Here is a 137,860-nt window from a genome sequence, read left to right on the forward strand (position 1 = left end):
GAAAATAAAAAACAGGACGCTTAGAAGGAAAGGCTGGCTGTGGAACTTCTCATCGTTGCTTTGCTCATCGCTTTCAATGTAACTAACGTCGATTTTCTAGTTAAACGAAACCTCATTATGGCTTTCAATCCCCGTTCACGAACTCTCTATCACCGCTCTTTCAATTTGTTTAAAATGCGTTATGTCCCGTTTTCGATCATATTTTTTAGATAAATATATGGATGGAAGATAAATTAAAAATATTACTTGTAATCTTCAAGTGTTTTCACGTGAGAAATGCTTCAAATGTGTTATTTCATTTTCCGTCATATACGTCATGAAACCTCTGTTGATGCGTTTCATAAAAGAGAAAACTATCTTTCGCTCATCCGTTTCACCGAAGCTTGAAAGGAATACCAATGGAGCGACGGGAGAAAGAGAGACAAGCGATTGAACATTACAGTGCCAACATTTCAAAGGGGCGTAATTGCTTTTGTAAACAATGACTTTAGCCGTCAATTTCTCGCGATTGAATGCTTACCTCTCCAAAATTACAATGCTAGTTCCTCTACCTGCTGGTGTCATTATTTTTCATGAGTGAGCTTTTATTCGCGAGAAATCGACGGATAAAGCCATTGTTTACAAATGCAAATACGCCCCTTTGAAATGTTGGCACTGATTTGTTTGTGCACGCCGACTGAGGTTCTAGAATGCTGCGAAGCTGTTCGACTTTAATACCCCGGACAGACTATGACTTATATCATGTAATATAGGCTGTCTTGCAATGAACACTCATACATCTAGTTTTTACTGGAAATCCAATGTATGAGTGCTCATTGCAAGACAGCCTATATTACATGATATAAGCCATAGTCTGTCCAGGGTATAACAGAAAAAGAAAGCCAGCAGTCTCTTCGTCGCATCGATTTGGTCGATTGAAGCTGATATTGTGATTGTGACGCCCTGCTCAGGTCACTCTACTGCTCGCTTGTGCGAGTCAAGTTTAGTTGTTTGGTGCCCTTTCCATGCTAGCTGGATCACTAGAATTGAATCCGTTCAACGCAAGTTTGTGAGATATGCTCTTCGTTTCCTCAACTGGCGTGACCCACCGAACTTGCCACCGTACGAGGAGCGTTGCCGTCTCCTGGGAATCGAACCATTAAGGTGTATTCAGATCTGAGCGATATTTCACGCGCGGAGAGAGATTTTGCGAAGGTACGAGAGGGAGAAAAGTACTAGTTGTCTCTCTCATTCCAACGCAAATTTTGCTCCGCTCCGCTAATGTACGCTTAGATCTGAATACACCTTTAGAGATGAGACGGACGGTCGCTCAAGCTATGTTCGCTGGAAAGCTGCTTACGGGTGACATTGACTGTCCAACACTGCTGGCTCAGCTAAATGTGTATGCCCCTGAGAGGCCTCTTCGTCAACGCGACTTTCTGTTTTTGAATCCACGGTGCCAAAATTATACACAACACGAGCCAATTCGAGCAATCAGCCGGCAATTCAACAACTTCTTTTAAATGTTCGACTTCAATGTATCAGCTGACGTGTTTCGTCATCGGGTACTTGGCCTTTTCCGTACCATTGACCGTAACTATTTAGTTTAAGTTTTATTCATTTAGACAATAATTGTCAGTTGAATTGTTCAATATACAAATACAAAATACAAATACAAATCTCGTTCCGACGGCTAGCGGTAGCGGTTTTCCTTAGTCAAGATCAAAGAGACGTTTCGGCACATTAACTACCTTAGAAAACTTCAAGTTAGCGGCGCCGGTGGTGTAGTGGTAAGCGTCATTACCTCTCACCCCAGCAGGCCTGGGTTCAATCCCAGTCGGTGTCGCCGGGATGTTCTGAGGCATAACATCTCTGATCACGCCTTCCTTCGGAAAGGAACGAAAGCCGTTGGTCCCCGGTTCATGAGTTGATGGGTTGATAGGTAGGGTCCAGGTGTGGGAGCTGCCTCCCTGGCGTCGGTAGCATTGGTGCTCAGCACGGAGAACAAGATCGACGGAAAACAAATCAAGGGGAAAAAAGAAAGCTTCAAGGACTATTCGAGTAAGATCCTTTCTTTTTATTTATATACTTCGTAATATTCTGATTCATATAAATTTCACCAATACAGTACTAAGAAATCAAATTTAAGAACTCGGTTTGCTTAGCAGCTGCCGCTTTTGCTTACTCAAAAAATCAAACATTTTTGGTCGTATCGTCAGCTTGAGGCGAATCCTGACCTAATACCCTACACAATTCTATAACTCCGTAGTACTTATGAGGGTGTCGCTAAGTCGGTGGCCTCTTGTTGAGTTAGTACTATATAAAAATCTCCTTCCCTGTCCCTAATTACGGTAAAGATTGTAAGTTTTGGCTTACCTGCCAGCCTATAGCTGGCCCGATTTACCCCGACGGGACGGCCTCGAGCAAGGGTACTTCCCCCAAAGACGTTCGTTTCTGCTGCTGTTCGGTGGGGCCCTTCGACGACGACGGTTGTTCACGTCAGCTCCAGGTCTGAGCCAAGCGTCTCCTTCTTCACTGTTTGGCTGCCTAGCAGTGGTCCTTAGCGATTAGCGGGTGGATGAGCGAGGCTCCTTTTTTGGAACCCCCCCGACGACGATGGTGACGAATCACACGGATAGAAATCTCCTTATACCTTTTGGCAAATTTCTATTACTGATTATTCATAAAATGTATAAGTCAACTAATAAGCAAACGCCTTGCAAAAATTTAATGAAGATGATGTGTCAAATGAAATGTATAAGCGGTCACACATACCTTTTATGCATTCTTATAGGACATATGTGGTTTGTCTTATGGAATGTTAAGGCTGATGTTTTGGCAAAAATGTATAAGTGAAACACATGAATATAATAATTGATTTTCGTTTCGTGTACTCGCCGTAGACAATCCCGGCAGACACCGCAGTATTTATGCCCAGGTGAACGCTCCTTCGGTTCGACCTGCTTCGTCCTTCCTTGTCTGTTAGCTGTGGTGGCGAGACTGGCTCTATAAGCCCTGTGGTGGCGAGACTGGCTCTATAAGCCACCACAGCGAGGACGGCAAGTGTGATCCGGATCCTTGATGATTAACCGGGGAAGCGAACAAATCCTTCGTGATTAGCTTCCCCTTAATGGCGATCCACACTTTGGTTTATGTACCTCAGTTACAGAACCACGGTTGGCTTCGATCCGCCTAACCACACTGATACACTCCCGGCAATGCTGGGTATTATTCCTCCAGCAATTGCGCGCCGCGAAAATGGCACAAAACTCATTTTTTCCGGGCGAATAATATCGACGGGGCAGAAAACGCGTTCGTAACTTCTCTCCTTGTACTCACAATCACGGACAATAACAAAACCGCCATCATTCTCCTGCAACTGCGTTCGACTGTTATGCTGATTTATGCTTTTGCCTTATTTTGCAGCGAGAGAAGAAATAAAACCTAACTTCATTACAAACGCGAAAGAATTTAAAACGATAATTTTTTCCCTACATTCTAGAACACCTAACATAACTACATTTGAATAAAATTAAAGACACAAACAAAGATTAAAATATGTATTAAAACAACATTGGTGAGTATGTTTAATGAGCGTGCGACCAAAATAAAAACAAATCATGACAGACAAGACACACGCTCATGGAAAACACGTTAAAAGGGTGGTAACCCTTGACGAGGGTTACAAGATGGGCGTGGCCGGAAATAGCGACAGTCATGCTTTTGGTATTCTTGTTAAGATTGGAATTAATGCTCTCCAGCATTCTTCCTGAAAGCAGTCTGACTGAGAATTTCAAAAGAGACGTGAGTGTCACTAGTATCCAATCTACGAAGTATACCGTAACAACGCTAACGCATAGGGCGAAAGGGGTTCAAAATCCAGATTTTTTGCGTTACGTAATGTGTGTACCGTGCCTTAGCGTCTGTTAAGTCTTCCAAGCTATTTTTAACAATCGCACACAAGATTGCTAAATTTAGAGTGATTATCATGTCTGTAAAACATTCGCTTAGAGTGCAATCAAATAAGTGGTGTCCCACATTAATGTACATATGTGTTGGATTTAGTAATTGAGCATCAAAATAAGAGGCTAACGGTAAGGATGTGATCCATTTGGTGAATTTTTACTTAAATTTGACTCATTTCTGACCGATCATGAATCAATTTTGACAAACACCAAAGGGCACACATTGTTTAAAACAAAATTGGTAAACCAGTATTATGAAACAGCACATTTACTAACTAGAAACTGGTTTCGAAATTGAGAAAAGAAAATCTCAAAACCATTCGAAGTCTCTGTTGTATTAAAAAAATTCATCCTTGATCTTGGATTTGTGTTACCTATTATGTATGATGAAAATTTATGTATGTCTGAATAACCTTGGTAATCCTCTTAGAAGTCCTGATAGGATTTCATATTTCCTATGTAAGTTTCCTAAGAATCACCTCTTTTATTTAATTTTTTAAGATTTCCATTTTCTTATAGTTATTTACATTACACTTAAATGCCATGGAATTCTGATTAGAGCAATTTGGAATTCTCCCAAAAATAACTATAAATATATTTGAATCCCCTTGAAATTATCATCGGAATTACCTTGAAAGTTTTCTAAGAATTATCTTGAAATCATCGCTAGAATTTGTATGTAAAAAAACCAATATTCACTTCGTTTCGAAGTCTCTATTCAGGAATCTTTTAGAGTCAGCCTCGGAATTATATTCACTTAGAATTCTTCTCGAAATTTTCATAAACCTCACTTGTAAATTCATTTGGTAAGCTCTTCAATATTCCTTTGAAATTATTCTCAAAAGTACGTATTAATTTTCATCAGAATTCCCACAGAACTCACCTTAAAATTCACTTCAAGTTCTCCTTAGCGAGTTGTAATTCACTTATAAAGAGTGTATTCTTGGAAAATGACGCTTACTTGAAATTTGAAAGGATGATGCTTTAGAGAGTGAAATATGTCATGGTTCAAATATGAGCTTTAAGTTTAGAACAAGAAAACAAAATGGTGTCTTAGAAATTTGGTGCAGTGGCAAAAAACTACATTTAGCTTACTTTTACTTATCTTTCCACTCATTGTTCAATTTATTCACGTGTGACAGAGAAAAACTATTTTTATTTGGGGTAAAATGATTGAGTTTTAGTTTGTTTAGAAAAGTATTTATTTGTTAAGACAAAATGAGCCAAATGTTTGAAGTGAAATTTCTGACTAATTCCACAACATTTTTAATTATAATAGTATGCAAAAAAAAATGGTTTGGTTTCAAGATTCAACAGCAACAATTATGAAATATTTTCCTTGCAAAACCGCTGATTTCAAATATGGGACTGTACCAAATTTTTTAGGCAGCATGTTGATCTCATGACCATTGCTCGAGAAACACCACCGCTCAGATCCTCATAAAAATCAAATATGTACGTTACGAACTAAACATTCTTCAATGAAAATTTCAAGTCATTTAGTATAATAGTTAGTTGAAAAGTTACAGCTGTTTATGTGTGTGCAATTCTAATGAATACACCCTTTATTCTATAGAACTCTTTTCATAATAACTTTGAAATCAGTCAGAAAGGGGAAGACCCAGAAAATGTGATCCTGGGCTTTCTGTACAATTCCGGCCATTTATATCATATGATATCAAAAAGAGTGTTATCGCAGTTTACTGCAACATTTCGTTACAAAAGACTACTAAATGGGCAACACGAGTTATGTCATGAAAAACTAGTGTATATTTGGTTATATTTAATTTATAAGTAAAACACCATTTAAAAAATAGGCAAGCTCATTTAAGCATGAAACAGTTGTTTACTTTTACATTTAAACAATTTGTCATAAGACCTTGAGCCTAAACCAAAAACAGAGAAATAATGTGAAATTGTACCCGCAGTCCGTTCAATCATAGAAGATGATTTAAATGTACCTATATGTACATACTTATATACATCATTCATTGCTTTAATTATACACATACACGTGCATTTAGCTCAGAATTATAATGTTCAATTATTTTGAATTTCAACAATATTCTGATTCATAAAGATCGCAGCTCCTTGTTAGTTGCACTTTAGTAATTATCAAGCATCTTCTAAAAACTTATATCATCAGCTCTGTTCATCATCATCCCTAACTTCTCCGGCAGATAAAAATCAATAACGCCTCCTCATGGCACTTACTTCATATGAATCAATAATCAGATCCGGCTCGAACTTGACGAAAATTTTCTGCAGCATCTGCAGGTCCATCTTCGATGTGGACGATACAATCTCATCGTTATCACTATCGTTGACGCCCATTCTGCTAACCTCTTTGCAAATCTCCACTGTTCACAACGATATTCTTCACTGCACTAGTTAATTCTGATGCTAATGAACAACATCCACCGGAATTATTTCCTCCAGCCGCAATGCAGCAAATGCCGATTCACAAGTCTTCCCTGGTGACGCTTAGTCGGCAAACTAAAGGCATTTGAGATTGAGACATTTGCTGACCACCGACACTGTGAATCAGATGTTTTCCATTCACATTGCAGAATTCAGCTACTTCGGGAAATTCCCCACCAACAAAGGATGCAAACCGCTCGCACACACACAAGCTCAAGCGAGGAAAAACGGGGAAAACTTTTATCGATTCAACCCACTGCCCTAGGCTAGGCGCCGCTTCACTTACTTCGCTTGCTTCGGAAGAAGGGAAATTTCCACCGTCGTCGGTACGTTCAAATCACGCCTCGTGGTATATTTTTCAACCGTCCCGTATGCGTGCCAATGCACTACTGAACATCTCCCAAGATCTCCCTGGACCTCCATCCGGCCGAGCGAGGAACTAAACGAAGAGCAATTTAATTAATGTTATCATCGTTTGAATCAATCTCATCCATTGTGATATCGGCGACAGTATGCGGTATCAGAAAGTGTACGAAGGATCGGTCACAGCAAACAGTGCTGCCATTTTGAGTTCTGTCTTTCTGTTCCAAATTCAAATAAATTTACATTCATTTTTATCCTAGGTGCTGCTGCTACTACAGTCACTTACCAACCTTATTTGTTAGGATATATAGCTTAGTGTGTTTACATTGGTTTTGGCTTTAGCAAGTTAGTATTTTAAACAGGTTTTCTGTATAAAAAATTTCATCTTAAAACTAAATATCAATGTTCACTCGGCAGTTGACAGAAGCAGCCCACTGTGTCACGCGAATGTCTGTTTGCTTGGCAGCAACCATTGTGTGGTCCTCCTCATTGTTCTTCATCAGCAGTTCTTTCGGTCGATGTGGTCGTCGACTTTGGAAAGCAACCGTTTCGTGATGAGTGTGTGAGTGCTGACCACGTTTTGCGCCCATTGCTGCAATGGAAGCCAAACGGGGGGTTGGCTATACTGCCATACAATGAAACCACTGAAAGCGCCTCCCGTTCTGATGGAGGAGGCTTATTGGATAGCGGAAGATAAAGTGTTTATTGTGTTGTACCTTTTCACTATAGTTTTAAGATGTATTGCATAGTGAACAGGAATCCTCGGCTCTGTTAAGTTAATTCAATTGAGCCTTATCAAATAAATTTATAAACAAAAAAAAATATTAAAACTAAAAACTAAAACTAAATCTTATCTAAATTTAAAGGGAATTAATCGTTGCAATTTAGGATTGCAACGATTTTTACCGGAAAGTATTAATTATTTTTTTGGACTATTGTTCTAAAATCTAAATTTGCGGAATCTTCACGGAAGTTCGATGACCATCGGAAACACTTCGGAAACATTTTATGGGAAGTTCCAAAACTTCATAAAAATAGCAAAAGCTTCTACGGAAAATTTCCAAACAACTTCAAAGATATTTAGAGATTTTAAGCAGTTTTTTATCTTCAGGAATGTTCGGAGAACTTCGAGCAAGATCAAGAAACATCAGAGCACTTCCAATAATTTCAGGAGAATTTCAAACACTATCATGAAGTCTTCAGGAAGGATGGGAAATTTAAAAAAATCAGAAATGTTCCTAAAATTTCAGGTAATGTCAGTCATTCGGCAAGCTCCTTTAATATCATAAAAAAATCCGGATCATTAAGGAAGATCCAAGAACTTCTTGACAATTTAAGAAATTTCTAGGAAGCATCGATAATTTCAGGGAAGGTCTTAGAACCCAATCAACAATTTTTGCTGCAACTAAGCCTGCTAAATTGTTTGAGAGATTTTATAAGATGTTCCGTGAAGGTTTCTAAAACTTTATTAAATAGGCGGCAACTTTTAAAAAGTTCTTAGAAAATCAGGGAACTCTAGAGAACAATAAGAAAGTTTATTGAGCTTAAGGGCATATCCAATAACTTCAGGGTTCGAAAACGACAGGAATGTCAAGATTTTCGGAGATTTTAAAAATTAGCAAAGTGCAGATTCATGAGCTTTGAAAAAATTCGAGAGCTCGTCAGGAAATCTTAAAAGTGCATTTATTATTTGTTTAACCTTAAGGAAATTAACGAGAACCTTCCAGAAGTATAAGAAAGTTCCAAGAGCTTCGAAGTATTTGCAAAAATCCCCAGAGAAGATCAATGATCATCAGGACAATGCAGAAGATTTTAATTGTTTATTCTGTTGTACCTTGTGACTATAGTTTTACGATGTTTTGTATAGTGAACAAGAATCCTCGGCTCTGTAAAGTAAATTTGATTGAGTCTTATCAAATAAATAAAAAACAGACATATAACAACAGTGAATTTTATCTTCTGAAACTATACAGAAGCCCATAGAACTCCAGGAACTTCGGAAAATTTGCAAAAAAAAATCCAGAGAAGTTCAATCATCATCAGGTGAATGCAGAGACATTTTAAGGTATGTTTCCTCAATTTCACGGCAGGCAAATATTGCCGGAACTTCAGGTAAGATCATTGCAGTTTCAGCAATTTCACAAAAATAGAAATAAATTTTGAGAAGCTTCCATAGGAAGTCCAGAGAACTTCAAAGACGCGTAGAAAACTTTAGGAATATTTCAGGAATTTCACAGAAGTTCAGAGAACTCCAAGGAAGTATAGTTCCAAAAGCTTCTGAAGAATCTCAAGGACTACAGACAAGTTCCGAGAACATTAGGGAAGATCAAAGAACCTCAGATAAATTCTGTTAAGTTCGGAGAAATTGCAGACATTTTTCAGGATAGGTCTGACTACTTCAGGATGTTCTGAGAATTCCCGAAAAAATTCGGGAACTTCAGGAAAGATGCATGAACATTAGGAACACTGAGTAAACTTATGATAGATTTACCGAAATTTAGAGAAGTTTAATGATTTTAAGCAAGATCCGTGAGTATCAAACTTTCGAAAATTACAGAAACCTCCGGCAAGACCAAAGAACATCAGGACAGTTCCATGATCTTAAGGAAAATTGTTGGAGTTTTTAAAGAAATAAATAAAGCTTCAGAGAAGTCCAAAGAACTTCAAGAACATCCAAAATCCAAATAAATTTTCTAAACTTTAGAGATCCTTATGTAAGTTACGTAATTGAAGACAGTTCCGAGATTTTCAAATTATGAACATCTGAAACATTGCGGAGCTTCTGGAGTTCTGAGAACTTAAGAAAATTTCGAGAACCTCAGTTAAACTGGGAGAACATCAGAAATCTCTCTTAATATTCTCCAGAAACTCTTTTCTTTGCCCACCAACCATATTATTTCTGAATTCCCATATGATTCGATGTGTCACGTGAGAGATTTAGTTAAAGAAAAACTTCATGAGGAAACCGTGACAGGGTAAGAATTGCGGCAGGTGGAAGTTTACCTCTCCATGCGTTCTGTTCACCCAGGTTGAAACAATGTTTATTAACCGATGAGTCCATCTACCGTTCTCCTTCGAGTCTCATTCCTGCTGTCATTAGGCCATCGGCTCCGCTATTACAATTTCCCGTGTTATTTTGGTTTCCTTCCGCTTCTAACACTCGCTGTTCGATGCCGATAGGAATCATTCAGTGGACGAGATGATTCTGTATGCGCTCATTACTCGCTTGTCATGAGCCTGATCGTTCTGTTCAACTTTGCTTGATTCCGCTTGGTTTCCAGTGCTGCAACCAAAGCTGGACCTCCGTACCTCAGAATAGACATTGATACACTAGCCAGAAGACGCCTCATGATTCTAGCTACTACGTTGATAGCCTTTACTGCCTTCTCGCAGGCGTAGTCGACGTAGCTGTTGAAGGTTAGCCGGTCGATTTCTGACCGCTGCACCGCTTAGCAATTATTGACCAATTGAACTTCCGTTTTTTGTGGGCTATATACAGCTTCGCTCCTTGCATCCAGCTTCCAATCGTATCGATCGCCTCGGTCGTCAACATTTCCGCCTCTTCCAGCGTCTCACCTGTTACCATTAAGATGACGTCGTCCGCAAAGCCAACGATCTCAACTCCTTTGAACAGCTTGAGCGTCAGCACGCCGTTGTACATCTCGTTGCACAGCGTTGGACCAAGGATGGAGCCTTGTGGAACTCCCGCCGTGATCCTAACTGATATCTGTCCTATGTCTGTCTCGTAGACCAGCATCCGGTTCTGGAAGCAACTCCTTAAAATCCAGCACAGGTAGTCAGGAACCCTCATTCTGTGTAGCGCTTCGGCGATAGCCTCCCAGCAGGCACTTCACGTCTATCGTTATCACATCCAAATACCGATATCCTCTCCACTTCCGTTTGGACACTTTCTCGGCTCTCTCGACCACTGTCCGAATTGCATCCACCGCTGATCTCCCTTTCCGGAATCAGAACTGCCTCTCCGACAATCCATGCTCACTCTCCGTGCATTTCATCAGTCTGTTGAGGATGAGCCTGTCCAAGTGTTTTCCGAGTGTATCCAGCAGGCATATAGGCCTACACTAGCTTCTGTATCTTCCATATGTCAGGGAAGTGAACCTCGTCCAGGTATTTCTGCAGCACCATCCTGAACATGACCGAGGACGCCTGGATTGCCGCTTTCAACGCCACGTTGGGAATTCCATCCAGACCGGGAGCTTTCTTTTTTTTTTTTTTCCTTTGATTTGTTTTCCGTCGATCTTGTTTTCCGTGCTGAGCACCAATGCTACCGACGCCAGAGAGGCAGCTCCCACACCTGGACCCTACCTATCGACCCATCAACTCATGAACCGGGGACCAACGGCTTTACTTCCCTTCCGAAGGAAGGCATGATCAGAGATGTTATGCCTCAGAACATCCCGGCGGCGCCGACTGGGATTGAACCCAGGCCTGCTGGGGTGAGAGGTAATGGGAGCTTTCTTCACATCCAATCCTTTTGCCACTGCTATGAGTTCCTCGTTCATGACTTCGACGTTATCTCACTCTCCCTCTCCGTACGGTGTAAGTGGCCAGGTCACTGGGTCGTGCTTCGGGAATAGTTCTTCCACGATGACTTTCAGCTTCTCTGGGCACATTTCAGTGGACATCGTTGGACCTCTGATCTTCGCCATCACGACTCGGTATGCGTCGCCCCAGGAGTTGGCATCAGCATCTCTACACAGCTCCTTAAAGCAGTTTGACTTGCTCTGGTTTATCTCTTGTTTAAGTGCGGCCCTGGCCGCTCGAAACACTCCTCTTCGTTCCTTTCTGTCTGCTTCAGTTCTTGCTCTCTGAACACGTCTTCTGGCTCTGAGACAACTAGCGCGAAGGGTGCTAAGTGCCTCGTTGCACCAATAAGCTGGACGCCGTCTGTTATTTGGCTCCAGTTTCCTCGGCATGGTCATGTCACATGCTTTCACTAACGTTTCTGTCAGCTCAGCCGCGTTCAGATCCGCGGGGCCCCTGTCCACACGAAGTGCTTCATCGAAAAGATCCTTGCCGAAAGCCTTCGTCTTCCACTTCCGATCGCAAATTCTTGTCCTCCATACTGCTGCAGTATTCCGTTGGCCGATGCCATATCGGATCGCCAGATCACAGACAAACAGACATAACACATTGAATATTTCTCACTGTAAAACATCGTCGCTAAAACATTACCGCCATCTGTTGAGTATACTGTGGTGGGCACTACGCTGAACAGATGGCAGTAGTGTGTAAACGTCAAACGCAAGGGAATTGACTATGCACGCCACAGGTGGCGGTACTACCAACTACGATACTTTTAAATTGTCCGTTAAATGCTTGTCGGATGAAAAACTTGCGAGTGTTATGTCTGTTTGTCTGTGGCCAGATGGTTGCTATGGTTATATCCTTCGCACACTCTCCAAAAATTGTTGACACCAGCGACGGACTGCAGAAAGTTACGCCAGTAATGAAATCCCGGCCATATCTGCGAAAAGTGCTGCTGGTGCCTTCGTTGGACAGCATAACTTCAAGCTTTTCCAGAGCTTCCAACGGACTATACCCTCTCCCCACTCCACTGCCCAAACATTGAAGTATTCTCCGATGACTATCCGTTTTCGTCCGATCAGCTCTTCGGTAAGTCCATCCAGCATCTCAAGGAACTGCTCCATCGCCGGTCTCGGGGGTGGGTAACAACTGCATATGAAGATTCCGTTAATTTTGGCGATCACGAAACCTTCGTATAAGCTCGCCACCACTTCTTGAATGGGGTATCTGCCCATAACTTGTATAGCAGCCATCCCAGCTCTATCCGTCACCCAGTTACCGTTATCGGGAGGAACTCGATACGGTTCCACAATGATTGCAACGTCGCACTTTGTTTCTGTTGTCGACTGCCACAACAGTTGCTGTGCAGTGTCGCAATGATTAGGGTTTATTTTGGGTTACCTCGATTACTGTTGGCCTGCCATCGCCTTTTTGTATGCTAGACATTTGAAGCCTCCCGTCGTATGATCGGTACCTCAGTTGCTTCGTGCAGCCTCTTGCAATGTGACCTTTCTTCCCGCATTACCTGCACAGATCAGATCTGTTGGGGCCATTTCAGGTCCTCGCCTGGTGAGCGGAATCCATGCCCTTGAAGCATCGCTCCAGTTGCTTGGTAACCCGAGGAGTGGCTTTCAGCGAGCACACTGACCACCCAACCTTGACCTTGCCTGTCTCCAATAGCTTGTTTGCTGCAACTGTCGAAAGCCGTATCACCACCGTTTGCATGCTGCCATACGCCTTCCTCATCCGGATTGACATCGGGACTCCTCCCAGATCACAGTGTAGCTTCAACGCACTTCTCAGCTCCTTGATCTCTGCACTCGACCACTGTCTCCTGGGATAGAGCTCTCACGGTCGCCCCTTCGCCAAGAGACTTTTCGACGAGCTCCTTAAAGGCAGAGCTTTTGGTTAGCTCAAAGGGCACCTCGCCTTTCTGGGTGCGCCTGGTTTTCACCACGATTTCTCCTAGTTCCTACAAGTCCGGATACGTCTGCATACGTCGTTTTGTCTTTTGCTTCGACGATCAGAGTATCGCCCTTACTTCGCTCCCGACGAAGGCTGGGTTTCTCTATCTTTTGTTCTTTTTCTTCTTCACTTCTTTTTCCTCCCGTTTTTTTTTTTTTGCACTTCTCCTTTGGCATAGCCTTTGGCTGCTTAAAGGGTACGCCATCCTTCTTCCTTGATGTCTTCCTTGCTGTTCTTGGGTTTTTTCAACTCCTCTTTCTCTCCTGGCGTTTCCCTTTTCCTCTTCTCCGAGCGTACACACTTAGATTTTTTTTGCCGAGATGGGCACCACCAACGGCGCCGGTGGTGTAGTGGTAAGCGTGATTACCTCTCACCCCAGCAGGCCTGGGTTCAATCCCAGTCGGCGCCGCCGGGATGTTCTTGAGGCATAACATCTCTGATCACGCCTTCCTTCGGATGGCAAGTAAAGCCGTTGGTCCCCGGTTCATGAGTTGATGGGTCGATAGGTAGGGTCCAGGTGTGGGAGCTGCCTTCCTGGCACGTCAGTAGCATTGGTGCTCAGCACGGAAAACAAGATCAACGGAAAAAAACAAACCAAAGGAAAAAAAAATGGGCACCACCGAGCAGCTTGGCATTTTATTTTGCTGGAAATTCAGCAAAAAATATGTTTGTTAGCTGAGATCTCGGCAAAATTCCCGTGTGTTAGCTGAATCTCGGCAAGTTTTTCACTGAGATCCAGCAAAATAAAATGCCGTGGTGGTGCCCATCTCGGAGAAAAAATCTAAGTGTGTAGACTTCGGGGTCCCTTCGACGTCTCCTATGTTACCGTCGTTGCTTTCTCCTTGGCCTCAATCAGTGCCCTTTCGGCAGTCTCGGCTCTCGTCCTTAATCCAGTATGCCGTAATTAGGATCTTACTGGCGTTGATCCTAATGTACCGGTTGGCACTCCTGTGGGTTGGCCAAGCATTTCCTCTATCGCCGTGCTATCAACAATCAATTCGAAACTAACGATTTAAAATTGGCTCACTACTTGACTAGCCTATTGGTCCCAAGCAAACGATTAACGTATCCCATTCTAGTCGAAATTCTAGTACTACATTATGTTTGTTTTGATTTTCTATGAAAATTTGACAGATAAAATGAGGGGTTCATGGATTTTCTTTTGTTTCGAGGGGTGCATTGATTAGCTTGGGACCGAAGATAGTACCAGAGCTGAGCCAAAAAGTTGAGCACGTATCTTCGGGACCTTCTGGTCTTAGAGTTACCTCTATGGTGCTATGATTAACGCGCCAGTTTTCGCGTCCCACCCCCTCATTTCGCTACTGTCGGAAGGAGACCATTACCAAGCCTACACCGCGGGGAGATGTGAGGTAGGATCTTGTGAGGACCAGAGCTAGGTAAAACCATAGAGGTAACTCTAAGACCACTGGGTCCCGAAGAAAATCATTATTATTTTTGGCTCACTCAGTACCAGAACAACGGTCCCAAGCAGTCCCAAGCTATTTCACTCACCCCTGCATGTTCTGCATGAATCCACACACCCCTGATGTTATCTGTCAAACTTTCATAGCGAATCAAAACAAACATAGTGTAGTAATAGAATAGGGTACGTTAATCGTTTGCTTGGGACCAATAGGCTACTAAAGTGGTGAGCCAATTTAAAATCGTTAGTTTCGTATTGATTGTTGGTAAAACCATATAGGTAACTCTAAGACTAGAAGGCCCCAAAATAACGTGCTCAACTTTTTGGCTCAGCTCTGGTACTCTCTTCGGTCCCAAGCTAATCGATTCACCCCTCGAAACAGAGGAAAAACCAATAACCCCTCATTTTATCTGTCAAACTTTCATAGCGAATCAAAACAAACATTGCGTAGTACTAGAATTTCGACTAGAATGGGGTACGTTAATCGTTTGCTTGGGACCAATAGGCTTGTCAAGTAGTAAGCCAATTTAAAATCGTTAGTTTCGTATTGATTGTTGGTCAAACGCTCCTTCCAGGTTGTCAACTTATCATGTGTAGCTCTGTCTGTCTGTCTGTCTATCGGTCGTCCGTCCGTCCGTCCGTCCGTCCGTCCGTCCGTCCGTCCGTCCGTCCGTCCGTCCGTCCGTCCGTCTGCGTGTCCGTGCATAACAAATATGCAACTATCCCAATACCCTTAAATAAACCAAATTAGTCAATATGTTCGTATTCTCTAGAGCTGACATCACTGCCATTAGTACTTAGTGCAGTGGAACTTGACCAATATCATTGAGCACAGGTCCGGCAATGTGAATCTGCTCTCTCTTTCATTGTTCCGTTGTTCTCGTGTTTGATGGAGTTGGGCGTCACACACCTCATTGCGTAACGAACAGAGGGAGAGTAGAGGAAACGGCAAATTAATCACATTGCCGGATCTTTCCCCGATAACATTGGGTCTTGACGCTACAGGGCCACACACTCGCTTCGCCCTTTGATCGCACCAATTTACTACTCTGCCACTATGGCGGAGACCGTTTGCTAACTACATACGTGATCAACTGCGCGAGGATTGATGATGATGATAAGTTCTATCACTAGCCGCGCACATCACAACAACTAGCATCATAAAATTAGTTTCTATCAAATATGATGTGATAAACAAATTAAACCTGACCGAGAGTGAGGGTGCTTTGAACACAAGCCGCGCTTCTATTGGATAGATGGCAAATATCAACAGGGCAGCAGGTCGAAGGGCAACGCCAAGCGACAGAGAAAATACTAGAACTGCGTTTTTTTTTTGGGAAATTGAAAACAACTCTGCCTACTCAATTCTGTTTTACGCAATATATTTACTCGGTTTCCTCTTCAATTGATGCCACACAATCGCAAATTACATATAAGACTGAAACAAATATCGCGTGATCGATGGATCTACAATGAGACCATTTTAGCCTAACATTCATCAGCAATTATAAAGAAAAAAATACAGCTTAAAACATATTCATCAAACATTGATGTAACCATTGATCAAAAAAAAAAAGTTTAGTAGGCCTGTTGTAGATCTATTTTCTGTTTGAATTTTGAGTGAAGGTACACACTCTATACATCAGAGTAACGGAGGCCTGCACATAAATCTGATTCAATTTATTTTACAGCTCGACAATGTCGTATATCTTCGTAAACGAGAGGCTATTTGTCAATTTGAATCAATGAATAAATGCATTTTAACCTAAAACAATGACTGTAGATAGTCGAGCCGTATACAAGATGTTTGGAACGTGACACGGTGGGGAATGTGCTGTACGGCTGTGAACACTCGTTTACGACAATTGGTTCAAGATTTATGTCTGTGATATGGAGTTGTACAGTCTCGGTGCATGCTGATGGAGACGCACGGTTGTTGATCAATAGAAAATATGTTGATACGCTAACAATTGTAACCTGTTGTAACTACAGATTACGTACTATTGTACGTAATTTTCATGAAGGCCAAGGCTTGAACAGTATGATTATGTTGTCAACAACATTGTTTAATCCATTAATGGTAAGACCATTAACCTTTCGAGCACCATACTGAAAATGAAGTCACTTCTTTCAAATCACTTTTTTTTTTAATGATAAGAGAAATGGCTCTAATGTTCGCCTATGGATCTAATATTGGGCCCATCGCTAAAAATCTGCTATTTATCAATTTTATCTAGATGAACGCGTCATTGGGACGGTGCCAATGGATATTTTTGGTCACTATTGAAAATTTAATCGATTGCTGAATTTATGCATGGACCCAAATTAGAGGCATTTAGGCCGACATTACATCCATTTGCCCATTAATGTATCCATTCCAGTTCTATTTATTAATTTTCTAGTGTTTTTATACCGTCAGAAATGTTACTTCAGCAACTATTTGTTTATCTATTGGTCTATTGGGTTTTTAACAAAATTTTCGTGAGGCCAGTACTCTTTCAGTAGTAAAATTTAAAATTCGAATATGGATCATTCGTATAGATATTTGTATAGGCTTTCATGGTAAAATATTAAAGTAGAAATCAATCAGTTTTAACTTGCTAAAACGGCTTGTCTACAGATTCGACAAAAAATTGAAAACCAAAAATTTAATTTACAATCATACCAACCACTATGTTAAATGATCACTCAAACCATAAGCTAAAAGAAGTCATATTCTTTCCGGCAAGATCATAAATCCGTTTAAAAAAACCGAAGATATTTAAAAAAAAAAAAGAAGTGAAAAATGTGATTTTGGTTTGGTGCTCGAGGGTTAACATACATTTGGATTGATATAAATGTAATTTCTAAAACGCTGGCTATAACATGCTATAACTTTGTCTATGCTATAAGTGTATCTTGTTGACATTTTTATTGACAATAATTCTAGACAAACCATTGAAATACGCGGAACAACCAAACGTAAACAATGGCTTTAAACGCAAATTTCTCGAGAATCATTGTACCTTTATTTTCGAGAAATTTGCGTTTAAAGCCATTGTTTACGTTTGGTTGTTCCGCCTATTTCAATTGTTGATCTAGAATTATTATAACATTCTATATCGAGGGCTGTGGAATCGGAGTAGGAGTCGTGTGAGACGCAATTTTTAAAATGAGGAGTCATAGCCGGAGTCGAAAAAAAGGTACCAATTCCGACACCGACTCCGACTTTAATGGAAATGTTAAATTAGATCGTCCCAATATTTGGTCCATGAGCCTATTGAAGAAACGACTTCTTTGCGATTTTATTCAACTGGATGCTTAATAATACTTGTACAATTTTTAACAATAACTTCTGTTCAGGCTTTGTTCACACAAATCTGGAGAATTTATTCAACCACAACATGTGTTGGTTAAGGTATGTCCAGAAGCTTTTATTCGACTTCCATGAGTTGTAACAGAGCGTATTCGATCAATTTTTTTATTATTCAGCGTTTATTGGACATCTTTGCTTCCTTAAACAGCGATGATGTATACGCTGATTATCATGTGAAGTAACGTTTAAATTAGACACTTTTATACATTTATTAAACGGTTATTCAACTGCAGGAAAATTAACCCAAAAATAAAGAACGATAGAGATAGACATACACTCACAAAATTCCACACGTCATCATCATGTGGCTCACACTTAATTTTGCGCTTATTGTTAAACACATCCATTTCATGTGTGAACTTTATGCTATGAATCATGCCTGAACACTATGAATTTGAATTATGCTATGTGCCTCATTTGCACATCATAGTTCAATATTCTACTTTATCGACTTCTACTTTACCGACTCTAAAAATGAATCGACAAATATATAAACAAAACTTCCAGAGGCCAGAGCTTTCACATATCTTTTTAATGGGTCTGATTTGGGATTCGATCATGGATTGTTGGGGTGTGCTGCTGCTGGAGTTTTCATTCGATCTCACTGTGCCACGGTTGTTCTCATATATGAGGCGGGTTGATAGGATAAAGTCACAAGTCTTGTTTTAGATGTTTACCTTTCTGAGCAAGCAATTCACATCGCATTGAAATGCAAAACACTTTAAATCCATCTGTTTTGAACAGTAGTGTGATTCAATGTGCAATACACTTGAATAGATAGTACAAGATTTTCAAGATTTCAAAGTTTGAAACACCAGAAATTAACGTGTATAACACATTGAACCAACACACTTAGAATTTTTTTACAGAATTCGGTAAACAAAAACACCGAAATTGATCTGTAAAATGTATATTACAGATTTTTCGGTAAAACTTAGGTATTTTTCATCAATTTGTCTCAGACTTACCGAAATACTGTAAATATAAACAAATACCGAACAATCTGTAATGTTTTTTACTGAATTATCTGTAACACATGGCAATTTACCATAAATCGGTAATTATTCACCGAACTTCTGTAAGCACCCTGTGCAGCCATCTTGTCAAATCTGAAAAGCAAAACAATTCAAAAGTGCTTGACGCGCTGGAAGTAAAAGTATCGAAAAAGCGTGAAAATGGACAATCTTTTGGACAAATTGCATGAATCATCATCATCAGTATTTTCCGTAAGTAATATAAAACACTTATTTTATTATGAAATTTTGTTCTAGCCCTCTATAATCTGCTTCCCAAGTAACACAAAACCATATAATTATGTTAACTTGACTGCTACACAACGAAAACCAGTCATACAAAGGTTACATAAACTGCTTTAAAACATATGTGTTGCTTGGGTTTTGCTATGCCCAAGTTCCCGGCTACGTTGCTGGCTTGTACCGCCATGTAAACAGCCATTGTTTATCGCAGGGGCTGCAATGAGGGTTGAACAGTTCAGCACAACGGGCACCAAGTTTTTGCACAGTATTCAATAGTTTGATTGGAATGGATTAGTATTCATTGAAATCTACTTAATTAAAGAGAAAAGTAAAATATATGCGCAAAAACTAAAAAATCTCAAAATCGAATTTTACATGGTCATGCCGAAAAAATACCTGGAAAAAGTAGCTTTAATAATAATCAAATAATTTAAAGCACGGGTTTTACAGATTATCCGCAAAAAAACACAGAAAGGTTTCGGTAAAACAAAAATTCATTCTTCCAAAAATTTACCGAAGAATTTGAAAAAAAATACCGATCAATTACAGATTTTTCGGTAATCCAAAAAATCACCGAACACATTACCGAACGTTCAGCTGTTGAGATTTCGGTAAAATTTTACAGATTTCTGTAAAAAAATCTAAGTGTGAAGGTGAAATACACTTAAAGTAAATGTGATTGTGCATTTAAAAAATCAAGTGTTTAAACACTTCGATCAAACATGAGGAATTTTTGAGTGTAGTTATCTTTTTCTTCAGAGATTGTTTTCATTATTTCATCAGACGAAGCACACAGCACTACACACAACAACAGATATTAGAATAACTTACACACTAAGATTATTTTACAGATTTCTGTAAAATTTTACCGAAATCTCAACAGCTGAACGTTCGGTAAACCATTTTACAGTTTTCCTGTAATTATTTACAGATATCTGTGAAAAATTCACAGATATTTGTGAAGAATTACAGGAAATCTGCGAAACTGTTTACCGAACGTTCAGCTGTTGAGATTTCGGTAAAATTTTACAGATTTCTGTAAAAAATTCTAAGTGTGTATTACATTCATTTACATATATGTTCGTTGGTTGCATGGGTTTCGAACCATGTACCTTCCGAGCACCAGCCGCTTGTCTTGTCATGTGAGCTATCCTAGAATACATCATATGGGCTTACTTGGAAAGCGGAAACGGTAACCACAACTCTACTGATTTCGTCTTGTTGTTAGACTGAACCAGTGTTGTCGAATAATGAATCTAATACTTCGTTTATAAATCATTTACAAAGCATGCAATTAAAACATGGACGCATAGTGGTATAAGAGCTTTTTTGCTGACCTTATTTACCTTTATACAACAATATTGTAAAGCAATGCAATGAAATCGAATAATGGAGCTAGAAAACATTTATAAGACGTCTAATAAAGCATTTTATTAAATCAATTGAAGACAGTCGAATTAAAGCGTCAATGTATGTGCATATTACACTTATTCAGTTTGTTATTAGATCGAATTTCTGGTTCTGAATCAGGAAGACAAACAACGTTTATAATGCTTTTAATAAGAAAATTATTCATCTCAGAGCAAACAGCGGAATAAAGGCGGATCATCGATTTCAATGAGCTTTTTTCAGCACATAATGCGACATCATGTTTTATTCAGCATTGTACACTGTTAAACAGCATTTATTCAATATATATGCTTATTTGTGACTTTGAATTGTTTGTTGAGCAGGGTGACCCAAAATTGCAATTTGTCATCAAACCCAGAGACGATGTTAAATAAGAACCGTCAAACGTGGTTCCAATCGAGCAAAGTAAATAAACACGAGCGCTTCACGAGGAAAACTGTGGGAAGTATTGAGATAGAGGCTGAAATTAAATTTTTGAGATTTATAAATTATAACTTAGTTTGCATGCACAAATTCAATGCTAATTTTTATGTGTTCCAAACATGAATTTAAGCAATGTGATAAACAAATGATATGTATGTGTCATGTGTTACCACACATACTATTAATTTGACTAATAAATTTCATGTGTACATGCATAAAAAAACACTGCTAATACCATAGAGGTAATAATGCTAATACTAACGGTGGTAGAGAACTCTATACCTCCGACCAACCATTTCGTTAATTTTCTTTAATTTTCTATACATCGATCTTCAAAGCCAGTCATAAGAAAAATCGATAGCGATCTTCACCATTTTATGAATAATTGTAAAGATGCTAAAAGTCTAATCGTGAATCGTTTATAAAGATCTTTCTCGAAATATTGCTACCAATCGTTACCAATGTTAAAAATATCGATTGTGTTGCCAGATCAAAATATCGATTTCGGTTGTAAAATCAAAATATCGATACACAACTGCTGATTTTATTTGTGATTTTTTATCTGCATAATTTCTAGTTTCGATCCCATGTCATCTGGGGTGTACTTGATTTCGTTGTTGGTTGCTAATCCTAGGGTCCACGGCTGCTGTTGATGAGCTTATTAACGACAGGTAAACACACTCTACACACTTAAAACAGATTTGCGAGGTCGGTAGAAGAAAATACTGAGCTGACACGGCAATTCATAATTTTACTGATATTTCGGCAACAAAAATATTTTTCCTGAGATTGACCAAAAACATTTCCGAAATTCGCAAAGTAATTCGCTGAGCACATCAGTAAATAGAAATAATACCGAAATCAGCAATCGCGTTTACTGAGATTTCAGTATTGGCCTCATCCATTGCCGAATTTCGGTAATACAGCTGTCACTTTTTTCCACCCGCCATTTTTCAGAAGATCAGAAGTTAATTGTTGTCTGTGTCTTTTGCATCGAAAACAACTTTAAAAAACCCAAAACGTGGACTAAAACGCTCGAGGAAGCAGGATCCAAACCAACGAAAGATCAGCCCACTCCATGGTATAATCCAATGGATTAATGTAAGATCAAGATTGTTCTGTTTTGTTTGAGTGAAAATAATTCTTGTTTGGTTTTAACTTTCAGTCCGACAAGAGTATGCTGACGTCAGCAATTCCCCAAATAATAGTTGTTGAGGAGGAGTTCGAGGTAGGGGAGTGCTACGTTATTTGGGATAACGTGGCCGTCGGAACAGGACCGGATGTGCAGGCGATCGTGCTGCTCTGTAAAGCGTTTACGGTTTACAGAGTAGCATGTTTGCTGTCTGATAAGCTATTTGTTGGCTTTTTTTTATCCATACTGCTATAAAATTAACCAAATGAGCACTACCGGCAACAACTTCATCAACTTCATGTGATGCATTTTTATGGACTTTAATTGATATACACACCAAATTTTGAAATCCTGTTCCAGCAAAATGAATTGCTGAATCGCATCCAGCAAAACTAACTTACTGAAAAATCAGTAAAATGAAATATTTTGTTGAACGTTCCAGTAAACTGTATGAAACGTCAAAATCAGGCCAAAATCTATCATTCGTACCTTGACGATTTATGATTATTTTTATGTTGAAAGTGTTCGACTCACAAAATATCATGGATATTATATAAAAAGAGCATTTGTCATGAAGTAAGTATACTAAACTACCTTAGCAACCTGAATTAAGTTGAAAAACTTTCGTTTTTCTCTGAAATTTACAGTTTCTTCATTCGAAAACCTACCCAGGAGTCTCCTAAATAAAGAAACAACAACAACAATAACTCACCCAGGATGGCCCATCATAGCTTCTTCAAGACATGATTTTTTAAAGAAGTGCAGTCACATTTAATAAATTACTATATACAACTACATGAAAGTATAATAAAATATTTATTCCAATAATGCCTCTTTAAAAAAACAACAATCGAGATTTGCTGCTCTTCCAGCAAAATGATTGATGTTCCGTTTTGCTGGATAATCAGTAAAGTGCTGTCAATTTGACATTGGCCTAAATTGCTGGTCGTCCAGCAATAATATTTTGCTGGATAGATTGCTGAATTTACAGCTCGGAAAAATCCAGCAAAATATTGCTGGTTTCCAGCGATAAAAAATGAGTGTGTACAAAATGATAATCCCATTGCAGTGTTTCTTATTTGCAACTATTTGCGTCATGCCAAGCAATCAGTTGTTTTTTTACTGAGATTTTCGGCAAAAATTGACAACCGTGATTTTTATGATTACCGAGATCCTCGGTAAATTTGCTGTTTGCCGAGATGGTTACCGAGCACTCAGTGGTGCCCATCTCGGCAATTGTTTTGCCGAGATCCGGCGAAAAAAACTTAGTGTGTTGTATTGAAATTTATGTAAATCTTTTCATACATGAATTCAATATTTATTTGTCATAACCATCAACCAGTCAGCCATGTAGGTGTAATAGAGATCAAAAAGGTATCAATTTTCCTCATTGGGTTCCAAATGCTGAGAATCCCACCACGCATGCTATCACGGGTTATTAAATATATAGACGTAAACTTGAAGAACTACAATGGTAATCATTTGCTGCGTCGCGGCCATCGGTCTTCTCGTTCATTTACCGACAGATTGCTTCTTCCGATGAAATGCCGAATATGTCGATAAATAATATAAACATTGCCATCTGTCACCTGGTGTGTCTCGAACTCTCTTTAACCAGCGATGCAAATCGATAACAAGGAAATTATAAATGTGCATCGATGGCAATCTTTGTTGTTCTTTGTCAAAGTTCAAAGCTACGATGATATCAGTATTTAAATATTTATTGATGAATATTTGTAACGAATACTAAAGTCCATGTCAAGAGCCACATGTGAAAAGGGCATACAAGCTTTTTGTAAACAAATCTTTGTAGGCCCTCTTCTCGCCAACCGAGGGTCGCCCACGCAAACTAACAACATCATCGGGAAGGGGAAACCTTCCCCTATCCGGCGATGTTGATGGTTTGCGTTGGTGTCATATGGGTGGCGAGAAAAGGGCATAAGAATGTTTGTTTACAAAAGCTTGTATGCCCTTTTCACATGTTGTTCTTGATGTGACATATCGAAATTAAAAGAAATTTAGTATGGCACCTTTACAGATTACTATCATATGACCGATAAAGAAATAATCTTAAATGTAAGTATCGATCAATAAAGATTTTTAAATTTGTTCATCGAAATCATAGAAAATTTAAAGTAAAGAATTTCCGACATAAATCTTTATTTCTGTATAAAGAACTTTGAAGAAGTTTCACGAACGGTTGGTCGGGATTGACTCTGATTGTTCGGCTTCAATGTATGGTAAAATTAACTTTTAATCTCACGTTTATTGAATATATCAATAATTGCGAAATTTGTTCGATTTATTATTTCTACATAGAGCAAAATGTGGAAATTTTCTCACCGTTAGAGGCAACATTTGAAGAGGAATCGGCGATTTTTCTAAAATCTCCATTCTGCGAAACTGCACTGGCGGGGCGACATCTGTCGGATTTGACGGTACTTAAATTAACAAATATTCCATCAACCTTCCCCTCGTTTTGGCTTTGTTTTCGCTGCGCACATGAAACGTCATATTCCGCGATTTTTGTGCCCGCGGTGACGTTTTGCGTCACTCGTTTTTCGTCTTTATCACGCGAAATTTTCCAGCAGCCACAATCAGGCAGTTCCAGCCAGCTGTCAACTATACTTCTATCAATCGTTCGCCACTGGCACTCAGCGGGAGAAAGAAAAACTTCGAGGGTGAATTTATTCCATATTCAATAGTTATCGCGAGCCCGTATCATAGCCATTTATTTTGTTCACAACCAGTGTTTTTTGTTCGTGTGTGAGTATTACGCCTACTCGATTTCGACGGAGGATTCTGAATCTACGTTCTAATCAACCGCGAAGATTGTATTTCTCCTGTGCTGATTTTCGGGGCAGCTGGCTGCTATCAGATTCGGATGGTGAAACTTATAAGTGTGTCGTTCTAGCTAGAGAATCCGCTTCGCTTGTGTGGAATCACTTGTTCTGATTGGGAGGTCAAAAAAGTGTGCAACGATTACTGATAATGGTTTCCCGGAGGAGCTAGTGTTGCTACTCGTCTCCGATCGAGAGTATGTGTTCGAGCGAAAGTGTATCGAAAGTAGTGGATTAGTTTTGTTGTGTTGTACATTATTAGATGGTGTTTCCGGTGCCGAATAGCATCAACCGGAGCCAAAGAGTAAAATACTTCCGATGACCTCAGACGGACCGCTAGTCAATTTGGATTTCGAAGAAACCAACGCGAAAGCTAACTTTCCAGCTGGAGCTACCACAACAACAACGACGGTAATAGCCGCCGTTCACCACCCAGAGAGGGAAGCGACGTCAAATAGATCGTTGGCGAACGGGGGCTCTTTTGTTGGATCGAGGAGAGTGGCTGGCGGAGGTGGAGGAGGAGATCCAGCCCTGACCCGATCTGCAAATGTAGACAAAAGCAAAACGAAACAGCATGAGATAAACGTCGATCTGTCATCGGACTTCGACAGGAATAGTGTGAACTCTTTGTCGACTTCAACAGCCGCCACCGAGGATTTGATAGGATCGGGAACGGGTGCAAGTTCTTTGTCACTCATTACGGAAGTGCACTTCGAAGGCATTACACTGGATTCCGGGATTGATCGGGAATCGCAGCCACTGCTTGGCGGCCGCGAGCATGAAATTACCTACAACCAATTCCCAGGTGAGTGAAATCCAATCTCATTATTGTTTACCTACTCTTGAGTCATTCATTCGTTAGCAAATGCACTGGCTGTGGTGCGTAATATGACTCATGGCTATAATTTGAGCGTTGCAATGTACTACGGGCATTCGACTGATGAAACCTAGTTCGCCAATCTCGACTCTATCGTTCTTTAGCAAGTGCGCTTATCGCTTAACGGTGGCAACAATTTGCTGAGAAACCGTCAGCTTAATCTCACTGCATAGCGGTCCGCAGATTTTTGCTTCCATCGGCTTGAGGAAGCGACCTTCAAATTTATACGACAGTTTGTCTTTTGGCTCTTTGCTTTGAACGGGGTTCTTTCAACCCATACAATGACTTCTGCTGTATACTAGTTAGTAATAGTCACAGCACGTCAAGCAGGTTGACATTTCAGTTTTTTCATGAATCCCTACAAGTGATTCGCTGCGGGTTCCCGAACAGTTGCGGTCGGGTATCGTGAGATTTCTACGAACCATTTGAGTTGACTGTATAGGGGATTAAGCGAATAAATGCCGTACCGAGCTGGGATATCTCCGATAGTATATATTAATTGCGTAACGCACCGATGAGCGGCGCCTGAGCATTGATCGATCACACGAATACGGGGGATTGGATTTGTTTTTAACGTCGTTGCGATTGGAATGACCGTGGCATTCAATTCAATACTTGCCTAAGTGCCTGCATGATTGAGTTTGCGTATTTGAATTGCTTTACAGACAGCTCATATGTAGAATATAGGTTGTACTGCTATACTTAGTTTTATTTAGATAACTTGATGGTAAAGTACACACTTAGATTTTTTGCCGAGATGGGCACCACCGAGCAGCTCGGCATTTTATTTTGCTGGATCTCAGTGAAAACTTGCCGAGATTCAGCAAAATTTATGTTTGTTAGCTGAGAGCTCGGCAAAATTCCCATTTGTTAGCTGAATCTCGGCAAGTTTTTGAATGAGATCCAGCAAAATAAAATGCCAAGCTGCGCGGTGGTGCTCATCTCGGCGGCAAAAAATCTAAGTGTGTAGAATTCCGTTGTTTGTTGAACTCGAGGCTCTCTGATAGTTGATGATCCTCTGTGAAGGAGATGCAACAGGTCGTTTACGGGAATCCAATCCCATTCTACCCAGGATCAAAGTTCTCCCCAAAGTCCACAAACCGGGGAATGAAATGCGAGAGATCGTGTTTGCAGTGTGTTCCCCTACCCACAAACTAGCGAAGTGGCTAGTCACAGTTCCAGAGTATGCCTAATCAGTTCCAGAGTAAAGCAGTTAGTTACACCCAGGAGTTCGCCCAGCAACTACAATCTTCAGGAGACATCAACGAGGACGAGATTATGGTATCTTTCGACGTCTCAGCTCTTTTTTGTATCGGTCAAGGAAGCGATAAAACATTTGGAGGACTTGCTATTAACACAACGAGAGGATGCAGCATGGAGAAACAAGGTTCGGACGTAGCTTAAGCTGACCCACCTTTGTATGGAAGAGAACTACTTCTCTTTCTGAGGTAACTTCTACAAGCAGACAAAATGAGCCCCAATGGGAAATCCCCTATCCCCTTCCTGTGTGAACTTTTCATGGCTAACTTGGAAACACTCAAGGAGAAAGGACTATTACCAAACCGTTGGTGGAGGTTTGTCGACGATGTCTTCAGCTTAGTTAAACGGGAAGCCGTCCCACAAATTTTAGATGAGATAAACACAGGGTGTCGACTACCTGGAAAAACCTGGAAAGTCAGGGAATGTCAGGGAATTCTAATTATGATCTGGAAAGTCAGGGAATGTCAGGGAATTTTAGTGTAGGTCAGGGAAAAAAATTATGTTGATCACATTGCAAAAAATCATGTGTGGAACTCATAAAAACAATCTTTGAAATTTTATCAGTGCATGAAGGGGGAAGATCCCGGGCATCAGATCTACTCGCTGCGTTTATGGACGCCCTTGCCGGTATCTCTTCGAACAAGTGTCCATGGATTGCCCAATGTGAATTGAAGCTAGAGATACAAAAAGGTTGCGAGAAGCTGATAGATCTGGGAAGCTGTGAGCTGTTTATTTTGCATAATGCATTCATTTATTTATTTATTTATTTATTTATTTTTTGTCGTCAATCAGATGTAGACCATTTTTTACAAGTTACAAGTCATGTGTTAAAATTACGAATAGAATTAAAGTACTGCTTTAATCTGGTTTTTGTCATTATAAAATCAATAGCTTCACTATGTTTATTGTAAGCAGTCATACTTTGATTTAGTGGACCAAATTTGGCATAATTTGTGCGATAGTGATTTGTAGTAAATATATTTCGAGTTCGCAGTTGCCGAGAAGGTTTGTAAAAATTAAGCTTTGATAACAGTTCTACTGAGTCAATTCGATGCGATACTATATCGTTCACAAACGAAACCATTGCAAATTCACGACGCGCTTTCAATGTTTGAATGTTTATGAGCATGCAGCGTGCTTCATAAGATGGAAGAGGAAATCTTGTCCAACCTAATCTACGACGAGCAAATAGTAAGAATTGCTTTTGCACTGATTCTAATAGTTCCTCATGCGTGAATGAAAAAGGTGACCAAACTATGCTACAATATTCAAGTATTGATCTTACATATGAAATGTACAGTGATTTTATTGTATACGGGTCATGAAAATTGTAACTGAATCGTTTGATAAAGCCAAGCATATTAGGTATTTGCTTTGTTGATAACTGTATTATAATGATCATTGAATGCTAGTTTTGAATCAATTATAACTCCTAAATCCCTAACTCGTTCACACTTTTCTACTGCCTGATTTCCTAATACAATTGTATTTTCTGGTTTGTTTCTTTTTCTACTAATAGCTGGTAGAGCGCTACTTCGTCGTAATCGCCCATTTCCGTTCTATCGATCAGAAAAGATCAATAATAGCAATGATTTCACCGTGCACAAATCAATAATAGATTTGTTCCGATGCGTTAGTTCATTAGCTACAACATAAATCCTGTTAGAGCGCATTGTATGAATATTTACGCTCATTGTTCTCAAAACAAAAGAAGCGTTCCTAGCGAATCCCCTTTTTCTACGTTTATCCGTAGGACGAAGAAAATCTAATGGCGTTTCAATGCGTTAGGACGGAATTGAAACTCATAGAACGAATTTAGAATCAAGAAGCAGTATTAGATTTTGAACAATATCTCAACAATTTGTGACTTTTTATCAAACCCAACGGTACGTATGGAAAGGTGAATAAATTTGCAAGTCATCTTTGACAGAAATATTACATTTTTTGTTTAAACTCGTTCAGAAAAGAGAGGTAAAGCGCGGGTTGTGCTTAGTAGGACGGAAATTAGATCGAAAACCCTATTGATTTACATTTTTGAACGTTTAGTTGCAGGAGGCTTTTGTTACACCAAACATAGAATAAGTTTGTTTCAATCTGGTACCTATGTCTGTATATCTTCTTTATTTCTTATTTCTAGAAAGAGCTTCATGTCATCCGCATAGATTAAAACTTTTATGTTTCTAAGAATAAAGGAGATGTCGTTTACAAATAAAATAAACAAAAGAAGGCCTAGATGCGAGCCTTGGAGGACTCCAGAAGTAACAGTGATAGGGTTTGATTTTTCACCTTTGAATCTAACTATTTGTTGGCGATTAGTTAAATATGACTCAAGCCATTTGAGAAGTCCAGGTTCAATTCCTATTTTTTGTAATTTGAAAAGAAGCATGGGTATATCAATACGATCAAATGCTTCGCTATAATCGGTATAGAGTGCTTCTACATGGTTTCCATTATCCATTGCAACCAAAGAATAGTTGACGAATTCAAGTAAATTTGTATTAGTTGATCGTCCTTTGAAGAAACCATGTTGCATGTTAGTGATTCTGTTTTTGACCTGATTGAATAGTTTTTCATTGACGATCGCTTCAAGGATAGTGTTCGCAGTATCAGTTGGGATGTTGTCCAATATTTGCGTGGTATCTACACTATCTTCAAAGATGTACCAGCAAGACGAGCGTTTATCACGATGTATTCTGGATCTACCATATTCCCGTTAAAGTTTTGCGGTCACCGATGGTTGGAAAATAGTGCTGCTGTTCAGAGGCAGGGCTGGTAGTGAGTCACTTTTTAGTGACTTGGTTACTTTTTTCAAGTCAGTTGCTAAAAAGTCTCTTTTTTTAAGGCCAAGTCACTAAAGTCACTTTTTCTTGTAATAAGTAATTATTTTCAACTTTTTTAGCGTAAATTTTTTTTCAAGATTGATTATTCTTTACGTTGTGATGTTTAATCGTCTTTCTCTATGTATGGATGTCTATTCATTTTTCTGGATAAAATTACCTCAGTTGTCCAAGTAAGTATGTCCAAAGTCTAAAAATATTCAATGTCTTGAAGTTTCGTATTCCATGTACAAATTTAAGCTTCGAGAACATCAAGACAGATCAGAGAATCAAAGGGTCGTTCAAATAATTTCAAGGAAATATTAGAAACCTTAAAAAAGTTTCGAGCTCAGTGAATTTCCGAAAACTTCAGCAAAGCTCCGAGAGAATTCCTGAAAATTTTATGAACATCCGGAAAACGTGATAATATTTTAAGGGTGTTATATCATGGAGATTTCAAGAACTTCAAAAATGTGAAAATTCAGCTTAGTTGGTTAGAAGACATAAACGAAGTTCCATTAATAAAAAAAGCGAGAACTTTTAGCAAGCAGTGATATATTCTAGAAATTCCAGAGAACTAAATTTAGATATTTCTAGATAGTTTAATGATATTCAGCGAAGTTCCGAGTACTTCGAGGATGATCAGATTGCTTCAGAATAATCCCATTAACTTAAGCAAATTTGCAGCAACTTACAAGGAGTTCCGTGGAATTATAGGGTATTCCAAGAATTCTATGATTGATCCTAAAACGTCAGAAGCATCAGGGAATTATGAATATGTATCAGAAAATTTGCTGGATTATTAAACAAATTTAGAGAACTTCAGGTAAGCATAGATAAGTTCAGGGAAAAGCGAGTGTTAATAATGGTTATAATACTTAAGGAACATTGTCGAAACTTCAAGACAAATTAATTAATTTCAGTAAAGTTGCGGGTTCTTAAAAAATACTGATAAATTCAGGGTAGTCTAGAGAACTTTAAAGAAATTCAGTAATCGTTTAGGCACCAAGAAAGTGACTATTGAAGAAGTTTTAAATTAATGTCGATAATTTAAGGGAAGTATTATGAACTTCAGAAAAATCTTGAGAACTTCAGTGAAAATCATAGAAATATATTAATTATTTCGTTCTAATTCCATGAAAATTTCGGGAGCACAAAAGTTCCATAAATTTAGAAAAATTTCGGAAACATTACAGAAAGACAATAGTCTTCAGAAACCAAAAAAAAAATATTTTTTTAAATTTATTTCTTACTGAAGATTAATCCACTGTGAATCTTAAAAGTTCAAAGTGTGAATAAAAATATCGAGAACAAATAAATGGTTGTATTTTAAAATTCATCATTTTCTTTAAATTTCCTTAGTAAGATTTTTTTTGTTTTTAAATTCTTTGAGACTTTCAGGTATTTTAGGGAAACAAAAAATTTCCTGAAGATTCTCGGTTTTCCAGATTTTTGAAATTAATGGATACCGCGACTAATACCGTGGGTTTGGTTATAAAGTTTCTATTGAATATGTCGCTTTAAAGGATCATATCGTACATAAGTGTTAGGTCTTAGGTCACTTTTTAGTCACTATTTTTACAACTTTAACTTACTATTTGGTCACTTATTTATTCAACATGGTCACTAAAATCACTATTTCTGACAGCAGTGATCGCTACCAGCCCTACAGAGGGCAAAATTACTCCGCAAATACGAAAATTTATTCAAGGCGTCCAGAAAGACAAAATCCAATCAACGTCAGCTTCCTACCAAGATGTTAAAAACGGTTTGAATGACTCGCTGCTGATGGCTAATAGTAAGTTCAGATTACAGATGTATAACATGTTATAGCACTATCTTGATGGTGGTTTCTGTGTTGCAATTATTTGACAACCGTTATAACATGGTATAACTCTGTAGTAGTCTGAACGTGGTATTAAGCTAGCTTTCTTCAAATCAGTTGGTGTCGAAGTTAAGCCATTTCAATGCGAATTTCAGACGGACAACCCTATGGTGTCTTTTTTGTGCAACGCGATGTCTCAAATGGTTAGAGGCATTATGGAAAGGTTCATTAATATTGATTATCTGAACAATATTGCACAGGTAAATGCACATTTGATCAATAAGATCGCAAAAAGAAACAACTGGACGTTTTTTGGCACAGGTTATTGGTCGGCGTATTTAGAACTATTGTTGGTTGTGAAAATGATTTGCTGCTTATCGCATGGCAACGCCAATGCAGATAGAGGTTTTTCGGTAAATGCAGAATATCTTTGTGAAAACATGAGGACTTTCCTATCAAGGCCCAAGCGCAATGACAGCAGAACGGCAGTGGTAGCGGAAAAGCCCGATCTGAGTAAGCCTATTTGTCGGATTGAAAACTAGTTAGAATCAAATCGACTGCGGTTAGGCATCTTGATGTCATTTGTGACAATTGTCAAACTTTCCGTTTCCGTTCCGCTTCCGCCCACATTGCGTTTGGGCCTTCAGTCGTAGCGCAACGTCAGATCTATGATGGTGTTACTCATGCAGGCGGGTTGGAAAACTTACAAATTTTGAATAAACTTATTCAGCGAGTTCGAAAAATCTCATTCGCTTTCCATGTAGACAAGGATCGTCGTATGAAAGAAGCTCTCGATTCCGAAAACTCAAGATGCTCAAAAAGAAGCCGAGAGTTTGCAGGAGAAAATTGTTCTGCTCAAATGATAAACATTTTTAAAAGTAATCTGAAAATGAAAATAAACACATATTCAACTCGCAATTTCTCGTTGTAATGTGAACTCACCGAGAGAATAAAATGTTAATGATAATTAAACTTAAATTATTTTGCCATGTCTGTGGTTTTCATATGGAGTTCCAGAGAGTACGAAACTGACTAATGCATGAGCAGTGCATCCTCAGGTTCAGTTGCCAAAGCAAGAATAATCACTGCTCTGCTATTTTACAATAATTTATATGTTAAGAGCAGTGGCGTCTCGTGAGAAAATTTATTAGTTGTGCACCTATTTTATTTATATTTTGTCTGTAGAAGTAGAAGCCAATTTTGATGCAGAATAAAAAAAATGGGATACAAATCTTTCGACAGAGGTACCTGTATAAAAAATAAACGAAATGATGATGGGAAACAGTTCTGCTACCAGTTTCGCTTACTCTTGCATAGAAACATTGATTTTCTTTTTAAGTTTCATGTTTATGACATTTGTCATCGTTACTCACCGTTTCCTAAGCAGTAGCGTAGAGTTTACGCCCATTGCGATTTCCTCGAAATGCTCCACTTCCCACGCAATTTCCTCGAGCATGACACAACCAACAATTTCCACTTGTCCATTTTCGGAAAAGTTCTGCGTTATGATTTTACCATTTCTTTTACATGTCGTTTTCAAGTTGTCCAACTTTGGCCGTGGGACGTCCATTCTCGCAATAAGTATTTTTTCCTCCATGGATCTTCTGGCAAACGGTCTTTTCAGGAGGTCATTAACAATATCCTGTTCCATGATTCCTATTTAATTTTGCACTATGTTAGAACAATATTCCATCAATGCGCTGAGGCTACTGAATGAAATGCAGTTAGGCAGTGAGAAAATTTAAAAATTCGATGTGTGCGTGTAGGTAGGTTTACAACGAATGACGGCTCTCCAAGATTCAATCAATTCAGAGAGAAACTCAAATGCGACGTTGCCTATACGTGCCAATTTATTAATCATTTTGTTCGACCATTTTCCACAGAGATGGCGCTGTTCCGCTGGTAGGAAGTGATAAAAATCCCCATATAGAAATTGAGAGAAGTGGAAATAATTAGCTTTCGGTGCATATTCAGGTCAAAAAAAGTGAACGACAACCTAAAGAAAATAGTCAGGGGCTTTGTCGTTCAATTTTTTCCAGGAAATTAATGCTAAACAAGCTACAATTAAATAAAAATGATTTTTCCCCATACAATTTTACCTGCTTTACTACCAGTCCCCAGAGAGCCAAAAAAAATTCAAATTTGAGAGAGAAATTCTCTCTCACGAGCTCAATCTCGCAACATGCCATGTATTTTGTTGACACTCGAGTTGTGATTTCCCTTTCACAGATTACAAAATAGAGTACCTGACACTACAAAACATGTCTGGTACCTCTATATATGCATTGGCTTTAACATTTGAAGTCCCTCCTTTTTTACATATTCTGCGCAAAAGATACTTTATGCCCCGCCCCATACATAAAATTCGGCGGGAAATTCTGTGAGGGGTGAGCTATTTTGTGTGCAGAATGTGTAAAAAAGGAGGGACTTCGAATAATAATCTAAATGCATATATAGAGGTACCAGACATGTTTTGCACTGCAGTGTCCTCTGTGAACAATTATAGGAAAACAGATTGTGTCTAGTTTCCGATAGAATTCACCGCAAACAACAACAGTGACATCTGATGGAACATGAATGCAGAAGCTTGATAAAATGATTAATTCTCTTCTCTTTAAACTGTGCAAAGACAGAAGTGCACAAAATAAACACTAACACATCGGCAATTAATTCAGTGTTCACTCGGCTGTCGACAAAAGCAGGCCACTCTCGATGTGTGCCACGCGATCGTCTGTTTTCTCGGCAGCAACCATTGTGTGGTCCTCCTCATTGTTCTTCATCAGCAGTTCTTTCAGTCGATGCGTCGTCGACTTTAGAAAGCAACCGTTTCGTGATGAGTGTGTGAATGCTGACCACGTGTTGCGTCCATTGCTGCATTGGAAGCACTCTGACCCTCGATGGCGTAACTGTCATACAATGAAACCACTGGAAGCGGCTCCAGTTCTGATGGAGGAGGCTTTTTGGATAGCGGAAGATAAAGTGTTTGTTGTGTTGTACCTTTTGACTATAGTTTTAAGATGTATTGTATAGTGACCAAGAATCCTTGGCTCTGTAAAGTTAATTCGTTTGAGCCTTATCAAATAAATTAATAAACAAAACATCGGCAATTATGCTTACGGGACTTCAATACATATACAACTGATCTGGTTGTAAATACGAGTGTTTCTGGTGCACAAGCAAAAGTGCTCAGACTGGTAGAACGAAGGCATATTTTCCTTGCTTGTTTTGTGTCGCTCATTCGTCACGCCATAGAAGCCCAAAATGAGTTGTCTGCACGTGGTAAAATCCCAGCGTACCCGTACGTGGAAACAAGCTCGCTATGCCTCGCTTCTGTTTTTACTTACTTTTCTTTCAGTGGCAGGTAAAACGGAGGTTGAGTAGCGATGTGGTAAGCAATTCAGCTACTATCCAGTGATGTGGTGGACAATTCAGTTACTATCCATATGAAACCAATAAATAGGGGGGGACAAAAATGGTTTTGATTGAGCATTAAATTTTTGCCTCTTAAATTTTATGAAATATAAATTTTACTTTTTGAAAATTCGAGACTGTGCAGTGCACGAAGTGCACATATGGACGAGACGCCACTGTTAAGAGAAAGGATCGTCTACGGGTTGATTTTTATTTGGCTGTGAAATTATGAACACATATTGAGAGCTTGGTGACATTGATTAAATATTCATATTATTACTTAGTAATGAATAGTGAGCCTAGTTGTGAGCAGTAGTTATTCATTATTATATTGTAATAGCCCTAGGCATATTCACATCCTTCGTAGATAGTCGCTCATATGTTTTGTAAAAATTGTATTAGTATCAAGTTCTGTTGTACGTGCCATGAGTATTCTTGATATCTTCGAAAGCTTACCCTGCTGCTCATTTTAAACTAACCTTAATTTACACTACGGTATAATAAAGCACATCACGTTGTAGCTTCTTAGTTTAAAATAACGAAGTTTTGATGACTGGAATATTTCTGAAAACCGACTGGAAAGTCAGGGAAAGTCAGGGAATTTTATTTTCAACTTTGAGTCGACACACTGAAACAGTATTCACAAGAATATAAAATTCACTTACGAGATAGACAATACGGAAAACTGGTCGCCATCCATTATATGATCCATCGGATACAGACTCTTCCACTTAGCGATACAGGAAAAGTTGAGGAATTGCAGTACATCTTCGAAACAGCGAGACTCAACTGATACAAGTAGGTCACAATCCAGGCAATTCTCGATAAAAAAAAAATCGAAAAAGGAGACTATTTACAACCCTCACCGCAGCATCTGCACCCTTGAAACGAGTGCCCGTTCCATTTTATCAAAATATTACTTGTAAGCTAAAACCAGAGTTAAAAAATTTCAGATTACATTTAGTTTTCACTGGTAGACATAACCAGTTAAAATCATCACAATCAAATCCACTAAAGACCCAGTTAATATTTTAGTTAATGTTTTAGCGAAGAGATCATATCATATGATTTGTTGTCTTCGGTTTTAGGTAAACCAGGTGTATATAAAATAAGTTGTAATCATTACAACAAAGTATATGTAGGACAAATCATGATAACTTTCACAACTTGATTTAAAGAACATATACCGGAGGTTAATATGGCCAAAAAGCAAGAGGAAAAAGACCTAATATAATATGATTTCAAATCAAAGGTTGCATAACACATCTTCACAGAGGACCACCAACTATCGACGGAGGACATCACAATTTAACGTACCGTATCTACACCATGGAAATTGGATGTTGCAGAGAGCCTCGAGATCAACAATCAACGGAATTCAACTTAACTCAACAGAATGATTAATGATGAATAAAATTGAACTAGAATGATATCATTGTTGAAATCCAGAGCGGTGATCTAAAACCTCTCCGAATTTTCGCGACCCTAACAAAAATCAAATAATAGAACTATTCCACAAATAGTTTGCATGATTCCCCGAACACGTCGTTAAGCAAAATAACCATAAAAATTTCATTGGGGACATTATTAGTACCATGAATATCACTTAGGGTGTGCGCACTCGTTTGTAGGACACTGGACACATCCGATGCTCTATGAAGCACTCCTAACTGTTAACCAGTGGCGTCGCGTAACCTCACTTTTTACCTGTTCAACAACTTTGAAAGCGTTATTTAGGGTCATTTATTTTATTTTATTTTATTTTATTTTTATTTAATACATCCATCTGACAATAAGTCTTAATGAACCAGAAGCCATAACAAATACTAAATGTATCTGGAGTTAATAATACGTCTCTGGAATTGAGCAGCAGGTTCCCCAAACTCGAACAACTCTTCAACTGTAGAAAACGTGCGAATCATACTCGTAACAGGTTCATGTTGTCCAAAAGAAGAGCGGTGTGAGTCTTGACGCAATAGGAACGTTGAGCGTAGAAATCTGCTTGGCGCACGAAAGTTCAAGCAAGAGAGTAAGTGGGTAGAGTCAATTTCACCACTTAATAACTTCGCGACGAATGTTGCCTGTTGAATTTGTCGCCGTCGTTGTAACGTGTCTATGCTTAGCAAGCGACATCTCTCAGCATACGGAGGTAAGTTTAGTGGATCTCTCCAAGGAAGTTGTCTTAATGCTCGACGAATGAATGTTTTTTGGATACGTTCTATTCTGATGTTCCAGGAAAGTTGGTAGGGAGTCCAAACAACAGATGCAGTCTCGATAATCGGACGAACGAGTGAACAGTACAGTGCTTTTAAACAGTACGGATCCGAAAAATCTCTTGAGATTCTTGATATAAAACCAAGCTGACGATTAACCTTAGTGATTACCATTGAACGGTGTAAGTCAAACGTAAGTTTAGGGTCCAGCATTACACCTAGGTCGCTTACTTGTTCTACTCTTTCTAGTACAAATCCATCAATTGAGTAATCGAATACGATTGGCGTTCTTGTGCGATTAAATGTCATGACCACACATTTTGATATACTGACGGAAAGCTTGTTTAAGCGGCACCAATCAACAAATTGGTCTAACATTGCTTGGAGCTGACGGCAATCCTCGACGTTCTTGACAACAATGTATAGTTTGAGATCATCGGCGTATATGAGCACACAACCACTCGGCAAGAGGAGCGTCACATCGTTGAAGAAGATTGTGAACAGCAATGGTCCTAAATTGCTGCCCTGGGGAACACCGGAGGTTGCAGCAAATGGTGATGAAGTGCACGAACCCAGCTTGACACGAAGTGTTCTGTTGGAAAGATATGATTTCAGCCAATCAACCAAACCATCCGAAATTCCCAGGCGAGACATTTTCCGAAGAAGAATACCATGATCGATGCAATCGAATGCCGCTTTCAGATCGGTATAAACGGTATCATCTTGAGCCCTATTTTCCAAGTGATTTATACATGTTGAGGTGAACTACAGCAAATTTGATGTAACTGAGCGTCCTGGCATAAATCCGTGTTGCGTTGCTGAGATGTAGCTCTTGACATGAAAGAAGATAGCATCGTTCACAATGATCTCGAATAATTTTGAAGCTGCAGATAGACTTGTTATGCCACGATAATTTGTCACGTCACGTTTGTCGCCCTTCCTATGGACAGGGAACATAAAGGAATGTCTCCATATTTCGGGGAAAACTCCTTGGTGCAACAAAGCGGTAAAGATGCGAGCTAGGGGATCAGCTAAAACAGCAACACAGCGGCAAAAAATGATTGCAGGTACACCATCAGGACCCGGTGAAACAGATTTCTTCAACTTCCTAACAGCTTTAACGACATACATATTGCTAACCACAAATGTACGCAAATCGATGAGACCCTCAGGAACATTGCAAGCCGCTCTTTCTACTTTAACTGCGTTGGCGGCTGAATCCGAAAAAACAGAACTGAAGTGGCGGGAAAATAGATCACACGATTCGAGCATAGAAGTAGACTCCAAATCGCCAAAAAATACGGATGAAGGAATATTCGACGATTTTCGCTTGGAGTTCACAAACTTCCAGAAGCTCTTGGGATTTCTACGTAAATTGGTCTGGACACGCAAGACATCCCAAGTAACAATCTAAATGCTTGGAAGATTTATTCTTATTTTATCATTGTTTTATCATAGCATCCCTTCCAGCCTGTGGATGTATTACGGTTTTGTGTGCTTGTCATAAAATCAGGCCGTCAAGTCGTCTATAAAACTGTTTTATGACTAATAAATTAAAACTCAGCCTTCATAGTTTTAACGGTAGCTGTAAGGTGGTTCTGCATCACTACTTATAACTGAAGAATAAAACCAAAACAAAACATACAATTATGTTTTATGGTACACTTTTTATGACCGATATAAAACTTGATGCAGTCTTAGACCTTCATTAAAGCTTCATTACAACTATCATCTTTATCAGAGGCCTAAGATTCACAGATAAGAAATATACTGCTACAACAAAAAATACTCTGAAATTTTTTGTCATTATAAAAAACAAATCTATTCAGATATATGAAATGAAAACCCCTTCAGTGCTTCTGAACACGATGAAGATGAGACGATCGACAATATGAAACTCCTGGAGGAACTACAGTTATACGATCCCTACATAAGGCACAGTGCGGTGAAGGAGCTCTTAAAAATATTGAACAAGCGGCTTTCCGATACACTTCCGAAAGATCCACGAACCCTTCTTAAAGCAACGCCGACAGTTTCACTAAATCCGTTTGGAGATGGCCAGTATTGACATCACAGCTTTAAACCTTGTATTGAAAAAGCTTTTAGTGGATCCAATAAGCATTTCTTACATCTTGATTACAAGCGAAAATAGGAGGATCGCTTGGAATGTTGACTTTTTGACAGGTGGTCATGGTTTTTGTTTTGTTTTGATTCGCTGTACCGAATAAAACCAGCAAGCTAGTTGCTGGTTAAGTTAAGTTAACGCTCTCAATTTGGACTACGAAATGCTAAGATGCAACCATTAGGTTTATGTTATTGCATAGAATTCCAATCTAGGAGAATATGTTATATTGAGGTATTTTTAAGGAGTAGCAAGTTATAACGAAAAAAAATGTCGCCGTATGAACAAATTTCACACAGTATGAATAATTACGCTTTAATTGATAGGCAATAAAACACTTTCATACATCTATGTATAATTAAATAATATGTGACTGGTTATTGCTCAACAGTAGTAACAGTTTTGTACTACATAGATAATCTTTGAATGACTCTTTAATGCATGGTGCTAATGCAGACAAATTAAAAATATCCCTATATTTTAGTATTTATATGGCGCACTAAATTTATGCTCCTATTTGGTATAATAATCACCATAAATATTGCACGGCATGCTGTGAAGCATATACAGATTGGTTTAAAATTATAATAAAGTCGTCTTATTTTCAATGTACAATAATATCAGCCATTATTACCAACTGACAAGGATCATGATTTCACATCAAACATCGAAAGAATAAAACCACAATAAAATATTTCTCAATATTAACTATCATCCAAAAACCCCAACTTAAAACCTTCAAAGTTGTCAAAATGTTTTGCGTATCATGTTTTATCAACTTCTTCAGGAGCGATTTATGCGGTTGTAATATAGTTTTATGGTAGTCATTAGAAGGCTGTTAAAACTTTCTGACCTGGAGGAGGTTTTATGTTTTCATTTTTAACAATCACGTCTAGAGTGTGATAAAACTGACATAAATCCTATGCTCCTAAAATAGTTCGCATATCAAGTTTTAATGACTGCATTAAAACTGGGCCAATTGGCCATGACATGGCTGTATTGCGGTTCTCAGGAGATTGTTAAAGCAATGTGGTCGTCAGTGAAGGTTTTATAATTTGGTTATATCAACTGCTGTAAAACTTAAATAAAACAAAATTTGTTGCTTGGGATATGACTTGTATAGGGTTGAATTAAGCTTACGATAGGCGTTGCAAGCGCGATGAAAGTTGCGTTTCGTTTCAGAAGTTCGATGTCGGCGAAGTTTACGCTGCCAGGAATTTTTATCGCGTTTCAAAAGCCGCAGGAGAGGAGAACTCCAAGCAGGAGATATAGGAGGTTTTCGTCTTGGAGTGTTATCGGTGAGCCAATTGCAAATTATGTTGCAAAATTGTGGTGCCATATCGTTGACGTCATTTGTTGCCAGAATACTGCTCCAATCACAGCTCATCAGGAACTCGTTGAGCATGACGAAGTCGATTTTTGAGTAGTCGAGCGTATGTTCACCAGCATCAAGAGATTCACACGGTCAACACAATCGGATTGAGTTGGTAAGGAGAATAAAATCGGTGGATTATGCAAATCAATAGCCAGCAATGGGGACACCGCTTCGTTAACTACAATGTTGCAATCGGAATCACAGAAAACCAAATCTAGGATGCGCCCCAGGTGATTGCGAATAGAGTTGTATTGCCGGATATTCAGGAAGCTCGTTCCATCCATCAGAGCAGCACTGGCAGCAGACGTCGTGGAAGGATCAAAGTTTAAGATTCCATCATCAAGACAATCCCATGCTATGTGTGGTTGATTGTAGTCACCACAAGCAAGCAAAAGGTCACCATCTGGAGTTGCATCACGTAATTCACGAAGAGTAGCTAAATGGGCATCGATAACACCTATACGTCCCGACTACGATCTGGAGGATCGTAGATGTTTACATTCAATTCAGTTTCAAAAGGCATGAGGTCTTCTAGTTTCACTGATTTGTATCCATTGGAAGCAATATTGTTTACGTTTTGAGAGTTGTTGAACATGTAGATTGAGGTTAGGGCGACGCCACTGCTGCTAACAAGGAAGCTCAGGGCAATTTAAGAGCATTTCTGGGTTCTTTATAAATGCACAGGGATCCTCAACCCTTTACCAACCATGACGATGTTGGATTCATTCTAGCGGCTCGATCTCGACGACGATGTAAATAATTTGCTATCTGTTTCATCAAGGGGAAACAATGAGCTATACAACAGTATAACAGATATTAATCTCCCCCTTTTCTAGAGTCGGATATAAGTGTGGCATTTTTAATAATTTTGCGCCAGAAATTATTTTATTTCGACGACATAATATCAAATAACTTATTCATGTCCATGTGTTTACTGTCACTTTCATGATTCGCATTCGGTCAATCTAAAAAAAAATCGCAAATAGAGCGGTAAATTCTTTTAGGCCACTACACTCTTCCCCGGAGTAGAAAAAGTGCTTCTGAACGTGTTTCGCAGTTGGGTGTGGTGAAATTCGTGAATTCGCAATTTATGTTCAGTGAAAATTCCGTGTCACAAAATTGCTCACCGAGTTTCCTTTTTTTGCCGTTCGACGACGGGTTTGCGAGAGAAAAATAAGCATCGGGAATTTGCTCCCGGATGTATTGATTTGGTGAGTACGTTCCAGTTGAAGATTGTTCTTATACATATCTCGATTACATTTTCGAGGGGACGTTCGGAGAGCTTTGAGATTTAGGCGTTGTTGCATTTGCGGGCAGATGAGTTGGTCGCCGGTAAGGGCCAGTAAATGCTGCCAGCAGATGAATCAAGACGTATTCGAAACAAAATTGATAAGAAATGTCCATTCAAATCGATTTAATACAGTTGAACAAATTTCAAAACTATATACGTGCCAGATTTGGAAATAATATTTTTTGAATCTGGAAGTGTGTTTATGATATCATTATCCATTTGATAAAGGTAGAGTGAACATGCGGGTTTATTGTAAGTAAAAGTGACCTCGGAGTGGTCGTGAATTACCAGGCATTCTGAAATGGGTCACTGGAGCTGCAATAGAGCTAACACCTTCTAACTCCGGGACTAAACCTGCTTTAATTTAAGGGTAATAAAAAGCAGTTTTCTTCCATAATAACACTGCCGGAAAGTGGGGTTTAGATTGTACACACACACACACACACACACACACAGAAATTATTTTATTTCGACGACATCCTATCAAATAACTTATTCATGTCCATGTCATCATAGTGTACACAGCACCACATTGACCATAGGATGACTCCGAAGCAGGATCCAGAAGCCCTGTGATTATTTTTCTCAGATTAGTATACGCAATCCAGCAGAGACCAAGTTATCAAACATATCTCCAAATGACAAAATGACAAGCGATCAACGAGTCGAACGATAACGCTTTGTCAGAAAAGGAAAGCAACAATGATATAATCTTCCACTTATTTCATGGCAAACAGCCTCTGCAACTGCTCGCTCGGGCCGGTAGAATGAGCCGACCAAATTGTTGGCAAACTGCTTCATGAAGTAAAGCCGAAGATGATATACGTGTGTTAATGGGAATTTTGACGTAGGATTATGTCTTTCGGCAATTTCAAAAACCAAAATCGACCACGTTACGAAAAAGGGTCAGGTTTTGACCACTTATTACTCTGTCAATAGCGGACGGATTTTAATTATTAATTAGCCAATCGATTGGAATTTTTTCTACGAATCTGCTAAAATAAACACTTTATCAATTTTCAATAGGTCACTAATGAATATCACACAATGATGATCAAAACTATCACCGATTGCCTACAAAAAGTGCTTTCCCTAACACAGATTTCAAAATCGAATTCTATCCGGTCTCGCCGAACGGTGCTTATTCAATCACCGTGTGTTTTGGTGGCCGGTCGGTCGTCATCATCATCAGCAGCAGCAGTGCTTTCAGCGCGTGGCGTTGAACCTTGTTCTCCAGTACACAACGAAATGCTGCCCGCAAGCAGTGAGCTACAGCCCACATGAGCGTTCATGCACCGAAGAAGGAGGAAGAAGTCGAACCACTGCTGATTGGATTCAGCAGCTTTTCGTGAGTCACTGCGGGTCATCTATGCCAAACGTGTTACACTGATTCCAAACAACACAGAGCTTGTTTAAGAGTTAATTTTCATTGAACGTTCGCTTGCCTTGCTGCCAGCCCCAAAGCTCTTTGGTAATGTACCCAGCAACCAATCGTTTGTGGTCAACTGCGTAACAGTATTGAAGTGGTACATAATAATTCTCGCAATGGCTGAATACCACACGATCTTGTCAATTAACCATAAACACTTCGAATTAAGGTATGGTTTTCTCGAGGACGCTAGAAAAAGTTAAAACATCTTGAATTTATATGATTAATCGCAAATATCTCACGATTCGAAAATTTTAGCAAGAAATTCCTTCAATCAATTTTTGCTTTTTTTTATTATCTATTGATTTTTTGTGCACGAAAATGCGTAATTTTGTCATCATTTCTTGAATTGCTAAGTAATTCACTAAGCTTCTACAATGTTCGCTGAACTACTATAAAGTTAGCTGCCCTTCTACGAAGTTTCCTGAGCTTCTACAGAATTCCATAAACTATTCCAAGTCCATTAAACATCAACGAAGAACCATGAAGATAGTCCAGATAGGTTTCCTGAATTTTGACAAAATTTTCTTACACTGCATCGTAACGGTGCACCATGCACCAGAGAACGCATGTCATGAAAACGTGAACACTTTTCCTGATAACCGTGATTTAGTGCAGGTATCCATGATTGAAGTTCACAAATTTGTGATGATTCGGATCACGAAAACAGGAACATAGTTCATGGACTGTTTTTGACAGCTGATATTTATTTATGTGTTGACTTCATAAGCTAGCTGCTTATCGACGTACGCTATGGTATCCGGAACCGAGCTAGTTTTTTTTTCGTTGAATGGGCGCACAGGAACATCCAGGAGAATGATGGTTTGGGGAACCGATTCAAGAATTAAATCCACTGGATTTTCTAGCTGCGGTCGGCAAAGAAATGGAGTAGCAGCTATATGCACGGATATAACCAGTAAGTTGGATGGTTCCTGAAAATTACATTGTTGTACAGCTTTAAACATTTCCTGCAACTCGAACATCGTGGAGACTAATCGTTCTTCCAGTGGCGTCTCGTCCATATGTGCACTTCGTGCACTGCACAGTCTCGAATTTTCAAAAAGTAAAATTTATATTTCATAAAATTTAAGAGGCAAAAATTTAATGCTCAATCAAAACCATTTTTGTCCCCCCCTATTTATTGGTTTCATATGGATAGTAACTGAATTGTCCACTACATCACTACATCACTTACCCGCCACTGAAAGAAAAGTAAGTAAAAACAGAAGCGAGGCATAGCGAGCTTGTTTCCACGTACGGGTACGCTGGGATTTTACCACGTGCAGACAACTCATTTTGGGCTTCTATGGCGTGGCGAATGAGCGACACAAAACAAGCAAGGAAAATATGCCTTCGTTCTACCAAAGCCACCGCATGCTTAGTTCTCCCAGTCTGAGCACTTTTGCTTGTGCACCAGCAGCGTTACCAGGTCATTTTCAGAAAAATCTGGACCAGGTAAAATATAAAATCTGGAAAAATCTGGAATGCTCCAAAAAATCCTCTTTTTATCATAATGCTATTGGAATCAAATTGATGTGCCAATCTCCGGTGAAAATAGGTCAGTACGATCGTCTGGAAATTATTTAAAGTACTAGAATAGTTATAAATTACATGTTTAAATAAATTATATGAAGTAAATAACTTGTAAGCATTGCTAAAATCATCCAAAAGTTAAAAAGTATTGACACGGTGTGCCCAAAAAGTTCAAATATCCATTACGCAGCATTTCAAAAATTGAGTTAAATGTGGGTAAAAGCACCAGAAAATATGGTTAGAATTGTTTTTCAAACTGTAACTTTTTTTCAAAAAGAGTGAAAAGCAAAGAATCAAGGAAATTGGATGGGATGGATTTTTAAACTAATAGTCGATGTAGTCCTTAATTTTTAATGCAGTACCAGAATTTAAAGATTTTATTAGTTCTAATATTACTCTGAGGTTGATCAGATTAACAATTTAATTCTTGACATCATACAACACACAACACCCAGCACACCAGAAGGTAATTTTATTTTGAACCAAAATTCACCGGGCTGAAGTGGGAATCAAAGCCTAACATCGTGAGACTCACACACAGTTTACCTAAACTACGGGTAACTCCACTATTCGCATGACCATTACGAATAATTTTATTATATTTTTAAAATGAAAGTATGATAGTTTCATTTTTTAAGTCTCAGGATCTTGCAATCCCAGATCATGAATGTTTTTGTTAGTCTGAATTAACTTGGAACTCTTCACAGCATATATTCGCCTTTTTTTTTAGTTCAATTCGAATCATCCTAGAATTCCATCATTTTTCTTTTCTATATTCGCCTAAAATAATCTTGAAAATATCTAAACTCTTCCAGTAACATTCTAAGAGTTCTTAGCATTACCTCTTGTAATCTCTTATAAATCACTCTCCAATTCCACAACTCCCGCAAATTGGAAATAGTTCCCAAGAATAAGCTCAATTTTGTGTCCATTTTTCTCTATTAAATTCTTAAAATATTTTTAACAATTGGGTTGTTTAACTTCGAAAAAATATACCGATTTTTATACATCAGCACTGAGCTTTGTTTTCTGAGCACAACGACATTTTTATCGATCCCGTATACATTCATCTCGATTTTCAAATCGAGATTAAATTTTTTGATCGTTGACACTAAATCTATTCGTTGACAGCTCGCTCCCATACAAAGTCCCACCAAGGGGCACTAAGATGGTGATTTTTGCTAATGTAATCGTACTTATTTAAAATAGTTCCAGTGTACGAAAATTTATGAAATTTAGGATTTCGGTTCCATTTTTAATGCAGATACCGAATATGTATTTACCTCAATATCCCTAAACAATCCAATTTCCTTGGTACACTCTTCAGAATGACCGTCACACTCTTTTCAGACTTATCCGATAATTCCCTTTAAACTGCTTTGCCAAAATGGTTTTGAAAGTCTCCCAGAAATTGTGCTTAAAATTTTATTAAAATTAATCTCCATAGAAACATTGGACAGAATATCATTGAAATTATTCTCACGATTCGTATCAGCATACTCCCTAAGTTTCATCATAAGAATTTTCTATGATTTTTCTTCCGGATTGTATATCTTTTATTGACAAAATCTCCATGCACTTGTCATCAGAGTTGACAAGACAATTGACCGTCTTCAACCAGAGATCGCACAGACTGAATATTTAACTCTAGACAACGGAAAACACACCACACCCATTAGCCCATTAGACCAGTAGGGAAATTTTCAGGTTGCCAAAATTTGCACCGGCTAGAGCGGGAATCGAACCCTCACTTCGTGGCACCCACAATACGCCTAAATGATGGGTGACACCGCACGACCCCGAAGCCCACAAAGATGGATGCAATTCTCCTCAGAAGTAGCTTGAAATTCTCCTTTGATTTCACAAATAATTCGCCTCACACTTAACTGTGAACTATTTTTAGAATTACCTTAAAATTCCAATAATGACCAACGTTGATAGCCTTTAATAATTAAAGTAGCAAGTTTGGCTTTTAATTTTTTATTAGAGGGTAAATCAATTCCAGTGATATTTTTAAAGCAACATGTTTAAAAAATCTGGGAAAATCTGGAACATATTTATAAAATCTGGAAATTTACGTGGTCTGTCTGTGCATCTGGCAAGACGACTAAAAATCTGGAAAATCCAGATAATCGCATACTGGCATACTGGCAACGCTGTGCACCAGAAACGCTCGTATTTACAACCAGATCAGTTGTATATGTATTGAAGTCCCGTAAGCATAATTGCCGATGTGTTAGTGTTTATTTTGTGCACTTCTATCTTTGCACAGTTTAGAGAGAAGAGAATAAATTGGCACGTATAGGCAACGTCGCATTTGAGTTTCTCTCTGAATTGATTGAATCTTGGAGAGCCGTCATTCGTTGTATACCTACCTACACGCACACATCGAATTTTTAAATTTTTAAATTTTCTCACTACCTAACTGCATTTCATTCAGTAGCCTCAGCGCATTGATGGAATATTGTTCTAACATAGTGCAAAATTAAATAGGAATCATGGAACAGGATATTGTTGATGACCTCCTGAAAAGACCGTTTGCCAGAAGATCCATGGAGGAAAAAATACTTATTGCGAGAATGGACGTCCCACGGCCAAAGTTGGACAACTTGGAAACGACATGTAAAAGAAATAGTAAAATAATAACGCAGAACTTTTCCGAAAATGGACAAGTGGAAATTGTTGGTTGTGTCATGCTCGAGGAAATTGCGTGGGAAGTGGAGCATTTCGAGGAAATCGCAATTGGCGTCAACTCTACGCTACTGCTTAGGAAACGGTGAGTAACGATGACAAATGTCATAAACATGAGACTTAAAAAGAAAATCAATGTTTCTATGCAAGAGTAAGCGAAACTGGTAGCAGAACTGTTTCCCATCATCATTTCGTTTATTTTTTATACAGGTACCCCCGTCGAAAGATTTGTATCACATTTTTTTTATTCTGCATCAAAATTGGCTTCTACTGCTACAGACAAAATATAAATAAAATAGGTGCACAACTAATAAATTTTCTCACGAGACGCCACTGGGTTCTTCGTAGAAAAAGCTGAATATGGTTAACCTCGAGGGGGGCGACTCTATCTACGATGCAGGAAAAATTGTGTTTTGCTGTGGTTAGCTGCATACACACTGAGTAGATAGAAAGAAGATTGATGACGATTCTGAAGATTTCCTGCAAAAAGATGATGTGCGATGCAAGTAGATGGGAGAAATGATTGAAGATTTTTCGAAGATTATTTCGCTAGTGTGAGATTTGTTGAGCATCTAGAATTGAGATTTAGATGTGTCGCCCCCCTCGGTTAACCTGAGAGTACAGATTGTTGATTGCTGTCAATTATTGTTAATGTTCGGGAACAGTAGTGGTGAATATTTACCGTAATCTTCCTCTTCAAGATCCTCAGCTCCTAAAATGCTTCCCGTATCAGATAAGTTCATCGCCAGGCTCGGAGAAATTCATCATCTCGGCTCATGTCTGGATTCGTGTGGTAATCTTTTCGTAATCCCTCAGTGTTGTATTGGTAAAGTACGGGCCGTTTTTTCATAAATAATGGGCTCTGGATCAACCGTAGGTGATAGCCCCGAAAATAAACGCTTGGCTTAACAACTATCTTACCTGAATGCAAATGAGGACGTATCTTGAAGACTTGTTTATGAGTTTAAGCAAATCTCAACTACCGTTGCTATTTCTTCATACACGGATAGAAATCTCCTTATACCTTTTGGCAAATTTCCATTGTTGATTATTCATAAAATGTATAAGTCAACTAATAAGCAGACGCCTTGCAAAAAGTTAATGAAGATCATGTGTCAAATGAAATGTATAAGCGGTCACACATATCTTTTATACATTCTTATAGGACCTATGTGTTTTGTCTTAAGGAATGTATAAGGCTGATGTTTTGGCATAAATGTATCAGTGAAACACATGAAGAAAATAATTGATTTTCGTTTCGTGTACATAGTTGTGATTTTTGCGGATACTTTACTTTAGTGTAATGACAATGTGGTGTTGAGCACTCATGCATTTAGTCCATGGAATTGTGACTGTTCACCGTGCGCTTGTGACGAACCGGTCTACCTACATCAACGTCGACACGACGATGCGCCCAACTACGGCCCTGGCTAACGGACTGACAGCCGTTCTGTCAGATGGTGCTGACGCGGCGTATTTATGTCAAAACAATAAGAAGTAAAAGTCATTTTCTAAAGTAATTTCTAAGGCGTGCTAGTGCGTAGGTAAGAGTGTGAAACGATCAAGGAATAATTTGCTGCTAAATTGTTTATTTCACTTAAATTTTGCTTAGAATTATATTTAAAGCAGTGCAGGCTGAGTGCTACTTAAATCTATAGATTAATCCTATTATATACACACACGAATAAGAGGTAAAAGTGAAGTACAACATAAATTCCTGACCTAATGTCCCGATAAATTTGACAGCAATTAACTAAGCCTAGTAGTACCATAGAGGTAACTCTAAGACTAGAAGGTCCCGAAGAAACGAGCTCAACTTTTTGGCTCAGCTCTGGTACTATCTTCGGTCCCAAGCTAATCGATTCACCCCTCGAAACATAGGAAAATCCACTAACCCCTCATTTTATCTGTCAAATTTTCATAGCGAATCAAAACAAACATAGTGTAGTACTGAAATTTATACTAAAATGGGATACGTTAATCGATTTGCTTGGGACCAATAGGCTAGTCAAGTAGTGAGCCAATTTAAAATCGTTAGTTTCGTATTGATTGTTGGTAGTACGGACTGTTGATGCTAGTACGGACAAAAATCACAGAAGAACACTAAACGTAAGTAAATAACTAGATAATTTGCATTGCACTTGACTTTGTAGAATAGTTAAAACAAAAATGCTAGCCACCATGAAACATATGTATGCTACGCAATCTAGGGTAGACCCCCCAATATGGAACCTAGAAAAACTTAATCTAATATTTTTATAATGGTTTTTTCTTCAAATGGATTTTATAACTGCTTCTCCAACATCACCACGAGAAATAAAGAGTTATAAAACTGGAATACAAAATCTTCTATTGTCTGATTGCTAGCGCGACAATTTATAAAATCCGTTTATACGATCGGGAGGCAAAGTCGGTAGTCAGTTGGTGAGTCAGTCGGTATGTCGAGAAAGGGTGACGGTCAGAAGCGGGGAACGTCTCCTGCGAATAATCCACCCGCCGATGTCAGCTGCGAAATTTGCAAGAAGCCGGATGATAGTCGGACGGTAGTGTGTGATGTATGCGGAAAGTGGTACCACTTCGCGTGTGTGAAAGTTGATGATGGTGTCCAGGACCGTGATTGGAGCTGCGAGAATTGCACCGGAGCCGGAGCAGCAGTTCAAGTCCCAGCCGGAAATTCAACATCATCCACCACCGGAGGAGCTACAGCAGAGGCAACAAAAACAAAGCTACATGAGCTTGGTCCGGACGACAGACTTCAACGGCAGCTAGCGGCGATGCAGAAGAAGTTGAATAACCAGCTGAAGGAGTTCGAACGGGTCATGAAGGAGAAAGACGAGCACCGCTACAGGACCCTCAGAGAGCAACGGGAAAAATACGAACAGGAAATGGAGGATACTGAGCGACGTGTACGGGAACGGATCGAGGCTCGTCATCGAATAGTGGACGCGTTCGAAGGAGGACCAACAGCAAGCTCAACGGGCAATCCGGTTCCGCAAGTTCATGTGAACGGTATCGACCAACCGGGAAATGTTCTGGCACAGGAGCTACAGTTGCTTGAGGAGAAGCAAGCGTTAGAAAGGAGACATTTGGAGTCAAAGTCAGCTTCTTCAACGGTTTGGAGCGTTCGACGGAGGTGCAGCTCAAGGTGCCAACAAATCGGAGAAATCTGTTTGGTGTCTCTACACTTAACCAAAGCCAGGTTTCAGCGCGCCAAGCTGTTAGTAAGGACCTTCCGAGCTTCACAGGAAATCCTGAAGAGTGGCCCCTGTTCTTCGCCAGCTACGAGAACTCTACTCGAATCTGTGGATACAGCGACGGCGTCTTCAACGAAGCCTTAAAGGAAAAGCTTTGGAAGCGGTGCGTTGTCGACTGCTGCATCCTTCAAACTTTCCAGGTGTTATTGCTACACTGAGGACGCTGTTTAGAAGGCCTGTGCACTCGCTCGTTAGCAAGATTCAGGAGATGCCACGACCGAAAGCAGAAAAGCTGAATACATTGATTGAATTTGGAGTTGCTGTTCAAAACGTCTGTGCCACTATCAAGACATCGGGAACTCAGGGTGTGGGGATGGGAGAATTTCACTCCCGACCCACTAAACCTTACCCTGTGCGCTTGGCCCTTGACCTCCCCGGAACCGCCCGAAGGCATTATTTTGTGGGAGGGCCGCTGTAGTGCTATAGCGCCTCACTAGCAATACTCTATCGATCTGCTCGGCACTCCACTGTCGTTGTAATTCCGAAACTATGTGGGTGACCGCAGTCACCACCGCGCTCCAGTTCTCGGTGGTACCACACATCCTAGGAACGATGTTATCCGGACTGGTATCCGCTCCGCATATCGCTAGCATAGCGCTCGATACTGGCTCGAAGCGTGGACAGGCGAACACAACGTGTTCGGTGGTCTCCTCGACGTCAGCACACGTGGGGCAGAGCGGAGTACTTGCATGTCCGAACCGATGCAGGTAGCTCCTAAAGCAGCCATGGCCTGACAGGAACTGTGTCAGGTGGAAGTTTACTTCCCCATGGCGCCTGTTGACCCAGCTTGATACGGAAGGTATCTAGCGGTAAGTTTTCCCACTCCGATTGCCATCTCGCGGTCGACACAACTCGCACGTTATTGCGCACCCCTCGAACGGTCCTCGCGTCATAGCACACCGCATCCTCCTTAATGATAAGGCTGATTGGCATCATCCCTGCTATGACACAGACGGCCTCTCTCGAGATAGTGCGGTATGCACTGGCCACCCTCAAGCACATTAGCCTGTGTGTGCTCTCTAATTTCCGCCTGTGGCAGTCAATATCCAGTACCGCAGCCCACGCAGGGCATCGGGTCTCGACGACTATCTGTGCAACGTAGCTTTACTGCAAGAGTTGACGGAAAGATTACCGCCTGCTGTAAGGCTCAACTGGGCGTACCATCGGCAGACACTGGAAAGAGTCACCTTGTCAGACTTTGGAGATTGGCTGGGAAAGTTGGTGGAAGCAGCTAGCGTTGTCACGATTCCATCCATCGGTGTCACGAAATCGGAGAGACGTGGCCGAAAAGAGTATATTTACCTCAACGTACACTCGGATAGCAACCCCACCGAAGAACTCGCTACGAAGACTCGTTCGGTACCAGTTCCAACATGGAAATCGGAGCCCGTTGGACAGTTGTAAAGGAGCGGAAGTTGTGTCGAAAATGTCTGAGGAAGCATTTCGGCGCCTGTCACGTTTAAGCACCATGCGGAATGAACGGTTGTGTGTTCATGCATAGCAAATTGTTGCATAACGACAAACAGGACAACAAGCCCGCAGTTTCGCAACCGACGGCGTCTACGAGCGGAAATTCATCATCGCAAAGCTGTAACACTCATTCGAATACGGCTGAGAAGGTTTTGTTTCGATACGTGCCTGTGATCATCTACGGAAAAGGGAAGCCTGTGAAAACCTTCGCCTTTCTTGACGATGGGTCGTCGGCCACCTTCATGGAGCACAGTCTGGCGAAAGAACTGGATCTCGATGGAACATCGCATCCATTGTGCCTTAACTGGACGGGAGGTCAACAAAGCGAGGAAAAGGAATCGGTGAAGCTAACGCTGAAGGTTTCCGGAACACACGACGCCAACAAGGTCTACGAACTCCCGAAGGTTCACACGGTACGGAACCTTTCTCTGCCGAAGCAGTCGGTGTCAGTACAACAATTGGCAGCCAAATACAACTACCTGAAAGGAATGCCAGTGGAATTCTACGAAAGTGTGTCTCCAAGAATCCTGATAGGGATGGACAATTGCCGCCTCGGTCACGCGTTGAGAAGCACCGAAGGAAACGAGAACGGACCGGTCGCAACGAAGATCCGTCTCGGTTGGCTCGTGTGCGGACCGTGTTCGATGATATCTGAAGCAGCAAATACAGGTTACAGCGGCTACCACAGTTTTCACATTTGCCCGTGTAGTACGGAAATGGATAAGGATCTGAACGGTGCTTTGAAGGAGTATTTCTCGATTGAGTCGCTGGGAATCTCTGGATCGCCCAAACCACTAATTTCGAAAGACGAAGAACGAGCGCTAAAGATTCTATCCACCGAAACACGCCTCAAAGGGAACCGCTATGAGAAGCATTCGAATGACTGGTACTTGCCTATTTTCCCGGTAATCAACCCGAACAAGCCAGGGAAGATACGTATCGTGTTCGATGCGGCAGCGAGAGTTAGCGGTGTCTCTTTGAACTCATTTCTCCTAACGGGACCGGATCAGTTGGTGTCGTTGCTTAGCGTTCTCTTCAAGTTCCGAGAATTTCGCGTCGCAGTTGTAGGAGACATCCGAAAAATGTTCTTTCAAGTCAAGTTCAAGGTGCAGGGTATGTGGTGGGATACTGCCACCGATTCGTTTACGTTCCGATTGTCACCGAAACACAATGTGGAGTTGCTTTCCGGAAGCAGGATGCCTACCAAACGCGAAGTCCTGCGTATGTTGATGGCGATTTACGACCCTATGGGACTCATCTCCAACTTTCTCATCTACTTGAAGATCCTACTGCAGGGAATATGGCGTGCCGGATGCGGCTGGGATGATTAAATCGATGGGAAGCTAGCCGAAAGATGGATAACCTGGGTAGAAGCGTTGCCGAACGTCCAACAAGTGAGCGTACCTCGCTGTTACCGCAATGTGACAACTGCCGAGCCTACGAATACCGTAGAATTGCATATTTAATAAATTTGTTGATTCATGGTCCCAGAAGTAACAAAAATGTTGCTTTTCATCCCACAGATTGCTTGCCAGACAAGGAGCTTTCAGGGAATTTCGACTTCTTTTTGATTTTACATGCTTCCGGGGCACTCTTCCGGTCAACCGCGGTATATAATTCCTGCCCAGTAATTTGCTCGAAAACTGCCAGGAGCGGATAGACCGGGATTTTCGTTTTGAGCGTGCAAGATCGAATCGCGACGTGTTTGCTCCGGTGAAACAAATGAATTTATCCTGACAAACAAATTTTGAAAAAAAAAATTGAATCAAAAAATGCCTTAATGGTAGCGATTTTAATGTGTTTGGATTTTTTCGTGTTCAACCTTTATTATACAATGGTGTCACTCACGCAACTTAACCGATAACTCAACCAAGGTAATCCTGCTCATTGGTAGTTCGTGTCCGAGGGTTGGTCCCACGGCCCATTAAACCAACTCAAATTTGAATTTCGTTCACTCAAATTCACAAAAACGTAGGTTACCCAAAGACTGTGAAAAATTTTCCTCGATTTTCCACACACTACGAAAAAGACATGTACATTTCAGTGCCCTGAGACCTATACATGCAAGCGGCTCTTTTGACATAAGAATCAGTTGAAAAGGACGAGAAAATCAATTCAATCAAACGCACTTTTCGTCGAGTTGCTTATGTTTCAGTTTCAGGACACTTAATTTTACATGCCATGTCTGTTTACGTTCCATGATTTACATCAAAGCTGAATTATAATAATTTCTAAGTGTGCAGGGTAAACTTATCGAATATGAGAAAAATCGAGAGAGCTTTCACTCTGCCTATTAGTATACATTAACCCCTTCACGATACCACCCACCGCTTTTTCTCGGCTTTCCTTCAACCAATTACCAATTATCAATTTGGAGGGGCTAAAATTTACATCAATTACCCGCATATTCGAGAAGATTGATTGATTGATTGTGGAAAAGCGAGGAAAATTTTACTCAGTTAAAAGATAACCTACCTCCGTAAAACTAGTAATCTACGCTTTTGCGATTTTGAGTGAAAAACCACTCAATTTTGAGTCGATTACATCGGCCGTGCAGAAAAATAGCGTGGGTGACCGAAGGACCTTCAATGAAGTCGTTTATGATGCAGCAAACGTTTCTTGAGATTACGATCAACTTTCCTCTTCGTTTCCAATATCTATGGCAACAATAGTTCCAATACATATATGTGTGAAATACATTGTGGCGAAGCGATTGGAGGCATTCTGTTTATATGGGACTGATTCAATATGCTACGACTTTGGTCCCTATCACTACTGCCACGATAATGATGTGGCACTGCTGTTGCTGCTTTCTAGGGGTAGATGGGGCAAGATGGCCACCCTAAGGTTGACATAATATGTGTATGTAGTAATTGCCATTAATACATTGAATCATTGTCTACTCTAGTGCATTCAATTCAGTGCATCAAATTAAAGTTTTTTTTTTAATTAATCAGGAAAATTACTTGTTAACACCGCAATCAGACACGCCGGGACAAGATGAGCATCCATACGAATCGAGACGTGCACCTATAGCAGAAGTTGTTTTTATATATATTTTTTTAATTTTATAGATTCTTATAGAAAACAGTTAATACCATATGGGTCATTCCATCTCAAGTGACCGAGCAATTGCATCGACCCTCTCCGATTTGAACCAAAATTGGTGGGCCTACTTATTTTAGGCCAAAACTAAAAAATCCAAAGTTTTGTGCCAATCGGCTATGCAAAATGCCCCTCCCCCCTTTTGCCGACTTTTAATAAACGCTTATTTTCAATTTTACGTAGGGTAAATGTCGGCTTCGGCACCCATTGACTGTTTTCGGCAATCAAAATTTAAACGTTAATTTCACTATGTTTTACCATCAACACACTTCCCTGAATGTATCCAAATGATTCTTTAGTCTTTCAGCTTCAATATGATTATATTTGTAGGACCGAGCAATCCTTTTATGCCAGATTTTTCTTCAAATGAAGCATACGTAATACAAAATGGGGCTGATTTCGAGTTGCCGATAATAGAACAGCTGGTTAACACGCAGTTCTAATGGGAAGGTTGCCGAAGAAAAAGAGGCTGCCGACAATAGTCACACTTACCTGAGAAGTTTAGAGCGTTGTAAAAACGCTTTCAAACAGTTTTGAAGAATTCTGTCGATTGGAATGGATAGAGAAGCAAGCAGCAGATGAATTGAAACAAACAGACACGTCATATATGTGCGTGACGCTGTGAAAATGCTAATAGAAGTGCGGACGCTGCTTAGATTGACGAGAATACGTAAATTCCCCTATCTCTATTTATATTTTATCTAGTGTTGCCAATTCTGCGATTTTTTTTTTCATTTGAAAACTTTAAATGCTCCCAATTTCTTTTGATTTCGATGATGCCAAAGTAGAAATACTCAGAAGGAGAGATGGGCGGAGAAAACAAAATACAATTCGGCAGCAAAATACAGTGTAATGGAAGGATCTCACCAAATGCCTACAATGTTAACCAAACTCCTGATTTCCATTTGACGTTTGTCAGCTGTAACTTCTCTCTAGCACTTGAAAGTCCTACCTCGGCAACATGATAGCACTGAACGATGGGACGTTGGGGGTTTGGTGGCTTGACAGCGGTTCCAGGAACAAGCTGGGGGATATTGTAGGTCCTGCAGACCGTCGATGTACGTGCACTCGCGGAGTTCCGAATGAAAGATCTTCCGTTGCTGATGATTGGCCATTTGCGCCAGGAATTGAGCTGCTCGTGAAAATAACATCTTGAATCTCGGCGAACCGGGCAATCGAATCCAGGTCCATCTATGGTAGTTGTTGACCGGATCAGCACCTAAGTATAAATATAACACAGGTCATCACTGGAATTTCGAACCGCGGAAATTGTGCTCCAATTACGAGGCAAGCTATCACACATACATTATTTATTTTAAATTTTTCTAATAATCGCACATTTTTTGAAGCCATTAATTAACCAACAATGATCAATTAATCAATAGAGTAAGAATAATATTTTTGATTCTAAAAACCTGTTGAATTTGAGAAGGACACGCAAAATAAAGGTGATTGCATTTCTATTTGATTACAATACTATCAAATATGATCTAGTAACAATAAGAAATACTGGGAAAAATTCTAATGGAAATGTTCAATTGGCTCAGATTTTGACGTTTCATCATTCTCTCCACTCATCTGTTTCTCGAAGGATTTCTATGCCAAAATGTCCAGCAGATTTTTTACCTAAAAATCACTTTAAAAAAAAAGCTTGCTTACCTTACCAATCAGGCTCAAAAGCCTTGATGACCTGTGCTATCCGAAGAAGTCGCCTCCATGCTTGGTCGATCCACCTTGCCCGCTGCGTGCCTCTGCTTCTTGTTCCTGTTGGGTCGCTTTCTAGAACCATTTTCACTGGGTCGTCGTCCGGCATTCTTACGACGTACCCAGCCCACCGTAGTCGACCAATTTTTGCAGAGTGGACGATGGATGGTTCTCCCAGCAGCTGGTGCAATTCGTGGTTCATTCGCCTCCTCCACGTTCCGTCATCCATCTGCACTCCACCGTAGATGGTACGCAACACCTTCCGTTTGAAAACACCAAGAGCGCGTTGATCCTCCACGAGCATAGTCCAGGTCTCGTTGCTGTAGAGAACCACCGGTAAGCGTCTTGTAGATATTCAATTTCGTGCGGGGGTGAATTTTTTTCTCGACCGGAGCGTCCTTCGAAGTCCAAAGTAGGCACGATCCCTTGCTATAATGCGTCTTTGAATTTCTCTGCTGGTATCATTTTCGGCGGTCCAATCCGCCTAGCTTCAGCCTTCAGTGTACGTTTACGCCATCGTCTCAAAGTTCCGTGCCATGATGTCGATGTCATCGGCAAAGCCAAGAAGCTGAATGCATGAAGATCGTGCCACTCGTGTCTATCCCAGCTCTTCTTAACACACCTTCTAACCCAAGTTAAATAGTAGACACCTTGGACTTGAGAGTGTTCGACCCTATATCGTTCAGCCCTATAAGTTACTTTTAAGTAAATTGCATATTCTCAAATTTACTGAATAGACTTAATTTTGGGTAAAATATACTTAAGAGTAAGAAATTTTTTTGCTGGTGTTAAATGAAAACTACTATATGCTATTGACTCAAATTTAGGTTACTACAAATTAAGTACTTTTCCCTCAATTCCCGGGTTCAATTGAGGGAAAAGTACTTAATTTTGGGTAGTTTTTCATCCCCGTGTAACAATTTCCCATTTACAGCGCTTACTCCAACAAAGGCTTTTATACCACTTGCTTTTTGGTGGTGGCTCAATAGCAGAACTATTTTTTTATTAACATCCGAAAAAATTTGGGAACATTTGGGAAATTACTAAATTTTCAGAATTTTTTGAAAAGTTCAGGATCGTTCGATTAATCAAAAACAACGGCAGGAACTTTTTTTAACCAGTTCGTTTATTTGACAGGCTCGATCGCGTTAGCTTTACGGAGCCGATAGTTCATTGTTCTTTGTTGTAACAAAATTCACTTAATTCTATGTCTAGTAGGAGTTGGGCCGAATACTCGCGGCTTACTAGAGAGGTACATTGTCGAAGGATAGGATCAGGGGAGGAGCTTGGGGGTAAGGTTTCGTTGTCTCATCAGAGTGTTGTCGCCAGTATGAATGGTAGTGCGGTTCTAGTTTCGTCTGGGTTCGACCAGCTATGGTGACCAGTGGGTGACGATGAGACTCGTCGAGACGGGGGGACAAGACAAACAAAAACTATTAAAGAGAGACAAAATACAAAGGAATTCAATTCTTATACTAGACATTTGAAGAAACACATAAACCGACTGCATATAGCAGATATCGCGAGTTCCCAACACGTCTCTGATAGGAACATAGGGTTGTCTTCCTTGGGCCTCAAGGGTATTCAAAAGTCGCTCTCTGGCGGCGTCATTATCCGTACATTGCCAAACTGCGTGATCGATGTCATCGTAACAGTTTCCACAACGTCAGATGTTGCTGTCCACGAGGTTTATTCTATTGATATGAGCATCTAGCGAGTAGTGATTGGTCATAAGTCTACTCATCACGCGAATGAAGTCTCGACTTAAGTCCAAGCCTTTAAACCACGCTCTCGAAAAAACATAAGAAATAATTGAATGTAACCACCGTCCAAGATTTCCATTGTCCCAATCGGTTTGCCAACTCGAAAGGGTACTCTGACGCACTAAATGGTAAAATTCATCGTGTGAAATTTGCCTGTCATAAAATTCGCCTTCCTGCGCGCCCACCTTTGCGAGAGAGTCCGCCTTATCATTGCCTGGGATTGAGCAATGTGAGGGGACCCATACAAAGGTAATCATATATGATCTTTCGACCAGCACACTCATCTGCTCCCTTACCTTTGAAAGGAAATAAGATGAGTGCCTACTTGGTTTCATCGACCGAATAGCCTCAATAGAACTGAGACTATCCGAGAAGATGAAGTAATGGTCTGCGGGCATGTTGGAAATCATCCCCAATGCGAAGTTGATTGCTGCCAGCTCAGCAACAAAAACGGAACAAGGTTCCTGGAGTTTGCGGAAGGCGCTAGAGTTTTCATTGAAGACACCGAAGCCAGTGGATCCACTGAGACGAGACCCGTCTGTAAAATATCTGTTCACGCAATTGACGTGTTGGTACTTTTCAGTAAAAATACGCGGGATAATAATAGGTCGAAGTTGATCGGGAATCCCATGAGTTGCTTGTTTCAGGGTCAGATCATATTCAATTGAAGAACTGCGATTGGTGAAGTGAGCGCGGTCTGGAGTGTAACAAGGAAGACACATATCTGACGATATGTAGTGGTGGTAGATTCTCATAAATCGAGACTGTGTGTTCAGCCCAAGAATTTCTTCAAAATTTTCAATTATAAGTCTGTTCGTCACTCCGCATTTGATTAGTATTCTGAGAGAGAGCTCCCAGAAACGGTTCTGGAGGGGTGTTACTCCTGCCAGAACCTCGAGACTCATGTTATTCGTTGAGTGCATACAGCCATGAGCAATACGCAGACAACGATATTGAATTCGTTCCAATTTTATTAGGTGACATTTTCTTGCCGAGAGAAAGCAGAAAGAGCCGTACTCTAGAACAGCGTTATGAGGTCTCCCGGATGAGCACCATGTGCCGCAAATTGAACGGAGAAAGTTGATCCTCTGTTGACATTTTTGCTTCAAATACGTAATATGGGTATTCCAAGTGCACTTTGAATCAAACCAGACCCCAAGGTACTTGAAGATTGAATAATGTTTCTGCCCAAAAGATTAAGATGCATTTGGGCTGGGTACCGCTTTCGAGTAAACACTACCAGTTCAGTTTTCTGCGGCGAGAATTCGATCCCTAGATTCCTAGCCCAAGCAGACAAGTTATCTAAGGAACTTTGCAATGGTCCTTGCAAGTCCACGGCATGTGGACCTCTTACGGAAACCACACCGTCATCTGCAAGTTGTCTTAGCGTGCATTGTTCTGCCAAACAGTTGTCGATATCTTTGACATAAAAGTTATAAAGAAGAGGGCTGAGACATGAGCCTTGGGGCAGGCCCATGTAGCTAATTCTGGAAGTTGTCAGTTGTCCAAGGGAAAAGTTCATTTGCTTTTCTGACAACAAATTGTGCAAGAAATTATTTAAAATGCCTGAAAATCCACATCTGACAGAATTTCAATGGAAACTGAATCAAAAGCCCCCTTAAAGTCCAAGAATACTGAAGCCAATTGCTCCTTGTGCGCAAAGGCCAGTTGAATATCTGTGGAAAGCAGCGCTAGACAATCGTTTGGTCATTTGCTCTTGCGGAACCCAAATTGTGTATTTGATAAAGTTATTTGTTTCGACCCACCGATCGAGTCTCCGAAGGATCATTTTCTCCAACAATTTTCTAATGCACGAAAGCATCGCAATCGAACGGTATGACCCAACAAACAATTTTAGCTGTAGTTTAGCTTATACAGCCAAAATTTTCCTTATGCAGCTAATTTTTGCCTGCATAAGCTAAGCTGCAGCTAAAATTGTTTGTTGGGGAGTTATGGTCAGACGCTGGTTTGCCAGGTTTTCGAATAGCTATTACTTTGACCTGTATCCATTCAGGCGGTACAATGTTGTTTTCTAGTAAGGAATTGAATAAGTCTAGCAAGCGTCTTTTAGCGATATCTGGGAGATTTTTCAGAAGATTGAATTTAATCATATCGCTTCCCGGTGAAACGGCGGGAACTTTACAGATGCTCATGTTCAGACAACTTCAAAGAATTTGGGAGTGTCATGAACATCAGGAAAACTACGGGATCTTTAATGAATTTCCGAGAATTTCAGGAAAATTCTAAAAACTAAAGTTTTGTTTGGGAAGTTTAAAGATCTGTAAAGGATAATTTCTATAAATTCAGAATAGCTCCATAAATTCTAGAAAAATTTCGAGAAACTAAAGTCCAGAGAACTCCTGTGAAATATAGAAAACTTACTTATTTGGGAAACATACATAGTTATAATTGAGCGATGTACACATAAAACTAGAGTACGGGTAAAATTCTACGGGTCTGTAATCAGAGCAATCAGCAAAACTTAAAAATGCTAATTTTATAGGTATTGGATTTTCGGTGAATCAGTCTTTGGACTTAACCTTATTCATGGAATATAAAGTTGTACCATCTTCCGTGCATCGCACAAAGTTTTACGATATACTAAAACTAGCTCTGATGAAGATCCTAACCCCAATCGAAACCCAAACATAATTAACAATTCTTCATGAATTAACAGAGACACTTCCAAAAGAAGCCAGAAAGACTTTTTGGGGAATTTGGCGGACTGCCCAGAATCCGAGCCAAGTGGAAAGAGTATTTCGAGAATAGTCGGCTGCATCATTCATGTCATGGCGCTCTAGTCTATCTTTTTAACGGAGCATCCTAGCCGAATGGTTTTTACAGCAAAGTTGTGTAATTTGAAGTGTTGAGAAATGTTGTCGAAGACATCGAAACTCTATGACTCACATTAAGCGAAATATTGGGCAATTAGGAAAACTAACCTCTAAAATTGCGTTTTTTCCTTTTTTTCACCCATATACGTCAAATGTATAAGTTTTATACTCTGATAATTATCATAATGGTTTGACTCATCCAATAAATACCCATTATTATAAAGTTATTAACATAAATATCTCAAAAAAGTGATTCATAAAAATGTCAATTACTCAAAATATAGCAAAAAGTAGCAGCAATTTTTTTTACAGCAATTAGTGTAGACCTTGCTGGGTAAAATAACGACCACAGTTCAACAGGCAACTGCAGGCATTTTCATATAACATCATTTAAATATTGCATATGGTAAATAGAAGAATTGTATCGCATCGGTCAATTAATTCTTCATTAATACCAGTTATTGCACTTGTTTGGGTTGGGTTAGTGAAGAATCTGCGTAGTTCTGTGCTTGTGTTTCTGATTGTTTGTAATCTAGAATAGTTATATAAATTTTCGAAAAAGCAATATGAAAAATGGTTAGAAGTCAATGAACTTCGAATAGTTTGTGCCAAGTCAGTTTCTTACCAAATGAGTTTAAATTTTGGGAGGCTAATCAGGACCTGATTTGAAACCGTTTTAGCACTGTGGAGCGAAAATTTCAAATTTTTCATCAGTCTAGAGCTCATCTTGCCCCGTCTACCCCTTATATCGATTTCCATTTCCCATCTTCCCATTGGGAAATTGCTACCCGCTGCTATTTTTATAGTTATAAAGTTTCTCCTTTATGACTTGGTAATAAAGGGTGATACGATCAAAATTTGGTCAATATCAACTTGACGTATTTCTTTCAATTTTGCATTTAAAAAACCTGAACACCCCTCATTTTGAAGGTGTGTGTGTGTAGAATGTTGCTCCTATTTTGATTTTGGAATTCACTATTCAGTTGTCAAAATGCCGTCCAAGCAAGAAGAGCAGCGTATCAAAATTTTGCTCGCGCATCGCGAAAATCCGAGCTACTCGCACGCAAAGTTGGCAAAATCGCTAAAAGTTGCCAAATCAACCGTTACAAATGTAATTAAAGTGTTTGGGGAACGTTTGTCGACAGCCAGGAAGTCTGGATCGGGGGGAAATCGAAAACCGGAAGCCGCTGAGACGACAAAGAGAGTTGCCGGTAGTTTCAAGCGAAACCCTAACCTCTCTCTCCGAGATGCCGCAAATAAGCTGGGTGTATCGTCTACAACCGTGCATCGAGCCAAAAAACGAGCCGGACTATCGACTTACAAGAAGGTAGTGACTCCAAATCGCGATGATAAACAAAATACGACGGCCAAAGCGCGATCCCGGAGGCTGTACACGACGATGCTGACGAAGTTTGACTGCGTGGTAATGGACGACGAAACCTACGTCAAAGCCGACTACAAGCAGCTTCCGGGACAGGAGTTTTATACGGCAAAAGGAAGGGGAAAGGTAGCAGATGTTTTCAAGCACATGAAACTGTCAAAGTTCGCAAAGAAATATCTGGTTTGGCAAGCCATCTGTACCTGTGGCTTGAAAAGCAGCATTTTCATAGCTTCCGGGACTGTCAACCAAGAAATTTACGTGAAAGAGTGTTTGAATAAACGTCTGCTGCCTTTCCTGAAGAAACACGGTTGTTCCGTACTGATTTGGCCGGATTTGGCATCTTGCCATTACGGTAAAAAGGCCAAGGAGTGGTACGCCGCCAACAACGTGCAGGTGGTTCCCAAGGACAAGAACCCTCCCAACACGCCAGAGCTCCGCCCAATTGAGAAATACTGGGCTATTGTCAAGCGGAACCTAAAGAAGACCAAAAAAACTGCTAAGGGCGAGCAGCAGTTCAAGGCAAACTGGCTTTCTGCGGCGAAGAAGGTGGACAAGGTGGCTGTACAAAATCTGATGGCAGGGGTCAAGCGTAAGGCCCGGCAATTCGGATTTGGAAAAGCGGAAGCCTAACTGAATATTTTTCCTGAATTTTATACTAATTGAACTTGAAAAAGAAATTTAATTTGATTTTTTAAATAAACGATTTCACCGATTTACACGCGTTTTCCCTTGACCAAATTTTGACCGTATCACCCTTTAGACCATCTGAAGCTGTAGGGGTTTTCATTTTTCTCTTGCTAATGGTTAATATTCATTACTTGACATTTCCTTACTTATTTTTTCTAACCTATTTTACGTTACGTATCAGGACCTTATGCCTGCTTCAAAATTTTTTATTTTTCCGTTTATATTTTACGTATGTTTTCACTAGCACATATGTGTCATTTGTTTGCCTATGACTGGCTCCATTGGGATGAGTGATTGGTACAATCGAAATAACTAACTTAAATAGGTTACGCAAAAAAAAACTATATTGGTTAAATGCATCAGCTAGGAGAACATAAATAAAGAAAGAGACATTGTACAATAGCAAATTATTTTACCTTCCAATTTTTCGAAATTAAAGAACCCAACCATTCTTCCCACGTGCTTTATTATCTTTGGTGTGTATCTTCAAAGTATACAACGATTTCACTCTGGTAAAATTATAAACACGTCTAGATTGTAAATGTTGATTCAGTAAATGTTCACAGCAAACCCAAACTAGAGTGACGGTCCCTAATTACGACCGCATAATCAAAGAGCCAAACGTCATATGAATAATAATGAATTGTAAAAGCTCAACAACAGGTCACTTACCCTCGCCATGGGTACAATCTCTCACAACAACTCATACATATGTGCATGAACTTCTGAAAAGAGCCGAATTGCTTTTCTGAGCAATTACTTTGGTTGCGAATAAAAACATGTGCAACACTATCGAGACAGACCTATAGCGGACGATCTCTTCCGAACCCCAGGCGGAGAACAACTTCCTAGAATTAAAATGCTCATCCCTCATGTCGCGCGTCTTCTTGTCCTTACTGATTTGTCTGTTTTTCCAACGATGGAGCGGATGGGGGTAAATCACGCAGCCGCTGGAAAATAAAAACAATACCTACCTACGGAATTTTTCGCCCTTGCGAGCTCCTTCCTTCTCGTCGGACGGCAGTCGGTGTGGCAGTGGTACTGCATTCCAAACGAGGAATAAATTTCTATCCTTCTTGTTGGTGACAGCGACATGTGACTTTCGAAGCATCGAATGCCACATACCTCTATAGCGTCGTATGTGTGTGACCGTGTGTAGGGGGTGAACGCAAGGTGGAAAACAACAAACATGCGACAGGCAGTGGGTTTCCAATGTATCCTCCTGGGAACTACCGAGGCACGACGACAATTCCGCTTCAGTGACAATATGACCGAATGGATGGTATGGATATGTTGAAATTTGGACAGCAAAATTGTGACTTGTGGTTAAATTTTTTTAATAGATTTCTTATTGTTCTTGACGGTGGAGGGCCAGTTAGCCAAATGGTTCGTTAGGCCGAATTTTGAAAAGTAAAAGTATTGAACTCAGAATGTTAATAGAACCAATCTTTAATACTCTGGGACTTTTGGAATTTTTCAAATCAGTTGCACATCCTCGCATTGACCCAATCACGTGTTTTGGCGTATCGCACCTAGCCCTACAAATCCATTCGACTGCAGTGTGGTCAAATCTACGGATTTTTAGATATACTGCGGATCTACGGACCGACCTTTAAACGGATTTTCCAGATTTTTAGTGTTGGTTGGAAATGCTAACATGAAGCTTTAGTGTGATGATTTATTAGCTAGAGAATGATCTTTAGAAGAGGGTAGGTGGATAGTTCCGTTAGAGTACGGCAGTATGAAAATTGAATAGAAGTTGAAAATAAGCGAAGGGCCATTAATGCGACAGTTTTTAAAGATAGACGCACATTTTTGCCTAACCCGTACGATGTACGCGGAGACTTGAAGTATGTCTCCAAGTCTACAGGCAAAAGATTTTTAGTGATTTTTTTTAAATGCAGTAGAATTTTTACGGATTCTTGAATTCTAATGGTTTTTCGGGGGAATCGTGCTCGGAGTGCTAAGCGCTGGATTAGGCTTTTGAGGGTTTTTTTTTAAAAAAGGGGAGCTTCCAAAACAGTTTGGAACTTGGGTCTAATTTCGAAGCATTATCATCAAAAAATTTGTTCATCAGGACAGAGAATCCCCTTTTAGTTTGTTTTTGCAAATCCCGCCAGATAATTGTCACGGTATAATCGCGTGTTCTTTAATATTGCCGCCTACAGACATTTTTCAGGCGGATCAAGAGCTGAAGATCGCCGTCTATTATAATTGAATCGAATTTAACCTCGCATTTTGGTACTGAGGCAGCTCTTGAGTCAACTGTGGAAGTACTCAGAGATTCAAGAGCATAATTATCTCCATCTTTGGTTTGCAAAGGAATGTTTGGATCAAAGCTATATTCCATAATTGTTCGATATTGCTCCCAATCAGCTCTATGGTAATTGAAAGTAGAGCTGTTGGGATTAGAAATTATTTCTTGGGATATTTCAAAGGTTACCGAAGTCAGCATGGGTAACCAATTGGCTATAAAGTTGACATGAATAAGTTAAGACCAAATCAATAGTTGGGCTGTTTGGATATTGAATAGTGTAATATTTCAAGAACAATCATCAAACAGAATATTACCATTGGAATTGCTTGGAGCATTATTCCATGAGCGGTATTTTGCATTAAAATCACCAATAATTAAGAATTTAGACCTATGACTGATAAGTTTCTGTAGGTCACCCTTGAGAAAATTCTTTTTCTGGTGCATTGAAATGGCAAATAGGCAGCTATAAACGTAAGTTCTACAAATTTTGTTTCGACTGAAACGCCCAAAGTTTCAAAAACTCTGGTTTCAAATCAATAAGAGGTTTGAAGAATAAATTGAAAAAAAATGGACATATATGCACAATGATGGCAACGATCATTTCGATAAATGAAATAGTTTGCGTCCCTTTTAACCTTCACACCAAAACAATATGAATTTTAATGTTGATGTAAATATCCATGCATGCTAAAATTGAAGCATGTAAACTTCCTTTTTACGTAAACTTGCAAAAAATATTTATATTATTACAAAGATGGATGGTTGCATACAATATTTAGAATAGTTCATTAAATGACTCATAAATTTACACGATCTGTAATTTGGATTTGTATGATATGTGACGCTCCATTAATGTGCATCATAGTGAAGAAATTAACATTACTTTTTCGAACTGTGTTATGGTCAGTCCTGATGAATGTGGGCTTCTTATTTCCATTTAATTCCACTACCTTATTTGCTTATCCTTGACAGATACGCGTATTTCGTCTACAATCTGCATATTTCTTCAGTGTCTTGTACTAATACTCGAGAAAAGAAATAATAAATAGCATTGACTTTCCACCAGAAAAGCTCAAAACTACCACTCACTCATCTGGTCATATCTTAAAAACTATTTGTCCAAATCATTCGCCCTTGAAAACGGTTTTCCTAAGTGTGGTGAAAATTTGAGCCCAAAATATTAAGAAATAAAAAACCCCACCCATGGTGAAAATAGGCATTTTTTACAATGTCGATACCTGCCGGTAATCAGCCTGTTTACTGTAGTTACTATACCAAAAACAAAATGGTGGTACACCTTTGTGAATCTACATTAAAAAACCTTCAAATTGACGTTCTAAGATCACGAATAGCTTATTTGGTTGTGGAGTAATCTCTTCTGAAAGATGAAATTAATAAAAATCTCGAAAATCCAGGATTGTAGCCGAGAGGGATCTAGGCACTTCAGAGCAAAATCAAAAAAGGCGTTTGTTCAGAATGCCAAGTTCAGCGTTTTGGCCAAGTTTGGCTCAAATCGGTGACATCGACCAGAGGTGGTGTACCCACTTGAGCTGGAATGACCCATATGGCATTAAATCTGGTTTTGAAAGTTGGTGCACAGGTAAAAAGTGAGGTTACGGGACGCTATTGCATTTAACTGTAATTTGCGAACTCGACTAGATAGAAGGTAGAGGTCTTGGACAAAGTTGTTCTGATAAATAAGACCTATTGGTTGATGGAGAGCTCAGTTCAGGTGGTTGTGCATTAGACTGCCAGCGAAAATGGTAATTTTTCATTTCGCTAACAAACCATATACAAAATGTTTATTGCCTCAAAAAATGACCCTATGCAAAATTTGAGCTTAATCGGACATGATTTAGGGGTGGCGCAAACGCGTCAAAGTTTGACTTTTTTCACTCTCGAAAATCTCCCATGAAATTTCGGAAATCAAAAAAAAATTTGATGCCAAATGTCTTAAAAATGCATGAAACGTCGAGATTTGGTGTTATCTCGAAATTTTTTTTTTTTTCAAAAATCGACTTTCTGGGACTTAGAATTTTTCCTGAGTTCTATATGGTATAGAAGATTGATGAGTCGGCTTCTAAAACTGTTCACAATTGTCTCCAACCTGCTTATATATCGAATTAAACCACCATTTAGGAACTAATACGAAATAATTTACTAGGGTGGTCCAATTATTCTTCATTAGGGTGGGCCAAAAATTCAAAAATATCTGAAAAACCACAACTTTTCATCAGAAATTCCTAAAATCAATTGTAAAAATATCTTGAATTGCGTTAATCTGTTTTTTTTTTGGGAATCATGAATTTTACACAAGAGGAACATTTGCCTGAAAAGATGAAAAAATACTTGTTTTATACTTTGCCATATATTTCCTTATTAGCTACACCAAATCAGATTTCTTGGTACTCTTATAATTTTTTCGATGATGTTCAACTAATTGTAAAATGCACTGCTTTTGATCTTCATCCGTTGATAGTTTTGAATTGTATGTTTTAATCAATGCTATACCACGCTCTGCATTATCATTAACTACTTCCAATCATTGAACCCGTCTTTTGGCATTTTTAAACTCGATGGAACTACTCCACTGCTCCATATCGACATTCAGCAACGACTTCGGAATTTAGAGAGCTTTGAATAAGTTTTCATTACCACTGCTGCCTTGTACAAACGAGTGTAGTTCAATCGTTGAAATATCGTTGGATTCAACAATGGATCTGGCTGTAATGTTTTTATGTGTATCTGTAAAAAAAAAAATCATTAGAAAATTAAATGCAAATGTATCAATTAATGCATTTACCTGATAGAAGTAAGGCTTTGATGACCTTTTTCTTAACCGGGAGGTCTACATTTTCGTCGAACAGACGTAGTCCGATAAGGCTGTTGTCCAAATATTGCAAGTGAGTTAAAATTCGTTTATGTACTGCTTTCGCAACGTCTTCATCAACAGTTTCATATTCCTTCAATATTTTTAACAGGTTCAGATCGTTGTTGGGTGCCATCGCTGCACACGGAGCAAGAAACCAACTTTTCAAATAAATTTTAACAATGAACACACAAAATCGAGCTAGTTGATTTTTAGTTTTATCTGGTAAAACAAATTCATGCCGAAGAATAAACATTTTCAAAGAATAAATGATTTTGGCCATCCACCTTGCATTGTGGAACGCACCAGGAGCTCTTATTTGTAATTTTTCATCGATTTTTCCACCCAAATATAAAATGGCAAGTTGTAGAACCTCTCGGTAATCACCACGGTGGTGTTGCCCTCTAATTTGTTTTTCATAAAACTCCAATAACGCCAATCTTTCTATTTCCGAAATATCTATTTTGAAAAAATCATCATCCATACCTGAGTGGTATGAAGTCTTTTCCAAAATGTGCCATTTTGATTGGAATTTCTTAAAAATCTCAACATTTGGAGACTTTGACGTTTCAAATTTCAGAATTTTAAATGCTTTGCCAAGTAGCAGTTCATGTATGTGGTGTCTACAAGGGAGGCCTATAAGCTGCCTCGTAAACAATTTGTCCAGGTACTGACACGCACCTTTTTTTCTACCGGTGTTTGATGCAGTAGTATCAAAAGATGTAAACATAATTCTGAAAACAAACGATAAAATAGTCAAAATTCTGAGGTGAACATACAAGATTTAAGATCATACCTGTCCGCAAGCCCCCATTCGACGATTGCATTGTACACCGCTTCTGCTTGTTGTGCCCCCGTAGAGTTTTTGATGGGTGGAACAGCCAATAATTTGCTAATGCCTTCGCCTGATACAACTATGTCCAAGCGCTCGGTTTTTGGTAGAGCTTTGGATGGTAATATGTTAGGTAGCAGCTTAAAATCCCAATGTACTGTTAAATTTATATCTGGCTTAAACGACGCTTTTAAATCATGTTGCATTTGTAAGCGAATTCCTGCTCTGGCGATTCTGACAGATTCCTTGTTCAACAATAATGATGAAACATCGTGCCCTAAAGCTCTAGCGATCGATTATATTAGAAACACAGCATTTCGATCACTCACTTTACAGCGGTCCAATGCAGCAGCTACCTCAACTGTAACAACTCGTATCAGTTGCGATTTACGTGTCAAAGCTGGTTTTGGAGAACCTAGAACGTTCAAAATATATTAATATCGATAAGTGTATAATCTAGTGTAGTAATAGGTGTATAATCTGAAAGAAAAAAACAACATTAGTAAAACATCACAACGTACCTGTTTTTGGAGAAGCTCTTTCGGATGTACTAGGCGAGTACACTGACCCAGCCTGGCTGTCGTTTTGTGATGATGTTTCAATTGAGGTTGCACTACAAATTTGATCCGGTCTTTGGCTTGACCCTTCTTCCTCAAAATCGCTATATGAAATGGTTTCATTGGTAGGGAGAACCTCAGTTTCTTCTTCAACATGAGCTTGTTCCCGCTGTTTTTGCAAATATTGCATCGCCTGCTTTTCTTCACGGGTTTTTACCTTAAAATTCTTCCCGATATCAAACAAACTCCGCAATGATCCATGAAATCCTTTTTTCGACGTCATTCTTAGCCATTCTAAGTTTGCATTTTAATAAGGCTTTCCAGGTATTGAAAAATAGCAACAGTTTTTTCTTTATGCTTATGTCATTTACCAAATGTGAATTTTTTTTTCCAAGCATCCTTTAATTCCTTTATTGTTAGGAAGGCACTAAGCTTACAACTTTTTTTTTCAGCACGCAAATGAAAGATATATTTACGAAAAACTTCACTATACGTCGGCAAGTTAACAGAATGGCCGAATGACGGCAGATATTCTCCAACTAGCCAAATGTCAACCATTTTTAACAAACTGTCGTACTATTCTCTATCAGTTCTCTGCTTGTTGTCTTCTTCAAACGCACTCCTGATTGATCATACATCCTCAGATCGCATTTTTTTTTTATTTCCATTTCGTCAAGCCAGTGTAGACTACATACAATGATTATTACAATGTTTACTTACATACTATGCATTAATTCTATTCTGTTTTAGCTTAGTTTTTATTTGCTGCTTGGACATAGTGATGTCAATAGTTCCGCAATGCAAATTATATAGGCGCATCATTCGATTGATTGGGCTATTTTTTGCATAGTTTGTTCTATACGATGTTTCTGAAATTAAATTCCGTGTTCTAAGATATCGACAAGGTGTGTAAAAATTTAATTGTGCGAGAATTTCTGCCGAATCTATGCGCATTGAAATAATGTCGTTGATGAAGAAAAGCATTGCAAATTGGCGGCGCTCCTTAAGTGTTTGTATATTGATGAGCATGCAGCGCGCTTCATAAGATGGTAATGGAAATGCAGTCCAATTCAATTTACGTAAAGCATATAAAAGGAATTGTTTTTGGACAGATTCTATGCGTTCTTCGTGTATGGAAATGTATGGATTCCATACTAGGTGGCAGTATTCCAGAATTGGCCTTACATAAGTGGTATATAAAAGCTTAATAGTGTATGGGTCTTCGAAATAATGACTGAACCTTTTGATGAAGCCTAGCATTCTGTTTGCTTTACTAATGATAGTATTATAATGTTCTATAAAAGTTAGTTTGGAGTCTAGGATTACACCTAGATCTCTTACAATTTTACTTTTTTCTACTATTTGGTTGCCTAATGATATTTCAATATGCGGTGTTTCAATTTTTCTGCTAAATGCTATTGCAATACATTTTTTACGTTCAGTTGAAGTAGACTTTTGCTACACCAGGTGTGGAATATATTGATTTCATTCTGGAATTCTTCTGCATCGCTAGAATTACTTATTTCCATAAAGAGCTTCATGTCGTCTGCATATACAAGCATTTTTATTTTTTTTAAGTATGTAGGAAATGTCGTTTATGTACAAAATAAAAAGAAGTGGGCCTAAATGAGAACCCTGGGGTACCCCAGAGGTGACTGAAATTGGTTCTGAAAGTTTATTTTGAAAGCGAACTATTTGTTTACGATGTGTTAGGTATGATTGAAGCCAATTCAAAAGTCCAGGCTCCATTCCTATTTTCTGCAATTTGAGGATTAATAATGGTATGTCGATGCGGTCAAATGCTTTACTGAAGTCGGTGTATAGCGCTTCAACGTGCTTGCCACTGTCCAACGCTTTAATAATGAAAGATACATATTCTAGAAGATTAGAGGTAGTTGAGCGACCTTTAAAAAAGCCGTGCTGTTTACTTGTAATTAGATTTTTCACCTGCTGAAAAATATTGCCGTTTACGATTGATTCAAAAAGTTTTGGAATGCAAGAAATAATAGCAATTCCACGATAATTTCGAATGTCTGATTTTGCACCTGATTTGAAAATAGGTACCAAATAAGATGATTTCCAAATTTCAGGGAATTTTCCATTTTTCAGAGACATGTTGAAAAGACGCTCTAGAGGAAATGCGAGTTCTTCAGAAAGGTTTTTCAAAAATATGGGTGCGATGCCGTCAGGTCCAGACCCTTTCGACGCGTTTAAGTTTTTTAGTGCATTGAGGACTTCATGTTGAGAAAGTTGGTTGACAGAGATGTTTTTAGATGTTTTAGAGATTACAAATTTCAGAAGAATTCTCACCTACATTTGCATCCAAATTCATTCGCGAAGGAAAATTGCTGCTTTTTAATTTCGTGTTTACATAATTAAAAAAGTTCTTAGGACATGATTTGACTTCATTTTCGACTTTGCGGTTATAGTCCTCATATGCAGAGTTGATGGCTGTATTTAATTGGTTGCATAAGTTGTGATAGTTTCGCAAATTGGTTTCAGTTTTTTTCTTTTTTGTATAGTTTATGAGCTTTCTGTTTTTTATTCTTTAAATTTTTCAGTTGTGGATTGAACCATGCGGGTAGTTTATTGTTTTGTGTTCGTCTTCTTTTTTTTTATGGTACAGTTTCTAAAATTAGGCTTTGAAGAATTGAGTGAAATTTTTCTACTTCAGTATCGACATTTCCTTCAATACTTATTAAATTTTGCCAATTTATTGTACATAGTCTACGTTTGGCTTCTTCGTAATTTACTTTATGGTATTCCGGCACTTCCTCGTATTCCCAGTCGCTGGAGAAAGAAGAATTTTGTACGAAGATTGAGTATTCAATTGCTGTGTGAAACACTTCATTTTTCCATAAAGGTGCTAATGATGTATCCACACAGAAGTCTTCAGTACAATTTGTAAATAAAAGGTCTAAATATGAGTTTTGTTGATTTTTTACATGGTTTATTTGATTAAGACCAAAATAAGATATTTTGTCGAATAATAATTGTAATGTTTCGTCTTCACCTACGACCGGGAGTAAAAATGATTCATTTTCAATGTCTGTAATAAAGTCTGCGTTTCGTTCATTGAAGTCGCCATAAATATGCAGTTTTACTTCTGGTTCCATATTTGACATTATAGTTTCAACAATTTGAAAAAATAGTTCAAAAGACTGCTTGTGGGCATGTAAAGCATAGGTAGAAAAAGCCAAGGTAGAAAAGTTTACGTAGAAATAAGTACTTGAGACCGTTGCTTGCCTGTAGGAGAACACTGTTAGTGTGTGTTTTTTTAATTAATACCCAAAAGGAAGCCAGATAAACAATATGCTTTATGCTGGTACTTTTTTGGCACCTCTATAGGGTAGGAATTTAAAAGAAACACATATAAAGGGTTGTCCCATATTAGGTGGATATGTTAAAAAGTCATTGTACTTTCGTCAGATTGTACTGTAAACTACTCGAAAGCAATTTTGTGAAATATGAAGTGAAACAAATCCTAGTTCTGCATGATGATTTTGTTTGATTGTATTTATTTGTAAAGTCGCCGGGAAATACCAGCTGGCGAATTGTTTTTTTTTTTATGATAACTCCTTACTTGAAAACATGCAAAAACTCACAAACAGGCTGCTTTTTCATAGTAAATAAACTCAATCATTTTGAAATTATTATTAAATTGAAAAAAAAAACCATCTTGTAGTCCTACGTGAATAATATGGTCGTGCTTGGGACACAACCATTAACTTTTTTAGAGTAGTGTGCCGACTGTAACTCGGCATAAAAATATCCTAGACCATCGTTAAAATTACACGTGTGCAATATGGACTAAATAATCAACACTGAAAATTAAAGTCATTTGGTGAAGTGTTTAAAAGATACAGCTGTTTTTGTGTGTGGCATTTATTTATTTATTTCGTCAACCAACGCAGACTAGTACATGTTCGAATACAGTTTTGTTTTCTTAAATTTATTTATTTATTTCGTCAACTTTGGACAAAAGTTTAAAAGTATAATTTTGTCTTTAATAAAAATTAAGCAGTGTCAGCTTTCCTATTTTTTATGAGTTTTAATGCCTTATAGAGTAAAAATATTGTTTTAGTTTATGCCGAGACATTGTAAAGTCAATGATTTCGCAGTATTGATTGTAAGAGGCCATCATGCGGTTTAATGGCCCATATTTTGCATAATTTGTGCGATGATGTTTTATGGCAAATAAATTTCGATTTCGGAGTTGCCGAGTAGGTGCATGGAAATTTTATTTTTGATAAAAGTTCTGTGGAGTCAATGCGCTGCGAAACGATATCGTTTACAAATGAAACCATTGCATATTCACGACGCTCTTTTAATGTGTGTTTATAAGCATGCAGCGTGCTTCATATGATGGAAGAGGAAATGATGTCCAACCTAATTTACGAAGAGCGTATAATAGAAATTGTTTTTGTACGGATTCTAATCTTTCTTCGTGCGTGATTGAAAAGGAGACCATACAATGCTGCAATATTCCAGTATTGACCTCACATAGGCAATATATAGTGTTTTAATTGTGTATGGGTCCTGAAAGTTATAGCAAAAGCGCTTGATAAAGCCTAGCATGTTATTTGCTCTGTGAATAATTGTGTTGTAATGGTCTATCAAAGTTAGTTTAGAGTCTAGTATAATTCCTAAATCCCTAACTCTTTCACAGTTTTTCTACATTTTGATTTCCTAGTGCAATTGAGATATTTGTTGTTCTTTTCCTGCTAAATGATATTAAGTTGCATTTTTTACATTCAATTCTAGTAGACTTTTTTTTGCACCATATGTAGAATATGTGTATTTCATTCCGGAATATATTGATGTCTTCTTCATTTCTTATTTCCAAAAAGAGCTTCATGTCGTCGGCATAAATAAGCAATTTAAGTTTTTTGAGAATGAAAGAAATGTCGCTTACGTATAGAATAAAAAGAAGAAGTCCCAAATGAGAGCCTTGGGGGACGCCTGAAGTGACTTGAATTGGACTCGATTTCTTTCCGTTGAATTTAATTATTTGTTGGCGGTTAGTTAAATATGATTAATTTCGTGTTCACCCTTTACTACAACTACTGAAAATCTCACTTTTGCGCAAAACGCAAATGGGACCGACTTGCGATCAGCTGCAGTATGGAGTTGGAATAAAACAAGAAATCCTAGCAGTACAAAAATAGGCTGCTGCGATTTACAACGGATGAACTGGGTTACTTTGACTTCGATTTCCAACCCAAACTCAATTTACTCCTGCCGAAAATTTCGTAAACACTTTTCAGTTGGCAAATGTTCCCATTCTATCGTATCCACCCATCCCAGCAACGGACGACACCCACACTGGCGCGCATATCGCTATCACTCGTGAAAATCGGAGCGAACCCGAGTTCGCCCCATCCATCGTCATTCGGATTCACAACAAAGGCTCTCTTCTTTTGGCTCAGTCAGCTCGATTTTGGTTCAGTTGAAATTTTCACTTTCGTGCGAACGGCGCTACTACTTTCGTTGGTGGGTGGTACCTCGTTCTCTCAACCGTACCTAGACGGCTAGCTGAAAAAGATTGAAGAGCTTCATGCCCCATAGTCGGTCGGTCGGTAGTCGTCGCCGTGTTTAGTGTTATTGTTGTTTGGTCGGAAAAGTACACGGATGCACCGGAGATGTACTAAAGAGGAAAATTCCTTCTGCAGTGTTCGGTTCGGCAGCTAGACGTAGTTCGACCATAGTGCTTCAGTGTTAGTGCCAAGAATAAATTATTTGCCATCATGTCTGGTAAATTCTGTGATATTTTTAATCTATACTAATAGTCGATACCGCGGAGTGTGTGTATGTTGGGAAAGGATCAAGTTCAAGGATCGAATTCGCCCGTCATGCATCACCCATAAGTGCTGTGTTTTAATTAGCCCCCCTTAGCAAGAACCCCGTTCGTTAACTTTGTGCAACCAACCCCAAAGAGCCATCCCCCAGCTACGCATGCATGGGTGATGGTAGTGCCACGTACCCCTCAGCGAATGGAAAAACTCAAAGAGGATCTAAACATTTTCATCCTAGATGATAGCAATATCCACCAAACGACGGCAGTTTCCACATTCGCCGAAGGAGTGACAGATCTGGAACGCCGGAGTTCTCCGGTTCGAATCCCTCTCACGCCGCCGCTGATTCGTCCCCTGGAAAATGGCGGCGACGGCAGTCCGATAATGCTTAATCGCATCGTTCCGATTGGCAACGGGACGGACCAGGCTAGCCAGCTGAAAATTATTGGCCCATCAAATGGTACCGACCGGATGAACCAGCATGTCGCTACCGTAGGAAATCCACACGGGGAACACCGTGGAAATTGCTGCGGCACAGCCCTCAGAATCGATAGCATCAATATCGAGTCGTTGATAAGCGACGATGAATACTTCCCGAATAATGATATTCCAGGTACGCATATAAGTTGCTTTCCGTGTTGTTCTGATGTTGACCTGTATTTCCAACCTTTTACTGAGTATATGGCGATGTTATGTACACTTATGAAGAAATAATTCGTGCAGCCAGAAAATAAGTAGGTACAAGTGAAGAAGCACACATAAACGAAACACGTGTACTTAGGGCCGAGAACGTAGGTTGGTAGGTATATACAATCGATGCCAACAAGCCAGCAACTAGAGCAGGTACCTACAGTGTGTTGTTCTGTGAGTGTGACTCAGTGGCTGATACACACAAAAAATATTATTAGACTGACGAATGAACGGCCGTAAGCATAAGACAATACTGCTGGGGTTGTGTGAGGAAGGCTTCTCGGACTGGAACAGCAAAAATCTTTATTCCGCCGCAATGAAGCACTTTGGCCAGGAAGAGAAGAATTGTTACGGCTTGATAGAAAATGAGATTCACACATGCACTCTCAGAGGATCCCGGGTTTTGCTCTAAATTGAAAATTGATTGAATCAATTGATCAGGTCAGGCAGGCACAACTGCAATTTGATGAGACTTTGAAGTCCTTGGTGTTTTTGCTTGGAATTTGCTATTGCTTCTTATACAACCCAAAGCAGCTGTGTTCTTGGTCATATTTTGGTGAAATTGATTCGTTTCGGAAATCAATCAATCGATGTAAAATTAGGACTAATGTAAGATTACAAAATTTTAGTATGCTAAGTCACGAGTCTGAAGGTTTGGTAGAAGGCCAATAGACAAATGTATTAAAATCCGGGTACCCCGTCACGCACATAACGGATAAGTTGTTTACACACATTGCTACCAAATTAACTGTCAAATGTTGTGGTTCAGAAACGATGCTTGTCTTGTCCCATATGGCCATCTTATCGCACTTTGCTCTATGTATTTACATGGCCGTGGCGATGCATAGAGAAAATCGTCGAAGGGATTTTCTAAATCTTACTTAGGACCTCATGCATTGTTCGGCTTGAACTATTGTCAGGGTGGCAAGTGAACCAGGAATAGTCAGGAATTTGATAAATGTACCAGGAAAATAATCTTTTTGCTATGATTTAAATAGCTTCTGTGATCTGTGATAATGGAAAAAGTTTTAACAACACGTATGTGGTCGTCTATTTTCATAATCTAATCAAAATTAATCATACCGTTCAAGCTAAAACTTCCACTTAACTAAAAAGTTGCTGCAAGATGAACAAATCGTTTTGCTAAAGTGTTTAGTAGACATATTGCCTATCATTTTCTTTTTTTTTCTCGAGTACATTTATTTGTAATAGTCAAGCGGTCGCTTAGTAGAGCGAATGGATAATTTTCTTCCTAGCTTTGAACTATTTTAGCTATGTTTTAGCAGATAAAATTAATCAAAATATAAGGAATCTAAGCCATAAATTGATTTCTCGCCGATTTTATATCTATCGTTCAATCTTCAATCTATCATTTTCGAGTTTGCACTAGGTGAGAACGTTTTTCATACTCTTTCAGTTTCTCACCTGATTCGCTCTACAGCTGCCAATTCTGAGTTTAGGTGCAGCCATTTTCTTGGTAGAATCAATTTTTGTTCAACTATCTTTTAGCAGCCAACCATGGCTATTTTTCTTCTCACTTGAGTGAATTAATTTACCACTAATTGGTTTATTCAAAATCGGTAAAAACCAGGCTGTTAGAAAAACCTGGAAAATCAGGAAATTTCAGGGAATTCATTTTATAATTCTCTTGAAATTGTCCCTGCCATTCTCCACACAATCCCAATACAATTCCCCTCTGAATCATCTAGGAATTCTCCTCACAACTCACTTGGGATTCTTCTGAGAATTCCTTATGGCTTGAACTCCGAATTAGTTTGACATTCTGGCCAGAGCTCCATTGAATTTTTCTCCGAATGTTTCTCAATTTTTTGTTTAGGAATAATTAAGTATTTCCTTGCAATTTTTAAATTTAGGTAAAAAATTGTTCAAATGATTGAAACCCTCAACATTCTTCCAATGCCCATAATTTATTATAATCGAAATCTTGGATTTTATTCCAAATTCCATGTTTTAAGCTGTTCGAAAACCAATTATGTTCGAAAATTTTGAAAAGTCTCGAAGTCTTGTAAATTTTCTATTGTTTTCTATGAGTACATTAAACCATTTTCATGTTCCGAGTTCGTTGTATGAATTTCAAGATTGATGCAATTTCTCAATTTAATCTCTCACTATAAAATTCCTATTCAGCTCGATAGCGTTCAGCAGTGACCTTAAAAAATCCATGATTCTGTTTATGTTTAATTCTGGTGCTTTGAAATCATAGGAGGGCTCGAGTTTAAACATATATTCAAATTGATTCAAAGTATCTCTGGTATCATTTCAACACTTACTTTCGCTTTTTGCTGAATATTAACAACCGGGATTTTTTTTTATATTTAACCGAGAAAACCGAGAATTTCAAAAATTAATTTCACAGCTCACCATGTATTTAGTTTACTCTAAAAAACATGATTGCAGCTATACATCGTCAACATTGCGTTGCAGTTCAGTTTGCAGTTGTCTATTGTGGTAAATCGCTATTTTCACGTCGTTGTTCACCAAGTTCTGACTGGGCCAATGTTGGAAAAATATCAAAAAACCAAAACCCACGATCACGCTTGATTTTCGTAGACAAAAGTCAACAAGCACACAACTGCGGTTCATATTGCAAACTGTGATGTCGCAGCTTGAAATATCAAGCTAACAAAACTCACCAGCTGCAAATCTATCCAAACTTTGGTGAGATTGAATTTCTTGATTTTTGCTTTACACCCGAACGCTGTCCCATTGATAGTAAGTAATAGAAAGCCCCATATAGAAAATTGTGTAAGTGGAAATAATACGCTTTTGATGCATATTCAAGTATAAAGAAGTTAGAAGAACCTAAAGAAATAATTCATAGACTTTGTCCATCACTTTTTTTTCTGGGAATTTTGTTAAACAAGCTAGAATTAAATAAGAAGTTTTTTTTCTCATACATTTTTTTATCAGCTTTACTACCAGTCCCCAGAGCGCCAAAAATATAAAATTTAGAAGAGAAAATTCTCTCTCTAGAGCTCAATATCTCAACATGCCATGTATTTTGATGACATTTGATTTGTGATTTCCCTTTCACGGATTTCAAAATAGAGTACCTGACACTACAAAACATATCTGGTACCTGGCGGAATTTGGAGTAGAATTAAGAGGGGATTCTAAGCATACCACCAAGATATTTCAGAGAAGAATTACAAGGTCGATCTAGTCTAGTCTAGTCTAGTCTACACATACACAGCCAGTACTTGAAAGAATCCTGGAAAATGATACATTTATCATTTTTCTTGTCATTATTATTGCCTGCTGCACATCAAGGATGTGAAACAAACAATAAAGCGGCCAGGCCTACTGTGTAGCGTTTATTTAATTTTTGTGGAAGTGAATGTTTACCATGTCTACTTAATAAGTATAGACAGTGGTTAACATTTAATCCACAGGTAATCAAAGAGCGGGGACATACCGTACCAACCGCTCCGTATGCAGGATTTGAAAATAGGCTATATAAATCGTTGGGAGTGACAGAGCTAAGAAAGTTAATGTACACTCCTTGGTTGTCCGATCTCCTGGGATGGAACACAGGTATTTACCCCTTGTGTTCGAGCGTACAGTCCTCCCTCCGTACAAGCGTGGACGGCACCGCCAACCCACTGCCATCCCTCAATCGATCCAGCCGACCTCAGTCGAAGGACAACAGAGAGCAGTGTGCGGACGTAACCTATACGGAGGGAATGCTGTATTCGCCTAGGTTATAGCGCCCTTGCTCGCTACCATTTTCTTCTAGCGGTTGGGACCTGAGCACTAACTCTTGTCCTAGCCCTATATGGCATATGGTTATAGCGCCATTACTCGCTTTCTGAAAAGAGAAGAAGGGAAGGGAAGGAGAGGAAAAGGACTTGGGAAAAGGAAATGCGGAATTCCTTTCCTCATTAGTATTTGTATCGTCAACTTTTATGACAATTATATAAATCATTTTTCCTTGGTCAGAGGTATTATTACGACATTTTAATAAGATTGTCTTATCATTTGTTATTCAAAATTTAATGTTATAATGATCAACATAGCTTTGGATTATCCAATATATTTCATAATTTTAAAAAAAATCATTTTTTTAGCTGAAATGAGTATTTGCAACCTTGTCATACAGATCTGAAAATTAAATCAGTAGCTTGCTTCTCTGCATCAGACATGCTTAGACGGCTTAGACTGACTCCACAAATCAATGGTTGCTACTCCGTGATTGGCCAGAATCAGTGAAATTGCACAGAGAATGGGGTTAGGAGTGACCGAAAATTCTCATTGTAGGGGAAATGGCTCTAATGTTGGCCTATGGGTTTAAGATTAGGCCCATAGCTAAAAATCTGCTTTTTATCAGTTTTATCTAGATGAACGCGTCATTGGGACGGTACTAATGGATATTTTTGATCGCTATTGAAAATTTAATCGATTGCTGAATTTATGTATGGGCCTAAATTAGGGTCATTTTTGCCGACATTGCATCCATTTCCCCTAAAAGTTTCAGTGACTCCTTATATTAAAGATCAATGATGACGCCGGCCACGTCTTTGCAACCAGGTGGGAGATGGGAAAGAAAGTTAAAGTGACCTTTGTTGTTATGGGGGCCGTGTTTACCTCTGCGTCCTCACAAAGGTCACAGGAGGGAGGTTTTGTTAGTAAGGTGGGGTTCTTTGGACCAGGATTCACCGTGATAAGTGATGTGATGATTGCTTTGATACAATCGCAGTTTGATAAATACACGAATGCGGAGCTATGAGAAAACGAACCAATATTATCAACTCTTCATTGTAAAGATGTCTGGGATTGAACCCATGATTTTCTGCTCAGTAAGCAGAGTAAAATCACTATGAACGACGATCGTTTTTGAATAAACGGATATTGAAATAACGGTTGATTATTTGAAATATACGTATGGTTCAACCAACACTATCAGCGGCGCCGGTGGTGTAGTGGTAAGCGTGATTACCTCTCACCCCAGAAGGCCTGGGTTCAATCCCAGTCGGCGCCGCCGGGATGTTCTGCGGCATAACATCTCTGATCACGCCATGGAAGTAAAGCCGTTGGTCCCCGGTTCATGAGTTGATGGATCGATAGGTAGGATCCAGGCGTGGTAGCTGCCTCCCTGGCGTCGGTAGCATTGGTGCTCAGCACGGAAAACAAGATCGACGCAATCAAGGAAAAAAAACCTACACTATCACGAAGACGACGGCGATGAAGACAACAGTGATTTTGGATCTCACTTTTTGTCTAGGATATAACACCTTTGCCTGTACTGCCACTTGGAAAGCGAGAAAATAATACTCTTTGCCATTTCGAAGAACCAATATTCCAACACCATTCGAACTTTTACTGGACGATACCCATTTTGCTTCGCGATCGCGAAACACGAAACTAAAAATTCTGTAAATTTGCAAACATTAAAACATTTAGAGATAGGTCTTTGCTCGTCGATTACCTTGCCCGTACTCGAAGGAAAGCCAATGTAAGTCATGTTTATAAATACATAGGCGAGACCAAAACGGCCCCACGTGGCTCCTCGCCGCACTCTCACTACCAGTTCCGGGATTCCACGTGGCAGAATTCACCCCAGGGCGCGTCCTAGACCATCCTACCCTACCTAAGTATATGGCAAAAAAATATTAAACTGGAGCGAACTCACCAATTTAGTTGACTGTCCGTAAACTGGGTTCTTCTGCCGCTCTCGAGATGGCATCCATGTTTCCGTTGGTCGGCTGCTTCCCGATGTGAAAGGGTTCTCAGGCCGAAATTGTTCGCAACGTCACAAATTGTCGGGATGGAAGAGGTCTCGGAAAAGTACCGGCCTTACCTGAGCCATAACCGTTGGTTCCGTTACCACTTCTCGAAAACTAAACTGGGGATTGTTCTTCATTAAATGCACTTCAGAACGGGGAATCACGAGAAAACATCTTGACAGCAAAAACGAACGCGTCCGTTCGCCGGCACAGCCTACTTCCGTCCCTCCTGAACACCTCAGAGAAGAATTACAAGGTCGATCTGGGAAAAACTCCAATGGACGTCCTGACTGGAACACCGTGGAATTGTGGATAGTATTCCAAGTTATGAAGAACTCCAGTTTAAGGAGAGTTCTGAGAAGGATTCCAGGTCAAATAAACTATTTCAAATAATTCCAAGATTAAGAGTTATCAGAGAGTTCTTGTGGGAATTCCATAGAAATTATGAGATTAATTCCAAAGGAATTCTAAAAAGCATTCCAAGGAGATTTTGAGCAGTTATTCCGAGAAAAAATTCTAGACAATTCTGAGAAGTGTGTTTTACGAAGTTTTGAGAGAATAATTCAGAGCAGAATTTTAATTAATTTATTACGTGAATGCGCGGCAATTCTAAGGTGAATTCAAGTAAATTTTAAATAGATTTCTGCAAGTACACTTCTGCGAATTCATGAGAGAACCAAGTATGTTCTGAGAAGACTTTTATGAGAGTACTGATGAAAATTCCAAGTAATTCCCGTGAACTGCAAAGGATAGCATCCCATGAACCTTTAAGTTTTTTTTGTACTTGTTTTGTTTTTCGTCCTGAGTACCAATGCACAGTGGTCCAGTATGCAGATTTAGGTGGAATGATATGTTTTGAGCCTGACATTGAAACTTTAGACTAAAAGTCTCTTCTACAAAGTTGTTTCTTATAGTTAGGCCCTCATTTTTATGACAATGAATTCTAGGGTGGTTCCTATTATCATTAAAATCAATATTCTAACTTTTTTGTTTGAATAAATTAAGGTATACATTCTTCGACAAAGTTATAGCACAGCTAATTTCAAGCAACTTTGTTGAACATAACTTTTTTGTATCTCTTAAATTGGCCGATTTAGAACTATTTTCTTGAATTGAGTTAAAGTGGCTCTTAAAAAACAGTTGTTTTGCTTTAGTTTCCTTATTTCGAATTTCTTAGCAAAGGTGTCTTGAAATAACTTTTAGATCTTAAGAAGGCGCATCAAGATCAAGATCAAGAGTTATTGACGTTTTTATACTAAAAATATGCACTTTTCAAATGTTAATATCTCTGGTTGGGGCAAACAAAAAAAAAGTTTTTTTACGGCATTTGAAAGAGCGTATGTTATTCTCAATAATATGAAAAAAATGGAGGTATGTTATTTTTTAAACTCAATTTGAACTCATTCATATGTTTTACTATATTTGGGTATATCTTTTTTATTAGAACAAACATAAAAGTTAGATTTTTGATTTTAATGATAATAGGAACCACCCTAGAATTCATTGTCATAAAAATGAGGGCCTAACTATAAGGAACAACTTTGTAGAAGAAACTTTTAGTCTAAAGTTGCAATTTCAGGCTCAAAACATATCATTCCACCTAAATCTGCATTCTGGACCACTGTGCAATGCTACCGACGCCAAGGAAGCTTCCACACCTGGACACTACCTATCGACCCATGAACTCATGGACCGGGGACCAACGTCTTTACTTCCCTTCCGAAGGAAGGCGTGAGTAAAGATTGTATGCCTCAGGAAATCCCGGCGGCGCCAACTGGGGTTGAACCCAGGCCCTTTGGAGTGAGAGGCAATCATGCTTACCACTACACCACCGGTGCTGCCAGTCCCTTTGATGATGGTTATAAAACAATCCTGGTTTGATTTCTGAGGATAGTTTTAAGTGTTTTCATAAGAAAGTTCTCAGGGAATTTCGAGACGACTGTCAATGGAATCGAATTTTGAGGAACAAAAGAATTCTGAGAAGAGTTTAAAGATGATTTTTTTGGGAATTCTGAGGAAATTCCATGGGAATTTAGAGGAAAATTCCAGTTGATATTTTTTTTAATTCAGAGCGATAAAGATTATTCTGAGCAGACGTTTAAGATTTTTCTGTGAATAATTGTAAAATTGCAGGGAAACTGTTCCCAAGAATGTTATCAAAAATCACGTTCAATGCTAGTTCAATGTCCTGAGATACAGCTAAAAAGGCATGCTAAATACACATTTTAACTGAAAATAGTGTTCACGGATCAGGAAATCATTCCCGGGAAACTTTATCTAGATCTAGATCTATTGATAAATTAAGAGAAATTACCAGTGGAAGCTGCCTGAAATATATAACTACACCAAATATATGTCACACAAAATATGAATATTAAAATAATACAGGCTTACGAAGCTCTGTGTTCTATTGGAACACACTTGAGAGCTGGTATAGTGTTCCAGTTTGGACGCAACTGTCTAAAAAGTATAAGTGTCTACTGGACTGATGCAAAATTTGAAATGTTCGTTCCACAGTGTTCAAACGGTTCCAAATCGGGTCCTGATTAGCCTCCGAAAGTTTAAACTCATGTAATAAGAAACTGACTTGGCACAAACCATTTGAAGTTTATACAGAAATTACTATGGGAAACCAAACTTTTTGTTCATTGTCTTCCAGTCTTTTTCCATATTGTACTGTTAACAAGTTCTATCGCTATTCTTATCGAAATTTTTATCAGCTACAACTTTGCAGAAAATCGTTTTGAGCCAAACGTTAAATTAAATAGTTATTTTAATTAAATGATAAAGAGATTGATAATCTTATGGCAAGATTAAGCAACTGTATTGTGGGCAACACTGTATTCTGCAGTGTGACATAGTAGCCATGATTTTTGTCCTCTATTCTACGCGCCATAAACACCAATGCAATGTTGCCTGCTGAACAGTTGATTGAGCATAATCCTAAGACATCAGTAACTTGAATCATTAATAATTTTTGTTCCTTACATTTGAACGAAAAGTGGTCTTCAACAAAGTTGTACCTGACAAAATTTTCAACAAGCTATCATTTTATAACGTAGAGTGAACTGGTTCCCCATAGTAAGTTCCATATAAACTTCACATGGTTTGTGCCAAGTCAGGTTCTTACTAAATGAGTTCAAATTTTGGGAGGCTAATCATGAACCAATTTGGAACCGTTGGAGCACTGTGGAGCGAAAATTTCAAATTTTGCATCAGTCTAGTGTCTACTATACATCCTGAATAAGGGTGCATGACCACCAAACTAAATATTCTTTAGTCGGCGAATAACTTTTCACGTTCATTCTATAAAAAACTTGTTCAGTGATCCGCAGAAATAAAGGAACATTGATACTTAGCATACCACATTCACTTTAAATTTAAACCCACTTCAACTTCAACACGGAAAAAATCAGCGTGTTCCGTGCTCGTGTTGATCGTCTGTTAAAAACTGAATTGATCTGGTTTTTCTAACATATTTTATTTCTAGAAAAATTGCTAAAGTCTGCATCAGGGAAGAAAAGGAACAAAATTTCTAATATATGGCAGATTTTGGTCGAAGTTCGGAACATGCCTTGGTGGAGCCAATACAATTTTCGGCGCTCGAATTGGCCACAAATGATCGTATTCTTCAATTTTGATGTGATTTGTTGTGATTTAGTTTACGTCAGATTCTGGCCAATTTTCCGGTGGTAAACGGAGCATGGTGGACGTTGCGGTTCGTTATACTTAAAATAATCACAAATGTTTAAATTAAGTTCTCATGTGATTTGAAGTGTGTCTGGAAACTCAACATGGCCGTCAATGATCTTATTCATGTGATTTAATGTGTCATATGATGGGTTTTGGTCATTGAAAGGAACTGGATATTACCGAAGACTACAAATCAAAAAGACTGGCAAAATCAGGAGACAGTAACGGCAACGCTTATTCTGAGCAAAAGTGGATGATGGTGTGTGTTAATTCACGAGTGCATTCACACACATAGGTAGAAATAAATAGCTGTCAATTATTGGTTTTTTTTTCATGATTATCGTAAAAAGTAAAACGTTTCTTTAATTGCTTTATGCTAACAACGAGTAAAATTCCAGCTGAAACTGAACAGTAATTTTTTGTTTTGAAAAATAAAACTATGGCAATGATGCCATTCACAATGATGGTGGGACCTTCCTCGATCTCAAAATTATCTTCCACTTTTCCTAAGCCCTTTAGTGATGCATTTATGGCCATTCTTATGGTACATTAGTAAAATGCATGCACGTTCCGCACGGCTTTGGCACCTGGCCACAGCGGGAGGAGTTAACTTGTGACCCTCGGTAACTTGGCACAGTACTCGCTGACCATTTGAATGTCACTGACCAATCCGACACTGTTGTTATCATTCTCTGGAAGGGGTCGGTCGATTCCAAGAATTGTTAAAGCATACAGAGGATCGCTATCCGGTGGTTTCATGTTCTGACAACATCTAAAATGGAAATATATTCTTTATCAATACGTACCGTTTGGGATTGCAGTCCTTCAACCTTTCATTTTCATTACAACATTATGTAGATCCTGCTACGCCTTTCTTTGGATCGTGATGTAGGCACCGGATATTTCTTCTTTTTGAATCCTTGAATTTTCTGCAGCTTCAGAATGACGCTCAATTCTAGATAGAGCTGGAATTAGGGCGTAACAGCTTTTGTAAACAATGACTTCTCTCGATGATTTTTCGGAAGCCATGGCTCTCCCTGGCAAATCAACATCACCATCGAGTAGAGAAAGACTTCTCCTACCCGATGGATATATTGGTTTGTGTAGGCGTGCCTTGAATTCCGAGAAATCAACGAGAGAAGTCATTGTTTACAAAGGCTGTTACGCCCTAATTCCAGCTCTATCTAGAATTGTGATGGAAGCTGCCAATTCCTTATAATTGACTGCTTCCAACAGGCAAAATAAACAATATTTCGGTTCCTCGTTCACAAGTAAAAGTTACTTTCACTAGGTATCGATCCGAGTTTCAATCCTCTACTTGATCCACCGTGACAAGTTTTTCGGTATGGAGTTGGAAAACCACCTGGGATTAGGATACAAATTGCCGTGAAATTTTGTAGAGCAAAACAAAAAGAAAAACAAGTACCGTGTTATGATTATTCGTTTCGGTGACATTAGGTCACACACACACAGTCACTGTTTATGAGCAGTTTCACTAACACTTGTGCTTCAAAGTTCCACCTTTGATTGACAGAGGCGCTGTTATCAGTGACGTTTGACATTTTTATGGGAGAAGGGAGCAGTTGCCAGTCTTCTTGATTTGTAGTCTTCTATATTACCCAATGTACACCAGGAATTTGTCCGGATATGTCCAATGTGGTCCTGGGCACTTGATATAACCACCATTGCACTTGTTTTTGAATTCTCATTTGATTTGAGATGTTGCATGATGGGTTTTGGTTCACGTCAGAGACTGACCACATCGCCTGGAGTACCCGGAACATGTTCGGATGTATCCAATGTGGTCCTGGGAACTTGATATAACCACCACTGTGCTTGTTTTTAAATTCTCATGTGATTTGAGGTATCGCATGATGGCTGGCTGACACATGTGAGAAACTGGCCACATGTCCAGATGTCGCCAATTTGATCCTGGACGCTCACCATGACCACAATTGAATTCTCATGTGATTTGAGATGTTCACATGATGGGTTTAACACGATTCAGATCTCCGGAACCAATGTGCTGATGTTTCTCAGCCAAAATCGCCCAAAATTACAGTGCTGTTTGATATACAGTACTTTCCCGAGTTGGTTGGAAATGCTAACATGAAGCTTTAGTGTGATGATTTATTAGCTAGAGAATGATCTTTAGAAGAATGTAGGTGGATAGTTCCGTTAGAGTATGGCAGTATGAAAATTGAATAGAAGTTGAAAATGAGCGAAGGGCCATTAAAGCGACAGTTTTCAAGATGACGCACATTTTTGCCTAGCCCGTACGATGTACGCGGGGACTTGAAGTATGTCTCCAAGTCCACAGGCAAAAATGTGCGTCCCTCTTGTTGCTCATAAACTGACTGCGGCTGTGGAATAGTTCTAGCGACGTTTTTCATCACTACCTAAAGCCCCACGTCGCGAGAGCATTTCCAGTCGATGGTGTGTTATAATGCAGTTCTTCTTTACCCAACTATTGTGTTGCTCCTCTCGTCATGACCAACGTGATCATCTCAGAGAGAAAGCAGTAGGGTGGTTGTTGCGTGCTGTACCATCATCAGCATTGTTGACGGCTACACCCGCCTTGAGTTGTTACATTCAAAGTGTTTTTTATGTTACTTCATACGCGAAGTTAACGATTTTCAGAGTTGGTTGGAAATGCTAACATGAAGCTTTAGTGTGATGATTTATTAGCTAGAGAATGATCTTTAGAAGAATGTAGGTGGATAGTTCCGTTAGAGTACGGCAGTATGAAAATTGAATAGAAGTTGAAAATGAGCGAAGGGCCATTAAAGCGACAGTTTTCAAGATGACGCACATTTTTGCCTAGCCCGTACGATGTACGCGGGGACTTGAAGTATGTCTCCAAGTCCACAGGCAAAAATGTGCGTCCCTCTTGTTGCTCATAAACTGACTGCGGCTGTGGAATAGTTCTAGCGACGTTTTTCATCACTACCTAAAGCCCCACGTCGCGAGAGCATTTCCAGTCGATGGTGTGTTATAATGCAGTTCTTCTTTACCCAACTATTGTGTTGCTCCTCTCGTCATGACCAACGTGATCATCTCAGAGAGAAAGCAGTAGGGTGGTTGTTGCGTGCTGTACCATCATCAGCATTGTTGACGGCTACACCCGCCTTGAGTTGTTACATTCAAAGTGTTTTTTATGTTACTTCATACGCGAAGTTAACGATTTTCAGAGTTGGTTGGAAATGCTAACATGAAGCTTTAGTGTGATGATTTATTAGCTAGAGAATGATCTTTAGAAGAATGTAGGTGGATAGTTCCGTTAGAGTACGGCAGTATGAAAATTGAATAGAAGTTGAAAATGAGCGAAGGGCCAGTTTATGAGCAACAAGAAGGACGCACATTTTTGCCTGTGGACTTGGAGACATACTTCAAGTCCCCGCGTACATCGTACGGGCTAGGCAAAAATGTGCGTCATCTTGAAAACTGTCGCTTTAATGGCCCTTCGCTCATTTTCAACTTCTATTCAATTTTCATACTGCCGTACTCTAACGGAACTATCCACCTACATTCTTCTAAAGATCATTCTCTAGCTAATAAATCATCACACTAAAGCTTCATGTTAGCATTTCCAACCAACTCTGAAAATCGTTAACTTCGCGTATGAAGTAACATAAAAAACACTTTGAAAGTACTTTCCCGTTTTTGTCAGCCCCATCTGAAATTTTAGGCTGGCAAAAACGGGGAGCTGACATAATCGGGAAATTTTCATTTCCACTATTTTAACCATCAAAATGATTTTGAAATCTAGTTTAACCATTATTTATCCACTATTAATGGAATTACTGATAAATAGTTACTATTGTTACAACCAAGGGTACACAGTTTGCGTACGGTTTGTTCAGCCGGTACGTACTGTTCGGTTTCCTTAAATTCCGCTTGGTTTTCAGCGCTGCAACCAAGGCTGAACCTCCATATCTCAGTATCAACGTAAATACACTAGCCAGGAGCCGTCCCAATATGTTCGGTATGATTCATGCTACCACGTTGATGACCTTTGTTGCCTTCTCGTAGGCGTATTCTACGTGGCTATTGAAGCCAAACGGTCGTCGACCATCACTCCCAGGCATTTCAACACGCACTTCTAGTGCTCCCCAATGGTAATTTCTGACCGCTGCAGCGCTTTAACGTTACTGATCAATACCACCTCGCTTTTGTTGTGGGCTATCTGCAGCATCGCTTCATGCATTAGGTTTCCAATCAAGTCGACCGCTTCGGTCGCCAACATTTCCATCTATTCCAGCGTCTTGCCTGGTACCGTAAGACGACGTCGTCCGCAAAGCCAGCAATCTCAACTCGTTTGGGTAGCTTCAGCGTTAGACTGCCGTTTTAAATCACGTTCCAGAGCGTTGGACCAAGGATGGAGCCTTGTGGAATTCCTACCGTGATCCTGGTCGTAGATCAGAACCCGGTTCTGGAAGTAGCGTCGGCCTCCCAGCTGGAGCTATTGAACGCATTCTTGACGTCGATGGGTATACCCTTCACACACTCTTCAATTCATGTTTTCCACCAGCGACGGACTGCAGTCCGTCCATCCGACCATCTCTGCGAAAAGTGCTGATGGTGCCTTTATTGAACAGCCTAATTTCCAGCTTCGCCAGAGCTTCCGTTGGTACATCTGTTTCCCCACTCCACTGCCTAAGCATTGAAGTCTCCTCCGATGACTACCGGTCTTCGTCCGATCAGCTCTTCGGTAAGTCCAACCAGCGTCTCGTGGAATTGCTCCATCGTCCATCGGGTGCGTAGCAACTGCATATGAATATTCCGCTAATTTTGGCGATCACGAAACATTCTTCTCGAATGGGATATCTGCCCATAACCTTGTATTGCAGCCATCCCAGCTCTATCCGCCACCTAGTTACCTTTATCGGGAGGGACTCGATACAGCTGTGCAGTGTCGCAATAATTGAGGTTTATTTGAGTTACCTCTGTTATTGTTGCGACAAAACAATTATGTGTCATTTGGGGCGAAATGCATGAGAATTCATGCTTAAAAACCAAACAGTTCAGCAAAATCTTCAGGCTGACAAAATCGGGAAAAAAATGACAAAATCGGGGGTAGACAAAACCGGGAGCTGACAAAATCGGGAAAACACTGTAATAGCAGCGCATGCCGATTTTCATACAAAATATTCAACTTTGACATGATATAAATTTGTTGTCTTATGAACAATTGAGCTGAAACCTTAGTCACAGAACTACAAAAATGTTCAATTTTACGATTACAAAATGCCAAATTTTTGGAAGCACCTGCACCTGTGAGATACAAGGTAAAATTGTTCGAAATAATAGCATTTTTAATAATTTGCATTTCAGCTCAATTTTAAAATTTTAAATTTTACATTTCTCAAAATTCAAATAATCCTACCAATTAACAAATTTACATAATGGAACGGTACTAATGGATACAAATTAGGGGCATTTAGACCGACATTACATCCATTTCGCCTAAAATAGTCACAGTACATAAATTTTCAAATAAAAACTGCTATTATTTAGAACAATTTTACCTAGTATCTCACTTTCCGGCAGGTGCTTCCAAAAATTTTGTATTTACAAATCGGAAAATTGAACATATTTGTAGTTCTGTGGCGCAGCTCAATTGATCTTAAGAGGACAAAGTTACAACATGTCAAAGTTGTCAATTCTGTATGAAAATCGGCATGCGCTGCTATTATATCGAACAGCACTATATGTAACAGACACACACAAACACACACCGACAAACCGAAATGAAACATAAACTTAACTCTTGATCGATAATCCATAACGGTCGATTCAAATGTGCAGCAATCCCACCTGTCGAAACCATAGAAATCTCGAGTAACATTTGAAATCGGCCTATGTCCAAAACGTAAACAAATCGAGTTTTGATACCATTCTTTAGCACCACTTGATAGCTACTAAATAGTTGCGTAGAAAAGTTCCGCATAATCGAGAAAAATCATTAAAAATAACTCGATTTTCGAAACGGCCGATTAACGAAATTTTTCGATTCATTAATAGGCCCGCACGCTAAAACGGCCAACCATTCATTTATTTCATTTCATTGCCATAAGCCTAGTGACGTAGAAGGGCCGATGATTGAAAAATTTCAAACCAATGCTAGGCCCTACTGCTTAAGGCAGGGCCGATGATTTGTTTTGAATTTAGTTGACGTTGCGAAAAGGCTTAGCAAAGGGCGTACCATTTCTGATGACAAGCACAATGGCTTAACAAAAAAGGCCTTTCCATTGAAAGATTCAGAAAAAGGCTTATTAATTTATTAAATTAAATTGTTATCGATTTTCATATATTTTTGAAAGCTTTTCGCATATTTTGGATGTTGTTTACTGAGATATAGCTACTATTGTTATTGTGAACGATAAAAATGCCTCAAATACTTCAATTTTCTTAAATATCAATTGAATAGTGGCGGAAAAATTAAAATTCATTTTCTGGTTTGTTTACGTTTTGGACATAGGCCCATTTCAAATATTACTCTAGAAATGTTTTATCTAGATAAAAATAATTTGTCCAAAATAGGTTAGACGCGAACCAACTCATAAATTTTGCACGCGTGTTCGTGGCTAGGATAAATATTTTCCGTGAACACGGTGGCAGCTGTCAGTTTCGTGCTTTGATCAGATTTCTTTTTGTAATTTGTAAGTGACACACATACAGACATATTCTTATCTGGTCGAGTTGAGTCGAATGGTATAAGACACTTGGTGCTCCGGGCCTCGGATCGAAAGTTAGTTTTCCAAACGATATGTATACCCTTCTCTGTAAGAAGGGTTCAAAAGTTTATATTTGTGCGACCGACGGTGTTTTCTTCACGCCATAAATTTCCCATAATGCATTTTCCTACACATATACGTACGTCTGCCACCCACCCCTGTCACCTCCGTGCAGCTCGTAATCAGGAATTTTTGGTTCACCAAGTTGTTGGTGGAACTAAGTGAACCGTAAGAGAAACTAAATACCAGCAGGGAGCAGTCATGGGTGGACGACGATGATAGGTGGTGGCGGTGCGGAAAGCTTTTGATAAATAGTGCAGTCAAAACCGGTTCCGAATATTTATGGCAATTAAAAGCCACGAACCGGAAAGAAAAAATGAGCCGAGTGGCGTAAAAATAGTATCAACAGCACTAGCGCGGCGATAACCTAGATTGAATGTTGTGCATGGTGTGTTTGTTGGTCGTGTCGTAGTTTAAAAATTTAAGTTCATGAAAAAAGTTGCACACATTAAACGATGTAACTATGTAGGAAAAAAGAAAAGGTTCAGAACAGAGTTCTGATGCATGGTCCAGGGTGACCAGTAAACCGAGTAAACCGGGCAATAACCGGGAATTTGAATAGTAACCGGTAAAACAGGCAAAATCCAGGATATTCGACGGGAGAACCGCACACCTAGAAAAATTCATGTAAATTTAGGTGCTCTGAGACTGACATATACGAGCGTCAATTTTGACATATCTTTGAGTCATAACCTTTACTTTTCCTGGTCCGACGTCCCTCAGGATTGCACCTGCGTCACAATGTTACGCCAACTAACTCGGCTCGTGCCCACACTTCCTAGATCTTGCTCCTCTTGGTCTAACCACCTTGCTAGCTGTGCTCCTCTGCGTCTTGTACGAGCCTGATTCGAGACAAACACCATTTTTACGGGATTGTTGTCCGGCATTCCTACAACGTGTTCCGCCCATCGTACTCGTCCAGCTTTCGCGACTTTCTGGATACTGGGTTCGCCATAGCGTTGCGCCAGCTCGTGGTTCATCATTCTCCTCCATACAACGTTCTCACATACCCCGCCAAAGATGATCCTAAGTACTCGTCGTTCGAAAACACCCAGTGCTTGAAGGTCCTCCTCGAGCATCGTCCACGTCTCGTGCCCGTAGAGAACTACCGGTCTTATCAGCGTCTTGTACATGGTACATTTAGTACGGGGGTGAAGTTTACCCGACCTCAGGGTCTTGTGGAGTCCGTAGTAAGCACGACTTCCGGCAATTATGCGTCTACGAATTCCTCTGCTGCAGTTGTTATCCGACGTCACCAATGATCCGAGGTACACAAATTCATCCAGCACCTCGAACTCATCTCCGTCCATTGTCACGCTTCTGCTTATGCGAGCCCTATCGCGCTCAGTTCCTCCAGCTAACAGATACTTTGTCTTCGACGTATTCACCTTTAATCCAACCTTCTCTGCTTCACGTTTCAGCCTGGTGTATTGCTCCGCCACGGCCCGAAACGTTCTTCCGACAATGTCCACGTCATCAGCGAAGCACATGAACTGGCTGGACTTATTGAAGATCGTGCCCCGCACGTTTCATAACATCTTCTAGCGCAATGTCGAAGTCCTTTGCGAGTTTCAAACGAGTCCGATAACGCACCCGATATCTTCACGCAGCACTGTACATCATCCATCGTAGCCTTGATCAGTCTGGTCAGCTTCCCGGGAAAACCGTTCTCGTCCATAATCTTCCATAGCTCTTCACGGTCAATAGTATCATAAGCGGCCTTGAAATCGATGAAGAGGTGGTGCGTAGGGACACGTTTGGAGGATCTGCTGCAACGTAAAGATTTGGTCCGTTGTCGATCGCCCATCCACAAAACCGGTTTGATAACTTCCCACAAATCTGCTTGCTAGCGGTGAAGGATGATCTGGGAAAGCACTTTGTAGTCCGCGTTGAGAATAGTGATCGCTCGATAGTTCTAACATTCTAACTTGTCGCCTTTTTAATATATTGGGCATATTACTCCCTCCTTCCACTCCTCCGGTAGCTGTTCTGTATCCCAGATCCTGACTATCAGTCGGTGCAGACAAGTGGCCAACTTATCCGGGTCCAAACCTTTAAATGGTCAATTAAATTATAAATGGTAATTCTATTTTTTGCCCCAACTTATTATAAAAATTAGTCTTCTGAATTCTCCATGAGCCATGATTTTAACTTTATCAAATTATGTGTTACTTTTCATAATGGTTTAATATCAAACTATGTAAAATCAACAACTTTTTTTCGATAATGAATCATTTAGTCAAAGCTATTTTTACACAAATGGCGCTGTTCCATTGGTAGAATCTCCAGATAGAAAGTTGGAAAAGTAGAAAGAATGCGCTTTTGATGCATCTTCAGGTAAAAAAAAAAACGTTTATGACAACCTTTAGGAAACATTCTTGGACTTTGTCGTTAAGTTTTTTCTCCCGGATATTATTGCTAAACAAGCTACAATTATTAAAAATCAATATTTTCCCATACATTTTTTACCCGGTTTAGTACCAGTCCCAAGTGAGCCGAAAAATACAAATCCAGGAGCGCAAATTTTCTTTCACGAGCTCTATCTCTCAGCATGTCATGTATATTGATGCCACAGAATATGTGCTTTCCCTTTCACAGACTACAAAATATACGCTCAAAATATGCTGTCGAACCCTCCCGGAAAATCATTGAAATTCCCTCCAAATTCTCTCTTGAAGCTATCTTTTTTTTAACTAGTTCGTTTATTTGGTAGGCTTAGAAGCTATCTTTAAACTAGCTTTAAATTCTCCAAGAATTTTTGGAGCTATGCCCCGAATTCCTTTAGAATTATCTCTGAAATTTCTCTACAATGTTCCTCAATTTATTTGGCATTCTCAAGTGCCATGCAATGCTTCATGTATAAGAATCCTAAAAATTTGTCCATGTCCATGACCTGAGCAGTTCCAAGCCAAATGACAAATCGGAAAAACTCCACCTTCTCCGATTTGCATCAAAGTTTACATAGTTGTGTGTTATGGGCAATCATTTACAGTTTTACAAAAAATTGGCCATTTTGGATGTTGTATTTTTTTCTTCAAAATATTGCGTGGAAACAAAGTTCAAAATGTTTTCAAGGAATCCTCATATTACTAAACTTAATGATTTCCAAGTTTTTAGTCTTTTATTTTGTACGTTTCGCATCGGCATGATGATGGATTATAACTATTGGCCACTAATCCAGCTAACGGGTTTACATTCTGCACATTCATGATTGATCATTATCATATCATACGACACATCATCAATTCATATCTTGTTTATTAATTTATTTGATAAGGCTCAACCGAATTAGCTTTACAGAGCCGAGGATTCTTGTTCACTATACAATACATCTTACAACTATAGTCAAAAAGTAAAACACAATAAACATTTTATCTTCCGCTTTCCAATAATCCTCCTCCACCAGAACGGGAGCTGCTTCCAGTGGTTTCATTGTATGGTAGATTCGCCAACGGGGTCAGAGCGCTTCCATTGCAGCAATGGACGCAAAACGTGGTCAGCACTCACACATTCATCCTGAAATGGTTGCTTTCCAAAGTCGACGACATATCGACTGCAAGAACTGCTGATGAAGAACAATGAGGAGGACCACACAATGGTTGCTGCCGAGTAAACAGACGATCGAGTGACACACATCGAGAGTGGCCTGCTTTTGTCGACAGCCGAGTGAACACTGCAATTCATATTTGATCGACGAAATATTTACCACCACATGTTTTTGACTATGTTACGTACGCTCTGAGACTTTACACCAGTTCTCAACTTAGTGTTCTTTGAGCACTTACACAATTTTTCCAACCCGAAAAATCCATAAAATGGACTAGGAATCGAACTCAGCCACCTTCAGCATGGTCTTGCTTTATAGCTGTGGCTTAACCGACTGAGCTAAGCTAATGACATTCAAATAAAAAAAATCATAAGATAAAATGGACATCGTGAGGACGGCTTCAGATATTCCAAAAAACATTTGGATACAGGTAAATCCGTTGTCTATTATTTTTTGGTTCTAAGATTCCAAATATTTGGTGTCAATGGTTATTATTCAGGGGTTGACAAGCATTTAAAATACGTATGAATAAATGTCTTCACGGGGGAAGGTGGTTCTAAATTCTCTATAAAACGATCTGGATATTTTATGTACAAACCCAAAGCAACTGTCAGTTTATCAGCCAGTTTCATATAAGCGATTAGAGGAAACATTAATCTATGTACCTGAGTGATGTTGGGCACTATCTACATTCCACAAGACCAGCAGGGGGACATACACAATCATCCATACAAATATATACTACATTTTGTATAGATTGTGGCTATTCGTCAACCTCCGTTGCCCCTTAATCTGTCAATTTCCTTGCCTTGTTAATTCACCAATTCCCCTTCCCCCTAAGAACATGAAAGATTTCCATTCGGCTGCTTGTTTTTACTTTGACCTGGTCCAATTGCTATCGACTAGCTTGATGTTCTTGACGAGGCTCTTTTCTCAGCTCCACTGCCATGACTGCAGCCTTTGCTGCGATATCTTGCCTTGTTCTAATCCAGCACTTGCTTTCATTTCCACCCAGAGTGTATCGTCGATTCACCTTCACCTAAGTTTCTGAAATTCTGTTGATACCTACTTCAGATCTGTTGGATTCAGTTTAGCCATATTATGCCATATATTCGGAACATCTTAGCTTTTAGGTGGCCATATGGCTCTATGATTGTTGTTTTGAGTGCCATGGGTCATATTTCGTTGAGTAGATGTGATTTGATATGGCAATGATAGAAATTATTTATTTATTTATTTATTTATTTATTTATTTATTTATTTATTTATTTATTTATTTATTTATTTATTTATTTATTTATTTATTTATTTATTTATTTATTTATTTATTTGGAGGGAAAAGCCCACACTAGTGGGAGCAAAACCTCATCATTTCAGTACCAACAGGTAACCTGGAATCCTACAGATACATTTGCTTGAACTAAACATATGAAAAGATATTAATGATAAAATAATTAACATAATTTAAATACAGAATTCAGAAACCGTCAGGAAGTTAAAAATACATTATAAAACAGATGCTTAAGCCTAACACGGGCTAGTTATAACATTTGTTGAAAATCTTGCACATGCTAGTTAACGGCTCATTAGCGCCGTAGTTTGTGCTAGAAGCCGGGGTGTTGATAAAATAATAAGAACGTAAATTTACGCGTCTGAATCAATATCAATATCATTCAACTGATGCAGAAATGAACCGCAATTAATGTCCGATCGTAGGAGATCAGCGATGAAGGTAGCCTCAGAGACGCCTCGGCGAACACTAAGTAATTGTAGGGACATCAAATTACAGCGACTTTCATAACTAGGGAGATTGAAAGGATCACTCAAGGGTAGCCAACGAAGAGAGAAACGTACATATCTTCGCTGAATGGTCTCAATATGATTCACCCCGTTGCTGTAAAAAGGAGCCCATACTACGGAACAGTACTCTAATGTGGAGCGGACTAGCGAACAATAGAGGGTTTTTTAAACAGAAAATGTCCCTAAAGCAGGCTTTCTGAAACTCCTCAAACTCTCTGGAGGTTCTAAAATACTCTACGAGTTTATCCAGCCCTCACCTCGAGTGAGTGGCGGCAGGAATATGAAAGAAGTAAACAAAAACTTATCGAGAGAGAGGGAGAGTGAACTTCAGCGAGAGGATGATATGACGTGGGGTGCGCTTTTCGGGACTCCGGATGACTTTTTTGTTCGTCGCAAGAAGCTCAGAGTTCACCCAGAATGAGAGTAAGAGCGTGTGATAGAAAACATGAACATGAATGGCAGCAAACCTCACTCTCATTTTATCCCCCTTCGCTCACAAGCTCTGAAGCTCAGTGGAATGATTTGACAGTAGGCATTCTACTCATCAGAAAAATGCTACGCTCAGGCTCATTTTAAACTCGCGAGCGAGGCTCCAACAAGCCTGCCCTAAATAAAGCCAAGTTGAGAAGATGCCTTAGCGGAAACATAAGCCACATGGTCCTTGAAGGTGAGTTGTGAATCAAGTAGGACGCCTAAGTAGAATCTAATTAGATTCAATATTTGCTCCTGCAAGCTGTAAGCGTAACAGATAGGTGATTTTTTTGTTCCTGGAAAACGTTATAATGGTACATTTAGAAGCATTTAATACCATCCTGTTTTTGTCACACCAAACAGCAAAAACGTCCAGCTGCTGAAGAAACAATGCATCATTTCGATCTTTGATGACCAAGTATAGTTTGAAATCGTCAGCATAAGAAAGCTTCAGACAACGGATCGAAAAGTGAAACGTCATTCAGATACAATAAAATATGAACGGTCCCAGATGACTGCCTTGAGGTACATCAGAAGAAACAGCGAACGGTTGAGAAAAATAATCTCCAATCTTCACTGAGATATGTCGACCGGTGAGGTATGAGCGAAGCCAATCAAGAAGGGAACCGTGAATGCCAAGTCGCTCTAGTTTGGCCACTGCAATCTCGTGATTGATTTTATCAAAAGCAGCAGAAAGATCGGTGTAGATAGCATCCACTTGATGACCTCTTTCCATCTCGCGTATGATTGATGATGTGTATTGAACGAGATTTGTAGCGGTCGACCTCTTCGGCATAAATCCGTGTTGTTCAGTCGCGATGTAACTAGAGCATGTGTGTTTTAAATAATTTAGCGCCAATAGTTCAAAAAGTTTTGAGACTGCACATAAAGCAGCGATACCACGGTAGTTGAACACCGACTACATATTGCCTTTTTTGAAGACAGGGAAAACAAAATAATCCTTCCAGCAGTCGGGAAAGATCCCAGAATCCAAAGAGAGGTTGAAGATGGATGCTAAACGTGCGGCCAGCATGGCCGCGGCAGGGATTCCGTCAGGGCAAGTGCTGAAAGAATTTTTCAAACGAAGGCGTGCTCTACGAACATCATTAGTCGAGATAGGCGGATGCGGCCCAACAGCAGACAGTACGGGAACATCACTTACGGCGGCTACGATGTGCTCGTTCGGTAAATTTTCTTTGACGAAGACACTGCTGAATTGTGACATGAACAGGTCAGCGATTCCCTCCGTATCTGACTCTTCTCGATCCGTATTGTACATGGTAGAAGGGAAGCCCGATTCCTTCCGTTGATCGTTTACATGATTCCAGAAGCTCTTGACATTTGCTTTGAGTTTAGTTTATAGGTGGCGCTGATGGGCTTGATAAAGCTGTTTGTTGAGCCGCTTGTACTGTTTGTTAACGAGGTTGTACTTCCTCTTCGATGCATCCGTTCGAAGTTTACAAAATTTCTAAAGGCAGCTCGTTTGGATGACTTCAGTCGTTGAGTCGGTGGTTGGTCCAAGGCGGGTTACTAGATATGGGTGGAGTTGTCATGGGTACAAACTGGTCGATCGCATACACGGCAATATTCGAGAAAATAGAAGAAGCAGCATTCGCGTCATGATCTCGGAGTTCATCGTCCTAGCTGATGTTTTAGATGCCATTCCCTCGAAGCCAATCCTACGGTAGTCATACGATACGCTGTCCATGGCAACCAGAAAAGTGCAAGCCTGATATAAGTGTAATGATAACTGCAGAGGTGAATGGTGTCTACAACGTTTAACTAGTGGTTCGGAATTTGACCATGTGGAACCATAATTCGGAATATACGGTGGCCATAAGGCTCTAATATTAATTGTTAGAGTTATTGGTTAGTTATTGGTCATATTTTGTCGAACAGATGTGAATTGACATGTCGCTTAGTGTGGTTAAGATAAATAACAAATTTAACCATTCAGAACCATAATCCTGAATATCTGGAACCTGTTCTACGGTTGTATTGAGTGCCATTGATATATCACATTTGATTCCGAAAGATAATGAAATTTACCATACGGAACCATAATGCAGAATATCCGGAACCGGTTCTATGATGGCCATATGGGTCTATGGTTTTCTTTTTCAGAGCCGTTGTTCATATTTCGTCGAATAGATGTGATTTATGTCGTTTGATATGTTTTGCATGCCATTGATCATATTTTGTCGAGTAGATGTGATTTGATATGTCGCTCGAGATGAGAGGGATTCCAAATTTGACCATGTAGAGCCATGATCCGGAATATCTAGAACTGGTTCTAACTTGACTATATGGCTCAGTGGTTATTATGTTGAGTATCGTTAGTCATATTTCGTCGAGTAGATGTGATGTAATATGTCGCTTGATATGGTTATAACACATATCAAATATGACCATACGGAATCATAATCAGGAATATTCAGAACCGGTTCTACGGTGGCCATATGGCTCTAGGACTGTCGTTTTGAGTGCCATTGGTCATTTTTCGACGAGTAGATGTGATTTGATATGTCGCTTGATATGGTTATGAAAGATATCCAATTTGACCATATGACCATAATCCGGGATATCTGGAATCGGCTCTACGGTGGCCATATGGCTCTATGGTTGTCGTTTCAAGTGCCATTGGTCATATTTCATCGAGTAGATGTGATTTGATATGTCGCATGATATGGTTATGGTAGATAATAAATTGGACCATATGGAACCATAATCCGGAACATCCTGAACCGATTCCAAGGTAGGCATGTGGTCTTATGATTGTTCTCTATCATTTCCGAGAGTTTAACGAAAAAAGTAAGATATATGATAACGATTGAAGAAAACACCCCCGTGCCAGAGGGAGGGGCTTGTGGGAGAGTACCACCCAACAGATGTAAGAACCACTCACCGGAATGATGTTAACAAAATTTCAATTTAATCGGCCATGGCATTTCTAGAATACAAATTTTTGAGAAAAAAATATTGTTCCGGGCTTTTACGGGTTGATTTTGTGATCAATTAATTAGAAGTTGTGTCCAATTTATGTCGATAACATTTTTAATTAATCGGATTAACAGTTGTGGCCAATTTGTTTGAAATGATCGATGCTTATAAAAGCTGTGTTCAATCAATCATGTATAATCAATTTCGTTGGAAGTTGTGATAGTTTTATTTTGCCAAGTATTTGGGCAAATTTTGGCCATTTCATTTGAAATTGGGGCTAATTACGAATTTTCGTTGGAAAATGTAATTTGAAAGTTGTGACAGATTTCATTACAAGTTGCGTCTAATGCAGTTTGGTTTGATAGCATATGGATTTGATCCCAAAATCCTTAGTCCAATTCAGTTTGCAATCCGGATCAATATTATTCGTTATCACCTTATTCATCACAAAAAGTTAGCACCCGAGCAAAGGTTAATTAGAGGAGCAAAATTAATTACTAGTACATTTCTTGTAAAATATTTTTTATAACCTTACTAAAAAGTATTTTTTTTTTTACCTAAAAACACGAACAGGGCAATAAACTTGAATAGTTACGATATCATATACACGGCAATCACGGTTGCAACTTGCAACACTGATCCAATCATGTTAAATCAAATGTGATGCTAATTATTGTTATTGTCCTCCCATAGACAATTTATCCTGCGAACAACACACTCATCTCTCCCATTTTCACTTTCAGATGACCCCCACTTCAGTGACCTGGTGTACTCGGCCGAAATCGCCATCGATGCCGGCATCTACCCGGAGCGAATCTATCAAGGAAGCAGTGGTTCTTATTTCGTGAAAAACCCCGCCAATGTAAGTTTACAGCAGCAAATCGTATTAATTTTTAATCAACTCACGACAATAAGCGAGCGCTCCATTCAACGGGAAACTGGTCTCCAGATTTGGCCAACTTCATTCCTGCAAAAGCGAGCGCACAGCAAAATCTCAAAGTGATTCCCATTCGGCTCGTTTAATTAAGTGATTATCCATTAAGCAAATTCCCCGCGCAGGTGCTTCCTTCCGGAAACTCAGAGCATCCATTTCCGTTTCACTCACGCTGCTTAAAACGCTGTAACTTTTTTTGTTTCGTCTAATTGCGTCGGTTGCCATAATTTTATGTCGGGCGGATTTCCATCATTCACTAATGCGAATACTGCTGACGTCCGTCCCCGTTGGCGTCGTCGGTTGTTTCGGTTTAGGAAATGGAGAAAATCGTGCCAAAACCGATGGGAAATTGATTAGCGGAAATGGATTCTCCTCCTGTGGTTTGGGATGGGATCCTTAATTTACCGAGCTGAATGCCAAGGGGTGTCTGCTCTATCAAGGATCTCTAGAGAAGACATTGGTATTAATCACACAGCTACCATGAAGAGTGTACCTGACGCTTAATGTTGAATAATGTATTCGGGTAGTAAATTGTACATCTTTACCTTACATTGCAGAAAGTAGTGGCGGTATTCAAACCGAAGGACGAAGAGCCCTACGGAAGGCTCAACCCAAAGTGGACGAAATGGATGCACAAGCTGTGCTGTCCGTGCTGCTTCGGGCGTGCGTGCCTCATTCCCAATCAAGGGTAATAAATAGTTTCACTCCCCATTTCCGGACAAAATTAGCTATTACCGAATCATTCCTCTTTTGTAGCTACCTATCGGAAGCCGGCGCTAGTCTGGTCGATCAGAAATTGAACCTAAACATTGTACCAAAAACGCGCGTTGTCCGACTGGTTTCGGAAACGTTTAACTATCCCCGCATTGATCGGCAGAAAGCACGTATTAAGAAGACCATCAAAGAGCGAATACCTGCGGCCCGCTTCAACCGGATGAGTTTGCCACCTAAAACTGGCTCGTTTCAGTTGTTCGTTGACAGTTTCAAAGATGCCGACTATTGGCTGCGACGCTTCGAGCAAGAGCCGCTCCCGACGCGACTTTCGCAAAAGTTTCAGCTGCAATTCGAACGGTTGGTTGTGCTGGACTACATCATCAGGAACACCGACCGTGGAAACGACAACTGGCTCATCAAATACGAACAACCAACGATAGTTTCGCATGTCAACGGGAGTACTCCGAACGGAATTCCCCGGAGTAGCAGTCGGTTGGAAATGACCGAGAATACGGATTGGAATTTGGTTCAACTGCCGGAAATCAGGATCGCCGCCATCGACAACGGGCTGGCGTTTCCGTTCAAGCATCCGGATTCGTGGCGTGCCTATCCGTATCACTGGGCTTGGTTACCGCAAGCGAAGGTACCGTTCAGTCAGGACATCAAGGACCTCATACTGCCCTCGTTGTCTGATTTGAACTTTGTCGAGGAATTGTGCAACGAACTGTACGAACTGTTCCGCCAGGACAAGGGCTTCGATCGGGGCCTGTTCGAGCGGCAAATGTCTGTGATGCGCGGCCAGATACTGAATCTGACGCAGGCCCTCAAGGACGGCAAGAGTCCGGTGCAGCTGGTCCAGATGCCGGCTGTCATTGTTGAACGGTGAGTAGTAAACGGTCCTTACAATTTTCAAACGATTGTCTACGCGGGGGAAGGGAGTCTAAAACCGCTAAAAATCGGGCTACTTTATTTGTGAAATCCGTCCTTCCTTCCTCCTCGAATTTTAAGCTTATTGCTTATCGCATTTAGCTTATTGCGTGCTATCAACTTAGTGTTCTAGATGCACTTCCACTGTTGTTAATTGAGAGCTTTCGATGCCTGACCATTTTTGCATTAGTATAATTGTGTGGCAAGTTCAATCATACTCTATTATGCCCAGGGAAGTCGAGAAATTTTCCAACCCGAACAAATCCTAGACCGGACCGGGAATCGAACCCAGGCCCTTCCAGCATGGTCTTGCTTTATAGCTGCCAAATTATTAAACAATATTTTCTAATTTTTGATCGTATTTTAAAGATTTTTTAAAAAATGACGCATCGGAAAAACTCAACCTTTTCCGATTTACATAACACTTTGCACAATTGTGTGTTATGAGATTGATGGAATGCCGGCGCCGGTGGTGTAGTGGTAAGCGTAACTGCTCTCTCACCCCAATGCATTGCAATGGGTCTGGGTTCAATCCCAGTCGAGGTCGGTGGGATTTTTCTGAGGCATAATCTCTGGTCACGTCTTCCTTCGGAAGGGAAGTAAAGCCATTGGTACCGGCCCACCGGTGTATTGAATTGAATGGGTGCGATATCCTACGCAGGTGTGGAAGCTGCCTTCCTGCACATTCGATTACCGTCAATGGATGGCAATCGATGTCCGTCGGTGATTGGGGCACTAGATTGCGGAACAGAGATCGACGTTAAATATTAGGGAAAAAAAAGAGATTGATGTAATGATTTTGCAAAAAGTCTGCCCTTTCGGTTCTTGTTTTTTTTTTCAAAATGGCATGTTTGTCATTTTTCAATAAATTGTAGCACTAAAACTTCACTTCTTATCGAAATGACGTCTGAGAAAAATGAAGTCTTTCTGCGAAAATTATACATGGTATTTTTTAAGTAATTTTGAATAAAAATAGATATACTTTTTGAGATATTTACACAACTCAAAACTTTGTTTCAGACGTCATTTCGATCAAAAGTTACCTTTTCGTTCAATGTCAGCCATTTTGGAAAAAAAAATACAATATCCAAAATGGCCGATTTTTTGCAAAAATGTGAAGGATTGCCAATAACAAGCAAATATGCAAAGTGTCATGCAAATCGGAGAAGGTCGAGTCCTTTTTTTTAAATTGATTGATGAGCGTTTTAGTACAATAATTGTATACCTTATTACGTTTGTTTTTACTTTTAAGTCTACTACTATTGTATCATTTTCACTAATTTACTATTCACATTCAATATTTAGTTTCACTATCACTTTAAAAAATAAAAACCATAACAGATAGGTATTCCGTTTACTGCTTGCAAACCTTTTTATTTATTTGTTTTTGCTATTTGGCGTGGAACTGATCATTCCTAAACTCTTTAATACTCATCATTACGATCATCGGGTTGTGATTGCCGTTCATATTTTCAATTGTATATTTTCTAGTTTTAACTACTTTAACTATTTGTTTGTATTACTTCCTGCGTGAAGTTAACGATTTTACATAGTTGAAAATGCTAATTTTCAAATAACAGACTTAAAGTGGTCATTTTATCGAGGGGCACGCAATACAAAGAACCGATGCGTTGAAGTTAAAATGCAGTCAAAAGTACTTAAAGTATTTATTGCGTTTTGAAGTAGTACTGACGGTAATTAAAATTATCTATCCGTAATTAATGTAATTAAAAGTATTGGAAATGTAATTAATGTACTTTAATAGGGTTCTAAAATCAACAAAAAAATCTTGTTTTTATTATCCTAAATGAAAACATTATCTTTGCCTACGACAGTATTTTTTTTCCAATTCGAAAAACAAGAATATTATTGTTGAATTTAAAATCAAAAAAAATAATAAACTAACTAACTAGACATTATCGGTCTAACTTGATGTTTCATGAAAAAAAAACCCTGTGGTAAAAAGGTACGCTTCCCGCTTTTTACCGCCAGGTGCCAGTTTAATCTGACATCAACTCTGACAACTAGCTGTCAGCTGATCGTTTTTCCTTGTTCTGTCAGTTTACCATCTGACTCTATTTTGCTATAGATTTTCCAATGTGTGTGATTTCTCTAACAAAATTTGTTTTGAAAAACATCGAGAAATGAAAACAGGATTTTTGAAAGCTGATATTAACACTCTGCCCAAAGTGAATTTCTTCATGGTTCAGCATTTCCTATCTACCAACGACAAGTTTCGAGATGTAAACAAGCGGGGAAAAATTCAGAAGTAAACTTTGATTTCTTTTACAATTTTAACATTTACCTAATGCTGCTGTTTAATGTTTAGATCTAGTAATCCTGATTACTTAAAATCAACTATTGGCAGAGTTCAATATAAAATAGAAAACGGCGTTTATACTGTTAAAGCACGAGTAGTACCGGAACATAAGGTGACCAAAAGGCAGTACAGCCATAGAGGTAACTCTAAGACCAGAAAGTCCCGAAGAAACGTGCTCAACTTTTTGGCTCAGCTCTGGTACTATCTTCGGTCCCAAGCTAATCGATGCACCCCTCGAAACATGGGAAAATCCACGAACCCCTCATTTTATCTGTCAAACTTTCATAGAGAATCAAAACAAACATAGTGTAGTAGTAGAATTCCGACTAGAATGGGATACGTTAATCGTTTGCTTGGGACCAATAGGCTAGTCAAGTAGTGAGCCAATTTCAAATCGATAGTTTCGTATTGATTGTTGGTACAGCGTCGTGGCGATCGTCGACACTCAGCTGGAGAAGATATAAGATGTTTATTGTGAAAGTGAGAGCGATGGATGCAAAGCAGCAGCTGGTGGCTGTAAGCACGCAGTAGCATTTTTATTCTTTTTATATGAAAAGTTCTCATTACCCTCACCAACTGATACTACTTGTTTGTGGAAAGTACCACAACTGGCGCGTGTCGATGAAAATATCGATAACTTCGATATAAGCAACTATACTAAATCTGATGTGAAAAGAAAAAATGATTCGGAAAACGGAAGTGGAAGGTTCCTTCAAACATTACTGGAGAAGTGTCCTGACTCTCACTCAAACACTGCCATGAAGTATTACAAACCAACTCACGCAAGTGATTTATGCAACATGCATAATATAATGCTTGAGTTTAAATCAAAACCGGGACATCTTATCATTGTAAAAGTTTTATTTCTTTTTGTAAAATGATCATGACAGCACAAGCTTGTAATATTAGTGAGATTAGCACAAGGGGCAGAATTCGTCGTTGTGGTAAAATTTGAAATTTGGCCGAATCACTGCATCAAAGTTATATGACTTGTCTCGTTGTGCAACTCCAGACGGATCTTTAGTTCATGCTATTCTAGGACACAGTACCAAAACCACAGAAGCTATGGAAAGGGGTCTGCGGCTAGAGGGTAGGGTAGTTGATATTATTAAAAAACATTACAAGAATGTGAAACGTTGTGGACTGTTTCTACATCCTCGTTATCTTTCTTTCGGTGCTTCTCCCGACGCAATCAATAAGACAACCGTTTTTGAAAGAAGTAGAAATTCCGAAAAATTTGTAGAATTCCACGAAGTTGATTTTGACAACAGTTACCTAACAGGAATAATGAAATCTAGCTATAAATTTTGGCAAGAACACATTTTCACTCAATTGTTTGAAAAGTTTCGAGTATTATATATTGCATTTTTCGATCACTGAGAATAAACTGGTACTGTTCAACATTTTATTATATTTTATTGTTTGTATTGACACTCATTCTTAGTTATCTACCTAATCAACTTGGCTTGCAGATTAACTAATACAGGTATGATAATATCGTCAAATTTATCAAATAAAGTTGATGGCAATTCAGCATGTGGAGCACACATTTTATACTATCTGAATCTCCTAATGAGACGCTCAACATGGATCCTGACGCTAGCAATTTCTCTCGCTAAAATCGAGTCTTCTTTAGATAATGGTTCATCATTAGATACGCTAGGTGGCCTAACAAGTACTTCTCCAACACTGACTATGTCAGTTGCCACGTTTTTGAAACCACGATCGGCTAAATACTTCAATGTATTGCACGATTTGTACCAATAATTTGTAATTTGGCCCAAAAAAATAAATTCCTTCATTTCTCTAGCAATTACAGGAACACAAGTACTGAAAATTTGACCAACGCGAGCACCTGTCAATCCTACCGTGTCGCTCAGTATCTCAAATGATTCATTTAGTCTTATCTTTCGAAAAATCTCTTTCACTTATTTCAGTAGTTTCAGTCCACGCAGTTATGACAAAATAATTATCTTCTGAGATCCCTAAATATTTCATGGTATTTGATTTAACCATCGCTTCAATATGCCAATACACATCTTTGGAAGAAACTTCACCTATTAACTCATTTAAACTTTCACTACTTGGCAAATACTCGCTTCTAACTGATCCTGCGCTTGTTTTGAAGGTAGATCCTGCTGAACTTTGAACATTTGCGGTCGGAGTGGATGGTAGAGTCCCGTATGCTGGAATTTGATAAGAAGTCTGTATTCCCACGTTTTTCATCAAAACATTGCATTGTACCGACACAGATAACTGGAGTAAAGTATCAGTTGCAACACATCGGTCCATCACAGTCTGCTTGCAATTTTGTCGAACCTTATCCCTCGAGGTTACGTCAGCTAGTTTGGATCCTATAATTATCACCATTTAATAATCAATCTTTACTACATCTAAATAAACTCAGCGTTTTCATATGATTTGTAGGAATTTGCCGTACAGTTGATTTTAGAATCTGATAACTCATCAAAACTTTCTAATGGATCCATCTCAGTGCCGATGAGAAACGCATATCGTTCGCTGGGTGATTCCAGCGGCAGGTTCTTATGCGGCAAGATGTCCGGGTACAATCGAAAGTTACGGCTTTTGTTCTCGGAATTAACATTAGCTATTCGATAATCACTTGGCTAGAATTCACAAAGGTCCATTACTTGCCTGCGAATATTTTTTTCTCAGGTTATTATAAAATCTTACCTCGAAATGATCCTCACACACTAACATTTTCTTCGTTTCAAAAACTTTCGGCATGAGATTCTCAACATAAATGCCGCATCTATGTAACCACGTCCTTCTTGCCTCCAAATCTTTGGGAACCGGGAAAAAGTGCTAATCCGGAAATTCTTTTTTATTCCGGCTGCAATGTTTCACTACACAAGCCATTTTTCTCTGTTCTGAATTCAACACAACAAATACGAAAACATAAACAAAAAGTTTTGTGACGTTTGGAGATAGTAGTTTTTTCATCATCAGGGTGGCCTTATATTCATACTATGGTTTTTCAATGTAGGGTTGACTTCTCTATTCTCAAAATTTAAAAATACACAAAATATAATTTTACGTGCTTAGACTATAAATCAATTAAAAAAAACTTTGCTATGTATTCCAGAGCCAAATCTCACCGATTGATTTCAAAAACGAGATAGGGCTTTAGGACTCTATTACTTCAACTGTAATTAATGTAGTTAAAAAGTAGTTAATGTTCTAGAAGAATTCAGGGAATCAAAGGGCAGTTCAAATAATTTCAAGGAAGTTGTAGAAACCTTAATGAAGTTCCGGAAACTTCAGCAAAGCTCCTAGCGAATTTCTAAAACGTGATAAAAATTATACGAACATCCGGAAAACGTGAGAATATGTTAAGCGCGTTATATTATGAAGATTTCAAGAACTTTAAAAAATGCGAAAATTTAGCTATGTTGATTAGAGAATTAATTCCTTCAAATTCTTGGGTTGTATGCCTCTGGATATCGTGTCAGCTGGATTCGACTGGGAAGGGATGTATTTCCAAGCAAAATTATCCGTCGATCGTTGGATTTCTCGGACTCTGTTCCCGACGTACATAGAAAGAGAATCGGGTGATTTGCGCAACCAGCACAATACTATCTGTGAATCGCTCCAAAGTACCACGGATTTGAATTGGACATCGAGGGCATCCAACTGTTTCACTGTAAGCCTTGCTAGAAGTAGAGCCGCCAACAGCTCCTCTCGCAGGGTGGTAATCTCCTTCTGCTTTCCTTTCTCTCTCGGAGAAATCCTTGATTTACTGCAAATCAGCCGATCCATCGCTTTTCACCAACCTGCTGAACAGGCAAGCGCCATATGCCAAGTCCGATGCATCTGCAAACCCGTGGAGCTCCACAGCACATGCTTCATCCGAAAGGATCCATCTCGGTATCTTCAACGCATTTAGACAGTGCAGCTCGTTTCGAAAGTCCGTCCAAAGATTCGCCATTTCAGTGGGAACAGGTTAGTCCCAATCCAAATTGAGAGACCACAATTCCCGCATGATCAACTTCGCTGCTGTCACCACAGGGCCCACGAAACCCAATGGATCGAAAATCTTCACAATCTGGCTGAGAATCAACCTCTTTGTGAGTCGATTCAGTTCAACTGTAGTGTTAACTGGAACGAGGACTGTGAAGCAATCTTCCTGTGGCCTTGATGACTGTATTGATTGTTGGGTCTTCGATATTGATAACATTTTCCCGCATGTTTTCCGATACATCCTCCAGTGATGCCTCCGAATTCGAGCAGAACTTGTGCATTCTGAAGCAACCCTTCTCCAGTAGTCCGATAATCTAATTCTTTAGCTCTAGAGCTTTTTCCAGTGTGTTGGCTCCAGTCAGTACATCGTCGATGTAGAAGGACTTCCTAACTGCGGCTGCAGCTAGTGGAAACTAATTCTCTTCATCATTGGCTAGTTGAAGAAGCGCCATCGTGGCCAAGAACGGAGACGAAGCTAGTCCGTATGTAACCGTTTGCAAATCATACGTTTGGAGCGGCTGGTTGCTGTCGTATCTATTTACAATCTTTTGGTACCGCCTATCGGTTCGATGTACTCCAACTTGACGGTACATCTTGGGAACGTTCGCAGTGAAGCCGTATTTGAAAACCCTGAAGTTCGATACGATGCAAACCAAGTGATTCTGCACTGTAGGTCCGATCATCTGCGTCTGCTTGATAGAGATACCAGTGCTCGATTCAGCAGAACCATTGAACACCGCGCGAAGCCTTGTTGTCGTACTGCTGGGTTTCAAGACATAGTGATGAGGGAGATAGAATACCGAGTGTAGATCTTCATCGGTTGCGTCGTTGTTCAGCTTAATGTGGCCAAGCTGCTCGTATTCTCGTAGGAACGCCATGTACTGCTCCTTTAGTTCTGGTGCTCTATCCAACCTCTTCTCTAACGTCAGGAAGCGCCTTTCTGCCAAGCTGCAACTTCAAGTCGTTAAACGGAAGACGAACGACGTATCGTCCTTCTGCAGTCCGCACATGAGTTTCACGAAAATGATCCATGGAAGCCTCTTCGGTTGATTCATTCCGAATCGCTTCACAAGTTCTCCAATATCTTCTTCAGCTCGCACACAGAACGAATGAAGTACATTTGATCCTTCATCAGGTATTGAACCACTAAGAACCCAGCCAAAGTGGGTTTCTTGGAGCACCGCTGCACTGCTTGGTACTGGTAGACCCAACGGCATGTCAACCTTTTCAGGAGCTCCGAAATTCGGGTCAGCCAACTCGATATCACCCGGAATCGTGAGCGATCTGTAATCAATCTTTGTAACCGGAAGCTCTCCAGTAATATCTTCGGTACTACGAGCAACTCGAGACAAGCAGTATAGTCAGTTACTCTAGATTTCAGCTGCGTATGTATCTTGAATCGAACCTTCGTTTGTGTTTTATTCAACCCACCGATCGAAAAGTTAGTAGGTTGCTTCTTCAATCCCAACAACGTAGCGAAATGTTCCGAAACGAAGTTTGTGTGTGACCCCGAGTCAAGAAGAACTCTGCAAGGGTACGGGTTGTTCGCTTTTCCATAGACCAGTACTACCGCTGTTGAGAGTAGTATCTGTCTACCCGACTTTGACCGAGTACAGAAGTTTGACTGCTGTTCCTCTTTACTGGTTGCAGGTTTTGAAGTTCTAGGCCCAGCAGGTACCTCTCGCTTCTGATTCTGCTGATCGTCTTTTGAGTTTACCGCTGACGGAGCTTCACTCTTTTTTGTAGAGGTCTCGTTTGGATGAAGGAAGGTGTGGTGCCGTTTGTTGCACTGCTTGCAAGAATGTTCCGATGAACACTCGGCTGTCCGATGTCCTTTTTGGAGGCAGTTGAAGCTCCGATGTGTCGAAGGGTATTGTATCGATCTGTCAGGTTTGCCTTCTTGAAGACATCACATTTCCATAACGCATGGTTGTTGAACTCTGTGGACATTTGTCAGCGGTTGCCACTAGACTGCTGCCCTTGGTTCTCACTTCAACGGTCGGCGTCAGCAGTTTCACGGGTTTAACGATGCGCTTCTCCGGAACACGGATCATCTCCAATGCTCGGCATCGCTCTTTCAGAAATTCCATCGTTGAATCGTAATCCAGCAGCATACAGCAATCCCATGCCTTGCGAGTTTCGTCATCTAACTTTTTGGTGATTCGAATGATCAGCATACTTTCTCCCAATCCTTCAACTGGAAGCTCAAGGTTTTTAAGGGCATCAACATTTCTCGAACAGACGTCTATCAGCTTACGCAATTCTATTGCGTTCTCGCTCGTCATCCTTGGAAGATCGAAAAGGGCTCGAAGGGTTTCGAACATCGACTTGAATGCATACCACTTCTCGTATGTACCGTCAAAGGTAGGTAACGGTACCTTGAGCGGCGGTAGGTGCATCGCTGCAGCGGAAGCTACCGAAAGTGGAGGTACTGGAGCTGCTGCTACTACCGGAACAGTCTCTTTCTTGACAATATCGTCCAGCAATTTAATAATGAAAACGTACAACTCACCGTATCGCTGCTTGAATCGGACATACATTACGTCTGCTTCCTCGCGGGCCTCATCACCCACGTCCAAGCTGTAGATGCGCTGCTGGTTTGCATTGTACTCCGCCAACGCATCTTGGATGGTCTTCAGCTGCAGTTGCAGAAAGTACCTATTTTCCAAATTAGGATTTGGCACTGCCGCATTCACTTTGAGTGCCGCCTGCACCCTGTTCAGCTTTCTTTTCACTGCATCGTTTATTTTCTTAATTTTTTCTTTTTTCTTTTGTTCACTGACTGGTTCATTTTTTTGTTCTTCGCCGTTTTTGGATTGTGCTCCTGCTTGCGTGTTGCTTATTGTATTTTTCGGAGTGTGCATCATCTTCACAACATCAGGGAAAGGCTTCTTCTTCAAAATGGCGTCACAATTCTTCACTGAAGAAGTACGATCAACACAACACCGCGGCGCAACAGTGGCGTTCTTTTCTTCACAAAAGCACAAGCTTCAATTTTCACCGCTATGGGTGACATTTTCACAACGCGATTAGCCAAACGGCGTCACAATTCAGTTGCGATGCTACCGGCAAAACTCCGGACAAGCGGTATGCAAAAATTTGCCAGCAATTATCACTTTCTTCGATGTACGAATCAAAATGGCGTCACGCTTTCAGCTACGGTTTAGTCGCTGCAACACCATGCACACGCGAAGTTTTCCAACAAACGAAAGCACTAGCTTCAACTTTCACCACTATGGGTGATATATTCACTGCGCGATTCGTCAAAAGGCGTCACAAATCTAGTGCAATCCTGCTGACGGTTATCTTTACAATACTGCAACGCAGACAAAAGCTTTGTCTGACGATAGCACTTTTCATTCGAAATCACCCAAGATGGCGTCACACTTTCGGCAGCGGTTTCACCGATGCAACACCATGCTCAAGATGATCTTTCCGAAATCTTCCGATTCACTTGCGAAATCCTACTTTCTTCGCACGAAAGTTGGCCAACTTCCCGTTAACTAGTGACCAGAAATGTACGAGCTCGGGGGAAACAGTGGACTGTAAATGAAAATTTTCTTCCGCGTGGCATGAAAGAAACCGCGTCTGATCTATTCTGCTATAGAAAAATTACTGTCTTTTATTGGCGTTGACGGCGACTCTGTAGCTCTTTACTCCTATGAGAAAATCCATAAGCAAACGTCAGACTGTGCGTGAAACATGGCGGACTTTGTACTATCCTTTCACTCCATCGAAAATTCCCATAAGAAACTGTCTATATTTGCTGGAAGAGCAAATTTTTCAACGGTGCCGTCAACGCCAATTGCGTACTTTACAGAGTTTAGGTGTGTTGGTAAAAATGAAATGGGTTTCTCTCTTCAAGGTTGGCAGCGTTTCGGGGTGCGTTGCTACCGTTGCTACACTCAACACAGGGAAGTTTAAGAATTTAAAGAGAAGTATTGTGAGCACTTCTGGATAAATTTGGGAACTTTAATATTACTTTGCAGTTCACAGGAGTTGTGTTGTGTGTGTGTGTGTGTCATCCTCTATCCCTCACCCAGCCGGGGGCGTTGGACAAGTAGAACTGCGAATAATTTGATCAAATCTCATGCTCCGTAGTGGTGCCCTTTATGTTGTGAAGACTAGTACTTCAAAAAGGGTTACTTTTGGGGCAAGACAGGGTGTCCTCAACAAGTTAAGGAAACAGGATGCACTAGATGTCCACAACAGGTACAGCAAAACATCACATAAACGCCCTTATTCACACTAACTACTCAGGGGGTAGAAGGTCAAGAAGAGCCACCGCCGCCAACTAAAGCTTGAACCGGGTACCTGGGACTCCCACGATATACCCGCGGCAATGGTCAGCAGACGATGCCCTGTGCGTATTTATATGTAATATGTTTTATTTGGATATACAAAATGTTTGAAGCCATGCGTCATCTAAACCATAATTTGCATCACCACAAATACACTTTTCAACAATCTTCAACTGGAACGCACTCACCAAATCACTACACCCGGGAGCGCATTCCCGATGCTTCCACGCATATTTTTCTCTAGTCATCTGCAGTTCACAGGAGTTGTGTTCCTCAGAAATTCCTAAGAGTTTTCATTGATATTTACTTTTAATTTAGTTCAGGGTTTCTCGAATTCTACGAACCCTTCTTAACAAACCATCCTGTAGGAAGCTTAATAACTATTGCGAATTGCGTTATTCGATTTGTTGGAAGGAGATTCTTAAATTCCCGTGGATTTCGCGTAAGTGCCTCTGCTTACGGGTCTACTCCTCCATTTTTGGTCCTTCATACAGCGATATTGTGAATTCAGATCGGTAGCTCAAATTGATCTTGCTATTAAGTGGAGCTGCATACAAGACAAGATCTTCGAAGGGATGGTGGCTACCTTACATACACTTATTTCTTCAACATGGTCACTAAAATCACTATTTTTGACAGCAGTGATCACTACCAGCCCTGGGTATAGGAGTGCATATAGGAAATCAGTACACATATTCAAAATGATGATAAAAAATACATTTGGTTGGGTTTTTTTTTAAAGCAAACTCCATGGAAGTGGTTTCGTTCTGGTAGTGGCACTTACAATAGGATAAAAACCCTTATTTTAACATTTACCTTTGCGTATCTAAACTTAATTCCAGGCAGACCCCAAGAATGTTTTATCAAACTCGTCTAATAACTGACCCAATGGAAGCAAAATCATTCACATTTTTTAAATACGAAAACTTTGTAAAGCAGTATAGCCAAAACACTTTATATTTTACAACTAAACCCACTTTCTCTTTTCCACAACTCGCAGATCAAAGGTGAATCCCGGTTCGGCTCGATTTTTCTCATTCCAACAGCGCTTCCAAAATAAGAGCCCCTTCTTCTCATGGTGTTAGAAAGAAATATTTCCACGAAACTAAGTAACGAACAACACCGAATAAATAAAAAAACGAGAAAGTAAGTTTAAAACTAACAGCAGAAGAAGCAAAGTAAATAGTGACTAAAAACCGAAGCGAAAAAAATAGGTGAAACAATGTTCTGGGAACACTATTTGTTTGTATGAAATCGCGATAATGAAGAGGAACGTTATAAATTATATATATTGAATAGTGAACACAAAATGTATGTATTTATCATTCAAATTATGAAAAAAAAATAAAGTTAAATAGTGTAAAACCATTCTGCTGACAGTGAACCATTCAAATGTCTAACGAAATTCTCCCGTTTTTGCTTTGTTTTGCTGGTAAGTCGAACAGCCCTGAAAATTTTCTTTAATTTATTCCGACATCAAACGCTTGCAATCTTATGTAAATAAGCTGTTATGAAGAGGATGAATTTGGTCTCATTTTTTTAATGTACCCAAAAGGAAGTTACTAAAACCCGTTAGCAACATTGAACTTGAGTCAAACATTTCAATGTGGCACTTGGCAGCAAGTAGTAGAGAGGTTACGAATCAAATTAACGTCACTAGTCTTATTTAATAAATTGCATTACTACTAAAGCAGAAAAAAAGCATAAGTCTAAGTTTGGAATCAGCTCATATTTCGAAATTTGTACAACAGCAGAAATATTCGGATTAGGTCAAGTAAAACGGATTCACGAACCCGGTTGGTCCAAAAGTAGTTTGAATTTTCGACAGATACATTTTCATAAAACAGCAAAAGGAAATAGTAACTGATATAGGCTAGAAACATTTCCGTAGCTAGGTAGATCAACATAGGAAATAAACTATATACAAACCAGTAACAGTCAGGCATGGGTGGACAACATTTGAGTGTTCTACAATAGAAGACAGGCGAGAGAGAGAGAAAAAATCAAACGAAAGGTCGCGAGTTGGATTTAGTGAAAACAAGCCCGATCACTAGCAATGTTTTAGTTAAACTTATATACTACATCACATCCACAGTTACACAAAGGCATGCAGTCCTCAATAGACCAACTACGTTTTACAATCAGTTGCATTAGTTCCGAGATGCAAATCAATAATAATCATCAAATAAAATACGTGTCTGTGTTTCTCTACGCTGCAATTTTCGATGACATTCCTTGAGATTCAGAATTTAAGTCCTATTAATGCTTTCATAGATTCAGTGCAAACATTAACCTACTTTCGAAACTTAGTTTTCAGTAATCATTAGAAGACAACAAACTTTCTCCGATATGGGGGCATTTAATTATTCACAGTACTGGCTGTCGTCTAGGCATGCAACGCTTAGTGGTATAAAGGTGGAAAACTTTTGCTACCAGCAGCGTAGCTCATGGAAAGGTTCCTACCTATTTGTCTAACTTGTTCTACTAAAGTAACTGCACAATAGCGCAAAAGATATGCATGCCATTTCCCCGGTCTTACATAATTGTAATTTCTCTGGTATTTATCCTATGATTCCTTACCTCGTGCGATATTAAGCCCTAAACAAGACGTAATTATCTATTACCAAATTGTCGGTGGAATGAATTCTGACGTTCACGACTACTTTTAGCTGTATCGGACCGTTGCTATGATAACTCTTTTTTTTTTGTAGTGATCACAGTGGCAGCACTTGCTTAAACTCTACACTGGACCCCTTTTATTGATAAATTTTGCTTCTATGAGCCTCTATTTTAAATCAACACACAGACGTTCCTAGGCTTTGGTGCCGGTTTGGTCACTGTTGTTTTTGTGTTGATCCAAATAGTTTTGATAATATAATTGCGCATTCTTGTTCTTTAAACGGTTGATTTTTGTCCCAGTCTTGTCTTCTGTCGTCACTTATTTTGTCATTTTGTCTTGTGTATTGTGTCAACTTGTGTCTATTGTCCTTCCCCATCTGTTTTTAAACTCGTTCTGTTACTCTGTCATGACTAATTTCACTGATATATAAAAATAGTAATATCAATTATACGATAATATGGTTATTCCTCGATTACTTTTTCAAAGGGACGCATCAGCTCCTGCAAACAATGCATCCGATCGTCGATCCGGCGCAACTGGTAGCTCGCACACGTCTACCAACACCACTAGCAGGTGGAGGAAAATTTCCCTATCTGATGGTAGTGCTAGCATGCGAGCCACCAGCCACTCCAAATCGACGATCAAACGCACCACCCACAAAAGCCGACACGTCCCTCTGAAAAAGTTATTGAGATTTCTACTAATTAATGAATTATTGACAATTACCTCTCATGATCCTTGGCTGCACTATGATTTTAACTTACCACTTTTTGATTATTTATCAAATACCTCTCCGACTATATAACGCCCCGATGCCTATTGGTTTCTGGTGTCATTTGGATTGGTCCTGAATTTGTTTGATATCCTTTTTTTTTTTTTTTTTTTATTAATTTATTTGATAAGGCTCAACCGAATTAACTTTACAGAGCCGAGGATTCTTGGTCACTATACAATACATCTTAAAACTATAGTCAAAAGGTACAACACAATAAACACTTTATCTTCCGCTATCGAAAAAGCCTCCTCCATCAAAACTGGAGCCGCTTCCAGTAGTTTCATTGAGTGGCAAATTGTTGTACGCCAATGAGGGTCAGAGCGCGTCCATTGCAGCAATGGACGCAAAACGTGGTCAGCACTCACACACTCATCACGAAACGGTTGCTTTCCAAAGTCGACGACGCATCGACCGAAAGAACTGCTGATGAAGAACAATGAGGAAGACCACACAATGGTTGCTGCCGAGAAAACAGACGATCGCGTAGCACACATCGAGAGTGGCCTGCTTTTGTCGACAGCCGAGTGAACACTCATTTGATATCCTGTTCGAAGTGTTTTTATTCCTTATCCTTAATCCATTAAGTTAGGTTATTTCGTTGAATTCCAGCTTGTACGTGTCTCACGTCATATGATTCGCCATTCATAAAGATAATGGGTTAAAAGGGAGCAAATCATACATAAAGGTAGATTAGTATTAGTTGTACTTGATCCAAACAATAGAAAGAAGCATAGATAAATTAGTAGGAAAATAAAGCTAATACCTATATAACTAAAAGTGCAATGGATAAGTGTTAGTTCCGGGATCATTTTAGTGTTAAGAGTTATGTTAGTTTTGATCCGTATTCAGCCCTGCCGGCCCCTCCAGCACTATTTGCAGCAATTGTTATAAGATTATGCGACACTGCTACTACTACTATGTTAGATGTATGACTTGTCAATTTTCGCTAGAGAAGAATACTGTTTTCTAACGCAACGCAATGTTTCAATGAAGGTGTCTTTCAATAAATCAATCAATCAATTTGATTTTTGAAAATTTGCTCAAAAGGGTTTAGTTGACACATCATACCTTACCGAAAACTACAGCAGAACAATCCTAATTCTTATTTCAAACCTATCAACATATTTAACACACCTTTCCTAAAACTTCACTTATTCGTAAGCGCCTGATTGAAGATATGATTGCTATTGACATTGTCTGTAATTAACAAATTTACTAAATAGATAACATGTCATGGATAACAACATTAATTAAGTGGAATTAAATGGAAGATAACCTTTTTTGCTGTTTTATAAATAGGAAGATTTATTATACAACTCTAAAGGCAAGTTGCCTCCCTAAGCGGACCAGCCGCGTCCTATCTCTTATGTTAATTAACTTTCTGAATTCTCTAATTGAAGTTCATTTGATGATTATTTAGTCTTATTTAATAAATAACTGAAATCTCTAATCTACCTACACAATCATAACCCATGCTTTTAAACTAAAATTTAACGTGTTTCAAGTACACCTTCAAGTGACTAAAATGCTTCACTTTATAGTTAGTTTCCAAGCTAATTTTAAATTGTATATTATATAGGGTAAATGTTCCAACTACGCTCTCACGTTTCCACTATGTGGCACCACAAAAATACATATGGGTATGTCACAATAGAAGCACACCACAGTGGAAATCCCGAGTCATAGTTCAAACACTTATCCCAAATCAAAATGAAGCACATATAAGATTAGTTACAATATCATGTACAAAAATGGTGTTTAGCATTGTTCGCTGGCCACACTGTTGGGCACTTTCTGAAATATTTCAATAGTATAATTCCCTTGCAAACCCAAATAAATCTATCTTCGTAAAAAAATAAGAGTGATTTGCGGCAAAACCCGCCAGTATCGCACCCAACGTCAGTGCCTATACGTAAGCGTACTACGACGCGGCTCTCAATCAAAGGAGTAACAAGTGTGATACTATCACTGCTAGATTAGATCTTTGGTTCTCTCATGCAGTGGTTTATCAGAGAGGGGAAGCCTAGTAATTCCCATTGCCTGCCATGGCGCAATTTTATCGCGACATGAGCCAGCAACAACGGCCATAAACCTACCGTCTCCAACACTCCACTAAAAAAGCATGAAATTAAGCCCGCCCACCAGCAACAAGGTGCAAAAACTAGCCAAGGGGAGGGTATCGGACCGTTGCTATGATATCATAGTTTTAACCGAGACATGGCTAGATTCTCGAACGCTTTGCAGTCAGGTATTCGGTTGCGAGTATGAGGTCAACAGTCAAAAGTCTACTGGAGGTGGTGTTCTCGTTGCGGTCCGTTCCGGTTTGAAGGCGAGTCGAATTGTGTGGAACAGGCTTGGATAGCCATCAAACTGTGTGATTGCACATTGCACCCCACTGAGTTCGTGACCTCGAACTGGGGACACATTGCGCATCTCGAAACGAAAGACATTTTGCACGAACGCTTGTATGAAAAAGTTTTTCGTTTCGAGATGCGCAATGCCGCCCCTGATCGAAACCCATTGTCGGTCCGTTTTCACCATAATGGAAAGCGCGACTCCTATCGATGAGACACTTGTTCTGGGTGACTACAATCAAGCTGGTGTATCGTGAAAACCTTCTCAGAGCGGCCTTCGCTATCCGGTTCCTGATAGCTCTACATTCCACTCAGGATCAGTTAACCTTCTCGATAGCAACACTTTCTCAAATCAATCATGTATTCAACAAGAACAATCGTAGCTTGGACCTCTGTTTCGTAAGCGCTCAGGGCACCGTTCCATTCTTCTCCATATAAATAAAGGAAGTTCCTCATCATCGTTCTTTGGTTATCACTGTTGAAGATAATCCCGAAGTTCCCGAAAAGCCGATCATTGTAGCATCGTTGACGTGCTGTCAAGCATAGATAGAGAAAGCATCCTCGATCCTGAAAATGTTGAAACCGCTGCACAAACTTTTTCACACGTCTTGGCATATGTCATTCACAGATACGTTCCAAAAAGAGTTCACCGGAAAAAGATATTTCGATGTTTCGATTTGGTCTGAGGTTTCACTCGAACGGAGGATGATGTTTTGGTACGGTGTAGGTGAAATTGATATTGAAACGCGTACTGGAGAGTAGTGGCAAGGATGATGCATGAAACAGCTTCGAAAACATGGAAAGTCAGGCTTATATTAGTTGTATTAGTAGTAATTGTATTTACATAGGGGAATTTACGTATTCTCGGCAACCTAAGCAGCGACCTTCTTTCTATAGCCTTTTTCTCTAAGGAACGCACACGTATGCAGTATTGGTTTGTTTACAATCTTTTGCTGCCAGCTGCTCTAACAATTTCAGTCGAAAGAATTGTCAAAAACTGTTTTGAAACGCTTTTACAAAGCTCCAATCTTCTCTAGTGAGAGCGAGTATTGTCGGCAACCAGTTTTTCTTCGGCAACCGGTCCATTTGAACTGCATGTAAATCTGCTGTTCTATTATCGGCAACTCGAAATCAGCTACAATTTATAGTGCGTGTGTTGCATTTCAAGAAAACCTTGCTAGATTGCTTTTTCTCAGTGGTAAAAATATAGTCAAATTGAAGCTGAAAGCATAAAGAATCGTTTGCATGCATTCAGCGAAGTGTTTTCGTAAGAAAATCCAGTGAAAATAGTGTTTCAATTAGGGTTGCCGAAAATAGTATGTCATGCCGAAGCCGTCATTTCCCCTATTCACAAAACCTTTACTTTATATTGACGAATAGAAATTCCTAATTATATTCCATTTCCTATTAACACAAATGTTCCCTCCCGTGGCATCTATGAAGGTAGTATGGGTTCTCTGCACCTTCTTAAGTAGATGTTGGACTAATTTTTCTTCCTATCTCCTGCGATTGTAAGGATGTGGCCAGGTGTATAATGTGATGCTTGATTTGCAGATTTTGATGATTGGAGAAAACCACTAGTCCCAAGTGTTTTTTTCACGGCAACACACGATATTTTCTGCAAAATTTATTGGTTGACCATTATATAGCTCCCCACGATTTGTGTAATCGCTTTTGCTATGCTATGCTATGCTATGCTAGTGTAGGTGAAATTGATATCAACGTCGAGATGATGTCCAGTACCGCCATAAAACTCAAGTCGTCCTTCAACCCAGGACCGGACGGTGTTGCTTCAGTTTTTCTGCGCCAGCTTACTGATACCGTTGCATCACAGACAAACAGGCGTAACTCTTCATTCTGGATCATCGTTTGCGCATTTAACGATTGGTTTGAATGTTATCGTTTCCGCGAACTACTCGCCGCCGCTGCGGATAACTTCGAAGTTTCTATACATTCAGTTTTTCTTGCATGCAACATTGTTTGCGAATCAGCGAGCAAGCTTGTTTTCTGCGAGAAGCCCGTGGGATGCCGTTACTTAAGTCCTATGTTTTGAAAATAATGTTATTCAAAGAGGTACGTCTGTTTGTCTGTGGTTGCACCATGTGTTACGAATGTCAATCTCCAGTGGTATATTTCCTTCTAGTTATGTTTCCTGTATACATAAAGGGAAGCAAACGGGACGTGGATAGTTATCGTGGAATCACATCGTTGTGCGCAATATCTAAATTATTAGAGCTGATCTTCATGGATCCTCTGCTCCCCCATTTTAAGCAGTACCGAAGCGGGGATCAACACGGCTTCACTTCCGGTCGTTCTACTACCACTAATCTCGAGACTAATCTGCTGTGTCTGACATCGTATGTTACGGATAGCATGAAATAATAGCAATAGCATCAAACAGACGTCATTTACACCTTCAATAAGCCAAATCATGTCATCACGATCAGTCCGCATCGTGCTCTTTTTGCCGTGCGGATCTATTTGCTTTTTGCTGAAGGAAGTGTTACTGCTACCTAAAGCTACAACAAATTTAAACAGCACTTTTCAGTGCTTCATATGACCTGCAAATTTTCTACCTTGTACGACTCTTATTCCTCTTCGATCCTTATTCGGACACTACCCGAGGTAATCCTGCTTGGACATCGACTTGGAGAATTACTAAACTGTACGGGAGTTAGAAGGACGATCCATAAGTAATAAAATCCGTATTTCTCGTCTAAACTATCATGGACACGTCGTTAGAAGTGCACCTCAGGAAAGCCCTAGACTGTAGGATCCCAGAGGAGGAAAAAGTTGGAAGGTCTTGCTTTAAAACCCAGCGCAAGGCAGGTTGTAGAAAACAGCGGTCGATCGGCGGATTATTGGTAAGACGTGGCCAATAACAGAAGCGAGTTTAAAACAGCCACGACAAGATTGTTAACTGAAATGGTGGAATCAGAATACGAAGACTCGGAAGATACTCTCAGCGATTCAAGTAGCGATGATCAACTGAACATCATGGATTTCAGAGGTTTCTCTGAGGACGAGGATGATGCTTTCCTAGGATTCGACTGATCAGTATCATCATAATATACCATCCCCTATTGCCAAACTCTGTGATGGTAAAATCGACTAACAAGTTCCCTTTCTTTTCACCAAACTCGATATCTTTTAACAGGTAAATATTCATTTTATTCAATTAATTCATTATACTGTGATTACTGTTAATACTATCATTGTTTAATTTAATTCAGCTAAAAAGAATTTTCAAAAATTATAATTCTCGCGGGAAACGAAATGAAACGCACGATCCGTTTGTTGTAGAGTGCATGAGAATATATTTTTCCTGTCGAATGATAATTGCAGTACACATTAGTTTAAATATTAGGATAAATTTACTCACCATAAGAACTTAGTTTTCTTTACATTAATTAGAACGTAAGGTATATGTAAGTTTGCTCCATATAGAGATAGATGTAAGTTTGTATAACATTTTTTGCATTCATTGTTCTCAGTTATTTAAGACCTAGATGTAAGTTCAGATTATATTTATTTACGTTTAGTATCCCTTTTTAGTCCAGGATCTAGTTTTAGTCTAGCATGTAGTTTACTACAGGTAAGTCCTACATAAGTGAATTGAGCTAGATTAAGAATTTGTATTGTTTCATGTTCATGTTCCTCTTTTCAATCTTCTTTATCGGTATCGACGGCTAGTGCAATTGTTCGAGCCGTAGCAAATTCACCAGCGAGCACCGCGTTTCAAGATCCCTTTGTTTAGTTCAATAACTTAGAGTAAGGACAATTAGTCTTACCAGCTGCTATACGGCACTAGTTTAAGTATGTATAGGTAGTATTTAATTAGATTAACCTGGATCGATAGAAATTCCAACTAATAATTATGAAAACTCCAATGGCTACCTTTCGTATCCGTTGCTGTTTTTCTTTGTAATTTTTATCTACTCACCAAAGGTGACGGTACTTCAAACCACTCTGTCATATAGGCGCTATATTCATAGTCTGGCGGATAGAATCTCGGGAACCAATTGAGCTGTCAAATAGCGGAACCAATCGAGCAAATCACGACCAACAACAGAAAAGAACACATCAGCTATTGCCAACAGAACTTCGGAAACCCTTTTCTCGTGAATCGCCTACGCAAACTAACACCATCTTTGGGTTGGAACAAATTTCCCCTATCCGATGATGCTGGTAATTTGCGTTCGATTGGCGAGGAAAGAATAATCAACGTTTTGTTTATAAAAGTTGATAGTACCTTTTCAATTGTTGGTCTAAAATATATTGAATTGGTTCCGCTTTTTGATAGATCGAAATTCTATCCGCGTGACTATAAATATAGCGACTATACCATAGAGGTAACTCTAAGACCAGAAGGTCCCGAAGAAACGTGCTCAACTTTTTGGCTCAGCTCTGGTACTCTCTTCGGTCCCAAGCTAATCGATGCACCCCTCGAAACATAGGAAAATCCACGAACCCCTCATTTTATCTGTCAAAATTTCATAGCAAATCCAAACAAACATAGTGTAGTACTAGAATTTCGACTAGAATGGGGTACGCTTATAGATGTACTTGGGACCAATGGTCCCAAGTCAAGTAATGAGCCAATTTAAAATCGTTAGTTTCCATCGGTTGGTTTCTCGATCTTTATGCTTCATGTGACATTCTGGCAATCCTTGAATGCTCGTCATAGAAAATGCAGGTCGAACAGTAGAAACCGGTGATCGTTTAGGATGTCCTGACTTCTGACATATTGTGGTGTTGTGCTGCACTAACACATTTCTTATATTCTTTCATCCCCAATTCAGTATCTTGCTCAGGGTCTTCTAAAGATTTTATGAAGTGCATCCACGATCGACAAAATTGCTTAGCCAAAAACTGCTCGTAGTTTACATCAAATCCAGGAAATTCATCTTGCGAGCCTACGTTACCTTGAATTTATACTTGTAACCGGCACCTCGTGTTCAGAACTATCCTCACATCCATATACATTTTAAATAACTAAGAGCAGTGATAGCAAAACTATTGTATTCGAGCCATCCTGCCATCGAGCCTGTAGAAACAACAATGAAAACCAATTTGGCGTTGTGAACGGCACTGTCAAGGGCCACCCACATTAGATCCGTTTGCGTTGCGTTGTCGTAAATTTGACAGTTAGACAATAGATTTAGCTGTCACTTTGCCGCAACGCGTCCGATCCGGATCTAATGTGCGTGGGCCTTCAGTCAACGTTTCTTTACGCATAAATTGACAGTTTGTTATGGGATTTTTCGGTACAGTGAAAACTCGCGTCACTTTTCAAATAGTCCAATGTAACAAATGTAAACAAATCGAGTTAAGCGATACAAACTATTGCTCTTCTGTCATTGTATGTGATACAAAAACATCCATCCAAATTTACTTTCATTTATTTAAGATAATCATTGATCAAAAATTGTCCAATGTACAGTTTGAAATGATGGGTACATGATTGTTACTTCGGTCATTCGGACTGCCTAACATGATTGGTGCTCATTTTCCAAAGGCGGGGCCAATCTAAAGTTAGGTACTATACTCTGAAATCTGTGAAAGGGAATCTAGTATCATGTAGACAAAACGTCCAATGTAACAATCATTGATTATGTCATTGAGAAAAATCGTCCAATGTAACATGTCCGATGTACAACTCGACTTGTCAAAACGCCCTATGTGATTTTTTCTATGTTGTAGCATGAAATTCAAAGTAAAATTGTGATTTTACTGTTTCTTCTGAATTTTCAACGTTATTATATGCTGACTACATTAAAAATAGTAATGCAAAATGTATTGTTTTTAAACAGTTAAAATAATAATCTGTCGAATTTCAACTTCGATTTTCTCAAAATGGTGGATATGTTACATTGGTCTATTTGAAAAGTGACGCGAGAAAAGATAAGTCAAAGTTTGCCATATTTCACGCACAGACGGACAGATGCTTACACGGAACCGAAAAATTACCCAAAGTTAAGTTCTTTTGACTCATCTCCCATGTTCCGTCCAATAAGCTAATTTTCAGTAAACCGCTTATAGTAGTTTACATTTCAGGCATAACATTTGATAACGGCACAAAAGCATTTGTAAACAAACATTCTAAGGCCCTTTACACGCGAACTAAAGTACGCCCACGCAAACCAATACCACTTACAGAAAGGTGATAGTTGCCCCTATGCGATGATGTTGTTGGTTTGCGTGGGCGTACTTTGGTTCGCGTGTAAAGGGCCTAAGAAGGTTTGTTTACAAATGCTTTTGTGCCGTTATCAAATGTTATGCCTGATTTGACTACGGCAAAAATAATTACTTACTCGTGAGTATTTTCTACCCAAAATTAAGTTCAATTAACTCAAATTTGAGAATACCTCATATCCGGAGTGATTTGAGATTTGGGCGTAATTGCTTTTGTAAACAAACACGTCAATTACTGATTTCTCTTGAATAATAGCTCAATCTCACAAACAAACTATACCAAATGATAGAGGAATCATTCCTCTACCTCATAGTGTTATTACTTTTCGAGATTGAGCTTTTATTCGCGATAAATCGGTGAATGACGTGTTTGTTTACAAATGCAATTACGCCCAAATCTCAAATCACTCCGGATATACTCAGTAGTATCGAATCTCTCGTTCCGTTTTTGACAACAAAAAAAGTGAGAGTGGGATGCAAAACTCAAAATTACCCAGAATTAAGTAAAAAGAACTAAAATTTAGGGTAATGTTTTCTCTGTGTAGGGAATTTTACCATAGACCTTTTTGACGTTTAATCGTATAAACCAATCCCACCAAGGTGGCCATTCTCTAAGCAGGCCTGATAGGACTAGGGACTGTAATTAATAATAATTGAAATTTCAAAAGAACTGAAGTTGAAAAGACGCATCCGTGTCACTTGATAAGTCATACATGTAAACTACATAAATACATAAAAAAAAGATCATTTTAAGTAGGGTAAATTACGGCTTCGGCAATACCTCATTCTATTATCGTTAGGGGCGAAAACAAAGTCCTTGAAAGCTCAAATTTGGCTTGTGGATACATTGCGTTTCAGAGCATCTATTGGCCAAATTTGAGTGCTCTGGGACTTTGTTTACCCCACTGACGATAATAGGTTAAGGTATTGCCGAAGCCGACATTTCCCCTTCAAGTAAGTAAGACGTTTTTCTCTATCTAGCTCACGGAATGGATTCATTGTTTTCCCACTTATTTGTTTCCCTCTTGCTTGCACTTCTTCGACTTAGCTTAGTGATGGTTTAGTTAAAATTAATGATACGTTAAAGTTAAGTAAAAGTTATGATAAAGTTAAATTAAAATTGTGTTAAAGTTCAGTAAAAGATAAGATGAAGTTAAGCTAAACTTAAAGTTATGTTAAGTTAATAAGTTGAATTATTGTTAAAGTTAAGCTAATATTAAGCTAAAATTAAGATAAAAATAAGTAAAAAAAAGTTTAGTAAAAATTAAGTTAAAGTTTAGTAAAGATAAAATCAAGTTAAGTTAAAAGTTAAGATATAAAAATGTTAAAGTTAAGTAAAAGTTACGATAAAGTTAAATTAAAATTGTGTTAAAGATAAGTTATACTTACAGTTATGTTCAGCTAATAAGATAAAGTTTAGTTAAATATATGTTAAAGATAAGTTAAAGTATAGTAAAAGATATGTTAAATTTATTTCCAGAGAACTTCAGGGAAACCTCTTGGAGGTACATCTTCTTGGAATTAATGAAAGTTTTTGGATGTTCTTGGAACTCTTCGAAACTCGACACTTTTTAGAAGTTTTCGTTAAGTTAAAATTATGTCAAAATTAAGTTAAATTTTAGTTAACGTTTAGTTAAAGTTATGTTTAGTTAAAATTACAGCTAAGTTAATTAGTTAAAGATAAAATTATGTTATGTTAAAATTGAGTCAACGTTTAGTTATAGTTAAGTGATGGTGTTTGTGCAAACGTCCTCTACCTGTGTTCCTACCCTACCAGCTGTGGGTTGTATTGTATCCCTATACACTATCAATACACAGCTGGTAGGGTAGGAACACAGGTAGAGGACGTTTACACAAACATTTTTTTTTTTTTTTAATTTTAGATGATTGTTTATTTGGTACAAAATATTTACCGTCCCTAGATGTTAATATATAGTTATACATATGAACGTTTCTTCTTCCTGTTTCCGCTCGTATGCTCCAGGTCTACTGCTGTTGTATCTCAAAGAAAACAGAGATCTCGATTTAGTCATTGATTACGTTTTTCTTTTGTTTTCCAAAATGTGAAAATTTTCGGAAGAATGTTGATGAACCAGCGTCAAAAAGTCGGATTAGTACAAAAAAAGTTTTCACTGTTCTCTGCGAGGGGGGCGACACATCTAAATCTCAATTTTAGATGCTCAAAAAATCTCACACTAGCGAATCAATCTTAGAAAAATCTTCTTGCATTTCTCGCATCTACTTTCATCGCGCATCATCTTTTTGCAGGAAATCTTCAGAATCGTCATCAATCGTCATCAATCTTCTTTCTGTGCGAGCAGCTAGCCATAGCACAACAAAATCTTTCCTGCAGTGTAGATAGAGTCGTTCCCCTTGGTTCTCTGTTCACTCAAAACCCCTGCCTATTAGTTTTGACAGTGCTACTGCAAGGAAGCAAATAAAAGTGAAAGTGAAAATATTACCTGTGTGTTCTCCGTTCTTCTGCTGGATCAGGATACTTACCTTGCCGGTTGTCTGCTGCTTTGCACCTATCCAGGCACCTGGAAATAAAAAAAAACACAAAACGTAGGGAGACGAATACGGACGGCGGTAAAGAACGACCAGATTGTTTTTAAAGCTAATAAAAAGTTAAGTTAATGTTAAGATAATTTTTTAAAGCTGTGTTAAAGTTAATAACAAGTTACGTTAAGTTAATAAGTTAAAGTTTAGCAAAATTAAGTAGAAGTTTAGTTAAAGATAAACTCAAGTTAAGTAAAAAATAAGTCTAAGTTAAGTTAAAGGTTTATGAAGATTTAGCTACAGTTAAGTAAAAGATATGTTAAATATTTGTTAATGTTAAGATAAAGTTATGTAAAACCTAAGATAAAGTTTAGTTTAAGTTATGTTAAATTTATTTCCATTTCATGGAACTTCTTGGAAGTTGTTGAAAGCATTTGGAATTTATTCAATGTTTTTGAACTTTTTAGGAGCTATTGGAAGTTTTTGGAATTTCTCGACACTTCATTTGAAAGTTCTTGATATGTTAAAATTAGGTCAAAGTTATGCTAACGTTAAGTTGAACTTAGAGCAAAGTTAAGTTAATATGTTAAACTTCGGTTGACGTTTGGCTAAAGACCATATTCATCAACTGGCCGATCAACTGGCGAATTGCTGCTGTGCATTTCTGTAGAGTGGTTAGACCAAGCTTCCCAGTTTCATCCGCTCGTTGGACGAAGTACACATTGGCAGTTTGAACATTATCCACGATGCGCAAGAATAGGTCTCGACTCATCTGGAACCGTCTTCGAAATTGGTCGTTTTTGCACGTCGGATCATCCGAGAAATAATCCAACACCAGACGTTCAGCTCCTTCCTGCACCAATCTATCAGTGTTGGGTCAGTGTCTGTTTCTTTCTTGCGTACATGACGTTTCTGCTACGATAGCCTGCATCTGGAATAACATGTCCAGATCGTCGTCACTGGAATCACAAAAACACAGTGAATAGTTCGAGGAACAGTTGTCCTTTGTGTTTTGTTCAAATCGAAAGCTGATGACGCTCAGATGGTTTCGTTGTCAAAATGTTCACTACCGATACGGAATGGGACAACTTGTTTGATACCCGCGATAGCAACGACTGGTGTGAAGAAAAGTGACTAAAATGAGAGCGCAATGCGTAGTTAAAATAGCCGCTCATATTCCAACGACCGTTACGGTTGCTCTTAGTGTGCGTCGGTTAAAAGCTCAAGCGCAATGACAGCGGAAGTGGATCGGCACTCGGCAGCGGAAAAGCCCAATCTGAGTAAGCCGACTTGTCGGATTGAAAACTAGTCAGAACCAAATCGACATCGGTTAGGCAACTTTATGTCATTTGTGGCAACTGTCAAATTTGCCGTTTCCGTTCCGCTTCCGCCCACATTGCGTTTGGGCCTTAGCGTCAAAAAGCTCTACAGGAGTAAAGAGTTGCAGTCGCAATCAATGCTAATGCATCATAGCAAGCTGCGATCGAGCTGCGATACTGTTATGTATTTATTCTGACTCGTTCATGAGCAAATAAACGCAGGACAGTCTCGTTCCTATTGTAGCAAGCTTTTAGACATTATTTAATCAAATAATGAACAAATTGCCTGTAGAAGTATTTGCTAATGCATATTTTAACAAATGGGATGCATATTTCCAAGTTTCACTTTCCAATTAACTCAATAAAAAAACTGCAAGGCACAGCCCTATGGGGTGCAGCAGGAGCTTGTGTTTTGTGTAGGAATAGGAATTTGAGCGGGGTTCTCTCTGTTCATACTCTTTAGTATGACGCGCTTGACAAAGATGGCCCACAGCTACTCACGAAGAGCTACTAATTCCAATCAATAGCGGTGCAGCTTCTTCCTCATTCTAAGTATGCTCATGTGGGCTGCAGCTCACTGCTTGTATGCAGCCTTTCGTTGTGTACTGGAGAACAATGTTCAACGCCACGTGCCGAAAGCAATGCTGCTGCTGATGCTGATGCCGACGACCGGAGACCACCACACACGGTGATTGGAACTAAATTCGATCAGCGGTTGTGGGCAGCCTTGAAGAACACCACAACTCACCACGCGGTGATGGAGACCGGATGGAATTCAACTTTGAAATCTGTGTTAGAGAAATCGCTTTTCGCAGGCATCGGTGATAATTTTAATTATCATAGCAACAGTTGCACATTCGTGCAATTTTTGATGATGATGGTCCCTACAATGGTTTGAGCTGGACGATTTACCTTTAAGATAATTAAATATGACATTTTAACCAGGTTAGCAAACAAAATCGAACTGGTTACAGTTACAGATATAAATTCCTTCTAGAGTTTACAGTTGCTTCACAGCGATATAAATGTGAAAAAGCTTACGCGTCCACCTCTTAGTTCACCTTTTTGTTCACCTATAATATTCATAAGTATTTCAAGCGATCAAGAGTTAATGAACAATCAACAAAGCATCCTATTACACTAGCAACCCCGCAATGTTCATCAAAATATGTAGAATCCCTTGCTGAAATTAGATATTAGTTTTTGAAAATGTTTGTTTTGAGATTTGACCTGTGTAAAATATCATGTTTTGAAGAAATAGCCCCTTTTATATGTTGTGGATTGCTGGACAGCTGTTGGATCTGTTGCTGTCTTAAGCGTTTTTGTAAAATTAAAATATTTCTTAAAATTGGTAGGGTAGGTGTTCTAGTAATAAAGGGTGTCCACGATGAAATTGCCACACATAAAATTGATTTGCAAAATTCGAGTTTTCATCCGATTGCCATCAAATTTTCAGGGATTGAGAAATAACTATTAAACTTCATTTTACCATTTTACTCGTATTTTATTTACAGTCCATACGCAAATGCCCGCACCTTGGCCTTAACCCCGGCCATAAAATTCTGCACAACCTGTGAATCAACCGTTTTTTGCATGTAAACCCATACTTTCTTCAGTTCCTCGACTGTCTTCACTACCTTAGGTCGTTTAAGAAGGTGCTGCTTCATAATCGCCCAGTACTTCTCGATGGGGCGGAGCTCCGGAGTGTTGGGAGGGTTGAACATTTTCGGCACGAAATTGACCTTATTGTCCGCATACCACTTCAGCACGTCCTTGGAGTAGTGGCATGAGGCCAAATCCGGCCAGAAGATTGTTGGGACGTTGTGGGCCTTCAGGAGAGGAAGCAGCCGCTTCTGGAGGCACTCTTTTATGTACACCTGTCCGTTCATCGTGTCCTGGGTCACGAAAGGTGCACTCCGCTTCCCGCACGTGCAGATGGCTTGCCAAACCAGGAATTTCTTCGCAAATTTGGACATCTTCTGAGTGCGGATATGTTCCGGAACGCTGAACTTATCCTTGGCCGTGAAAAACAGGTTGCCGGGGATCTGTTTGAAGTCGGCCTTCACATATGTTTCGTCGTCCATGATGCAGCATTCAACTTTCGTCAGCATGTTGAGGTACAACTTCCTGGCACGGGTTTTGGCGGACTTGTTCTGCTTCTCGTCGCGATTAGGGGCCTTTTGTACCTTGAACGTTCGAAGCCCAGCCTTAGTTTTGGCCTTCTGGACAAAACTTCGGCTTAGGTGCAGCTTCTTAGCCACATCCTAACGGAGGCGTTCGGATTTCAGTTGAAGGCCCCAACTACGCGGTTGTGATTTTTGGTGTTGTACGGAATACTTTTTCCTTCACTTCTGGGCTTCCGATCGGTGGTCAACCGTTCCTCGAACCGCTTAATCACTCGCGACAAAGTGGAATTCGCGATTCCCAACGTTTTAGCGATGGAACGATGCGAGAGATCCTTGTTCTCGTGATGAATGCGCAAGATTTTATCACGCACGAGCTGTTCTTTCGACTCCATTTCCGCGAGTTTTGATCACAGGACTTTAAAACTTGCAGGATGTAAATAATGCACTATAAACTAAATCCACCCAAATTTTCATTAAATTCTACCCAACGGTTAAAAAGTTAGAGCAATTTCATAGTGTGGCAATTTCATCGTAGACACCCTTTAGTGGTGTACCTATAGTTGCGGTATGGGGGTTGTGCCGGAATATTGAGGGAAACCCAGATAAGGTTATTTTCCATCGGTAGCTCTCCTAACATAAAACAGATTTGTATTTTGCAAACTTAAAATTAGCCCAAAAATGGCGGAAAACAAATGATTTTCCTTAAATGTTGACTCCTTTGCATCTATAGTTGCGGTAGTGTTCCTATAATAGTGGAACCCATAAGAAACCAATGCGTTCCACTATTATAGGAACCAAAGTTAGCAAGTAACACTACTACTGGAACAGTGTTCCTATTAATGGAGGACAAGTTTTCGAAAAATGTATACAATTTAATTACGACGTTTAATTTTTCTAGTAAAATAGAGATTGAAAGCTACAGAGTTACGTAAACAAATAGTACGTAAATCGTTCAGTTATTTTTTAATAAATAAATCTGCTTAGTTCCTCCACTACTGGCACACCCACCCTATACCGGGAAAAAATCAAACAGCAGCACAGTAAAAACTTGGTTTTAAGAGGGCTTCTTTAAAAAATGCTTCATGTCTCAATGAAAATGACAAGTTAGCAAAGTATGTCTGCAGGAAATAATGAGCCCTACATCAGATGCGCCTTTATTTGACTAAAAACTTCTCTCAACACATTAATAACATTTTTTTTTTTAGTTTATTAGAGAGATTTTTAGCCGTTGGCTAGTTCATCTCTATAAAATAGGAGCCCCAGAGGGGGGTTCTGCCTGCAATTTTTTTACGGAGTTGGCTTACAATTCACATGTACTCAAATAGAAGCAATTAAAACAGATTCCAGTAAAAAGACTAACAATACAGGCAACGAGAAAAAAACAATCTGGTACATCAATGTTATGTAGGGTTTTGGAAGAGATCAGAGCTCCACAGTAGGAGGGGTTATCCCCCGTCCGGCAGAGATGTCCCGTCAGCCAAAAAAAATTAAAATTACCTAAATGTTGTTGTATAGCCCAGCGTCCTTGAGGAAATAAATAACTGTCGCTAAAGTGGAAGGTTCGTCGCCCTTATCTTACCTTACCAATCAGGCTAAGGCCTTGTTGTCCTCTGCTGTCCGAAGAAGTCGTCTCCACTCTACTCGATCCATGGCCACAGTTCGGCAGCCTCGTAGTCTGCGAAGGGTCCGCAGGTCACCTTCTACTTGGTCGATCCACCTTGCCCGCTGCGCGCCTCTTCTTCTTGTTCCTGTTGGGTCGCTTTCTAGAACCATTTTCACTGGGTCGTCGTGCGGCATTCTTACGACATGCCCAGCCCACCGTAGTCGCCCTATTTTTGCAATGTGGACGATGGATGGTTCTCCCAGCAGCTGGTGCAATTCGTGGTTCATTCGCCTCCTCCACGTTCCGTCATCCATCTGCACTCCACCGTAGATGGTACGCAACACCTTCCGTTCGAAAACACCTAGAACGCGTTGGTCCTCCACGAGCATAGTCCAGGTCTCGTGGCCGTAAAGGACCACCGGTCTAATCAGCGTCTTGTAGACAGTCAACTTCGTGCGGCGGCGAATTTTATTCGACCGGAGTGTCCTCCGGAGTCCAAAGTAGGCACGATTCCCTGCCATAATGCGTCTTTGAATTTCTCTGCTGGTATCATTTTCGGCGGTCACCAGTGAGCCCAAATACAAGAACTCATCGACCACCTCGATTTCGTCACCGTCAATCTGAACATTGTCTTCCCTAGAACCTCTTCCTTTCATGTATTTTGTCTTTGATGCGTTGATGGCAAGTCCAATCCGTCTAGCTTCAGCCTTCAGTCTGATGTACGTTTCCGCCATCATCTCAAAGTTCCGTGCCATAATGTCAATGTCATCGGCGAAGCCAAGGAGCTGGATGGACTTCCTGAATATCGTGCCACTCGTGTCTATCCCAGCTCTTCTGATCACACCTTCTAACGCGATGTTGAACAGCAGACACGAAAGTCCATCACCCTGCCGTAACCCCCTTCGAGATTCAAAGGGACTCGAGAGTGTCCCCGATACTCGAACAACGCACATCACTCGATCCATCGTCACCTTGACCAATCGCGTCAGTTTATCCGGAAGTCCATACTCGTGCATAATCTGCCATAGCTGATCTCGATCGATTGTGTCGTATGCGGATTTGAAATCGATGAACAAATGATGTGTGGGCACGTTGTATTCGCGGCATTTCTGCAGAACCTGCCGAATCGCGAAAATTTGGTCCGTGGTAGCGCGGGCACCCATGAATCCCGCCTGGTATTGCCCCACGAACTCTCTTGCATATGGTGACAGACGGCGGCATAGAATTTGGGAGAGTACCTTGTAGGCGGCGCTCAGCAGTGTGATCGCGCGGTAGTTGCAGCAATCCAACTTGTCGCCCTTTTTGTAGATTGGGCATACGACACCTTCCATCCACTCGTCCGGTAAAATCTCCTCCTCCCAAATCTTGGCAATTACCCAGTGCAGCGCTCTAGCCAGTGCTTCACCACCGTATTTTAATAGCTCACTTGGTAGTTGATCTACACCAGTTGCTTTGTTGTTCTTCAGCCGACCGATCTCCTCCTCAACTTCTTGAAGATCAGGGGCCGGTAGCCTGTCGTCTTCTGCGCGTGCTCCAAGGTCTGTTGCCGTGCCACCTTCGTTTTCTGCTGCTTCACCGTTGAGGTGCTCGTCATAGTACTGCTTCCAGCTCTCGTCGCCCAGTATGTCCCTAATGGTGTTGGGTAGTGCGTACTGCTCCCGTAGTTGCTGGTATTGCGGACACAGGCATAAGATGTATTCCACCGATGTAGTCGTTCCGCAAACGTAGCACATTCTGTGGAACTGCGTCCCACCAAAACTATGTGAGATCCTTGTATGGCCTGTCCTAAGCCGAGAAACCACCTTCTGGTCCCGTAGTTTCGGCATATCCGTCCACTTGCTCGTCGTTCCTTTGATTCTTCGGTTGAAGAGGGATTGGAATTGGCACCACTCTGCTTCCAAGGCTTCCCACATTTTGCTGACTATCCATCGCTTTATGTCCTGTAGTGGCACTGAGAATAACTAATCTTTGTGCACTTTTTAGATTTCCCTGAAATTTATTTATTTATTCGTCAATCAAAACCGTAGACTACATAATAACATTATAACTTATGATCTATGATTTCGCAGTGTTTGGAAATATTTTTTTTTCAGTTTTAGGGGCGACATATTTAGGTCTATCATTTCACAGTGTAGATTATAAACAGACATATTCCGATTTATCGGTCCATATTTCGCGTAGTTAGTGCGGTGACGATCTACCGCGAACAAATGTCGATTGACGAGAAGGTACATAAAAATTAAGTCTTGATAATAAATAAGCTGAGTCAATGCGTTGCGAAGCAATATTGTTCACGGAAGAGACCATAGCATAATCTCGACGCTCTTTCAATGACTGGAATGTTGATTAACAAGCAACGAGCTTCATAAGATGGGAGAGTAAATTCTGTCCATCCCAATTTACGTAGTGCATATAATAAAAATTGCCTTTGGATTGACTCTATTCATTCTTTGTGCCTTTTCATATAAGGTGACCAAACAACACTGCAATATTCTAATATTGGCCTCACATAGGCAACATATAGTGTTTTAATTGTGTAAGGATATTGAAAGTGTAAACCAAAACGCTTTATAAAATTAAGCATATTGCCTGCTCTATGAATAATTGTGTTATAATGATCCACAAATGTTAGTTAAGAATCTAGAATAACTCCTAAATCTCTTATTTTATCACAACTTTGAACAATTTGATTACCTAATGTAATACGAATATCTGGCTTTATTAGTTTTCTACTGTAAGTTATAATATAACATTTTTTAACATTTAGTTCCAACAAACTTTTACAACACCACGTATAAAAAACATGTACTTCATTCTTGTGTGTGAATAATAGGTTTGTTACTGTTCTTGCTTTCCAGTAAAATTCTGTACAGCAAAACAGGAAAAGTAAGTACTTTCTGCATCATATGATTTTCTTACACCAATAACTTACCTATACCAAAAGCAAAAAAAAAACAAGTCCTAATAATTATAATTGATTTGTAATTTTACCGCAATAAATCCGCTAAACGCTTAACGATTTTTTGAACATCCCAACACAAACGCCCAGAATGCAGACGATAATTGTGTTTCTATTAAT

The 137,860-nt window shown here is 39.6% G+C and overlaps 2 protein-coding genes and 2 pseudogenes across 5 annotated transcripts in view; 2 read left to right on the forward strand and 2 right to left on the reverse strand.

Moving 5' to 3' along the window:
• The window catches only part of LOC135702501 (uncharacterized), an 18,774-nt gene extending 12,035 nt beyond the window's left edge, over nucleotides 1–6,739 (reverse strand). Inside the window, exon 1 of the mRNA XM_065223572.1 lies at nucleotides 6,159–6,739. Coding sequence (XP_065079644.1) covers nucleotides 6,159–6,278 — 120 coding nt within the window. The 5' untranslated portion in view covers nucleotides 6,279–6,739. The remainder of the gene's footprint in view (nucleotides 1–6,158) is intronic.
• An 18,097-nt stretch (nucleotides 6,740–24,836) lies between these two features.
• Nucleotides 24,837–117,483, forward strand: Pi4KIIalpha (phosphatidylinositol 4-kinase II alpha). 4 transcript variants are annotated; one of them, XM_065223551.1, is made up of 6 exons: nucleotides 76,138–76,390; nucleotides 76,670–77,044; nucleotides 102,857–102,975; nucleotides 103,605–103,735; nucleotides 103,804–104,643; nucleotides 116,291–117,483. In XM_065223551.1, exons 1-6 carry the CDS (start codon nucleotides 76,384–76,386, stop codon nucleotides 116,373–116,375), a joined length of 1,557 nt encoding a protein of 518 aa, XP_065079623.1. In that variant the 5' UTR covers nucleotides 76,138–76,383; the 3' UTR covers nucleotides 116,376–117,483. The 4 variants fall into 4 exon arrangements, with proteins under 4 accessions (XP_065079622.1, XP_065079620.1, XP_065079621.1 ...); XM_065223548.1 differs by lacking the exons at nucleotides 76,138–76,390; nucleotides 76,670–77,044 and adding an exon at nucleotides 24,839–25,885; XM_065223549.1 differs by having other exon boundaries at nucleotides 76,136–77,044.
• On the forward strand, nucleotides 106,833–108,388 carry LOC135702555 (uncharacterized; annotated as a pseudogene).
• On the reverse strand, nucleotides 108,624–109,888 carry LOC135702556 (uncharacterized; annotated as a pseudogene).
• Nucleotides 117,484–137,860: the final 20,377 nt, after the last annotated feature.

The sequence above is a fragment of the Ochlerotatus camptorhynchus genome, unplaced genomic scaffold (genome assembly GCF_037179485.1).
Source record: "Ochlerotatus camptorhynchus isolate MF236.1 unplaced genomic scaffold, CSIRO-AGI_Acam_v1.1 ptg000193l, whole genome shotgun sequence".
Taxonomy (NCBI): domain Eukaryota; kingdom Metazoa; phylum Arthropoda; class Insecta; order Diptera; family Culicidae; genus Ochlerotatus; species Ochlerotatus camptorhynchus.

Coding starts and splice junctions, on each gene's coding strand:
- Pi4KIIalpha (XM_065223548.1), top strand. CDS start 25,399: ATGACCTCAGACGGACCGCTAGTCAATTTGGATTTCGAAGAAACCAAC. Junction 25,886..102,856: donor TACCTACAACCAATTCCCAG/GTGAGTGAAATC, acceptor TTTCACTTTCAG/ATGACCCCCACTTCAGTGAC. Junction 103,736..103,803: donor TGCCTCATTCCCAATCAAGG/GTAATAAATAGT, acceptor CCTCTTTTGTAG/CTACCTATCGGAAGCCGGCG.